We start from the raw sequence: 144,179 nt of genomic DNA, 5'->3' as shown, positions 1-144,179 counted from the left end.
GGGCCCAACTTCACCTAGACTGTATTACCTTAATAAACATGGTCATGCATACTTTCTGCTTCCAGTCTCTAGTTTAAAGTCTCATTTCTTATGTCATAATATTCTTTTTGGAAAATTATGGTAACTAGCCCTTACCCGTTGTGAGATATTTGCCCCCCTCTTGTGGCCGTTGGGGGGTACTGCGCCCGGTGCGTTTTTAATTCAGTAATAAATCTTGCATCCTTTGGTATTCTTCTCCTGATAAACTACACGGTTTGCACACATCTCACCATGCACAACGGCGACAGGTAGCCTGTCCACACATGGACCGCTACTTTGCATTCATATTCATGTCATATTGACAGTACAATACCCATTTTTGCATTTTTTAATCCACTAATAAATTCATTATAAATCATTAATGTGTCAAATTGGAAAAAGGGCTCCATTAAGACCTCCATATAATTATGGTCCATGCCTGTGTGAAAAGTGGGAGTGATTGGGCCAGCCAATGTTGAGATAAAGCGCTGTCAGGGACATTCAGACATTCAGACATTCAGACATTCGCTGAATTTTAGTATGATTTATTAAAAGAATGACCATAAAGTCGAGTATGTTCTGAGGGGCGTGGCTACCGTTACAGTCTATGATTGGGATCCCCCCCCCCCCCCCCCACTCGAGTCAAAATAAAAACCAACGAAGAAGAAGGGGGGGGGAAGTCCCGCTTCGTTTTCTGGGCCAGCCAATGGCCAGCTGGGCCCAAAATGTATCTAGAAAGATGGCGCTTTACTGACAGGCTTCATCTTATGTCCATATCAGACCCGGAGAACGCTTTGTCCATATTTCTTTACAGTCTATGGTATGCGCCTGTTTGCTCCCACCGCCTCCTCAGCACCACCAGTGGGCTCTGCTATTTCTTTGTTCCCCATGGGGGGGTTGTTATTGTATCTATCACCCTGAAATGTAGCAGAGCCGAATGCCAAGATAAATTATATGCACATTTGTGGGATATCTGACTGAAGTTTAAACTGTTAAAGTTAGTGGCTATTTTGAAATATTGCATTTCATATTTAGAACCATTTGTTTCCAAAGGGCATCAAATGGAATATTCAAGGCAGGCAGGGAGGCAGTCATTTGTAATAGGGCTTGTACGTGAGCTGAGATAATATTCACTGTGTCTTGCTTGCTGAACACATTATCATTTTTAACGAATGACACAAAGACGAAATTAAATTCGATAAGGACTTCCTATAAACTCACAGGCTGGCGAGGGAGGGACTGTTCGCTCCCCTGCTCCGAGGGTACATGGGGCCCAGGCTGCAACGCCACCTGCCAGTGTGCCAACGGGGCAAAATGTAACCCTGCAGATGGATCCTGCACCTGCACAGCAGGCTGGCAGGGGGTGCTGTGTGATGAACCCTGCCCGGTGAGTTATTTGGAAGTTGAATGGTGGTACATGGTAGCCATTTTCATTTCAAATCAAACCGTTATACAGTATTCTGCAACACTGTGTAGCCTATTGTGTAATGAGCTGTAGCTCTCACAAATATAAATTAAAAAGGTGATTAAAGGTTTCATCCATCAACAGCTATGGGTCTTATTACTGCATGTCCTTGAACAAGACACTAAACCAACTACTTTCAAACATCTCTGGATAAGAGCATGAGCTAAATGTGTAACGATTAAATGTGCAATATTGCTCTTTTCTGTGCCATTCTGAGTAAAAAACCAACACACAAGGGTTACCGCTATGATGGTTTTACTATAGCAATGCTAAAAGTTTTACTGCTTACCTCATCTTGTGTGTGGATGAGTATTTGTCTTTACTCTGCCAAACGGCCATGCTGTCACTATGCATTTGATGACACGCTGCCAGCCTAGTACTTTGTTAGATTCTCGCTGTGCTGGCCAAATGGCTGAGATATTCCCCTGACGGTACCTCGCCTGTTGTTGGCATGTGCTCCCATGTGCAGATGGGCACGTTTGGGCCAAGCTGCCTGAAGAGCTGCGATTGTGTCCATGCCGACAGATGCCAGGGTACCAACGGGGAGTGCCGGTGTTTGCCAGGGTGGTGGGGTAAGTAGGGAAGTCCTCCTGATGCCTGTGCCAAGTTGGCCAAGTCTGGTCCAGTATGAGCTACAGGTCTCTCTCTGCCTCACCTCCAGTCCCTCTCTCTCTTTCTGTCCATTTCTCTCTGTCTTAATTCGCTTCCCAGCAAATCATTTTGCAGTCTATGTGTCATGTTTCTTAAATGGTGGATAATGTCTCATTCTGGGATGGAAAACCATCCCAATGTGCTCTCTAGGTGCTCGCTGCAGTGAGCCGTGTCACGATGGCCTGTGGGGGCGCCACTGCAACCAGAGCTGTTTCAAACGTTGCCCCAACAGTGACACATGTCTAAGGGACACAGGCGCCTGTGTCTGTCGCCCTGGCTACTGGGGAGCCTCCTGCCAGAACAGTGAGTGTCATGAGGCCACCAACACATTTAGATCCCATCAGACTGTTGATATTAATATACACAGGTGTGTGTGTGTGTGTGTGTGTGTGTGTGTGTGTGTGTGTGTGTGTGTGTGTGTGTGTGTGTGTGTGTATGTGTGTGTGCTGTACTCCTGTATGCAATCTTTTGTATCATTTAATAGAAGAAGTAATAAAAGCTGAACAAAGTGTCCTAACTTCTCTCTCTCTCTCAGAATGCAGAGCTGGTATGTATGGTGACAAGTGCGGTATGTCATGCCCATCCTGTGGCCAGTCCTACCGGTGTCATCATGTGACTGGAGAGTGTGATTGTCTTCCTGGTTACACAGGACCCAGCTGTGATCAAGGTTAGCATGTGAGCCTCCTCGATGGTGGTATAAAATTGTTTGGATTGTTTTTTTTTGTTTTATCTTGATGTTTATAGTATAGGCATTTATAAGCTTTCAGCTTCAGCCTATTCCTTTTGATCACCTCCAGTTCCTTTTTTGTTATGTAACCGTGTGTTAACTAAGCTGTTTTTTTTGTAACTGTGAAGATGATCAATAAACGAAACGAAAAAAACACTAATGACACAATGACACTAACAGGAACACACAGCCCTGTGTAGATTAGAGCCCAGCTGGGATAAAAGAGCCCACGGCACCGCACAGGATTTATTGTCACATCACAGTGTTACACAGGTCTAAAGAAGTGAGTGAAAAAAAATGTTTTGCACAATCTTTGTACTAAACAGTTGTAGTTTTCAGGATTGGGAAGAAGAATAGCCTTAGAAAATGATAGAATAGAAAAACAAATGTTCCTGAAATGAGTAGAGTGGAAATATATACTGTAAATACCGGTATCTACATGAACTAGGGGGGACAGGACATGAGGTTAAAAATAATTCAAATGTTGCGATCTTTTGAGTTTTTACACAAAACAGATGCACTAGCACGAACACCAGTGCTATTACGATAATCATATTGCAAATCAAGTGAATTGAATAAGTAATAAGGTAAAGCATTTTAACTGTTGAATGTGATTCATTCTCAGCTTGTCCGGCGGGCTACTATGGTAGGCAGTGTTCCGAGGTGTGTATTAATTGCGCCAACAACTCCACGTGTAACCACAGAGATGGTCACTGCGAATGTCTGCCTGGCTGGACAGCACCGGACTGCTCAATACGTGAGTCGGACATGTTCACATAAAGCTGTAATACGTACTCGTACAGTTGGCCGAGTGGCCTAGGCTCCAATATATAGAAACTTAAAGTACAACTAAAGACAACAAACCAAACAGTGACTGCCCTAACGGCTATCCCTTAACTAAGGGCCCTGGCAGCTCTGTCTCCCGGCTGTTAACGCCCAAGTCCCACTGACTGTCTGTCCCTCGCAGCCTCCCTTTATAGGGAGTGGATCATACCACAAGTACAGATTCCAAATAACCATCAATTAGCTGTTAGACATTTCCCATACCACAGGAATAATCTAACTATTAAATAAATGTTGTACAACATAATTGAATCACATTTCTAGGCGCCCATATAATCACAAATACTTTAACAACCCGAACACTGTTAACACATCATACACACACCCCTTCTCTTCTACAATACTTGGCACGTTCCAGCCCTTCTTAACCCCCTGCTCTGAGGGGTGCCAGTACTGCAGAAGACAGACAGGTGACAAACAAACATTTCAGCTTGGTTCCAATAAACCGTGTTTAAATAAACAGAATGGTTGAACCCCTGAAGTCTGTCATTTTTATAATTGAATGTAACAGGTAAAAATCATTGACTACTACCAAACCTCACTTCCTTCTTAGTGTGTGTATGTGTATATATATATATATAGGGCGTGACAGGAATGTTTTCAATATGAGCAGGAACTTTTGGAAACTGTGTAATTCACAGAAAACAGTAATCTTTAGTATTGTGGATGCACAAATGACATATCTATTTGTAATATAATATAAAATACTATAATTAACTATAACAGTTCAATTCTGTACATTTCTGCCTGGGTCTCACTCCATGTTTTATCTTGTACTGTATTCCACAGCCTGTACTCCTGGCAGGTTTGGCCCTTACTGCGGCCAGACCTGTTCATGCCCGGCCAACTTTGATTGTAACCGCTACACTGGAGAGTGTGTATGTGGGAGTGAACACGAAGAGGACTGCAAGCAAGGTGTGGAGAGCGGCATGATTAACATACAGTACACTCAGAGAGATAAATCAACCGGAAGCTCCCAAATTCAATTCAGAATCAGTAATATTCTAGTATAGAGGTTATGCGTGTGACATCATCATCATACCTGGGAGTTATGCAGGAACGCCTACTGAGTGGCAAAAACTACTTTCTGGCCTTGACAGCCCATACATCCAAACAGAAAAGTCCTATCCGATTGCATTAAACAACGTTTCACTTTGCCACTCGATTTGCCACTCACTTTATGCATGCGCTTACCCTCTATTGCCAGGTGTGTTTGCACAAATGAGGAATTGTAATACACCAACGGCAACCTAACCTGTGTAGTAGTGTAGTTTAACAGCAGTAACTTATTTGCATGAAGCTTGCAACTATGTACACTGTATACAATATACCACACTATAGAGGCTGTTTTAGCAACATGGGAATATGAATTGTTACACATGCTGAAAGTGTACTAGCCATACATTCTGCATTGCAGTTGTATGAATTGCGTTTGAGTATCTGAGTACACATCAATTGTCCTGAATCCTGATCCCATACATTCCACATGGTGACGGCTATGGCTCAGTGGGTAGAGAGGCTGTCTGGTTATCAGAAGGTCAACATGGCCTGTGTCCCTGAGCAAGACACTTACCAACTAACAGCTACCGCCAAGCGCCTCTGAGCAACCATCAGCTAGGTGAAGTTGTATCCACTGAAAGCCTATTCATACTTCAGTTTTAGGTGATAAGGTGACCCCGGTGGTTAGTAAAAACAGAGAGTTCTGTTTGGGTGAGCGGTGAGTCACTTACCACCGTGGGCCGTGACGTCATGTTGTAGTTTTCGGTGGTCACTGTGATAATGCTGGCTGTTGGCCGGAGGTTCCAGGGAGTAGACAGGTCCACAAGTATATTTCAGGCATTTTATTTACCTCCAAAGTGCAGTGACAATACAAAAAGTAATAAATACTGGCCAAAATAACATTCCAAAAATAGGAAACAAAATACACCTGCTGGCTAAACTTTAAGAAAAACACAACAGATCTTGAGAGACTGTTCCAGGCTATTTAACCTTCGATGAGGTCCTGGCTTGCAGCTCTCCCTGATGTCTCTCCTAGCCTCAGGTAATGGCTAAACTGCCTCCACCTGCAGCAATCCTGCTTTTATACAGGTGGGGCAAACCATCCCCTAATCAGCAAGTGGCAATCAATTGACTCAACCACACGGCCAACTAAAGCCTACGAGTAATCTTCCACACTACTATACTTTAGAGGAATATACACTCAAACATATTTCAAAGGCCCAATTCATTCACAGGGCCTAACATAAAGACCAAACATAATACACACAGGAACAGTCACCCCCCCTCCTCTACAGCACTTGGCACCCTCCAATCTAGAGAGGAGTGCCAGCACTGCAGAGGAGAGGCAGGTGACAAACATACAGTACCAATCCAACTTCAGTATCAATAAATACAAATAAACATTTTAAACTCTTTCGACCATTGTGTCTATAGGGCACGGGCTGGCCTGGCCTGGCCCGTGACAGAACCTTATCACCTAAAACTGGAGTAGTATGAATAGGCCATATGCAGGCAGCTACCTCAGAGTGCCTCCGAGCAACCATCAGCTAGGTGAAGCTGAATTTAATAAACGTCTTCTTCTTCACATAGCATTGTTATGACCCGGGCTAGGGGGTCACCAGGTGTATTGAAAAATATGGACTCCCTCTCCTTCCCAGTCCCCCTAACAGTGATTTATTATAGAGTATAAAGTATAGTGCCTCTAAGCCAATGGGAGATAGAACCCATAGTGAGCTTGCTGCACCTGGCAGTTATGATGTGATTGATTCTTGTTTTTTGTCCCATTCAACAGACTCAACAGAGTTGTCAGGGAGTGTGATGGTGCCTCTTCCCCCCAGCGAGAGGGAGTCGTGGGGGGCCATCGCTGGCATTGTGGTGCTTGTCTTCCTGGTGGTCGTGCTGCTTGCGTTGCTGCTACTCTACCGCCGCAGACAGAAGGACAAGCAAAACAATGCGCCTACAGTCTCCTTCTCCACCACACGTACAGTCAACTCTGAATATGCTGTCCCAGGTAAGAGAATGGACTGTGTACACCACAAGGTCCCTAAAAAAATATGTTATACATCAAGGTAATTCAGGCAAAGATTTGTGATCCTAAATGACGAAACATTTTAGAATGGAACTATTCACCCCCCCTAATCTTTTTTATTTCAGTTATTCACACCATGAAGCTTGAATTAATGGAGATTTTTTTGTTTTTCCTTTACTACAGTGAATGAAGAATTTTAATAGAATCCATGATTAACAACAGAAAACTATATAATAAAATCTATTTATAAACTCCACACAGCTCAGTATAATCCAAGTGTCCGTCATATCCTCAGTACTTCCAAAACAAAGCATTTTCTCTCAACCTCTACTATTTAAAACACTTGGGATAAACATGCACGAACATGGAGCTTTTAACAATAGTTTAGCTGTTGTTAATCTTGTTCTCCTATTTTCTTTTTGATATATGCTTGGTTTTCAGATGTTCCTCACAGTTACCACCACTACTACTCCAATCCCAGCTACCACACTCTGTCTCAGAACAGACCTCCACTGCCACACCTCCCCAACAACCATGACCGTGCCATCAAGGCAAGTGACATGGCAAAACTAGCAGCAAAACTAAAATGCAAATCTAGTTAGGCCGTGGGTTGTTGTGACATGATTAGTACTTCCAAGGAATACAGAGAGAAAAAAAAGTGATTGTACAACGGAACCTATATGGTTCAGGAGTAAAAGGCCAAAGAGTAAAGCGGTTTGATATAGACCCTATATGGTTCAGGAGTAAAAGGCCAAAGAGTAAAGCTGTCTGATATACTGTAGCGCATTTGAAAAACCTGGGACAGAGTGTCTTCCTTGGCCTACGGGCTGCATGCATGTGAAGTGTGACACCAATTGGGACAGCAGTATATGCAAGATCAGCTGTGCAGCTGTCAGACGCACAAACAAACTGGGGTGGAAAAATAATCTCCGCTTCCCGGCCTGGCAGAGATAATTCGTTTATTGGCCGAATCTAACAAATTTAAACAAAATGTAACTGTAATTGCAGTCTGGGGTTGTAAAGTCATTACAGTTATATCATTGCATGGCTCCATCAACATGCTGCAATCAATTGAATTTATTATTCTGGATAATCATTGATTGAGTGTTTGTTGTGTCTGTCAAACAGAACACAAACAACCAGCTCTTCTGTAGTGTCAAGAACACGGAGAGAGAGCGGCGGGGTCTGTTTGGAGTTGAGAGCAACGCCACTCTGCCTGCAGACTGGAAACACCACGAGCCCCGAAAAGATCAAGGTCAGTCTCAGAAACTGTCCCACTGTTTAACTGGAAAACTGTAACATCTGTCACATTATGGTGGTACAGAACATCACATGCCAAACGGCAACATCTGTCACATTTCTGTGGAAAGGTAAATCACATTTCAGACAATCATGTACACAGAAAAGAGACGTGAAGAAAACAATGCGATCATTATTGAAAACACCTAAATGATTGTAGCGTTCACCCACCTCCATGCCTTCACCTGGTATTGATTTTCTTTCTCCAGGACAGACTTTCTGCTTTTTATTAGTTTGCCATAAAAGAAAATTAAGATGCCTGTTTTTTCTTTGGTCTTTACAGGAGCTTTTGGAATCGATCGTAGTTACAGCTACAGTGCCAGCCTTGGGAAGTATTACAACAAAGGTAGTTTATTACCTTGCTTCCACCTTTCTGTTTGTAATTACTACTAAACTTCTTTTAACCATTTCAGCAATGTAATTTCAACTTCAATACTTTCAATTTCACAATTTAAAACAAATAAAGCGACAGAAAACATGAAACATGAAAATAGTTTAACAATAATTTAACTCTTGAGTGCGTAAAATTTTACGCTCTCAAGAGTTAAAGTTCTGTAATGGTCCATTTGGTTATCGTTTAGCTGGACACCACCTGGAACCCCCTCACTTCCAGACTGGTGGTCCGAAGACCACTGGTTGAAAACCACTGCTCTAGATCTCATAAATGACCATTTGATGTGCAATTGTGTTGGCCTTCCATTAGCCACTGTGTCGTAACCTCTCCTCCATTGCATCCATTATGAGCAGAGCTGAACGGCACTGCCGCGGTCAGCAGCAGCTCTCTGAACAGTGAGAACCCATACGCGACCATCAAAGACCTGCCCGGCCTGCCCTTCTGTCCAGCAGAGTGCAGCTACATGGAGATGAAGTCAGCTATGCCCAGAGACAGAGCTTATACCGAGATCAGCCCTCCGCCATTCCACACTGCCACTTTGCGCAGGGGTGAGGGCAACTTTAATTGTATTTCAAGTCCATCCAGGGCTTTCAGGCAGGATATGTGTTCTGTATTCATTCACGACTACTTATTTGTCCTCATCTCCAAACTTAATCACCGCCATAACTACATGATTTACAGATTACAGCTTTAATCGTGTTAGAAATTGTTTGGGAAATGTAAATCAGCAACAGGAAAATGTATACAGATAATAATAATATAATTTGAGAGCCACATCATTGGATGCTGTAGTGTAGCAGAACAAACTTGGCAAAAATGTTCCATTTTGTATTACTGGCTTAAAATATACATAATCAGATTTTATTTTATTAAATGTTTGTCTTCTCGTGAATAGGTCATAAGTCACCAGGCTTTCTACCTCGGAGGAAAGCCTGGTGACTGATCTGTGTTACAAAATTGCTGTGTGAACCGGTCTGGAGAGGATGATATCGTTACGTCATTTTTGTAGTCATGTTTTGTAGTCATCAGGCAGGAACCATCATCTGGAACTTCCTTTCCCTCAAACCAGAAGAATAACAATAAAAGCTCTCGTAGCCTGTGGCTTTTATTGAGAAAAATCGGTTTGAGGGAAAAGGAAGTTCCAGATTGATGGTTCTTGCCTGATGACTACAAACAATGACTACAACATGACGTATCGATATCATCCGCTCCCGACCGGATCATAAACCCGAAAAGGAATGCTGCCCAGGCTAGGTTATAAGTACACTACTTATAGAAACATTGGTCTGAATCAGAATATTCTGCTGTGAAAATGACAAACCCTGTAGTGCCGTTTAACATTGTCTCTAAGAACCTAATACAAATAGCTTTTGGGCAAGGTTTGACAGACAAGAAGGATGGGTTTCCTCACAGCATGTCTGAATGAATGGGTATCTTTGTTTACATGGAAGTGAGGCTAGGTCGTTTTGAAGGGAAAGGGAAGAGCAGAGAACAGGAAACCAGAGAGACTTTGGAAGTCCCTTAGTATGGCAGGATTACATTAGATAATTGACACTGGGTGAAAAAATGGGTTACAAAATCGTGGGATAAAAAAATAAAAAAAGAATAAGATGCAGTATAATATAGCACAAGATCAAAAATGTAACCTATGTACAGTAGGATCTGTGTGTGAGTGAGTGAGTGAGAGAGAAACATTACAATAGTAATACATAGGAGGAGAAGGAAGTACAGTATAATGCTATGCTATGCGAAATGCATGATTCTAAACTACGTCCGTCTATAGATAAAGACCCGCCCATGGTAACGCCCCACCAGCCTGGACTTCATCGGGCTCAGAGACCCGATTGCACAACGTTCTTAATTTGTCACTGCTGTTTGATCTGCAGCACTGATTAATGTTATTTATTTGTATGTGTAACCTTGAAACATTATTGTACTGGAAAAAGGTTTACTATAATTAGATTAATACACGATAATCAACACAAACTTTATTTAGAACACACCCAAATCAAATCATATTACTGTGTACGTTTTCAATCAATTATTGAGCAAACGGCATAAACAATATTAAGTTTGTTTCTTCTACAAAAATAAAAGTTACAAGTTACAAGGCTGCATTCTGGAACGTGGACATCTGTCGTGCGTGCCAAGCTATCATTCTCTGTCCCTTGTATTATACCATACTTGTATAAGTTGTATTATTTCCCACCACGGAGTAACCTCACATCAGTGTCACCAGACTATCCACCATCCACCATAGCTATCCACCTCGGAGGTCTGGTAAGACGGGCAGTGTCGGTAGGCCAATCAAAGGCAGGTGGGGCATTACCATGTCTATTAACAGACACAGTTTAGAGGCATTACAAAGTTACAAAAAAGGGTCAAAACTTCTACATTGAACTTAATATACATTTTTCTATTTTACAGAGCGTCAGAGTTCTGTTGGTCATGCCCCAGATCAGGAGATGCAGAACCACTACGACCTCCCCGTCAACAGCCACATTCCAGGACACTACGACCTGCCACCTATCCGTCGACCACCCTCCCCATCCCGCAGGAGAATGGCGCAATGACAAGTACATTAATAGATCACAATTGGCATTATACTTTTTCAAAAGAGAGTTACAGATCAGAAGAACCCTGCCCACACCCAGGCTAGACCACCCACAATGGAGGAGGATCAGTCTCATGGAGGAATAATTTGTTCCCTTTTAACTCTGTTGTTGTGTGAACACTGCCCCCTGGTGGATCGAAATGGTACTTGCCTCACCATGACAGACTTGTGATCCAGTCCATGGAGCCAACAGAGCCTGTGTTGGAATGGGAATGGATGGACTGTGGCAGCGCCACTGGTTCTTTGTGGACAAAAGGAAGGACATGCGTTTCGTTTGTGTGGACCAAAAATGGCTTGCATATCACTGCTGTCTGATGAAAACCTCATATCTCCAGTCCAGAGTCAGAAATTATACAAACCTCAAACTAGAACAATTTAAAATATAGATATAAATGTATGAATTCTCTCCGAGTGCCATGTATTCATTATTGAATTCATCCGCCAGTGTTTTTACCACTGCCACTGCAGCCTGCAATGTGTCCAGGATGTAAACAAAGCTACATGTGGGAGCCAGAGGAACGTGTCTCCTTTCACACTAAAGAGTTGGGGGCCGTGGAAAAAAGCTTATTTTGACCAAAAACACCCCCACTTCCGGTTCCTGCCTGTTGCGTCTCCTAGCAACCAAGAATCATTCAGACGGTGGGGATAAGCGCCCTCTAGTGTTTAACACTGAAAACAAAATCTCAGCTTTCTGCTTTGGCACCCAGGACTTGGCAAAAAAAAACAGAATGTCTTGTCTTTGGCACCCAAAGAGTTTTAAGTTTTGCATTGGACCATTCAATTTGCCCACATGCAAATGGTATTTTTTGCAATTCCAAGTTTTCCACAGCAGGAACGTCATGAATGTAATTGTACTGTGCCAAACAACACTTGAAGATTCTCATGGCTTTTGCATTTGGCAGATAATGTAACTGGCACCTTACTGTAGTTTTTCCTCTTTTTTGTTTTGTGAATGACAGCTTTTAAGCCAAATATCCTGTTGTAATTAGTACAGTTCATGCTCATGTAAGAAAAGCAACTTTCAAGATGTTTTTAAATTGTCTTAAGGACTTTATGTGCAGTAGAACGTTTGCTTACTATGCCCACATATTTTTGAATGTAACCCTAACCTTCTTGTAGATAATGTAAATAAAAATGGCAGCACTTTTCAAGAATGTCTTTACTTATTTGAATCTTAAAGCACTGAACTGTATCTCCTGGAAAACAATGACCAAGAAATCATCACTGGGAAAAGGAATTTTAATAGCATTATCTTTGGAAAAGAGAAAGCACAAAACAACATTCATTGATTTCATAGATTTTCCATAATTGTATTTGGCCCACTTGAAACAAAGGTTAAACTACATATTAATTGTTTACAAGTTGAAATCCTTTTCAGTGACCATTTTAAGCCAATTCTTACATTCTATATCAAGCCTTGAAGGGTGGGTTTAGGATTTTAAGCACAATGGCAAATCCATGATTTTTACTAAACTTCATTAGTAAATCTCATGGAAGAGAAACAAATTTGTTTGCACACCCATTTAGTTTAAAATGTCTACAATTTACACTTCCTATAGCTTACTTACAGTACATGATCTTAATAGAAATTGGTTGACTCTTAATTAACTTGCCAACAAATGCTTGATGAGGCTTTGATGATAGATACTCAAAGCCTTTAGATGGGCTTTGGAAAATCCTGAACTCACCCTTAAATAATTGTTTCAAGTGATAATGTTCATCACTCGACATATCATCAGTGCACATAAGCCATTAGAAATTTAATGAGCACTGTGAATACAGACAACCATGAAGTTATGCAAATACAGGTTTGCAATATAATTATCAATCATTATCTCAGAGCAGAAATAACTAAACATAATTGGCATTTTCTGCCCCATCTCTAAAAAAAAAAATGAGTAAAAAAATAATCTATTTTGCCAGTAATATTTTGCAAGTACACTAACATACCGGTAAGTATATTGCAAGCACAAGTACAATACAAAAATATTGCAAAAAACCTTATCAAGTACTCAAAAAAAGATACTCAATACTCAATATACTCTGGAGTACAAACAATTCAAGCTGCCACACTAAAATACAAGTCTACCTGCTGTGCATAACTGGCGAGGCTGTCAATAAATGCTGCTCTTTAGGCCAAAGTGAAAAAGAAAACCTCCTTCCAAACTTCCTTTGAGACCCTCATGTCCCAAAATCATGCCTGAGAAGTTACAAAGCTTGTAAACCCTTAGAAAAAAAGGGGGAGAAAGCCCTTCTGACCAGCTTTCAGGAGAAGTCAAGCGGACAACTTACAGTCACAAGACTGCGAAACAAAGCATGTGAGCAAAAAACACATTAAGTGCCAATAACCTGTCCGTCGTTTAAAACAGGTTGTATTAAGGCACTATTTGTATAACTGATGCATGAATGAGTTACAATTACTGAGGAAACTACTATTGCACGCTGGAAGTAGATGCACATACAGTAGAGCTCTGCAGTATTGAATAAGTGTAGAAATCTAATATCGGAAATATTATCTATTACTATATACTATACTTTAGTGTAGTAATACTTACTATAACGGAAATACATTTGTTGTAAAGACTGATCAGTTGAACACAGCCTGGTACGGTCATTGAAACAAAACATCTTTGGAATTATGTCAGAAAACATAAAGTACATCCAGCTAAGACTAAAGCCTAATTTATGCCTTTCTGCCAAAAGTGTCATAAATTAGACTTAAGACTCATTATCCACAATCTGTGTCTTCAAATATATTCAAGCAAACATGACAAATCAATTTTCTCCCCATCAACTCAACTTTCCAAAACACGCCATAATCATCATAATCAAACAAGAGCGTCGTTTTAAGAAATAATAGATAATCCTTTTTCTTTCCTTTTCATTATTCTACAGTTGAAATAAAAATAAGGCGTGTATGTTTAAGGCAAAAGTGAAAGTAAGGACAGCTTCATAGAGGATACACCTGCTAAATGTCCAGGACTTATATTAACCTGAATTTATCCAATGTTGTATGACAAGCACTTTCTTGGTGTGACTTGTGTGATACTTTGATTTACCAGAATAAACTAAGATGTTTGCCTTTAGCAAAGATGGCACAGTACTTACTCACATAAGGCATAATGTATAATCAATCTGCTGTAAACGCATTAGACAGAATATTACTGATAATTAATGCAATGTTATTTCTGACAACGCTCATCAGCTGTCCTGCAGAGTTACATGATGTTAAAATGACTCTAAACCAATGTTTCCCAAACGGAAGGTCAGGACCCATGTTATGGGTCGTGAAAAAATATCACAATTAAAACTAAAATAATTACATAAATCAAATCAGAATTTCCATATTTTTTTGAAAAATAAAATAAAAAGTAGAACAAATAACAGAGCTACAAGCTCACAACGCACAATCACCATGTGTGAGCTTGTATGTGAGCTTGCTTGTAGATCGGCTATTTTCACTAGTTTGGGACCACGGAAACATCAATTTGTCTTTTGGGTCTCGAGCTAAAGAGTTTGGGAACCACTGCTCTACACCACTCTGTATAGCATTGTACAGTACATACGTCTTGCCACTTATGTATAGGGTCAGGCTGGGACTAAATCTCGCTTAACTACAGTAAGTTGCATTCAGAACATACCAGGGCCCTGACCCCCTGGTTTTTTAGATGAACCTATCTCCTAATCAGTCCTGACCGGGTTCAGAAGCTGTGCGTGTTGAGTATTGACAGCCTGGCTTTTGCATGATTATGAAACCCCAGATCAAAGCATAAGCACTGGTCAATAGAGATCAGAGTAGAACAGACTACAAGCAACAGATGAGCCAACATGCACCAATATAACTACAATATACAAGCTCAAAAGCTAAAGAAGAAAATATCACGCCCCCTTGCCAAAGCCCATATTGGCATCTAACCTGCAGATTATTTGGAATACAAAAACAAAAGAACACAAAAGATCGTAGAAAAAAATGACAATTTCCCACTGGTAGAAAATAAGTCTCCTTGGAGTGGTGTAGGAGGTTGTTGGGTCATTGAGGTGTTTTCGGGTTTTACATGATGGCACAGTTTTCTGGTTTGGGACCAGCCTGGAGGAGGAAGTGACACAGGGGAAGGTTAACTACTTTCAACCTGGGTGTATTGGCCATGTTATTATAGGAAAAAGGTGTTGGAGATTATTTCTACATTTAGTGTTTTACATTTGTGATGATATTGATTTTGGTATATTATGTTGATGAATTGAATACATAGGTCCTCAATGGAAACAAGTTTTTGTGTAATCCAAGACCCTTTTGTGTAATCCAAGTGTATGACTGTACTCGTGCCGTTTGTATTTCTGTCTAATAAAGTGTTCAATCATTCTACACTACAGTACAGTACAACATCACATTCAATCTACAGTACAACGCATCGCCACATTCACAACGGATCGCCATTGTAGATCGGCTATATTCACCCGATGCCCTAGTAAGGTATGGAACATGGAAAACATAGAACATTAACTACATTTTGTTATGCGAGGGAGATTTTATAATGTACAGTAGACGGATAATACATGCAGAATAAGTGTAATGGTTGTTCTTTTTCATTGAATTGATATTAACCCATTTAGACCGTACGACGTGTGGAAATGTCATAACTAATCCAAACGACGGATTGCTAGGACGTAGCACATGTTTCTTTCATGCGCAGTTGAGACCAGGAAGATGTACATGCACACATTTGGGCATGTACAACTTCCTGGTCTCAACTGCGCATGTTTCTTTCCTTCCATGGAGCAACCCGTATGGTCTTCGCGTCTTGTCCTCTTTAGACAGTCCTTGGTATACGGCTCAGAAAGAATGCCTCGTATCTGCTAATCTAAGGAGCTCTGTGGTTTTGACCAGGTGGATATACTAAGCTCTTAATTTCTGACTTCAACATGCCTCTCATTCAAAATATGAACGCGAGGGATTATTCAGCGACTTTATCGTAATGATAGCGATGTAAGTAAGCAAAAATATTTCTCCGGAACGGAAGGGAGGGGCTTACAGAGTAAAAGCGGCCATATCTGCGCGGCACCCTGAGCTGTTATTTTGAAAGAAATCCTAGTGCTGATTGTGTTAATGACTGCCTTGTTTTTATTAGTCTTTATCTTAACCTGCTGGCTTTTATTTAATTGTTATTATTTAGTGTATATAATATTTTTATTAAAGCAATAATAAACAGCTTTTCTAGGTTTTCTAAGTTTTTAAGTCTGAGCATAATAGATGGAAAACACATCAAATAACACGAAAACAAAAATTATATACACTAATAATGGGGTCATAGTCATACAAGCTTGTTGGAGGAGAGAATGAATTGTTGTTTACTTTTTTACCAATTTTAAAGACTGTGGAAAATAGGGACACAATCATTTTCTTTAATGATCATGTAAGAGGAGCTTTTAACTCAGAAGACTATGTATGATGATTAATTCTTGCCTTCGGGAACATACCTTTCTAGGCTGATTGGTTCCCATGATGAAGGATTGTCCCATGATGGCCTCAGCCACGCCTCCTCCTCCTCCGCTGCTGCTGCAGTAGCCACTGGACACGGCAGAGGAGGCTGAAGTAGGCCGATCTGACGTCTGGCCACAGGAGTCACAGATCACTGTGCGACTCCGCAAGTTGTACTCGCATTCACCGCTTGTGCTGTGAGCTCCCTGCAGGGGGCGCCAAAGGAAAACGCATGATATTCAACGGGAAGATGCTGTGTCGTTTCCTGATGCAATGGTTCTCAAAGCAGAGTCCAGGGACCCTCAGGGTTCCTTGAGGGGGCTCCAAATGGTCCCTTAAGTATGTAATTCCAAGAGTGTACAAATGGACCATTTCCAGTTAGTCATGGGTCTATTTGGTTCCATTTGTACTAATATCACTGCATTGGCAATTCCAGGCTACAATAAGTACTCCCTCAGAGTTAGGGTCTTTGAAATGAAAAAGGTTTTAACCACTGTACCTGATGTATTGTGTGATACTGTCGTGTCATTTCAGAAACAAAACAAAACAGTGATTTACCATATCGTCGTCATCATCTTCGTCGTGACACAGGAGGGTGCGTGTGACCTTCCTCATGGCCATCTCCTAGTGAGCACATGGAAAATAGCAAAATCGTAACGGTTCGGTGATAAAACTGCCAAAAAGACTGCATGAAATGTGGGTATAACATAATATGCCATGGTTGTTTGCATGGATGTATGTCAGACCTCTCCATCGGCACTGATGAGGATGGTCTGCAGGAGGTCTCCGGTGCCCCAGGAGCTCTGGGTCTTCCACACCAGGTCGGTGGGGGGGCTGTGGGTTCCACCACCTGCTGAGGCCCAGATCTAAAAGAGACAGTGGTGAGAAGGTTAGAGATGCATAATACTCTGCTAGGAATGCTTCCACAATATACTGGTTCATAATTAGCAACACCCTAGATGAGAAATGTTACTGAATAAATAAATGAGAACTAATGGAAGAATTTTGTAAAAGAGCGTCCACCGGGAGGACGTAGACTAGGGGCCTCCGTCCTAGTTCTCCCGCCCCAACACTCATGGTGCGTTCACACGGGCAGATGCAAATATACAGTCTACTATTTAATGCACACTGCAGCCAGCGACATGACGATGCAAAGATGCAATGATGCATATAGCTGATCCAAATGATACTCCCATTCGTCTTTGCGTCTGCCCATGTGAACGCAACAACACTGCTGTACGTACACTCGTACAGTAACAATTACCACGCTTCTCGACCAGCTTCCCTCCCCCGAACACGGAGCAATTGTTCATAGAGACAATCAACGAACCTACAGACTGTGTGGTGGTGAGCAGCTACAACATGTAATATTTATGGCAATTACAGAGACTCCACAAGTTAGCTGTGGAATAAGCAGTATAATGTACCATGAACATGTTGATATGAGAACATGAACAGACCCCAGGCAGGGAACGTGACTGTTGCTTAGCATTTGTAAAAGCTGATACCTTGTTTTACCAGGATCCCAAATAAACAAAACCTAAACAACACATGAATGAGTGGGATTAATTAATTGAACGAAAGTAAACACAAAGAAGGAGAGCATGAATGAAAGATTTAAATGAAAGGTTGAACACATGAAAGACACCAGGTGTAACTCACGGTGACAGACTCTCCAGCCTTCAGGGTGAATTTGGGAGGAAACTTGTAGACGATGGGACTGTCGGCACCGATCTGTCTCTTCACCTGCCAGTGACCCAGAAGCTGGTCCTGCATCAGGTAAATGGGACACAGAACAAATGTGACAAAGCTTTACAAACTGACTGGAAACACAAATACTGCAAGACAAAACCCTGCCCAGCAACTAACAACCCCTACAACACAACAGCAACCCTTACCTCGTCAGCTTTGTTGCTGAGTCGGACATACTTTCCCTCCAGATCCACTTCATCCACGGTGACGCGACCGCTGGCCGAGGCCTGCTGTGCGATGCGGGCCCTGGTGACGGTGGCGGCGGCGGCCACCAGGCTGGAGGTCTCGCTGCCGTTGTCGTTGAGGCGGCGCTTCTTGGCGCTGGCGCTGCCAGAGGAGTTGCGGCTGCTGGAGGCAGCGGTGGCGCTGGTGAGGATACGGCTGCTGAGGCTGCGGCCTGAGGCAGAGGTGCGGCTGACGGTGACTCTGGTGGTGGCGGGAGGGCTGGGGGACAGACGCAGTCTGCAGGGAGACATGGAAGGGATTGAGAAAACATGTACATATACATGGTTTGTACTGGACTGATGGTACAGCCTTGCGGACGCCGTCAACATGACATCACATCAAATGCTTAGGTGGCGTTTGGTTTGTGTGTGTGTGTGTGTGTGTGTGTGTGTGTGTGTGTGGGAGGGGGGGTCATTGATAGTAGAGGATTGTTTCTGTTCACTTTTCTCTTTGCTTGAGATTCATGTATTTTGTACATGGTCCCTGATGCAAATGAACTAATAAATGAAATGACAGATACAAATGAAAGCAGTAGCAGTGGTCTAAAGCCCTAACCACACCAAAGGGTCAAGACGGTTTTAGCGTTGTCCTGTGGTGTGATGTCTTGTTGCACGTTGAGCCACGTTGACCCCTAGTGACGCATGGAATTCAATGGCCCAAACCACACCAAAGGGTCGAGACGGTTTTAGCGTTAACTCCTTGTAACCGTTTGGACCCAAAGAGTTGCATGGTGACCCTTTGGTGTGGTTAGGGCTTAAGAGTCAATAACAGGAGCTAAATAAATTCTAGAAAACCACAAAAAGTTAAATGATTGTACCACCGTCTCCACACTTAAACATGCATACAAGCAGCCGGCCTATATAGTGCGGCTTCACCTCAGAACACTGCATTGTGATTTGTGTGGCTTCATTCACAAACAGCACACATAGTAACTTACTATTTACAGCTAAAGATTAGACAGGGAGGCTGCCGGTATTAGATCCTGCTTGTTTTTCTACGCGATTTGATTAGATTTCTCCATCTGTGTCTTTTCCACACCATTGAGGTAAGACTATAAATTTCAATGCAATGCGCAATGTCGCTCAGCAGCACTGTTAAATAAATCACAGTGAAACTTGTTTTCATGTGGTTGATTACAGAGACACTGCCATCAATGGTACAACTGCGTACCTGTGTATGGGATCTCACCTACACTGCTGTATGTATTTTCCCCTGACTGATTCACATACCTCTCCTCCTCTCCCTCCAGCAGTTTCCTGTAGGCACTGATCTCCATGTCCAGGGCCAGCTTGATGTCCAGCAGTTCCTGGTACTCATCCAGCTGCTGCTGCATCCTGGCGCGCATGTCGGCCATCTCCCTCTCCTTGTCTTCCAGCCGACGGCGTGTCATGTCGCGCTCCCTTGCCAGAGCCTCCTCCAGTTCCCTCACCTTGGCCTCCCGTGCTGACAGCTAGCGGGGAGAACAGAAAACACACACATGTACATACTCAAAAGGCATTCACTATCACTATCTGATGAGGGGTTTCGTGCAGGTCTTTGTTTGCGTGTGTGTGTGCAATGTGCATGCATGTACCTCTTTCTGGAGCAGAGTGAGCTGCGAGGACATGCCCTCCAGGCGGACACGGGTCTGCTGCAGCTCTTCGTGGGCCGCACCCACCAGGTGGCTGTTCCTGTCTGCAGAGTGACGGGCATTCTCCAGCTAACAGACAGAAGGACAGCGTTTTACTATGGAGACTCACGAGTGCAACCTAAAGATAGTGTCATTTCACTCTATCTATATGGTCCTTGGTGTGAGAACGTTGGAAATGTCCTTCTGTTCACCATGACTGAAGGGAAGAGATTTCATGGGACTTCAGGATCAAGGATGTGTCTTTAGTTTTGTTTTTAACGTTTGTTCATTTCAATATATGGTAGCTTAGATCAGTGGTTCCCAAAGTGGGGTCCAGGGACCCCTAGGGGTCCTTGAGGGAGTCCCCAGCTAAATAATAGTTATAGGAACCAAATGGACCCTTATGGGTCTGTAACTCAGAGCCGTGACAATCTTCTCTTATGGGGTCCTTGGCATATATTTTCAAATAGGGGGTCCGCAGGCTAATGAGTATCATTTTGGGGGTCCTCGACATGAAAGTTTGGGAACCGCTGGCTTAGATTTAGATAACCGTGTAGGCTTCTTTTACCTCTCCAAGCCTCAATGTGGACTCCAGGTGGACTCTGTGGTGCAGTGTTTACCTTGGAGTTGAATGTCCTCTCGATCTCTTCCTTGTAGATGCGAATTTGCTCCTCGTGCTGGGTTCTCAGGTCAATCAGGGCATCGGATAACTTGCTCTCGTAATCCATCTGTCGCCCGCTGTCGATCTCCACGACGCGAGACTCGTGCCTGCGCTTGGACTCGCGCAGTTCCTGCAGACACACGGAGACAGAAGCATTACATAATGGTCATACAGTATGTGTTCCTGCAGACACACGGGGACAGAAGCATTACATAATGGTCATACAGTATGTGCCCTGTTTATTTTTTTTCTCTCTGTAAACTGAAACTCTTGAAATGAAAAACGCATTTGTGAAGAAGACTTTCCAAAGTTTCCATACAGGAGAAATGGAAAATAAGCTGTCTGGAAACACGATCAATATGTTGTGGGAAAGGATGCAAAGAGAGAAGGGTGACTAGAAAGCTCAATAAACAGAGGAGATAGGCTGAAGACTGGGACCTCAATGGAGATGCTCTTCTGGAACTCCAGTTCCTCCTTTATGGTCTGCAGGCGGTTCTCAGCATCCACCCTCCTCAACATCTCATCCTGGAGCTGCTTCTTCACATCACCATGGCTGCCTTCCAACTGGGGAGAGGAGATGGGGGAGAGAGGGAGAGAAGATGGGAGAGAGAAAGAAGAGATATGAGGGAGAGAGAGGATGGGGGGGAGGGGGGGGGGGTTCATTTTAAGCATCCAAACAAATATTTATCACCCTTAACGCACTAAATTAACGACGCCTCTGGGTCTTGTTTGCTCTGACTGCAGCATTTAGATTAATTAAATTCAGAGGAAAACATCATTGGCATTCATTTGAAAAGGGGAAAAAGACAGAATAATGTGTAGTTCCACACTTTGAGCAGTAGGTGGGGCAAGGCTACAATCATAACCATCGCAGTCAGATGGCAGGATTCATTGAGAATAAACAGCAGAGGCTGCAACTAGTCTGCTACTAGTACTACAACATACTCTCATTCAAAATAAGGCCTAATTCATTGGAGTGTTAATGTACTGCTTAAGCACATCAGCATTCAGCACAGCAAATACTAGCAATTATTTTCAACTGTGCATGTGACATCTAACCTCCATCATACATTAACATACATGTTAACACATTAACACCATTACGAAGCATTGTACCATCATGCATGCAGATACAGACTTATCTGAGATACTTAATCTTTTCTGTGTTTTGTGTACTTTAACACGTGGTAGTCAGCTCAAGTTTTTATCACCTAAGGCTGCTGGCTAGGTCACTGCGGTCTGAGGGCCAGCTAAATCTCAGGGTCACAAAGAAGACCCGCTTAAAGTCCAGAGGCGACCGTGCCTTCTCTGTTGTAGCCCCCAAACTATGGAACGCACTCCATCGAGACTTTTAAATCTCGCCTAAAGACCCACCTCTATACCCTGGCTTTTAACCCCGCTTGAGTTCCTTCGGTCCTTGTATATGTTTTGTCTCACTGTGATGCTGTTGCTTTTCTGTTGCTTTTCTGTAATGTGTCTCAGTTGTTTTCACTGTTTGTACTTTTTTCTCGCTGTTGTTTTTCTGTGTGTTAGCTTTAGTGCATTTGTTTTTATTTTCTCCTGTACAGCACTTTGTAAACCCTGAGTTTTGAAATGTGCTATATAAATAAAGTGGATTGGAACACTGAAATTATGTAAATCTAGGCGTCGTACCTTCGCCAACTGAGCCTTGAGTTCCTTGAGCTCAGCCTCCAGAAGGCGTTTCTCCCCAAGGGCAGTGCTTAGAGAAGCATCTTTGGAATTGAGTAGGGCCTCCAGGTCCCTCAGCCTGGCCAGAGCTGCGTCCAGGTCAGACTCCTTCTTGGTGTTCCTGAAGACATAAAAAGGTAGAGCAGGTGATTATCCTTCTCCAGAGGCAATGTCATATGAATGACCAGGTAATTGGGGTCAGTGTCTTCTACTCACAGATGTGGTTGTTGATGAATACATATTACCCCGTCACTAAAATGTTCCAGGGTATAATCCCCCTACAACAGTCACAGCAGACCACTCTACTAACTATTAAACAATTAGTATCAGTGGTGTCTCCAGGAATGACATTTTAGGGAGACAAAATGTGTCGTATCGGGGGTCCGTGTGGGGGTCTGTGTGTGGGGGTTTGCGTGCTTATATGCAAGTAATCCAAGTATAATCAATGTATGCATTTTTGAGGGGTGATAGCCCCCCCCAATTTTGAGTAACACAGACATTGAAGACGAAGGTGAGGATGCATATTCTGATTGGCCGGAATGATATGAGATATGATGATGGTATGATGATGTACGATGACAAGATCGCACCTCACTTCACAGTTCACACAGGTGTGAATTTTATCAAATTAGTGACTCATTTCAACATTGCGATTACAACAGCAAAATCATGTTCAAACTGTGTAGTGATGTCTAAAACATGAGGACGGGGGTTGTACTTGAAATGATCTATAACTGAATAGTTCAGAACTGAAGTTATCTCTCTCAAATGCTCAAGACACGCAGACTATTTAGGCGAGAGGTTGTCAGTCTACTATCTGGTTTAACATGATGCGTAAATATTTTGTTACAATTGACTCTTGTTGTTTGCTTTAACAGGGAAGTGGTAATGACACTTGTCGGGCTGTACTAACTTCTTTTGAGTTCGTCCCACTAATAGTTCTCGGGTTGGTGGTGTTTTTTTTTCCTCCATCTTTCTTTTCCTCAGTCGGTGTTTTTCAAAGGGAGTTGGGAAGGCAGCTGCCTCCCTTGCCTCTATTGTAAATACGACTCTGATTAGTATGCTGCTCCTACAATATGAGCCACTGCCAAATAATGTCCTTCATCAGAGTGTAGTCAACTTACTGTAGCTAAGCTATATTTTTCATTTATTTCAAATGGGCTTCAGTAAGTTTGTCATTTCGCTTTGTTAGACGAAATCTCCTTTCAAAGTGGGGGCCGCCAGGCGGGGCAATTGTAAAAGAGAACGTAACAATGTATGATGTAACAAATCTCTACGTGCGTGTCTGTAGGTCACGTACAGTATCTCGAGAACCGTCAATCAGATCGACTTCAAACCTGGTGTGCGTGTTGCGAGAACGCGCGTGAGTTTGAAGATGGTCGTATAGGCGGTTGTCCAGATTCTAGAACCACCAACTTGACCGATATGCCCATATATAGGCATATATAGAGATCCAGAACAGCACGACTGGTATGTCCATATATGGGCATGCACATAATCATATATGGGCATATACTGATAACATCAGGGATTAACTGTCCGACCGACTGACTTCAACCTTGGTGTGCGTGTCTCAGAGGACCCAAGGGAGAGCAGTGACCAGCATGAAGTCTGTTCAGTTGGATAAGCGGTTGTTCAGAACAGCTGACCCCTACTGATTTTGGTGACCCAAAGACCTTTCCTGTACCCTCAGGCTCAAATGTGACCCTCAGGCTCAAATGTGACCTTTGCACACAGATCTCAATGTCAATCTATTAAGACAAATTCCAGAATGAACCATATTGAGTCATTTCCTCATGTGCCACCTTTTGGCCAGCAGCACAGCCCTAGCTGGGGCTGCTAGCAGGGCTTTAAGACATGGGGCCCAATTAAGTTGGTCAAATAATATTACATATAATATTACAGTTTTAAGAGGTGGAGGAGTGGCCAATGTCATATTGCAATTATAGGCACGGTAAGAAGTGTTTAAGGCGTACCCAATCAACAGGGTTTAGTAATATTATTTGACCTACTTAATTGGGCCCTTAGAGTCAAACAATTTAAATATATATATATTTTTTACAATAATACTTGCTTTTGATAATGTTCTGTTGCAGATTTTGTTTTTATATTATATTTTATATTATACTCATTCATAAAATGGAACAGCACACAAAAACAACCATTGTACAGACCAACAACTGTGCAGTACAGTTGTTGTCAAGTCAGCTGAACCAACTGTTCCTGGCTACAATACAGAATCTGTGCCCACAAAAAGCTCTCTCTCTTTCTGTTCCTCTCCTGGGAATCTGTGGTGAATTAAGCACATTCGTGTTTGTTGTGCATGTGCCTGAACTTGTGTGTTCAGACTCCTCTCCAACACAATCTCTCTACAGGAGGTAATTTGGAGTACAAAACAAAACTTGGATCTGGCTATGGAAAAACAATACCACCAGAGCCGAGAGAAAATGAGAAAGAGGGAAAATGAGGTGAGAGAGGGGGGAGGGAGAGGTGGAGGGGGGGGGGGGGGGCAGAGAGTGTGGTGGCAGTATAGGCGATTCACACATGAGCCAACCAGGAAATTGACTCCCGTTATTCCATTTGGCCCCTGTGGTCCGGTCTTCATTGTGTCTAATGATAGCCATCTGGTAGGAGAAAGAGACTGCTTGCCAACCACTGAAACACACGCACACACACACCTTAGAACCACTGACATTGTGACACAAACACACACGTTACCACCACTGACATACACATTAGGGCCCAACCAATGCCAATTCCAATTGGAGAGACCTAGGCCACAGATTATCGATATTTTTAACAAATTTGATCCATCCATTTGAAAACAAAAAAAAAACATTTTAACAACCCATCATTCCTATTTTGGGCATGTTTAGGCACATTTTCAAATAGGTTCTAAATTGTTCAAAACAAATAAAATGAATCACACCCATGTGAAGTGAGGGGCGCTCTTATCTTCGTACATCATCATGACGTAAGATATAGCTTTTTGCTCAGACACTGACATAAAATTCTCCATTCATTGTCAATGGAACTTTAATGTTTGTTTAAGACAAAGTTTGTGGATGGTAATCTGGATGTAGGAGGGGCTAGAATAGCAGATCTGCAAGCTGTTTAATACAAAAGTACAGTACATTACACCATGCTGTAATTTTGCTTCTACAGCAAATGTCTCATCTCTATTCCACCATTACAGAGCCATCTGTGTATGGATGGAACCATTTGTTTCTCTGATTACAAAGGCGGACCCAACCAGGCCAGTGTTTAACTAGACTGAGTGATTTATGAAGCTAGAGGTGAAATCCAACCTCATTAACCCATGCAGTCCTGACCACCCACACACAGCACAGCACATACATGCACGATCAACTATGACTGCACATGCATACACATAGCTCTCAGAAGCAAATTGAAAATACTCCTCTAAATCCAGTGAATTGACAGCACGCCATGTACTGTATGCATGGCACGATTACATACAGTCAATGCAAACGTGTGATGCGCAGAGTGTTGAAAACAACATTTGTGTGACATTGACTCACAGGTCTCTATCTGGGACTTACTGACAAGTATTACAATAGTGTCCACTCATAGTGACACTGGCACACAGTGTCCCCACTGTTTGCCAGAGAACAGAACTGTGTTTTTTCCCCCTTTAGCGTTTCTGCTGTAATACGTTGGGACAACGACGAAGTCGCTGTTTCAAAGACTAGGTTTGACATATCCAGTTATAGCAACTTAACAGACATATTATATACTGTTATGTACAGAACACAGCCACACGCATGCACACACACACACACACACACACACACACAAACAAACAAACACGCGCACACACGGAAATGGCCATCTGGAAGGATTCCGTGAATTCCAGGATTTGAACATTATGGGTTTGCGAGCCACAGCAAAGCAGACATACAATTTTTTGCCATCAATCGATAGTAAACATGCCTACACGAGACAGGCTGATTAGTAACCAGGGTAAAATGAAAGATGACAGTTACTGTAAGTGACGTTTTAACAACCAGCTGAACAACATAACGATGTTTAACGACCACAAGCTGGACGAGGTTATTTTGGACTAATAAAGCAGGGTATGCGAGTGACATCATCAAATCCGGAAGTTATGCGGGAACGTCTACTGAGTGGCAAAAAACTACTTTCTGGCCTTGACAGCCCATGCAATCCAAAGTTGTATTTGATTGCACAACGTTAAACGACGTTAAACTGACTTTGTCACAAATTTTGCCCCTCGATTTGCCATTCACTTTATGCATGTGCATACTCTATATAGGCTAAGTGGGCGTTCATAGCTGAATGGGTAGAGAGACCAGACCATCTGAGAATCAGAAGGTCCCTAGTTCGACAACCCGGCCAGTCTGTGTCAAAAAGGTAGCTTTAAGCGTCCCTGAGCAAGACACTGAAGCCCTTAACAGCTCCCCACAGAGTGATCATTAGGGATCAAACCATCTACTAGGTGAATGCAGAAAAGTATTTCCCCCTCGGGATACAGTAGTCCCTTTTTTTACCTGTCTATAATGATTTTTTTCCAGAGGTCGGGAGCCTGCTGTTATTTTGGAACATTTTATAGTCTCTATAAAATACTTGTCATTAAGTTAATATGGACTAGGGGGGAAAAAGCTGTAGAGTCCTGTTTGTGCATGTATAAGGATGTGTGTGCGTGTGCATGCGTGCGTGCAATCGTGCATGCGAACTGGAAACGCACGTGTGCGCGTGTGCATGCGTGCGTGTGTGCATGCGAACTGGAAACGCACAAATTTGCTTATCATCCTTAATAGTACAGTATTCAAATATTTTTGCTTATACTTTTATATATTTATATATTTTTTATTCAATCCATTAGTTTGATTAACTTCTGCGCCTCTAGTAATACTGCTGTGATTTAAAGCTCACATATATTATGATGGATGGGTTTGGAATGTGTTGATCCAAGTATCCAACTGTGATTTGGTGATTGTTTGCTTCAGGCATGTCCAGGATCCTGCTACAGGATGTTGCTTTAAAACACTGACATACACAATGGGAGGCCATGGGGAAACCTCATGTGAATGCATGTGTGCTTGCGCAATGCTCGTTCAAGGGGAGCTTTCTGCATGTTTAGGGACGTGTTGGCAGTTGTATGTTCAAGTGTGCGTGAGTCTACCTTGAGTGTGTGTGTGTGTGTGTGTGTGTGTGTGTGTGTGTGTGTGTGTGTGTGTGTGTGTGTGTGTGTGTGTGGAGCATCAGCACACACACACACACACACACACACACACACACACATACATACATGTGTGGTCTGCGTGTGCATCTGTTCTGTGCACCACACTGCCTTTTTATACAATTCAATAGGAACGGTGCAATTATATCATAGACAGAGTCTTGGCATAAATACCCCTTCAGTTCAAGTTTACACACCCATCAAAGCTTGTAACTCAAACACATGTCAACAACAGATGTGCATGGAATGTCTCTAATGTACACATTTCAATTACTTAAACGCATCACGCTATTAATATTTAAGTATATTATGTAATGAGCACTGGATAGAAGCCAATTGAAAGCTGAATGGCAAACTGATTTAGGACAGTGGGTCTCAAACAGGGCAGGGACCCCATAATGGAAGATTTGTGTTGTTAAACATTATTAATTTTGCAGGGGACTCCTTGGAACTCCCTCAACTGGACCCCTGGAGATACCTGGAGAACCACCGATTTAAGATCTAGGTTACTGTGCAACAAAGTGGACCAAGCAAACACCAAGCCGTCTCATCTAGATAAAGAATCCACATAAATACGAGAACACAGACAGTGGACAAAAGTGAAAGAAAGCACAACAAAAAAGCAGACTGTGGGAAACCATGTAGGCCTAATGCTCAGGACAAGGGCTATAGTTGCTACAGTCGTGCTAACAAGACACAAGCGACAAGCATTACAGACACAGCAACAGCTGCTGTCCGAGGAACAGCGCCAAGCTTGAAGCGTGTTGCGATTGAGGAGCTGCTGCTGCTACAGCTACACCAAACCCATTGTTGTGTTTTTCCAGACAGCTGCTTATCTTATCGTTAGCAAAAATCTAGCAACCAAGTCAATTCATTACATGGTTTCTCACCTACATCCATTTTGTGCTCACCGGAATAAGGGAAATCTGTTGAATATGAAAACAAGGCTGAGTTGATTTCACAGTGGAACTTACACAATAAGGTTTGTAATGTGCAAACTTTATTCTCTGCAGTGACACAATTAAAATCCAATCAATTCACATAGTTTTTGCTATGACACTATGGCTAAACTATCAAAAGCTTTTACAGAAGAAAGAGAAAGGCACATGAAAAAATTGTGGAAAGAAAGAAAGAAAAAAAGAAAAGAAAGAGGGGGAATGTGTCAGCTCAGCTCCAAGTCTGGACGATGAGTCACAGCTATCTTTGTCCCTCCTGGTGAAGAGAGATGAAGCCTGTCTCGCGAAGAGAAAGAGAAGCCCACAAACCTCCACGTTTTGCTGTACCGTTGTCATAACAACCAAGGCCTCCAAGTCGGCCGTGCCGTTTACATTGTGCACGCGATTGAAAAAGTAGACTTTCCTCAGTGGAAGTTTCCCCCCCCCCCCCCCCCCCAATGTCTTTCAGAGTCAAAACATGTGGAAAAGCTTCCCCTTTCATAAACTCCTGATGGAAAATCTAGCCTATAATTTCTACAATATGGCAGATGCATTACTCTGAAGGCTCCACAGTCTTAAAGGGGTATATAAACCCTTTGACAATACAAAGGCCCCAATATCTGGTAATTGTGCACGACTGGGACAGACACCAAAGTCTGAATTGAAATTGAAAATAATTGTTTCTTCACCTGTGACAGTTGTAACATATACGTTTAAACAACACTGCAATTTTCATGTGTATCTACTAGTACTACTGTATAGCTGGGTCAGGACCAGGAGTAATATATTTTACTGTGTATAGTGTATACACACACATGCTGTATATCTGGTAGACGTGTGTGGGTGGAATTCCATGATGACTCACTGTTCAGACTTCACAGAGAGAACAGGGGATCCCCTGGTTCCTTATGGATTGCCTTAAGGTTCCATTACTAATTACATGCCAGCCTCCAACTGAACACAGAGAGGAAAAAGTGACCATGGTGAAAGCTGTTGGGGCTCCTTAAACACAGTGGTCCAGGAATAGAATTGAGTCTTTATCCATCAACAGGCAATGTAATGTATATAATAAACGTGTAGTATATACTGTGCTGGTGGGCCACTTCAATGGAACAAAGGTCCAAACTAGGCTATGCAACTAGACTGTGACAAACGCATGTCGATCTCAGTCTATACCCCGATACAATCACACCCAAATGAATAGGGATCTATTCCCTGAATAGGGAAGCATAATTCTTAGGAACGTACTACACAATGTTAATGCAAAAGCAACTTAAGGACACCAACCAAGCTGGTTGTGCAACAACACGCATAAAAAAGGCATAAAACTTTGTAAATGTTCATTTCCTATGTCTCTTTTGGGACAGAAACAACAATAGCTGGGGCTGTTAATCGTCCTTAAGTCACACACATGCACGCACACACAATTAGTCAACAACCGCACAGAGCTGAAAGAGGGAGGAACAGAGAGAACAGACAGAGGAATAAATCCCTAGTAATCAACAACAGCAATGCATTCCCTTTCTAAGAGCCACTCATCCATTCTCATTCATGTGATGTCAGAATAGAGTTTTAGCTCTGAAGTGAACCATATGCCAAATATCATGACTGAGAGCTTCAGGTTCTCAATTCATATGAAACAAGAACAGACAGAGAAGTAGACAGGCGGAGAAAGGCTGTGCAACATCTCTTACTTGAAACTCGTTTCAGGCTGCTGCTATGAAACTAAATAAGCAATAAGAGAGAAGAATGAGTTACTTTATTTAAAAAAGGCAGGGCAACAGATAAAGGGTACCATCCTTGCAGTTATCATCTGTGTGCTTTGCAATGATTTCTCAAACGATTTGAATGCATTTGATTATGTCCACACTACAGAAACAGGAGATAAGCTCCTCATGGCTCAGCAAGGCTACCTTTTGTGGCGGTTCTGGACAACAGTGTATCCGACGGACTCGAGGCCGGGCACTGCGTAGAACGCGTGTGTCAAGTCGATGGGGTGAACGGTACTCGAGTTACGTGGATTACAGACGTACATACATACACACACACGTACAGAGACATGGTGCATTTATAGTAGGACTAGAACAGTGCCCTTTGGGGGGGTGATCAGGTGTATTAAATGGCTAATAAAGGGAGAGGTCACGGATCATTGTGATGTCAGAACCACATTGTGATGTCAGAGCAGGCCAGCTGCATAATTATATGGGGATCTAGGGGTGATCAGTGCCCATTGGGGGTGATCAGGTGTGATCAATTGGCTAATAAGGGGCAAGGTCGCGCATCATTGTGATGTCAGATCACCATTGTGATGTCAGAACAGGCCAGCTCCATATATGGAAATCTAGGGGTGATCTGGACTTGGGCCCTGTCCGGAGACTGGGCAGAGGCATTTGTGCTGGTTCTGGACAACCAGCAATCCGACAGGCACTGTGGTGGTGTGGAACGCGTGTGTCAAATTTGAAGTCGGTGGGGTGAACGGTTCTCGAGTTAGTCAAAGTCGTACGATTAGTCACACACGTTACCGCATTGACATTTTTTCTCCGCATTTGACCCATCTCTTGGAGCGGTGAGCGTGTGCCACGGTCGGGAATCATTCGTTGATTTGACCCCCAATCCAACCCATTGATGCTGAGTGCCAAGCAGGAAAGCATTGGGTGACAGGTCCCATTTTTACTTTGGTATGACCCATGACCTCCCATTTTCAGGACGGACACTCTAACCACAAGGCCACTGTCTACGTGGATTACAGACATACAGAGACGCTGCACATTTACTGATAGATGTTTGACAAACTATTCATTCAAGTCATTCTGGCTCTCCTTTTGGACAGAATCTGGAGGAGTAATATAAAATAAAATGTTTTTAAAAGTTGGCCTCCTGGTGGCACTATAACAGGCCGTTCAGGAAAATTTGGGGCAGAGGTTCATCGTTGGCATCCAGGGAGTGTGTGTGTGTGCAAAATTTGGCATCGACCGGGTTTTACACACACACACACACACACACACACACACACACACACCATGCCGAAGTATGTATTATATACAATTATTTACAATTAATGTATATAATATTGATGATGTAAAATGTCTCGCTGACTAGACCTGGATTGTGTTGAGTTTTCTTTTTACGCTACGCACCCCTCCTCCCTCATGAGCAGACCTGTCTGCCAGGCGACGTCTGCGTCACCTGCTCCCTGTCTGAAAGGACCTTAAGTCAACATGGAAATGGAAGGTGTTTCATGAACAGATAAGGCTTTATGTTCTTATGTATTTGTGTCTACCTTGAGTGTGTGTGTGTGTGTGTGTGCGCCCCCCCTGTGCGTTGGGGGGGGGGCTTAGGCCCAGCCCTTCTTCCTTGTCATTAAATGATGATTCATCAGTGTGTGAGTCAGAAGCCTGGTGCCTGGTATTTGTACTGTATACATGTGTATCTGCAAGCATAACGGCTAGCTTTCCCTGCTGCTTGATTACATTATCCAAAGGTGATTAGGTGCAGTCAGTGGGAAGAACACAAACAGTTTGACCTCTTCATGGTCTATTCAATGACACTGTAGTGCGGAAAGCTCATTAGCATGCTGTATGTGTATTGTGTGTGTGTGTGTGTGTGTGTACATGTATGTATATATATATATATATATATATATATATATATATATATTTTTTTTTAGGGCTGACGAAACTAAAACCGGTTTGTCAAATGTCCATGGCGAACACTGTCCCTCCCCCCCTCCCAGTGAGCTGTGGCGTTCCACAAGGAAGCATACTAGGGCCTTTACTGTTCCTAATATATGTAAACGACATGACATCAGCTTGTGACTGCAACTTGTTCCTGTTCGCAGATGACTCAGCACTGCTGGTCTCGGACAGGAACAAACTGCAGGTTGAAAAGACCCTCAGCTCTGAACTCGGTAGAATCTGCACCTGGCTCGCCGATCACAAACTATCCTTACACCTGGGAAAAACTGAATCCATTCTCTTCGGATCAAATAGTAACCTCAACAAGGCAGATGGCTTCTTGGTTAGAGTGGGTGACAATATTATCACACGAAAAGATGAAATTACCTACCTAGGTTCCATCCTGGAGGCCAATCTTTCCGGTGATAAAATGGCCACCAACGTAATCAAAAAAGTAAATCAAAGAACAAGATTCCTTTACAGGATCTCCTCACTGGTCAACAAAAGCACCTTGAAGACCTTAACAGGAGCCCTCGTACAAGTTCTTTGACTATGCATGCACCTCTTGGTACCACAGCACCTCAAAGGCCCTTAAAACAAGGCTCCAGACCTCCCAAAACAAACTGGTCAGGCTCCTACTTGGCCTCACCCCCGAACCCACTAAATTATCTTCGCTCCTATGCCACCAAAATGTGGAACGCCCTACCAACAGTCATTAAGACATGTGAATCCCTTGACTCCTTCAAAACCACTCTCAAAGGGCACCTACGGCACCCCCCCCCCCCCCCTTTTCCCCTCACTGTATATGTTTCTTTTCCCTTTTTGCTTCCTTTATGATGAATTCCTGTTCTGTTCTTTAACTATATAGAAGTGTCTATTTGTACGTCTCTAAATGTTTTGATGAATTGAACCCTGTTGTAAACAAGTGTAATGCTTAATTGGGTCGTCCACTCACAGTTAACAGTCTTTGTATTGAGTTTGTGTTTGAAATGTACTGTAATTCTGCAAACTGTTAATAAATATTTCAATCAATCGCTTTCTCCAGCCTCTCTCTGGATAAGTCCGTTCAAGTTAAATGACTAAAATGAATGTATAAATTGTAGCGTGTGTGGTCATTGCTAGATTAAAATGTAACATTTACTATTAAATGCTGGGAAACAGTTGTTTGCACAAATGTTTAAAATACATGCCGTTGCTTGCACAAATGTCCATCTACATTTAATGAACATTTCCAGCACCATTCATTACCGTAATTATGCATTCATTATGCAGCAGACCATTTCATTTAATTTCATATTTATTTATTTCATTTCATTTCAGTTGGTTTTACATGATTATATTCATTTTACATATTACATATCAGAAAAGAAAAGGTCTGGTATAGGAGCAGTGAGTCTCATTTCCTACGGCACAGTGCTCCATCCAGCTGCACTGACTTCAAAACCCCATGCGATTAAGGGGTTGTGGTGCTAACATTAGCATAAATCTAGGCAACCCCCATGCTGAGTTTATGAGGATGGGCTACGTTTGGGTTAGCATGTGAGCCCACTGATAAATAGTAATTTATTAGAAGTTAACTTGAAGCAGCACCAAGCTGTGGTTATGTCTTGCCTTTGGCTATGGTACTGTGTACTGCAGCTCTCACGCAAAGCTTTGAAAGACTGGCATCTGTGTGATACAGTTACCACAGAGGTTAGTTTGGTTGCTATGAAAGTAACACAAGAAAAACAAATTGGGCAGCCGCAAACCTACGTCAAATACTATTTCAAATGATTTCACATATTGTCATGTCAAATTGTCAGACAGAAAATATATCAAACTTTTGTCTAGTTGCAGTATGTGAAACTCTCTGTATTGTCCTTAGTGGAAAATACAGTGGGCTAGGGCAGGAGTCATCTAAACCTGTAAGAAGTATTTTGATATTCGAAACAATTTTACCCGAGGATAAATATAGGCACGTGCGTAGGACTATACAAAATGGGACATCTCAAGTAACAAAAACTTAGGGAAAAATTGTGAGAAATAAACACACATTCTTCTGCTGTGTCCAAATAGAAATGCACAGAAACACAGATGCATGCTAAACAACATCTTTTTTTTAGTAGTTCCAACAAGACACTGCTTTGAAAAACTTTTTTTCTAGACTCACTCCACCAACTCAAATAAATAGGAACAATTGGTAACACAAAACATCTGGGTAGGTCTCCGATTTATTGAACTGCTTTCATACACACAGTGTGCCCTGTTTGGATTAGATGGAAATGTTCCCGGCAGGCTATTCATCTCAAATGTTTTGGGTAGTAAATGAGCGCTCATGGTTATGGAAATCAAATGGAAGTTACATAAGTGACCAGATGAGAACACTTAAGGTTACGCCCACCTCACCAGCTTCCCAATTGCAAACTCCTCCACATTTATACTAAGGGAGAGAGCGAGAGGCGAATTTGTTTATAAAGTCTATTTTAGCATGCGTCTGTAAATCCAGAGTAGCATCGTCTTATAAACTGATTTCCCCCATCAGTGAGCAAGTGACTCATCCAGCTTGGCACGTAAAGAGAACCCGCTAACCTTCTATGGAAACTCTGAATTATAAACTCTGCTATCGCACACACACTCTAGCCTTGCCAAAACCGCCATTTGGTACCAAGTTCTGGTCTGTTGAAGTCCAAATCTTTCATAATTCAGGCAGCATTCAACCCAACAATGAACACTCTATAAGTTATCCAGGGTATTTAGAACCTTGACATATGCATTTTCCATTTCAGCATACATTATGTGCTAGGTAAAGGAACAAGTAGGCATAAAAGTGAGCCACCTATGGACCATTTCTTCCCAACATTTGGTCAAAGAGGTATTGGAATTTACAAGAAAGCCCATAAATTCTAACACTGCTGTGACTTGCTAGCATTTCATGTAGTGCACAGACGCATCAGTCTAACCAACAACAAAACCCTGGAGCTATATTTTCATAACCAGCCATAAAGCAATGTTTTGTATAGAACCCAACCTTTGGTTAGTAAAGTATTTACAGTTGTACAGTAGAGCTGTACAGTACCTGGGTATGATAATTACAAATATTGACGACCATCGGTTGCTTCTGAGCTCCGTAAGTAAGACACTGGAAACAGTGATTCCGATCTCTCTCTCTCTCATTGCATGGAGAATAAAAAAAAGGTAAAAAGGTAAAAAAAAATGAAAACAAATCCATATGCAATTGTAGATAAGTGAAATGCCTGCATTCATGTTATAGTACACATGGTGCAAGTTCTCTTGCACAAAGAAAATCAGACCCGTCTGAACTGAGTGGTACTGTACTGTGTGTGTGTGTGTGTGTGTGTGTGTGTGTTTTTTTAGTTCAAGATGTGTTTGAAAACAGCAGATCTAGCAGATCAGCTATTCCCCTGGCAACTGCTCAGTCCGGCTATCGAATAATAGCCGACGCTTGCAATGGGTTCAGAATCATGAATAACCCCTAGTAGTTTGACATTGAAAAGCATAATTCAAATTAGATTTTTTTGGCTATAAGTTTCCAATGGTACCACAACGTTCAAGTCAACCCCTGAATTTACCATGATCCACAATTTATATAATAATCAATTTTGTTATTGTTGTTGTTATTTGACCATAGAAATTACTATAAGGATAAATAAAAAACGTCACACACTTTCATATGAACTTCTCTGCTCAGGATCTTTTCAAAGGCTGTGGGTGTGATCATTTATCTGTCAGCTTTCAGTTTTATCGCTCCATATGGAATCTTTAAACGTTAACCGATTGATTTCATTGGCACAATTTAGAAATCTTCTCATAAATTAATGTGTTATTGGGTTTTTTATCTTCTGTTCTTTGCTTGTTTTTACAGTAAGTTTGTCTTTATCCTGTTCTTATTTAAATTGTATGATTCTCTTGTGCTATGACTTTTGTAATCTCTGAATCATTGAAAAGATGAATAGCTGAGTAGAATGAATGAGTCAGGTTGGTCAGTATACAAACCAATGTATTGTAATTTGTAACCAAGACCAAGTATTACAAATTCTGATTCTGAACATAAAGGAATATGTTCAAATTGCAGTATGACGTTTTTTTCTCGTTGTGTATTTCCCATAATAAGCTAAACTATTTTTATATCCTTGATAGCATGTCACTCTACATCCCAAAGGCTCCTGCCAATTCTCTGACAGACTGACACTATCAGGAAAAGTGGAAATCGGTTTTGGGTTGCATCCAAATTCACGGAGGCTTCTTTGAACCTAGACTACTGCCCTGGCACTGCTCAACTTGAGAGAATCTTGTCTCCTGTCATATAATACATGCTGAGGTCATAGTAGTAGAGAGCGGGTTTGCCCTGGAGGCTGCCAGAGAGCACAGATAACATGATCAAAACACATGGGAAAGGAAGCAGCACAATGAACTCTAACGGTGCACATTTCTAAACCTGACTTTAAATCCAGTAGTTGTGAAATCTAAATGACTACATGGTCTTCAGGTAGCATATTACCAGCTACTTAACTTTGCACAATGTTGGAGAATTTTAGGTAAAAGGCGAGTTGTGACTGATTTCACATACAGTAGCATGATTCACAGACAAGAAATATTAATCAAAACTAGCAACATTTCATCTGATGGTGAAATAACTAACTTTAGCCTACTACTGAAGTTATTACTTCACCACCAATGAATATCTGTATAATGAAGTTGTGTATTACTGGTGTGTTATGCCATCAACTTTTCCATACAATGAATGAAATGATTTGTATTTATTACTGGCCTGGACACTACTGAGTGTGGAGCTTACAGCAACTAATCAGTGAGGCCAAAAGAAAGCATTATTTTGTCCATTTTAGGTAGAGAATTTTAAGGGAAACATTTATAACAATGTGCAGCCGCTTGTACAGTCTGTCCTCTTACACAGAATCTGACAATGGTTTGGATGTTTGTTGCGTTACCTTGGGAACAGGGGGAAATGCCCCAGGCTAAAAGTAGAAGTTTACCCATAGAAATTCTGGTTATTTCAAGTACTTGTGGCTAATAATAATCAACTTTATCTTAGGGCTGGGCAATATGTACTAAATCAAATATCACAATATTATTGACCTAAACATTTGTGCCATATTACAATCTCAAATGTTATCTAGTCTCATTTCACTGTCTGTACCATATATCCAGCTCTGCTTTACTTCTTGTGACATAGCCCTCTTCAACCTTGCCTACAGCCTACTGTGTCTTGTATTATATAATGTGAGGACCTGTGTTGTCCTTTTGCCCTGTGTGACTGTGAATATGTACTATTTAATGTAGTAAGTTAATAATATGACTTTGCCAAACTCCAATACACTTCTGTACTTCGAAATCAAGACACTGACTTAAGATCCACAAATAGCATTTGAGGGTATAGGAAAATAGGAAATGGTCAGAATATATAATCCGTTTTGATTTTGATAGTTTATTGCAAGGAGATTTTGGTTATGGTCACGCCAAGCAGCACACCCGCAAAAACCAAACAGTGCTGAAATTATCACACAAACAAATGACGCCATCCCCAAATCTATGATGTTTGGACATCATAGATAATGTCATTTCAGAGTTGCCTGTATGGTAAATAAGGAAATGACAATAGCTATCATTCTAATTCAAGGAAATGAGATTTGTGCTATATGATAGCGTTCTTCCCATTGTGTTCACCAGTAGCCATGAACAGGATTTATGAGGGCATCCACATCACTTTGGGTCCATATACAGTATACTGTAAGTCAGCCACATGGCCTCATACAGTAGCCTTTATGTTCTGAAAATCTACCATGTAACACCAGTAACTTAATGTACAAAATGTGATTTTTAGATATTTTTTTTTATACCAATAGCAAGCTGCAATGTACAGTACAGTAGGCCTTTGTTGCACAAGAACAAGGTGCACCAAGTAGTGTCTATACTGTGCACATTTTGATCCATTTATGAAACAGTGAAACACTGTCCAAACAATGTTTGCTCAAATTCACACCCATTGTCTAACTGTTTGGTTACCTGTTGCCCCACCCTAAGCCAAATCTATGCCAAAGGGTGTGGCAAGCTTTGTTAAATCTCTGCTTTCATGCAGTCACATTAGATTGAGAAATCCAGAAAAGGAAATTGGTGGTTTAATTTTTGAGACTTAAGTTCAGTACTTTTTCTACTACGGGCGGAGACTTTGATCGTATACAATTAGGCTATTGAATAAAGAAGCGACTTGAAGATGAATTAAAGCTTTAATCCAAATCTTATTTTAATGAATAAAACATTAACCAATATGTATAGTAATTGCGACCGAAGGTAACTATGGAACTATGGAAACTATGGAATCGAGAATTTCCCGTCAGTTAGTGTGTCAGGCACCATGTGACATCATCAGGGATGGAGATGTGGAGACCCTGATGTCATAGTAAATGCTACCTGCTGTCGCAGTTAAACCCATATATCTGACCCTTAGATCTCCATATATGGATATATTTCAGAACCTGACATTCCATATGTTGATCCTTCCCCATCCATCATTCCTCTTCGATGTCTCCCTTTAGACTTATACCTGTCCATTCAAATTTCAAACTCTAGATGGGCCTGCCCCAAAGTTATTAATGCAGCCGTGCCCGGCAGCCGGCAAAAACTAGAGTTCTCAACAGGCACACCTATCCATTAAAACTCTAGATGGGCCTGCCCCAAAGTCATTAGTGCAGCCGCGCCCGGCAGCCGGCGAAAACTAGAGTTCTCAACAGGCCCGAGAATTAAGGCCCGGCCCTACCTGGGCCCTCATCAAACCCTGTACACTCGAGAGAATGTCCCCGTTACCACCCTTAGATCTCCATATATATGGACCTGTATATATATGGACCTGTTCTGACATTCCATATGTTGATCTGACCTCATCAAACCCTGTACACTCCATGCTCCATATATGGCCAGTACAGAATTCATTCCATGTTGATCTGACCCCCCATGCCAAAGCGCCAGCGCTCACCCAACAGTCTGCCGTCAACAAGGCGGATGTTGTATGTCGCGTTATGTAGGTCCACTACTGGGTGGTAAGTAGACCTTCCCAAAACCAAGAAGCCCAATATCAGAATCAACTTTATTGTCACAGGTGTAAAACAGACAGTGAATTTAGTTTTTGTTCCATCGTTTGTTATTTCCATAACAATATCCATAATAACTCCCCTGTCTTGACCACGGTAGATTCCCTGTTGGAGGAGTAGTGATAATATTTTCATGCAGTAGACTATTCTAGATGAGTGACATTAACAATTACCTATACCCGTTTGGTCAACGCTACTAGTGATCATTTTGTTAAGTGAACATTTTTCCAAAATTGTCTATGTCCTGCCAGTGACAACCAGAAGCAGGTCCTTACTACAAAGTATCAGGTTTCATGAACACAGCTGGAGGCTAGGCTAGGCACGAGACAACAGAGAGGCGCCTATATTCAGTACTGGAAGCTAAATGACTAAACAAGGCCTTGACAAATCTATGAACACGAGGCCAAAGTCCTGTGGCTCCTGCTACAACACACACTAACACAGTCACTACCTTTTTCTGTTCCTACTGTACCTTCGTCATAAACTTATTTTTCTAGCCCTGCTGCCCCTGGTTTAAGTTAACATCCCAATAACACTTCAAGTAGTTATAAAAACTTAACACCTGTTTCAAGCATTTCAAGTATTTTGTTTTTCTACAGTGTTTTCAGAGGACAGGTTAGCATTCCAGGTCCAGAGCTTGGAGTCTTGCCTCAGGGAAGGGACAGCATATGTTCCAATGGTAATGCATACAAACTGACAAATAGGGGCTGAACAGGTGTGCTTAGTCAACAGATTGATTATTGACAACCACCTGTTGCTGTCCATTTTTTTTTTTTACTTGGGAGGGATAATCAAAGGCACTGTGCAAAATATAAATCATACGACATATCTGAAGTTCTAGTAATGTAATGCTCTGCAGGCACACCTCAGGCAGATCAGAATAGTCCTGGAGCATGTATTAATAACAAATGACAGAGAACCCCCTATTCTAGATCTCTAGTGCTTGACTTCTTGTATAGGCTCCAGAAAGCCAACTCATTCCTGTCCTGCAGGGCTGTGAAAAAACAAAAAAGAACTTGAGTCACCACCCTGTCACACGCCCATGCCAAGACTCCCCCGAGTGAGCACCATGGCAACTAAACACTGACCAAACATGCTCGCTGGCTGCAGACAGAGGCGGCCCACACTGGATTGAGTGATGCCTTTGGACAGCACGTGTGTAAAAAGATCTGCTTCCCTCAGGAAACGATGGGACTCATTGAGCTTTGACGTACAGTATTTCTAGTGCTGTAGCTTGGGAATGATAAAACAACACAATGAGATGGGGGAGGTTTTTTAGGAGGTGGAGGAATTTAACAATACTCTTCTAGCAACAGTTACTGCTCAGTCACACGCATGGGTTTGCTTTTTCCACGCCAAAATCAACATCATCTTTAATTAACTACCCATAATCCCGACTATGACTGCCATCACTCAACACACCATAACTCTCAGTATGGAACACACAGACACTGCTGATTCTGTAATCATCGGTCAACGCCCAAACACGCAACTGCAAACAAAGAATCATCTTACCAGACTGTTCACACCCTCACCTACAGCAATGTTCATTGAACGTTGCATAGCTCACGTTCAGCAGCTCCCTCAGTTTAGTGAAAACCCAATAACAATGCAAGAACATAGTCCTCCAATGTGCTCTCTGTGAGCAGGCTTTGTTGGTTGGGTACTGAAAATCTAGTGTGTTGAAATTAACTTGGCAACAGGTTTTAATTGAAAACATTTGCCAAGAGACAACTTCTCTCAACATGCTGCCTATTCTTTCACTCCATAAGGACAGAACCATGCCGAAATAATAGGCCAAGGCATTCAAATCTCACGTATAAAAAGCAATAATGTTAATTGACTTGACCTTTCAGCCAGATTAATTTTCACATAGGTGAGTGCAATATAATAGAGCATGATACAGCGAGGTTGGACACAATGCATCACCATTTTCTCAGACTCACTGTAACCTGAGGTGTACTTTGCAACATCCAGGAGACATTCCAGGAGAGTCACCGCACGCTGAGGCCTGCTAGGAATGGAGAATGCCTTTCACGATTTCCCTCTAAAGCCAGCAAGTCTACCACTAACTTCACTTCACCAGGCTTTCCACCTCAGAGGAAAGCGTATACATATCTATTCTACGTCCGAGCATAGACATAGTAACGCCCCGTCTGCCTCTGATTGGCCTACCGACACTTCCCGTCTGTCCTTCGAGACGCGAGGTTACACCGTGGTGGGAAATAGAGAATGACAGCTTGGCATCGCGACAGAACTTGTATTTTTGTAGAAGAGGCAAACTAATATCGTTTATGCCGTTTGCTTTGATTAAATTATTTGATTTGGGTGTGTTCTAAATTAAAGTGTCAGTGTTGATTATCGTGCATTATTCTAATTACAGTAAACTAATACTATTATACTAAAAAGATAAAGCTCAAGGGAAAAGATACATTTTTAAGGTTAAGGTTTCAAGGTTACACTGTATACATAAACGGCTTAAACAATATATTAGTTTGCCTCTTCTACAAAACATTAGCCCTGAAACATGACTGCCATGATGATTATCATGACAGTCATGACGTACTTCACCCTATTTTTGGCACTCGCTGCATTTACAAGTTTTCCGTATATATAAACATTCAGATTTCAAATATAAAGTACTCACATTTTGTCCCACGGGTGTTAGCTAGTAGCAGCCCAAACGCTAGCACTGCTGCATCCCGCGTTCTTTAATAAAAAGCATTTTTGTCCGAGCGCCCCGGCTACTTTTTTCAAACGGGGTTCGTTTGGGAAATTCCACAGTTGCACACCGGGAGCGCACTCGCCTATTAGTCTGTATTGGCAGGGCGGTCAGAGTACCTATATCGAACACACCGAGTGCCACCCTCCTCCCGACCGATAGGGGCGCGTAGTTGAAAGCCAATGGGAAAATAACAGCTCGGTAGGCCAATCAGAGGCAGGCGGGGCGTTACCATGTCTATGCTCGGACGTAGAATAGATATATACGCTAGAGGAAAGCCTGGTCTGCGTTACTAAATTGCCATGCATGGCTCATTCTCTCGTACCCTGCGGCTTTTATTGGGAAAAATCGGTTTTAGGGAAAGGAAGTTCCAGATTGAGGGTTCCGGCCTGATGACTACAAAACAATGACTACAACATGACGTAACGATATCATCCACTTCCGACTGGATCATAAACCTGAAAAGGAATGCTGCCCAGGCCAGTCTACCACTAGTTTATTTAAGCTCAAATGTAATTTTGAGCCAGCTGATTGAGTTCCAAATGTTCCTTTGGTGATAGGTGTGTGCGTGTGTGTGTGTGTGTGTGTGTGTGTGTGTGTCCAATTAAAGGCAATTTCATTATTTGAATGAATGAATGAATGAATGAATTCATTAATTCATTCATTCATTCATTAACAACTTTTGTGTGCTTTAAAATGACTGAAGCCAGTAAGAGAATGTACCAATTCCAAGTCTGAGCAAGATTCCTTCATCATGCATGGAGTGTTCGGTCTGCTTGGAACCATAGTGGACCCTAGTAGACCCTCGAGTTAAAAATCTAATTTGGTCTTAACTGAAGAGTACAGACTGTTTGTTAAAGGTGGAGTCCTTACTAGCATGTGAGTCACCCCCAAAGCACCCATGGGCTTAAAGTTGTACTATAATTTGTTACTACTTTCCACACCTTTAAACACCAGGAGGAGGGCTGTGCTCTACTAAAGCGAGGCATGTCAAACTACTGTACAGTGTACACACCTCCTTCAGGGGAATTCCTGAGCCTGCTTTGCTTGAGTGTCAGAATAATGGCTAGGTATTCATAGAATAATGGCTAGGTATGCATTCTAGGTGGAGAGTGGGAGTGTTACACCACCTCTGTTCTGCTGTTGCAATTGTTGCTACACTATACTGCTCTTGCCAGTCAATGTTTAAATGCTTTATAATAAGATGAAACATTGCATTCAGAGTGACAAACCTGCACTGGATGATTTGCCTCAACAATTGTGGAGAGATAATGATACTATAAGATCTGTCATCAAATTAATGAGTTGTCTTTGATGCTTCACATCTTGGGTCCATAAATCTGTTTTCAGAAATTAAGCATGCTTAGGGTATAGTGTGATAAATGCCAAATTTCCATTGTTTAAATTTACAGTAATCTTTCAAGCTGTAACTGTAAAAAATGAAGGGAATGCCTAGGATGCACAGACAGGAAAGCTCAGCCTGTGTGTGTGTGTGTGTGTGTGTGTGTGTGTGTGTGTGTGTGTGTGTGTGTGGCTGCTCAACAAGTGAGGTATTGCAGCTGTCCGTGCTCAGACAGAGACAGACATACATACATATACACCCATAGCTGCGTAATGGAGTGGTTAGGCACCGCTCAAAAATCATACTTTGTGGCTCACAGTCACTACAGGACAACAGTCTCCACCCCCATTCATAGCTCCACCCGCATGCTGCTCCTACCTGGTTTTGAGCTCCATGTACTCCTCCCTGATCTTGCCCAACTCCAGCTGCAGGCGTGCACGTTCCTTAGCTACTTGGTCCAGTGTTTTGCGAGCATCAGCCAGCTCCGTCTCGTAAGCTGCCTTCATGCCCGTTACCTCACGGCTGACCTCTGTGTCAGACTCCGTGATGCGCAGCCGCAGGCCGGCATTCTCTATCTCCAGCGAGCGAACCTTGTCGATGTAGATGGCCAGCCGATCGTTCAGGTTACACAGGTCCTCCTTCTCCTGGAGCCGGGTGATGCGGGTCGGGGAGAGTGGGCTGCTGACCGTGGCATCGCGGCTAGTGCGCTTGTGGCTGGGGGTTTCCATGGTAACAATATCAGAGGTGGTTCGGGGAGAGGTGCGGGAAAGGAAGTGAGTCACTGGCTGCGGAGAGGGAAGGGAGAGGAAGGGTTAGATGGAAGCCTATGTATGAAGCCTTCCCAACACACGCATCAATTCAAATCATGGGGTGATTCATACATCGATGCAGTTTGCTTTGAAGACAGGATCTGGCCTTGAACTTGATCCCTGCCTGGGCAGGCCCAGTACTGGCTCTGTTTACAGTTATGCATGATAGTTGACTCTACTGTGGGCTATTCTTTCCATAGTGAGTTATTCTGAATGAATGAATGATTTAATTACCATCTCCAATGCCATATTTGTATAGTGCATGGTTAAATATCAATAGAGAGAACTTGTGTACAGACCAGGCATATAATGTTTTGTTTCTTCTTTTTTCTCTCACACTCTATGACTGTCCTTTATTGCTAATTGGAGAATTTACAATTTCTTGCTTTTGTTCAACTCTTAAGGGCTGTATTTTGCGTGTCTTAAGTACCAGGTCTTATTCCCTAACTTGAGTAAACTAAAGACCTGGAGGCGTGCGTGATCAATGCCATTTGGCTATTCTGAGTGGCCAAAGAGCATTGATCACGCCTCCAGGTCTTTAGTTTACTCAAGTTAGGGAATAAGACCTGGTACTTAAGACACGCAAAATACAGCCCTTAGTGTCCCTAGTGACCTCTCTGATTCAGATGAACAGGTTAGAGAGTAAACTGTGCCTCAAGCATCATGTTGCTGCTGGAGTGGTTAAACCCCCTCACACTCGCTCAGGTCAATATGATGCACATTTCTCACAGACATGCGTAACTTCACAGAACACACACACACACACAAATTGGAAGCAATTACAATGCCTCTAAAAACATACCGTCCCATCCCAGGATCAACAAGAACATCCAAACAATATTTCCATCTTTTTTATATTTTTTTATCCCACGATTTTGTAACCCATTTTTCACCCGTGTGTCAATCATCTAATGTGATCCTGGGCTATACACACCCTCCACCAACCTAGTCCCCATATATGGGGGACAAGGGGAGAGCAACGGACTTGAACTCTTGCTTCCTTCACGCCTGAGTGTCCAAGTTGCTCCTTTACACCTGACAGGGGGGAGTTTCCCTGGTTGGACGTAGCGCGTGGAAGGAACATGTTATTCCAACCAGTTCCTTTCCCCTCCATCAGGCGCCCCGGCTGGCCAGGGGGAGGCAGTTTAGTGACCAGGATTACTGCATGTTTTTTGTGAGGGTACCTACCCTAGGGGACACGGGGAATATTTCCCTCTTTCATCAGCTTTGTCTACAAAGAGCAACTAACAGACCGCTATCAGTCCACCAGTCATTAACTGTAATTGATGTGTCTCCACCCACATCCACTTGCTCAGAATCCTGCCTGATTCTTGATTCCACAGTGTTGACTCATTAGTCATTACATAAACTAATATGGCAGAATACCCTGATAAGGGCATAAATTCAAATCTCGTTGAGATGGGAAGCTGTAAAAAGCTAGTGAAATTGGAGGCTATAGTAATGCATTCATAATAGATGCATATAATATGAACATGTTATTTGATCTAATGATCTCAAGACTTTTACTTAGTTATGTGTCAATAGATCTTCCTGACTTAAGACAAATCTATGTAAAACATATGTTTAACTTGTATGAAAACCTTAAAGCAGTAGTTGTCAGAGACTGAAAAATGTCTGCAATTTCAAAACATCAACAGTAGGGCTACAATGAGTCAACAGAGGGTGCTAAACTACATTTAGGTATTTGTCACACTATAATCAAAACCTAGTATCATTCAAACAGTACTGTTAAAGACTATATATGGTTATATCAAGTTGCTGTTCCACTCCCGATAAGATATCCATCAGCAGATGGAGTATTTCACTAAGGTGATGGGTTAATAAATGAATTATTTGGCTCCATCCCTCCCAACCCACAGCAAGAAACGCATGTCCAAACATGGAAAACAAGTACATACACTACAGACACAATACTTTGCCGCTAACTAAACAAAACAAGTTTACATTCACCATTTTACAAAACATAGGATATGAAAAAATATGAACTGCTAATAGTTTGCTCAAGTCTGCTTGAGTTAACTGACCAAGTTTAAACTCTAGTTCTACAGCACTACCAGTAAACTAGAAAGTGAAAACTACAGTATAACTGCCATTTATAAACTACAAGAGCCAACCTGTGTTCATCTCTACACCTCCATTCATGAATCATCCATAGAAACAGATCATTCCAACCAATCATTTCAAACCTTATCTTGGGTGTGTGAGCTTCATTCTCAACTGCAGTCTTCAGTAAAGACTAAGTCAGCGTACCCTTTTTAGAAGTTTACCAGCTGTTGTTTTTAGTGTGTATTTTAGTGTCTGTTGCGCACTGTATGTGCGGGTGTGTGTTGCGTGTGTATGCATCATACCCTTCAGAAGTGTTGGGAAAGGGATCCGTTAAAAAATGCAGCCTTGCTGTCCGTGGGTGGGTGTGTATGTGTCTTTGGCTCGCGCCCTGAACTGGCTGCCTTGCAGTTTCACACTGCACATGTACCTAGCACTGAAGCGGGAGAGAAAGGGGGTGTGGACAGTGGAAAGAGAAGGGAGAGGAGGGGGAGGCATCGGGGAGGAGTCAGGCTAGAGCTAGACAGTCATCGCACACAAGACAAGACAGACGCATTACAGAGGCAGAGAACGAGTCTGTGCCTCTATCTTTCTTTACCTCCTGCCCCTCTCTTTTCCTCTTTCAAATCAGTGGTGTCAGGGACAGGCTTATATTATGAGTTTTTACATGTAGTCTGTAAATGAGTGTGTGTGTGTGTGTGTGTGTGTGTGTGTGTGTCATTAAAATATCCAAAACTGGGCATCTTCTGGTGAGTGCGTGTATGGATGTGTAACCAAACCTTCTTGCAACTACTAACTCATAGGCAGTATAAAACTATGTGGGAGAATGTTCAAAAGAAACACTCGCATCCCTGCATTTGACCAAAGCACACACTGCACAAACTGCACATTGATCCATTCTAGAAAAACCAAAGTACCTGCAAATCGGTCATGTCTGTCATATGGTAGCGATGGTCTCAACCATTGGAGTAAATGGACCTTTCTGCCAGGTATTCCAGTATATCAAAGCAGCGAGAAATCCACAGGTTTTTGCCCAAACATCTCCACTGAAAGACATTCCCACAGGTCATCTTCAAAGTCTCAATGTATCTGCTACTCAACACCAAGATTATTCTGGGCTCATATTTATTGCATCGGGGTGGAGTTAATGGAATCATGAATCCAATCAAGTTCTGGTGCTGGTGTGTGTGTGTGTGTGTGTGTGTGTGTGTGTGTGTGTGTGTGTGTGTGTGTGTGTGTGTGTGTGTGTGTGTGTGTGTGTGTGTGTTTAAACAGTGCTTGGTGACCTCTCTGTTTTTGGGCATAGGACGGGCATAGGATGGGCACTGTGGTGAGTGGGAGTACCCTTGCTCAGCCCTGTCTGTGGAAAGGAGGCATCACCACAGTATATGCGGCCTTGCCCTGAGTCACACAGCCCATAGACAAACAGTTTACTTGTTCAGCAGCCCACTTCCTCCTGCCTCCCTGTGTCAGGCTGTTGGCCCTCGTGTTTCTATGGAATTCTTGCTTACAAAGAACACGTAGTTCATCAGTTAAATATTTCTCTTCAGTGAGTGTATGTTGAATTACTGGCTACAAACCCTCATCTGTGAAATACTACTCTATACGGGAACAGATTCCAGTTTTCACTGTTCACATTCTGTTTGTGACCCAGTCAAAACACTCATCATCCTAGACCTAGTTCATGGGACCCTCAAATGTTAGCCAAATGAAGAACCACTTATATTCAAGCTAAGAATGTCAAGCAAACAATATATGTAGCATGGCTGAGATACTGCAGAATGAAATACCTGAGGCACTTGTCAAGAGAGAAAAGATAAGAGTAGGCATGACAGCTTGTGATGCAACGCACCAGACATGACAAGCAATGAAACGCAATAACGCATGCCAGCAGTGAGCGCTGCTGCTCTGGCCTGAATTACTCCCCTCCCCTTTCCATGAACCAACTGAACTCCAAGAGGACAGCACAAATAAACAAATAAGAATAGATTATAAAAAGACATGCTCATTGGCCACCTAGGAACAGTTGGTGGCTGGTGCATAAGCACTACAGTTCTAGTATTTGTTTCATAGCAGTAGTAATTTCCTCTTGGGGACAATAAGGTCTAAAATGTCTAAAGTCTAGCACAGTGGGCCAGATATTCTTGCTTCAAAACCTGAAACATCCCATGCCTGTTGGATAGAAAACAGCATAGAAAACAGCTTCCCTTTTTTAATCTATGTTCTTGCTTCGTTTTCAATCACTGATGTATTACACATGTAGCTTTGTATAATCCAGTTTAATTCCCATATTTGCTTATCATTGGGCAAGGTACACTTGAGATATGGTTGCCATGATTTGTCCTTGACAGGCAGGTGCTTTTCTACGCCACAACCACAACTGAGAAAAACACTAACAAAGGGCACTGTTTAAACTCTGCCATGAGTGAATAAGCACCAGAGATCTGCTGACATAGTACGTCTATTATCAACTTTCACCTGTCCCTAACCAATTCACAAGCAGTAGATTTGCGTTGGTACAACAAACAGGACAGGGTCATACACTACCTGACTACCACATTGGCAATAGGGAGAAATCATTGTTGGGACAAATAAGATGTTGCACCAGCATTGTCAGTTATTAAACTGTGATCATTTATTAATTAGTTATGATTTTTTATTTTTTAACTATGGTAGCTGCTGCAACTCCTGCAGGTGTTCTGATGTTATTTAAATGGATAGCATCTAGTTGTCCAGAATGTCCACACATTTTTGACTGAACATTGTAACTGCTATATGTTTAACAGAATTAAATGTATAAAGGATAGGCATACATAAGCATTGAGCTTCAGGCTAGCTTTTCGGGTGTTATAAAGTACCGATATGTAATGTTTTATGATACTGTTGAGGATTGCATTTAAAAACAAAATCTAAATCAGGCTGAAGGCTGCTATGCTACCAGAGATAAATGCTTTGGCAACTGAGTGAATAAGCACCCGTCTGTCTCTGAGTCCGGAGCTAATCTTACAAACTACTACACTGATCTTGTACACACTGCCAGTAGGCCAATTAAGTCACTCGCCACCCATTTTTCAAATCAGCCTCATGGTGGCACTATACCAGCCCACTGTGTGTTTTTTTTTTGCTTTCATGCCTTTATTGATAGTTACAGTGAAGACGGACAGGAAAGAGAGGGAGAGAGTGAGGGGGATTGACATGCAGCAAAGGTCGGGACTCGAACACGCAACGCGCTGTCAGGCCAGAGCCTATATGTGGCATGTACGTGGACCACTAGGCCAGCAGGCGCCCCAACCCACTATGTTTTGGCCTATAACTCTTGAACCATAAGCCAGATCCCAATATGATACGTGATATACGTATGATATGATATACGATACTCCAATTGACGATATTCAGACCGTGGCCATCTTCTTCTTTTTTTTAAAGATATAATTATTGACAATGCAAACATTATCATTAGATTACAGAATTACAGTATCACATAACAGCGACAGAAAATAAAATAAAAATAAAAATGGAACCCCCTTCACGTTTTGGATTCATTGTGGCGAAAAGGGTAAGAAGCGTGTATTGTGGAAACTTGAACCGCGGTGGGAGGGGCCCAGGGTGTGACCTCACCTCGGAGCTACAGAATGAGCGTAGGGAGAGGGCACATATGGGGCTAGGGGAGAGGGGAGTTGCACCACTCAGTTCACACGGGTGTGATTTTTTATATTCCATCCTGTTTGCCTATAATTTATTTCTAAATTATAGTCAAAAATCATGAACCGATGAACACCAAATTTTATTTTTTAACACAAACATTAAATGCCATTGATAATGAATGGTCAGTTTTGAGTGTTTGTGTTAACACAAACATTAAATGCCATTGATAATGAATGGCCAGTTTTGAGTATTTGTGTAAAAACAACATCATGGACATCATCACTGCAATGTCACGTTCTGCCTTGCACAGCCCTGGGTAGGCCACCTGGCCTGGTGGAGATTTGTGCACTCTGCTGTCACTGTGTATAGCATTTTCCCATGTGCCTTTACAATAAAAGTAATCTCCGTATTTAGAATTAAGAACAATATGACAGCTTTTCATTTTCTTCTGAAAATGTATTTGGCTTCCTTGACTGTATGAAATGAAAACCTAATCATATTTTCTTACTAAATCCACAGAATTCTAATGGGAAAGTAGTGGCAGTAGAAAGTACGTCACCCCTTTGTTCTAAATTGTAATCCTTGTTTGGCTGTCGATTATCTGTCTGATCATGTCATCCAGACAGACAGACAGACAGACAGACGACGCACATTTAATGGGCCCTTATGTTGAATATGAAGTTTAGGCTGACCTTAATTATATTGTGGGAGGATATAAACATATCACGTAATCTCTCATGCCATGTCCATGGACGTCAGATTGGCATCTGGTCAGGACAGGGGGAAAGCTTCCCACATTCGTTCGGTATAATAACAAATGTTAGCCATTAAAAAAAAAGCCTATTGTAGGTTAATATCCATATTCAATGCCAGTTTGTACATTTTCCAGTGATGCTGAAGCTTGAGAGCACCACGCCATTCACGAGCATAAGCGCCATCCACTGGTTTAACTAACAACTTTCAACATAGCTGTATCCTCAGTTTCCCAAATTTACCTAGCATACACCGTGACTTTTGTGATGTCATATCGTTAACAAAACAGAACATTCATTCAACAATTGTTTCAAGCAGCAATAAGCCTGGTGTGTTACATTTTCAACTTGTGTCTTTTGTGAAAGAATAGTAAGCGACTATTGTATTTCACACGTGTTTTCAAACTTACCAGTCTGAACATGTTCAATGTAGACAATATCCTACTTTCCACTGGGTTGGTTTGACAAAACTGAACAGTCCACACTTCAACGGCCTGCACCTCATTATGCTTAACTGGGTCAAACTAGTCAAACTACTAATGACACTGCGCCACCTGGTGGGCATAATTAACTGTTCTGGGGCGTCTGTTGAGCTTTTGTGATGACTCCAATCCATGAAAGCTGGGCAACATATTTCAAAATACATTTAACAGAGATAGGTGGGTTGCGAATGTTTTTTTGTTTGTTTTTTACATTTACATTTACGTAATCTGCTGCAGTTAACTTGTAGGGCGGCTACCACCACGAGGAGTTACGAGTAAACGTCTTATAGGTTCAAGTTCAAGTTCAAGTGAGAGCTGCCTTCAAAACATAGCGCCCACCAAGAAAACTCGTCGAGTCACTAAATAGTAGCCTATATATACTCATTAGCTATAGTTGTGAATCATTTGTTTGCATTCATGGCATGTTTATGTTAGTAGTTTATGCTTTGTTTAAATAACACTTTATGATAATAACATGCCTATAAGGTATAAGCCCATCGGTCAAGTTACAAGTATCCAAATAAATCGGACAATTTCATAATAAACCAAAAAATAATTATTATTATTTATTAATTAAATTGAATGACTGATGCTGAAGAAACTGAAGATCAATCGAGGCTTAATTGCTGCGTTTTGTGTGTGAGATCATGTGATGTGAGGGAAACAGAGGTGAGGTGAATGGTGATCCTTACTCATCACAAGCGTGTCACTGGATGTTTGGCATCAATGTGATAAGAGAGAGGGGGAGGGGGCCGGGTGACCTAATAGCCAAGAAAAGCAATGAAGTCATACACACCTGACTCATATCCCCAGCTCCCTCAATCCCCATATCACTGTGTGTGTGTGTGTGTGTGTGTGTGTGTGTGTGTGTGTGTGTGTGTGTGTGTGTGTGTGTGTGTGTGTGTGTACATGTAGGCTACTGTACGTGTTGTTTATCAGAGTGAGATGAGAATGTTATAATGTGTGGATCAACAACAGTCTTGTGTGTGTGTGAGTGAGGGAGGAGGATGCTGCATTCTTGAAGGTTTTTCAGAAGATGAGATGTGATTGTGTTTGTGTCAATGGTGTCTTGCTGACTTGTGGATGGGTTTTGCCTTTTGTACGAAGATGCTTGTTAAAAAAAAGAAAAAAGATCCAACGTTTTTGTCAAACCAATCCCCTGCAACAAATCCATCCACATACCGTAAATAGCTATAACTCTGGGAACGAGAGAGCCTCACAGTCCCACCCACAGCACTTTTAGTGTCTATATTTATGGGTCATGCTGCTCATTGAGAAAACCCTCTCATTGACACATTCTATGACCTGTGCAGGTGAACAAGCAGGATCGATTCCACGGTGTAATGACAATAACTACTGATCGTCTTTTAGACAGGGACTCCATGGCAAATCTTGCCTGAGCTTTAGAAGGTTTCAGATACCTGAAGTGAGGAAGGTTTTTAGATACCTGAAGTGAGGATACACATGAGTTTCCTTCTTTTTTTTGTGTCTGGTACCCCATATCTGTTTAATTCAAAACGGCCCCATGCACATACACAAATTCACCTCCGCACCAAGTTACTGAGTTTGTCAATGCTTTTAACTATATGAACCCAATTATCCATACCCTGGGGTGAACATTCAGCGAAAATAGCCAAAGTACAAGTTCACAACTTCACACATTGTGAGTTTGTAGCTATTTGTCTATCTATCTATCTATCTAATCTAAATATTTGTGCCTACTGTATGGACCCCTGGTCAACGAAGCATAGGGTTTAAGTGGTTAATCTCTTTGACGTAAGGGCACAACTTAAGATGTGATATCATTTACATGAGGTATTACATCATCCCTATGAGTGCTGGTTCATTATGATGTCAGATCATGGTGGCTGGCCAACATGTCCTTTTGTACTCATAGAGGTCTCATTCAAGTGACAGCAGGGGCACCAGAAATGCTGTCAAAAGGACATCTGGCCATGGAAGTCAAAGAGGTGCCCTTTTAAGGATTCTCTGACATGTTTTTACAGCCTATTAAGCCCTTTTTTGAAAGACAGATACTGTCCATAGACTCCATAGGTGGATGCAGTATTTCCACAGGCTGTTGGGCAAAGAAATTGGTATCTGTCTCTGTGGCACAGTAAACCAACGAAACTCCCCAGAGACCTAGCTACGCTTTCATAGGAAGAAATAAGAGAGATGACACTGGTCCAACAAGCAGATGGTCAAGATCATTGAAGTTTTTTTTATTTGCAAGTAACATGACCTCAGCATTCTGTGTTTAACAAGCACCCTGTAACACGCATAGGTACATTCACATTCATACTTTAGTTCTCTCTCTCTCTCTCTCACACACACACACACACACACACACACACACACACACACACACACACACACACACACAGTACCCGTGACTGTACCTTGACTAAATTGATGCTGTAGTGTAAAGTGTAAACCATGTAAACCAGACTTGTTGTCTACCATTCACATTTCTGAGCCAATGCTATAGAATAGACGGTTTTGAAGCGGGGTTTGGGTCAGGGTCAAATGGGTTATATGTGTGTATGACCGAGAGCAGCAGTGAGGAAGCTAAACAGAAAGAACCAAAATGGGCGTCCAACAACCACATGCAGTCAGACCTCCAGACAGAGAAGGGTGTGTGTGGGGAAACATTATCCCTGATCCATCCTGTTTATTGATTGAGGCCTTGGGCTCCCAGCAGACCCCATTTAATGGAGCCAGACAAACTCTTGGACACATCGGTTCACTTACCATTAAAAAAGAAGAAGAAAAGACCTGGCTCTTGTGCAGTCCTTGTCCCCAAAATCCTGACCATGCTCTCCCCAACTTCTAGCTATAGGGACACTAGCGTAAATGTAACCCTGGGACTATAAAGTCTGTTTGGGTACATTGTGGTGGGTCTTTGGGTCTTTAATTCTTCTAGTCCTTGAAGATGGGTGGAAACCCATCTTCCTCTCCTTTTGTTTTTTTCCACATGTTATTATGCTGCATAACCTTAATTGAACTCTGAGAGAATGTAAACTCTCATTAAATCAACACTCAGGATTTTGCAGTGTAGGGTAATTTTTCCCCCCAACCCTGGTCTACCACCAGGCACTTCACGTCTGGAGATGTTCTTAGAAAAAGAAACCCGTACTGATTGGCACGCAGGGAGGTCTAGACTGTGATTATGCATGCAAATACACCTGCTCTGTATTTCTGCCTGATGCCACATAATCATTACACTGACATTGTTTCTATTCTTAATCTCAGTGCAGGATATACTGTATGTATATGTGTATGTGGTGTGTGTGTCATGTATGTGTTATTAAAGAGCATATGGTATTTATGCTGAATATAAGTAACAGTCATGCAATCTGTCATATAAGCCCAAATAAGAGGATATTTGGCATTGTTTCACATGGTTATTAGAGGTGTAAACCAATTATATGGGGGAACAGCTGCCTATGATAAACTGAATTTAATCAGTGGGGTTGAAGACCACAGATTATCTGGGCAAGACTATTAAATCAATTCAACATAATGCAACACACAGAGGGATGGTTTCCAATCAAAAATATTTGTCATTTAGTAAAATACACTTCCCAGATAGAGAAACCATTATTAGCCCACAGAGTTATAATAACTGTAATGTAGTAGTATAGTGTTGGAAATGTTAATCGTTGGCATTTCTTGTGGCATAGAAAAAAGAAAGTGTAGATGATGACCAGTTAGAATACTATGCAGAGTTTGCCATGCTGGACAGATAAAAGCCACATGCTTCTACACTAGTGTGTAGGCAGTAGGCTAACTCTGCCACATAGAGATGCATTATTATAGTGACTTCTTCAGACAGACTTTTATAAATAAATACAAGCACATTCTAGATGATGATGATGATAACAATAAAAAATAAAAATATTGTTATTGTCTAATGACATTATGTATGGATGATGTATCGCATGAGTCTTTGTGTTATTGTTGTACAACCATGCGGCCAGGCGTGGCTTCTCTCGAGGACATTTTGCATCTTGGCGAGTCTGTTGCGCGAGTCTGTTCTTTGTTCACGCGGGCTGCTGCAAAATCCTCGTTTACGGGAAATATACGAGGGCTTGCCGCTTTTCTGAAGATCCCCGCTGCATAGGGTCTGCAACGCCTGTCTGACAACTCCCTTTTTCATCTCCTCGTATAGAGCCCCCCTCCTACATAACATCCCCATGCGCAGCGGTGCCCGAGACAACAACGCGGTGACCTGCCGCAAACCACGGCGAGAGAGGTGGGCGGACCCCCAAAATGTCACTTTTAACTCCTTCAGTCGCGTGTGACATCATATAGGGTAGCCTGCCTGCAATATACCCTGAAAGACAAAGGCTGTTCCTTTCCCCCAAATACATATGCTACTAGAACACGGCACTAGTTATTTAAATAGCAATAGTATTATCATGTTTTAAGGCTGGCCTGTTTTAATTAGAAAGAGCTAATAAACGGAAGTTGGCACCAATTTCTGTACATCCACTAAAAGATGCCCGCGTGTACACTACACTTGCATGAACAGTCGTGAAAAATCTGCACCTATGATGCGCAACTGTTTTCGCCCCGCTATAATTACATAATAAGTCGCTAAGACGCAGTCTGTGCCCTGCATTTCAAGATATATTATGATTGAGTGTAGCTGAGTCGGGTAGTAGTAGTTGGGGTGGACAAAGGAAACGGTGAGATAATTTTTTTCACCCCCCTTCTTTCTTTCTATAGGTGAAGGAAGGCGCGGGGTAGCTTTGTGAAATGCCACAGGCTGGGGAACCTGAGACGGAATGGTACAACGGGAGGGCGGCTCGGGAGAGGAGGAGGGGGACTGTGTAACCAGACGGGGTGGAGCAATACATAGCCTGGCCCATCTCGTGCAGACGGCCTTGTGTCCCGTTCGCCCAGAGCTGCCTGGGAGAAGAAGACTGTATTGAAAGTGTAGCGGACAGAGAGAGAGGGGGCCGGTCTATGGGAGGGACTAGCGCAAAGGGGGAATTGGAAGGAGGAGGGGGAGAGGAGGAGGCGGCGGCACGGGTGCTGTTTCTCCAGTCTCTTTCCCTTGTCTTTGTCTCACACTCTTTTGTTAGCCATGCCTAGCCTGCTGGTTCTAGCAGGGATCATGGAGAAAAATGGGGGCTACGGCGGGGATCTGGCCGGCTCCGGCTTCGGAAGCGAAGGTCTCCTCGTGCCGCCCGATGATGAAGAAGACGACTCCCGTGCCCTCAGGGTCGCGTTGGGCCAGTTGTCTCTGTTGGGGCTCGGAGAAGGCGAGGACGGCGGCGGAGCCCCAACAACAGGAGTACAGGACCGGAGTAACAATAACAACAACAACCATCACAACCACACCAACAATGTCGGAGGTGTCGGGGACACGGGGATCCTGCAAGGGAAAAGCAAGTTATGTGCCCTGTACGAGAGCTCCTCAAGTGAGACGAAAGGACGAGGCTGCAACATAACAGAATGCGTTCCCGTGCCCAGCTCCGAACATGTGGCCGAAATAGTGGGGAGACAAGGTAAACGCTCAGATCAAAAATCTTTCTCTCCAAAGTTATGTTGTTATTATGGAGCTATTTTACATCTCCCCGTGGTCAGCATTGTGATTTAGTTTGCGTTCTGTAAGTATTACCTGGTGTTATTGACAAAGAAAAGGGAGTGGTGTGTGTGTTTTTTTGTTGTATTCCACGGAGACGTCGGGCTCCCACTCTTGTTACACTGTTTCAAGTTCATATCCAGTCGTTGGAGAGTGATACGTTGTAACTACTCGTTCGCTCCTTTGTGCTCAATGCATGAACTGCATGCGAGGGGAACACAAAAGCATGTGTGCAACCGCTGCCTCATGGGCGCATTATTCTCCATCCACGCCATCAATGTCAGCTCACACAGACACACACACACACACACACACACACACACACACACACACACACACACACACACACTGAAGCAGGGAGAGCACTTGCTTCCTTTGTCGTCTGAAACGCGCCAGACTGTTCAAAAACGCAACGTGCTACATGGCCAAAGAGGAATGCTGCTTCATCTCGACTTGTTTACTTGAAAATTAACACGTTTTATTTTTTAAATCATCACAGCATAGCAGCTTTGATGTTAACAGCTGTCTTTAGTGAAATATATTTGCCCCTCTAAAATGTATTCAGTTCATTGTTTATGGTGAGCACTGCCCCATGTGACAACTGGACAATGGAGAGAGCATGTTTTCCCCCCTTTTGGAGTTGGAAAGTCAAATTCCAGATTCAGAACATGTTTTTCTGCAGTCTGGCGTTATTTTCTTCTTTTTCTTTTACCTGGACATGAACTTGAATGACAGCAGCTGTCAAACAAAGGTGTTAAAGTGCGGGGATGAGGGGAGGGGCACTTCATTACACTGTGTTACCATCACTTGGCATTCTGGATGGTCTTGAACCATGACTCAGCGATAAGTTGGATCAAAGAACCTATGCTCTTTTGTTTTTCCACATAGTCTTTTTTATTTATTTATTTGAAAGAATATCCAATAAATTAAGTAGGTAGGTTGTCTTTTCTTTCTTTTTTATGTCTATACCTGCCAAAAGTTGAGAACTAGTTTCAATTCAGTATATTTTCGGTCAGCACCAGGTACAAGAAGTTAATTTCCCTCCTCTTCTATTTATATATGGTGGTGTGGCTGCACCCATTGTTTACTCTGCTGTGATGAGAGAGACGGGTAGGAAAAACCTGGATGGATGGAGGAGTAGAGGCATCTAAAAAGCTGAATGGGAGTCATGCATAGGAACCCAACACAAGAGCTCCTCCTGAGCTCCACTTCACTGCACATTTTCAATACCACATGGCTGCCTAAGTCAAAGGGAGGCAGAGAAAGGGGGAGAGACAGTGGGTTGGGTAGGACACATCACTTCATCCTAATTTATGTTTGTTACACAAAATAAGAAGATCATTATCACAAGTCAAGTGGCATCCACATGAATTAAGATGACTTGTTTTGGCTGTATTACTTCCCCCCCCCCCTGCCTGTGCTGATGTCGATATAGTTTGTAAGTGCCCCCTCATCTCCCATTGCGTCTCCTGTTCGTTACTCTGAAGTGTAAGCTTTGAATTTTAATGGGGTAACCGAAGAAAAGCCATCTGGGTGGACCCAGTGAGCACAAGTGCAGCAAGAAGGCTGTTTTTGCCTTGACTGAGAAGAAGTGCTGATTTGGGGGATTGGAGATGAGCTGCTTTTGATTTAGGGCCTTCGTTAGTTGATGCTCCACGCCCCTCCTTCCTCAGGACCATGCATCATTGCCTGCCTGGTGAATCTGGCAAGTGGTATCGTCCCGTCACGGAGAAAGGGGGACGAATATGATCGTTTTCTCCTCTGTCAAAGTCACAGGCATTGATTCCAGAGGAGGCTCTTGCGCCTTCTTCTGTAATATGTTGACTACCTCACTAGATTAAAGCTTATTTGTAAAATCCTCAGTTTTACATTTGTAACGCTGAGAGTGTAAAATCTACAAATTTAACCAAAGGGACTCACATGCCCATTTGGTTACATTTATAACCATTAGCATAAAAATGACCTCACTGATGATTTTACTGTGTAGGCCCCACTTAAAATAACAACAAAGTGCATGCTTTCCATCTGACATGCATGCCATGATGGTGTAGTGAGGAGTGAGGACTATGAAGATCATTGTACTACACCTGAAGCGTGTGTTACAACTGCACTCAGGGATAACTTCCAGAAATGTGACTTTTCATATATTCTTGTCAGATAGTTTAACTAATTTAATTTATGGATGGTCCATTGTTACAATAATATTTTGTGGCAATTATACCATTTAACACAGTTAAAAACAAGGGCTCTGTGAACTCCAAAACAGCAGTCATGGACATTTTTATCGTAATATTAGGCATTGGCTATATTTGTATTATTATTATTATTGAGTATAAGCTAGCAAAAAAGCCCCAAAGTATCAATTTCACCTTGCTGGTGCATTGTGAAGTCAGTGTTACGTAGTAAATGTGGCTGTTTACAGTAGCATTAGGAAAATACATAATCTTTAGCCAGAGGTATCAAGACTTCCATGCTATTAAAAGTGTTTTTGAATGAAATGATTAGGGTCCACAATGTCAAAAGATTAAGATCAGGGAAAGTATGAAAGTTGATATGTAACAAGCCTATTAATATGTACTAAGATCTGTAGCAGTTGATTGTTACTTTGCCTAAGAGATATACTGGCTTCTTTAAGACCAAACTGAGGCTGGCCAAGTGGTCAATGAAGACTGTAGTCTTGGTGAGAGAAATTACTGAAAATGGACTTGCTTTAAGGTTTGATGCCATCGAGATCGAGATCTGATTCGAATGTACTTACTTCGAATGTGCCTTTTTCCAATGCTGGTGCAGCCTCAGGTAATTTGACATGAAATGACATTAGCCAGAACTCTCTCACATCGAGTTTCTCCCCTAAATGCACTTACTATCAAGTTATTACACATAAAAACGGGGCAAATGAGAACAATCTGTGGCACAAACCTGATGCACATGTCTATTAGCATCAAGTTCAAGCAAAGGACAGGTATAGAATCTAGATACTTAGTTATTTTACATGAGAGACTAGTACTGCACTTTTATCCTTCTCCCTTACAATCAATGCTAGTTCTCTAAGGCTTTGCATCATCTGTGTTTGTGTGTCTAACTAAATTAGAAGGCACTAATGGAATTGTTGTAAAACATTGAATTTAAGGTAGATAACGCTGCAAGTCTCTTCCCAAAATAATATCTTTACACAAATTCTGTGCAGTCTCTATTTCATTTTCCTCCCACCTTACCAAATCTTGCCAAAAAGTGTGTGCATGGTTTTATAATTACATATTTTGTTGGTCGTGTTGCACAATTGAATCAATAATGCCTCTTTTGCTTTATTCAAACTTTTGCTGGTATGTCTGCAGGTTGCAAGATCAAAGCCCTGCGGGCCAAGACCAACACTTACATCAAAACCCCTGTCAGAGGAGAGGAGCCCGTGTTCTTGATCACAGGCCGTAAGGAGGATGTTGCACTGGCTCGCCGTGAGATCATCTCTGCTGCGGAGCACTTCTCCATGCTCCGGGCATCCCGGAACAAGCTGGGTGTATCCTTCAGTGGCTCTCCACCCACACCACTACCAGGCCAAACCACCATCCAGGTGAGAGTGCCGTACCGTGTGGTGGGGCTCGTGGTGGGTCCCAAGGGCTCCACTATCAAACGCATACAACAGCAGACCTGCACCTACATTGTCACTCCTAGTCGGGACCGTGACCCCGTCTTTGAGATAACCGGTTCACCAAGCAACGCTGAGCGTGCTCGCGAGGAGATTGAGGCACACATTGCATTCCGAACAGGAGGCCTGCATGACCACAACAACGAGAATGACTGCCTGGGGCCTGATGGCGGAAGCAGCCCGGCAGGCAGCAGCGGCGGTCTGGAGAGCCGGCTACAGCAGGTGTGGGGGCTGCAGGGGGGCCAGCGCAAGCCCCTCACCAGCAGCTACCGCCAAAACTTCTCAGATGCCATGATTGGAGGAGGAGGAAGTGAGGGAGGGGGGATCTATACCAAGGGCAATTTCTCAAGCTCTGGAGAGAAGCCCTGCTCTTACTTTGGATCAGAGGGTACCCAGAGCTGGGGTGACCCTGACTATCCCAAACAGGTGGCCTTCTATGCCCAGCAGCGGTCCAAGAGCTTCGGAGGCCTTCCCCTTCCCTTGACCAGACTCTCCCCAGGTCTGCCTGAGCCCTGTGGCGGAGGAAACACGACCAACTCTTCAGTCACCAGCATTGTGGCCGTGGCCGGTTCACCCCATGCCCAGGCCCGCCGTGCCCACAGTGAGCCCACTTCAGCCGGTGGGGGTTTTCATGGCCGTCTGCCTGTGCCAGACTCGCCACCGACTCTGCGGGACTGCATGACCTGCTTTGAAAGCAAAGTGACGGCCGCCCTTGTGCCCTGTGGCCATAACCTCTTCTGCATGGAGTGTGCCATCCGAATCTGTGAGCTTAACCACCCGGAGTGCCCCGTGTGCCACACCTTGGTGACGCAGGCCATCCGGATATTCTCTTAAGAAAAAAAAAAGTAGAAATGTCAGTTTTTATCTTTTTTTTCCATCAGTGTTTGTTCAATAATTATTTACTGTTATTATGATTATTATAATACGTAAGTAACTTTTTTTTGTTTTGTTTTTTTGTTTTTGTTGTCTTTTTTTCAGAAAATTTAAAAACAACCAAGCAGGTATTTTAGAAGGTGCTGCTTGCTTTACTAAAAAGTATAAGAAATATTTTTAAGTTTTTCTTTTATATATATATGCATATATATATTTTTAAAAGTTTTGTTTATAAGAGAAGTATAGTACCTTGCATTTTCAGTTTTTTGACTGCTGCTGTTTTTCATTCATGAATCACAGTATAGGCAGAAGTAGATAGTAATGTGAACATTTTATGATTCAAAATTTTATTTTGCCATGAAGTGGTTTTATATAGAAGGAAGAGGATGATTGTTGAGGTACCCAATCTGCACCTAAATGACCTAGAAAGTCAATATGTTCTTAACAAGAAGGAGAAAAAAAGATTGAATTTTCATCGCACCTTACAATCGTCTTGGTCTCTAATATGATTGTCAATCATACCTTGAAATTTTGCCCTTTTCATTCCATAGTGACTGATCCAAAATAGGTGGTATTATTAATTTTAACAAATTGATTAATGGAGATCGTTGGTTCCAGTCAAAGTCTCCTAAAAAGAAGGGGGGGAAATTAGTTCAAATTCACCAGGTAGACCAGATTTTCAATTAATTCAATACATAGGGAATACTATTTATAATATTTGGTTATATTTTTTACATTTTATTTACAGAGATTGATGGAAACTATACAAAACTAATTGCTAACATATTACTTGGTCAAACGTTAGTCAATGCATCCGAATCTGAGCTGAACTGCAGTTTAGTGAAAAGGTTCAGAACGCTCATTGTGGCACTTGAAAAACATGTGGTCTCTTGCTGGCGTTTAAGCACTGATTTAATTTGTAAGGCCAAAAGCCTTGGAATTCGTCCATTTGGCAAGTTCTTGAGATACTTCTCCCCGATGGAGTTGTTTCAAAGCCACCTTATCTACGCTTTATTGTCTTATGTGGTCATTTGGCCACAATCGCTGAACGATATTAGACAAAACAAGACCTCCAGCCGACAAGCATTTCTCTTGAGGTGTACAGAGTGTAAATAAAAGGGAGCATTAATGTGTGGACAGAAGCTGAGTAAAGCATTTAACGGTTTCCTAAATCAGCAGTAGAGTCTGATTAAACTGGTCAAAAACATAAAATACAGAAGCCTAAATCAGTGGTCTTCATTCTGCTCGTTCTATGATAACAGTTTTGTATGGGAGCTCTCAGGGGCTTGATGTCTCCCCTGTAATTAGCAGAGCTGTACAAGAGCAGGTGTTTCATGGTACACTGAATGTGACCTCAAGTTGGAGGTCTCTTTTATAGTCCCCTGCTCTTATTCTCAATTCTTAGGGAGTGGCCTTCACGCAGTACCCCAACTCACCCCACCCCTCACTCCTTACAGTTCGATTGTTGGTTTTTGAAGGCAGTAATGACCACAGCTGTCCCACAATGCTTTGCTTCTCTTAGTGGGGTTGCATTGTCTGGGTCCGGTGGTGGCTTGGGCCCCAGAGTGCTTGGACACGGCCTGGAGCAACGCTTTGATAATTAGGCAAATGGGATGGGCCAGGTGCGAGCTGTGTGGGGACTGTGGTGCCGTATGTGAAACGGGGCCCTGCAGTGAACTGCCGATTGCCCCACCCCACTGTTAAAAACATGGAGGGGGCAGGTCTCACAGAGTGTGGGTGCAGCTGGGCGAATAGGATCCCCTCCGTATTCCTTCCTCTCATTCCCTCCTTTTCTTCCTCTGTTCCCTCTCTGCTGTTCTGAGCTATCCCTACCAGGGAGAGGAGCCTCCTTTGTTCCAACACTAGGAAGAACACATTTGATAAAAAGCTGGTTGAATTTGGCAGCAATTGTAGACTAAGCATTCTTGGGAGAAAAATATATTATCTACAGTGCATCAGCCACAGATATTTCAACCTGAATGACACACAATATGATTCTGCGGCTGCCTTTCATAATAATGAAAAACAAATCTATGTGTTCACATGCCAGGGTGATGGCAAGTCATATTTTAATATGTGGAGAGCAGCATTATACCTCTACTCCACTTGCCTTCCCACCTTCCTGAAATTTGGATAAAGGTCTGTTTGTGTGACAGCTCAGGCAGTCCCCACCCCCCTGGCCCTTCATTCCTGGCTCACCCTTGCCACCTAGCTACTGTGTGGGACATCCTGCAGCTGCCTCCTCATTGTGGACACGCGTTGGGATTCTAAAATAAAATCTGACAATTGTAATTGACAGGAAAAGTGGCGGAAACGCCCCCATTTAGCCACCACTCGTGCTGGATCAAATTACACACACTCTGCGTCTGCTTCAGCCCCAGTGTGGGGAATTACAGAGGGGTGGACAAAAATGGTCTGGGGGTGGGGATTACAGCTGTTGAACGATAAGAAAAGGTGGGGAGGGAGGGGTGTTTTAAGGAGGGAAGGTCGCTCCAAAGAAAAGAGCCCTCGCTGATCCTGTAATTTTAAGGAATCCTTGATGTATCAAGGTGTTGCCACATTTAGGTTGACAGCGATGACGGGTGAATACATGCACATTAGCATGGATTATGTCATATTTCTGGTATTATTATTGAACAATTGTACTCAGCTTCTGTCTGAAATAGGATGAATAATTATATTAGGCTGTTGCATCCGAGGCTAGGAAAAACAGCCCCCCACCCACACTTCATTTTCTTTTTACAATGAGCAGACCACTCCTTTTGTCTGTGGACTGTGACGAAAGCACTAAACTTGCAAAAAAGAGTACCGTAAATCCTATATAATAAGAGAAATAAATGATAGTGACCATTTTATGAATGACAACATTGCACAGTGGTTTGGCCTAAGCTTTCAATATCAATTTCAAGGCAGTATGACACTTCTTTTAAATTAGTATTGATGTCTCATTGTTTTGATTTTGTTTTCCGCCTTAATTTTTTAAAATATGAATATTGCCTTCACTTTGGCAAGCAAGGTAGCAACGTAGGCCTTTTGATCGTATCCCCCCCCCCCCCCCCCCCCAAACGTACCTGTCTCTGGAGAAAAGAATGTGAATCAGTCAGTGTGGGAGGGGATCAGAGGGATTCAGTAAATTAGGCCCTTAAATCACTTTACGTAAAATGTAGAGTAAAGCACCTTATTGCAAAATAAATGAGCAAAAAACAATAAAAAAAAAATAAGAAAAAAATAAGCATTTGATTAATACCAAACCGACCACTGATGGTGAATATTTCCTCATAGACTTGGAAAGACATGCACATAAGGATTCCCTATCATTTGTTCTATTATGGTGGTTCTTACTTTTTGTAATAGTAGTACTAGTGATAATTTTGGGAGAGCTCTCATCCAATTCAGTACGTGTTGATGACTTGGTTGAGCTTTGCACTGGTATAAGAAAGAGGGATTACTGAAGAGTCTCCCTGGTTAGACGCTGTATAAGATAATGAGTATTGTACTTTATGGGGAAAAGGTTCTGAGCATCTCTGTATATATGTATCAGTTATGAAGATCCAGACAGATGCCCACTTAAAGTGAGGGTTTTATTATTTTTAGTACAAAAAGAAAATGACCTTTTCAATGTTTGGTGTATGGAATCAAAAGACGTTTTTGACTTTTAGGGAGAAGGAATTTTCATATGCGTCCCCTCATCCTTTTGATCATAAAAGTATATTAGGTAGATCCATACATGTATGAAATTTATGTAAACTGGTTAACTTAGTATTTCATCCAAATATATAGGTAGGAAATTAACCAGACACTATATACTGTAATGAATAGCCTTTATGAATCTACACATGTATAAATCCAAACTTTCAAATAGAAAAGTTATCAGTAAAAAATCTAAAAATCATCCCCAGAAACCTTTGGATGAATCCGTTTCAATGTATAATAAGTTGAAAAGCAATAATATGAATATAATGTGACAATAAACAGACCACTTAATAAATTCATTACATTCATACATCCAAATTTGATCTTCATTCATTATGACAATCCTATTGCATTTGTCTTAAATCTCCTTTCAATGCATTATGGATTTATAACAATGTGGGAAGAGACATAATTGCTTAGTAGCAGTTTCATGTATGGTAATTGTTCTTGTATTCAGTCATTTACGATTGCTTAAATCCCGGTCTTTATTTTGAATATGAATGAATACGATTTTAAGACGGGGTGTTCAAATACCAACTTTAAGACTAAGACTTCTTGTGGCTGAAAGAGCTCATGAATTTGTTTTATTTAAAAGACAAAATGCTTTTAAAGAACTTAAGATGAACGCCTGATGCCTTTTCTGTTTGTCATTGCTGGATCCCATTGGTGGTTATGACAGATTGCACCAACTACTCTGACAGATAATTAAGACCTTAAAGCTGGGACTATATAATAAGATATACCTCTCACTCCCTTATTGCAAATCATTATGTTGTCCGTGTGAACTGCATTGAGCCAAAAGTTTTTCTTTCAAGAAAGAAGTTATTTTACATTCATTACTTTGTATTTACTTGCATGTAGGAATAAACTTTTAAGTTAAAATAGCATATCTTGAGGATATTGGTGTTTACATAGTGAAAATAGTTTTTTGTTTCCTTTGTTTTATTATTGATGGCACTGTTTGATACTTTTAGCTGTTGTAACAACTTTTCATTGTATTTTTGAAAGACATGGTCAAATGTAGCCAAAGAACAAAACTTTCAAGGTTGAAATACAGGACTTACTGATTTTTTTTGGTGGTTCGGGTCAATGAAATAATCAGCTTTCAAAGCTAAAATTCCTCTGACTGTTGAACCTCTTGGAGAGTACAGTCAATTATCTGTAGAATTATGGCATATCAAGTTTCAGTGTTGCGAGATAGATTTAACACTATAGCTGACTCACAACTCCCCAAAGACACCAATCCATGGCACATCAGCCCCAACTGAGATTTAAAAGTATTTTAAGAGTACTTCTCTATTACCATGTTAGATAAAAACTACTTTGATCCATAGGTTAAGTTCAAGTAAATGAGCCCCAGATATAAAAATACTCAGAATATGGTATTATGTTTACAGTGTAGACAAAATTCAAGCAGAATTACTGTTTTTTTTAAAGACACCCTGAGTAAGCAGTTTGAGATATAAATGAGTTGTCAGTGTAATAACACCACATTGTTTGGATAAAATAACACTGTGGATTCAGTTAATATCATATATAGAGAGCCATTAACTATATTCTCCTTAAGTTGAATTGCATGTTAGTAAAATATAGTACATGAAGTAAGATTTATTGAAAAAAGTAAGATCCCATTAAGATTTCATCATCTCGAGACGAGTGTATACAAAGCTTTAAGATCTTAAAATGGACGTCCATTTAAATCCTTATATTTACCTTGTAGTTTTAACTAATTGAGATAGAATTTTTAATTATGACTCGAGTGATTATGCTACGGTGTTAAGGTTCATTTATCCAACTCACCCAGTATGAAATACAGTCAATGGAGATACAAAGGGGTTGGGTCGCTCGTTCACACAATGACGTTTCATTCATTAAGTTCTTGTTAGTATTATTTACAATATTGTATTAAGCTTACTATAATAGAAATGATAGAAATTGTTGGTGTTTTTCTTCTCTTTCTATGAAAAGGTCTTTATGCATTTTTGTAGAATCCCTTAAGGAGTGATAGGAAATCCTTATTTCAATCAATGCACTTAAGCAATTCTACCATCCTGTCAAAATCATAAGACGAGCAAGTAATGCATTTGAATGTAAAAAGATGACCACTCAACTTAATGCACTCCTTACGCTTATTATTTCCTCAATTTACAATGTGAGCTTTAAGTTTTAGTTTATTCTTTGGAAAGAATTTGTGAGAGGTTTCCACCGTAGACTATATTTGAGTTCTTCCACGTTACATTTATAGAAAGTGACTTAAAAAAAAAAAAAAAAGAGGAAATATTACAGTTTCTCAAATCTATTTTGCTAACATGGGTTATTATTTCATAGAAAGCAGAGGAAAAAAGTCAGTATCTGGATGTTATTTATGAAAAGTTAAAAAAAAATGGAAGCAACATATTTATGAGTAACCTCAAGACGTTTTGTTTTTTAATTAAAAGTACAAGAAGTTAATATATTTCTAAACAGGGAAGTCAGTTTCTACTAATAATTAAAATATTAAAAATTTAGAAGTTTTATTTATGAAAGTTATGGAAAGCCACATACTTCATGTACTTCACTGTAAATGAAGGAATGTGAAAGATCTGTAGCTTAAATTTTAACTTTGAACATGCACTATTTCAAACACCAGTGCATTCACGAAGGAATAACAACAGAAAATATAATATTTTTTAGGATTTGGAGATATTTTAGTCACAGAGCATCAATTGTGTGCCTCGATCATATATTTTTCCTGCATCAGCATTCTTTGTGTGATGCTGCTTGCTATGAACCCCTTTCCCCTTCAACTAACCCCATGTTACTGACTCAACCCATGAATCATTTCCTCTGTAATCTAAACTCACTTTTACTTATCAAACCTATAAAACATGTTATGACTGCAATGCTTGGAATGAATGAGGAAGCTGTGGCCCTTTCCAATGGGTCACACATAACTTGTACACACTTTTCATGCATACATTTTGTATATCTACTACTTGGGACAGTTTAAGATTGATAGCAAGAGTGTAAGGTAGCTTAAAGAAGAAAGAATCAAAGCCTTAATGATCAAGTTTCCTCTAATGTGTTAAGACAGGGTGGGCAAATTAAGCGGAGACATCTAATAGCGGAAAAAGTGCACCATGTAGTAGATCTATGTAACTAGCTGCATACACATATACACAACAGATTCATATCCGTACTAGTTTGCATGTATGTTGTATGGTCACTTAGATGGGAGAAACAGTGCAGGATCTGTGTTAATATGTTAACATAAGTACTCTTGGGTTGTTTCTCCTTGGTAGATTTTCATAGTTGAGCCTCATTGGAAACAAGCAAGTTGAAAGGAGTTTGGCATCAGGTATTTCAGTCCTCAGCTGCACTTTTTTTTGTGTTCTCTTAATACAAAGCTGTTGCCATCTCATAAGGGCTGACTTTAAGCTCAACAGTAACACTAGAGTTTACGCAGGAGAAAAAAAGGTGGGCAATGGGGGGCGATGGGGAAACATTAGGTTGGCACATTTGCTACCAAGGCTGTGAAGCATGGGGACTGAACTGGTGCTGCCCATCAAATTCCTAAACTCTTCCAAAGTGGCCAATACAGTCAGTTTGTCTTTGGTAGCGTTTCAGATTCTTCCAGCACAGTAGAGCTGTTACAGTACATACCGGTCTAATAGTGGTCTTAGTGCATTAGTTTTTTGGGCCAGCATCACCTGGCACTAGTTTCTGGTTTCTATGTGAACAGTTAGAGGGTTTGCCATTGGCCCTCTGTGGCTGACCGTCACTTTGATGGATGAAAAAAAAAGAACGTCTTTGAACTCTGTTACAGTGTGGCATGCCCCTACAAGGCATGTGATATTGCAGGTTTATTTCGTATAGCACATGTTTTTTGTGATTTACATTTTTTGGAACACTTTTATTATTGTATCTGCGCCATATTAGTTTCCGTTCTTTGTTATTTTTCCAAGATTCAAGATGTATTGTAAATGTTTCTAATAAAACAAAAAATGAAATAATCAATAATAGAAAGTCAGTGTGCTATGTTCTAATGTTCATGTCTGTCTTGATTTATGGAAAGAATGCAATTCCAAATTAAATGAAATAATGGGTGTCAGTGAATTAACAAATGAGATTTATTTATACAGTCCAAACTCCAAATATACAGATTAAACATCTAAAAACCTTTAACATACACCACCCAATTGAGGACCTGTGAAGTTGACAGAACAGTATTGATGGAGATACATGTCAGCAGGATAGATATGCATGTGTTGACTCCAAAGAACACTTAAAAAGGGCATGAAACAAAACAGATTTTTCTGACAACCAATCACACTACAAAAACCAAAGCAATTTAATATTTTATCCAGTCTTAAAGGGAAGTTCACCCGAAATTAAAAAAATCACACCTGTGTGAACCAAGTGGTGCAATTCCCCCCCCCCCCCCCCCTCCTCCTCTCTCTCTCTTTCTGGCGCCCCCTTCTGGTATAAATAAGTAGCATACTCAGGCTCAAAGACACACACAGGTACACAGGTACACAGGTACACAGGTGGACAAAGCTGGATGTAGAAGTGGTTGCACCACTTAAAAAGACCATGTTTTTCATCTTATCTGGAGTGCCATCTAAATCCATGCAGATACAGTAGTTTCAGTGTTAATGTAATCTCATTTAGGCTCAAACAATGGAACTGAATGGCATTTGGCACACTGAAGCTATCCGAATGCAATGAATAGATAAGATATGTGTTTTTTACTGGGCCTTTAAAGTTTTATAAATATCAATTTCTGATTCAAACAAGTGACTTAATACCTCCAAAAGTGAGAAAGAAACTTGTTTCACTGCAGTTTGATTGTAACTTGACAGAGTTTAAATGAAAAATACAAACCTGCAACATTAACTGCATTGTTAAGACCACGTTATTGCAGTGCATTTATATTGTCTACTTAAACAAATCCCCCCCCCCCCCCCCCCCCAGTAAGCTACATTGCCTTCTAGGAAAGCAACAACAAGTTAAAGGCGTTAAAGTTTATTCTTGAGGGAGATTCCAGAAGGCATGTTCCTGTTGCAGTTCAATACAGAGGAGAGTGAGCTCAGAGGGGGTCAGGTGGGAGGATTTAATTTACAGTAAAACAGGCCATCTTGGGTGCATCAGAGACTGTAGGGGAGCAGGGAGGGCTGAGTGCCCTCACTACCCCATCCCCTGAAACATGATCTATTCCTCCATCCCAGCTACCAGGTCCATTTGAACTGGTCTCCGCCATCAGCCCACTCTACCCCCACCCATGGGCTGAAGTACTGAAATGGTCATAGACAGTAGAGCGACAGTTATCCTGTCTAATACAGATGCAATTATCCTGCCATGTATCTTGTTCAAACAACACCCTGAAGAAGCTTGCGAAAGAGTGACTCGTCAGTAGAATAGCAGTGTCCAAAAAAGGATTGGAAATGTGCTCAGATCAAAAGAGAAATTTCATACTGTATATAGAAGAGAGGAACAGAATGATATTGCTCTGAGACTTCCTGTTACGCACAGATTGAATTGGTTCATGACTTGTTCTCATGATGAGATGAGATCACTTTTAACTCCCTGTTCCTCCATTAGCGAGGATAGTTGCCCCTAACAGCACGCTCATAAAAATTGATTTAATTATCAGTGATAGGACACCCTTCACTGCAAAGTAAGCAGCGTCAAAAGTCTTAACCTAGAGTTGTAGTACAAACACTTCAGCAAAAGGAGACCATCTAGTAAGTTATCATGTGGGATATAAATGCAATGAATTTTGGAATGATGGGACTGACGATAGAAATGGGGTATTCTATGATGATTCTTAATGCCAATTCACCTGTTGCTCAGGGGAACTGAGGGACAGCTTATTAAATAGAGATGTCAATGGTTGAATGATTGAGAGGGAGAGAAATGTGATGAGATACAAGGGGACAGAATATACTCAGTTTCGTACTACCTCGAATCTGCTCAAGTTCTTTTCATATTTAAGAAGCAGATACTGATAGAAAAGCTTAATGCATTGTATATGGATGGGACAGATCATTCGGAAGACATGAATGACACAGGAAAGCAAAGCTGATGTCGCTTTCCAGCTTCTTCCTCCTTTTCATTCCCACAGTCTGTTTTCTAAATTTCCTCATACTCGGGTTTCCTTCTTCACATGAACATCTCTTAATTGACTAAATCCAACCCCTATACCTGTGCCTCTGCATGTAATTGTCCTCTCTACCATCCAACCTCTATACCTGTGCCTCTGCATGTAATGGTCCTCTCTACCGTGTGTCTGACTCCCCCACCTTCTCCCTGGCCCTAGAGTTGGAGGTAACGGGGTGTGGTCTCAGTTGTTCTGGCAGCAGGGTCCCTGCTTGGCTGAGGTCTGTGTGGGCTGCACCGTGATGGGCACCACGTTGGAGTTGGGTGAAAAGTCAGAGTCACTGCGTCCTGACATTTGCCTCTGTGACACTATGTTGTAGATGGCTGCAGGAGAGAAAAAGGATTGAGGGGAGGGGTGCGTACCGTTAGTCGGACGTCCCAATAATCAAACGACTACCCAATATTTGGACCATAGAGCCCCATAAATGGTAAATGGTGCTTTTATCCAAAGCGCTTTACATAGATTGTGCATTACATTCACCCAGTCGCACACACATTCACACACAGACGGCGGAGGAAACCATGCAAGGCACCAACCTGCACATCAGGTTAGGCGTTCAGAGTCTTGCTCAAGGACAACTCTGAGGGAGCCCAGGATCAAACTAACCATACTAACCCTATGCCCAAACCCTAACCACACCTGGAAGCCATGGGTGAGTATTAACCGGCCACATAATCGGACTAACAGGATGTCGTACTAATGCGTGCCCCCAGAGGGGAGACAGGTAGGTTAGTAGCAGATATGACTAAAACAAGGTCGCAAACGGGCAGCGTTTTATATGGTAAAATAGGCTCCTGACTGTAGGATTTACAACTGCATCTTAATCTGGCACGATCACTGACTCAAGTGACTCTTGTCATCTGGAGTTCCAGGCTTCCCGCACCTATTTTTAGGCACTGCTTAACTTTTAATAAAAACTACAGCCCAGTGAGTTCAGCTCTGAAAAGTAAATAAGTTGGAGTAAAAAAAAACACAGCAGCCAGGAGAATGAGACTAGCAGGACACTGCCAAAGACACCAAGAGCTGCCAGCCAGCAAACTAGTGCCGTGGGAACCAACACACGGGTACCGGTCACGAGGATGTCCCACACTAACATACGTGGATGTACTCAAGAACGACACAGGAGCGCAAAGCACTAACGAGCTGGCCGGATGTATGGAGAACCGAGATGACTGGAAGCAATGATGGAGGGCTCGTCTGAGGACGACCTAGAGAGCTCTGTGGCTACAGCTGTGACACAATACAGGTTTGATGGTAAAACTACCACTAACTTTTAATGCTCTATGAGTTACCAGATGGATAGCACACTTAGGCCTCTTTTAGACGGCGACCATCTCCATATAACACGTCAAAGTCCCGTTGCGTTCTCATTTTTTTGGACCATTTACATGAGAACGCACACTTGAATGAAAACGCTACAAAGTGCATGCATATACATGCCAGGTCGCTAGGTGGCGCGTGTCCTTGTGGGGTCCGTGTGACGCAGCGCATATATAAACCATAGACATAAGATAAGTCACGCATGCGTAGAACTACTTCCGTTCTTCTTCTACACAGAAAGTAAACAAACGTCGCGTCCTCATCACTAGCATGGTTGTTGTTGTTCGTTTCCCCTAGCAACTGACACATGCCTATGACACCATGTAAAAACGTAGGACACGGGTGAGCCGACCAGAGCTGACGTAAGCCATGATGTCACAATTTTTGCGTATCCACCGTTTTGCCTGTTTATATGGAGACCATAGGAAACGGCGTTCTAAAAGATTTCCACTCTGGGAGGTGGTTTCACTTCGTTGCGTTTTCACCTCCTGTGAACACGGTTCTCGTCTAAATGACAGCAGCAAACGATACTTTATTTTGCCGTTTTTTATGAACACCATCCTCGTGTAAAAAGCACCTTAGAGAAGTGACCTACAGCATAACCCTGGCAGACCGCTTATCTGCCTGCCCTCAATGTCTGTCTGTACCTTACACATGTACCATGATCTGATGGGTCTCCAGTTCAGGTCCTACTGGCCAACTAGCATGCCTTCAACTCCTACTTTAATGAGCTAATTAGTATTGTCATTAGCTCAATGGGGCTTGTTTTTTGGCGTTTTTATGAATTCGAAATTATACTAGACCGGTACCGGTCTACTTGGCACTGGGAACAATGAAAGTTAGAAATACATTCCCCACCTGGTTATGCAATACCCGCTGTCAGAGTACCTGCACGGTCAATCATGGCATCATACTGTACCCTGACACCAGGGTACTCATATGTGGATTTGTGTGTTCATCAATTGTTGGAGATCCGCTGATTTGACCAACTTCAGATTTTTCAGAAGGGGGACCCATGATACATGAACAAGATACAAAAAAACATACAGTACTTCCCAGGAAGTCGATCTGTCCTATATATGGGCTTATTGGTCGGATCGGTGGTTCTGGACACTCAGATCTCCATTATGCCTACAGTATATGGGCATATCGGATGATTTGGCAGTTCTGGAAACCACCTATCCGACTGACTCACAGGCAAGGCACTCCCTCACATGAGCATGACCAATCTGTGACCAAACAATTTCTATGGGTCTCTGTCTGTCTCTCTCACTCCCTTAAAAAAAAAAAGGTTATACAGGTTATTGTAATAGGAACTAAATGTGAAACAAAACTAAACTGTATAATTCCCTCAGTAGACAGGAGGGTTACATTTTTTATTTCAGAGTGACCAGACCCTGACTTGCTGGGAAATAGCTGCCTTGACAGGGGCTCTCACATGGCGAGAGGGCTTGAGTTTGCCAATTACTGTACCCATGCTTTAGACATACTGTATAAAAAAGACCTCAGGTAGTGTTCAAGCCATTGACTGGACACCAGTGATATGCCATTTGATTAACTGGATTCTGCTGCCACCTAGTGTACAAAACAAGCATCGACATGTATCCACAATGCAACTTTCAATTGAGAGATCAAATAATGTCACCAATTGTAGTGCAACACAAGTGCCAAAAGAGAAGAGAGCAAAATTTGGTGATAAGATTTACCTGGACTTTTTGACAAATGCAATAGCTCTTCAATAGCTTCCTTTCTCAGATTTTTTATACAAATGTAATGACTATTTTGAGTGCAATGAAACTGACCTGTGAGGATGGTCTGGAAAGCAAGCTCCACATTGGATGAATCTAATGCAGAGGTCTCCAGGAAGGACAAGCCATTCTTCTCTGTAAAAACACAAGCGCACAATGTCATCATATATATATATATTGCAAAATGTACTTTTAATAACATTTGATTAATTTACTACGAAAACTATGAAGCCTACTTTTTCATTTCACTCCAATGTGGACCAACAGCACTATTTGTCCGCTTTGGAGGCAGCCTTATCAAACGTCAAAGCATTATGCACAATACTAAACCAAACATAAGCCAAGGTCAAGATAAATACATAGGCCCAGCACAGCCAATCTACTAATTGGAAATGGCTAAACATTGTCAAAGTTACACTTGACCTGGCAGCCAGGCCACCTGTAAAAAATTAACCTCTTGTTCGATCTTGTGAGAAGTTAACTAAATTCTACTCTTGTCTTTTTACGGTTTGTATTAAGCAAAAAGAAACGGTAAAATGTTATAAATCATAGGGGCCAAAATGACAGAACAGTATATTCAAATTAACATAATTTTGATTAATTATGGCCCGGGTAACACATCAAACATAATATGATTTTTGCACTTTACCCATCTCAATGTGTGTTGTGTTGGTGTGTGTGTGTGTGTGTGTGTGTGTGTGTGTGTGTGTGTGTGTGCTCACACATACACAATTCAGGTTCCTGATTGTTACATTTGACTGAGACACTCAAACTTTATTTGAATGGGAATTTAAAGTTAACAGGTGCCACCAGAGTCATTGTGGTTCCACAATTTATTGCATCTGCATGTAACTAACATTTTAAGCTGGTGTTACTCTCTGGTCTCGTGTTACTCTCTGGTCTGGTACTGTCCAAAATGAAAAGAATTATTCAAATTCAGTCTAGAAATAAAACTACGTACGTTAAACGTGTAATTTGAGGGTACCTGAAAATGCCTTGGCCTCATCTGTGGGCACTGCCCGTAGATGGCGCAGGTCACTTTTGTTGCCCACCAGCATTATGACGATGTTGGTGTCTGCATGGTCCTGAAGCTCTTTCAGCCAGCGCTCAGCATTTTCATAGGTCAGGTGCTTTGCAATGTCGTAAACCAAGAGAGCTCCAACTGCCCCACGGTAGTAGCTAAACAATAGAGAGACAGAAAAATATATAAATTCGATTAGACCACTTTATTTGTGGTGCTCAAAGGAAAATTGGCACAGCAGATATTGAGATATTCAGACTACTATTCCACAATCTCCGAATGCTAGTATATAGTCTGGATTCTGGAACTACACCTCCCGAAAGCTGAGAAAGGAAGCTGTGATCCGTTAGTAATTTCCGTTCACAATTTTAGTTTTAGTTTTTTAGCTAAGCAGCAAGCTATACATTTTCGACTAATGTGATTTACATTAGGACAAATGTACATGATGTGGTCCAGTGTGTATGACGGAAGCATTGGACAATTGTGAGCGCCTACAGTCTGGCCTGCGAGACTAAGGTTGCATTCACACCTTTACATCAGTAGACTTGATGCAAATGGGCGGAGAAGTTGCATCATTCTTGCATACTTAAATTTGTTGCGTTTGCCTTCATACTGGCGGTGTCAAACCGCAGCAGGGAACGCTATCAATGTATTCAATTATTAAACTATACAGTGAAATATATGGTGTTAAAAATATATATATTTCGAGTACTAATAGAACAGACATAGGACATAATTTAGGGTTACGTGGATGCAGTGTGTTGTCGGGGACTGGACTGTGTTTCTGTGTGCGTGCGCAAAAACGGATTGCTACAACTTCGCCAACTTGTTCTGTAAAGTAGCGGCTAGCCTACTGAAAGGCGTATATATAGTGTGCGGCCGAGCATAGGCATGGTAACGCCCCACCTGCCTCTGATTGGCCTACCGACACTGCCCGTCTTGACTGTCCACTGAGGTGAATATAGCTATGCTGGATAGTCTAAGCTCTGCTGCGAGGTGGTGGAAATATAATACAAGTATACGGTATCGGTATGATACAAGAGAACTGCCTATACGTTTTATTTTTGTAGAAGAGGCAAACTAATTGTTCATGCAGTTTGCTTTGATGGAATAATTGATTGAACATGTATGCCGTAATATGATTTGATTTGGCTGTGTTCTAAAGTGTAAACGCAAAACATTGTAGGCTACAATAAAAAAAAAGGCTTTTCCCTTTATCTTTTTTAGTATAATAGTATTAGTTTACTATAATACCAGAGAAATCTCTTGTATTACTTCCCACCAGGGAGCAACCTGGCATCTCGGAGGACAGTCGAGACGGGCAGTTTCGGTAGTCCAATCAGAGGCAGGCGGGGCGTTACCATGCCTATGCTCGGCCACACACTAGATATACGCTACTAAAAGCCTAGTTCAGATGTTTATAGCTCCACACCGGAGCGCACTCGCCTATTAGTTTGCAGTGCAAAGTGGGCTCAGTGCACTATTTCCGAACGCGCCCTTATTGAACTGGTGGGCGTGTCCACATAAAAGCATGATTTTAACAAATACTGTACACTTTTTGGAAAAAGTTCTTCCTCCTTATATTATAATAATACCCGATGATCATGTGGTGGAAAATAATTGTGGCACTCCATCTTTAATGCTGTGTTCACACACCAGTTTCAAAAGATTGACAGACACTACAAAAAAGAAAAAAAATAGTTCAGATGGCTTCAGTATTTTTCAGCACTCCAATGACGCAGTGAAGCATCAATCATGTTTTTGTTTCACAACTTCCACTACTCTTTTCTCTCCCCACAATTCCTGCTCCATTCCGTAAACAGAAGAAAAACGAATTATTTCTCTTAACCAGTTCCCTGTGGTCTTTAATTCTACCCTTTTCATTTACCCAGTGTAGCTTGAGCAACAGTTCAACGGCAATCAAAGTAGCTGTCAAAGAAGCTTGGTTGCTTTGTAGCCATTAGTGTGAACACAGCATAATGCAGCGTTCAGCATAATGCTTCGAAGAGGCGACAAAACAACAGGATACAAGTCATTCTCAATGGAAGCCAGCGACATGAAGCTACAAACAGACATTGCCTAGCGGGTGTGAAGCTAGCAGTACCAAAAAAAGTTGGGTTGGCTTAAAAAATAAAATAGTACTCCAATGACGCACTGAAGCATCAATCAAAATAATGTTTTTGTTTCATCATTTCCATTCCAACAATTACTGCTCTGTTCCATAAATGGATGAACAACTCACTGCTGTTAACCAACCAGTTCCCTGTGCTATTTAACTAAGCTTTTCATTTACACCGTGTGTGATTTGAGCAACACTTGAGTGACACTCAGCAGTAGCCCCTTTCGGGACCCTCGGTTACCTTTTCTGAATTCTGGACTGGCGGTACCGTAGGGTCCCTCCAAAGTTATTCCACTCTCCATAGGAGGCAGCTTTAGCTACCGTCTGTTCACGGAGACCCACACGGTCGCTTGAGTGATGGTGAGATGTTTCAAATATGCATGCAGCAGTAGAAGACAGCAGAAACGTGTGCGATACGGCATTAATCGGCGTTGCCGTTAAGTATTTTTAATCTTTTTTGGATGTTTTGGCTTCTCTGAAATTCTCTCTTCCTCACTTCCCATGTTCCGCCTCACGCATCGCGACTGGCTAACTGCACGTCCTAGTAACTGCCTCCGATTGGTCGACCGCATACATGAAGGATGTTTTTAATGCTGTTGTGTCTTGGGAGGTGAAGTGAGGAAGAGAAAGTTTCAGAGAAGATTAAAAATACTTAACGGCAATGCCGATTAACGCCGCTTCCGCTGTCTCCTACTGCTGCTGTATGCATATTTGAAACATCTCACCAACACTCAAGCAACTGCCTCGGTCTCCGTGTACAGACAGTAGGTAAAGCTGCGTCCTATGGAGAGTGGAATAACTTGGAGGGAACCTAGGGTACCGCCGTCCAAAATTCAGAAAAGGTAACCGAGGGTCATGAAAGGGGATATTAAACTCAGCAGCAGCAATGTAGCTGGCTGTGCACAGCCTTTTTGTAGCTTTTGACAAAGACATGACACTATCAACACAACATTAACAGTTACATAAAGGTTGTCATGGTCCATTATATAACTTACGCAGAGGTGATGGCCCGGTACCGCTCCTGTCCAGCTGTGTCCCAAATCTGAGCCTTGACTGTCTTCCCTTCTACCTGGATGCTGCGTGTTGCAAACTCCACCCCAATGGTACTCTTGCTCTCCAGGTTGAACTCATTACGAGTGAAGCGAGACAGCAGGTTACTTTTGCCTACACCCGAGTCTCCAATCAGCACCACTAGAAGATTAGAACATTAGGTTGGAAAACAATCAATTGTCAAAGATCAATGGAATTGATAAATACAGAGTATAATATGCTTGGAAGAATGCCAGAGCACATGATGTACTATAATTAGTAAGACAAAAAAAATCCAGAATGTTAATATTAAGTTTTAAGCTTGCCATTTGACTTCTTCATACGCATGTTAACATCTACGGGATGGGAAATGAACACCATACTGTTAACTGTTAAAGGACAACTTTTGTTTTTTTTCAACTAAGGTTCATGTTTTAGGTTGTTATTAGAGAAAGTAAAGGATGAGTGTTAACTTTCTTTCATTTGCTGCTTTCTTCCGTTTTAGAGATTTTAGCCGTTTTTGACAGGGGGGCGAAATTACGAAATTACATCTGGCCACAAAAGATCACAGGATCTACTGAATGTGAATGTAGCCTAGGCTCAATATGCCAGTTTGACACATTCAGTAGATCCCGTGATCGTGTGTGGCCAGATGTAATTTATTGGGGGGGAAATATAATAAATAATTAAAAAATAATTGCTATAAAATGTAGTCAAAAAATACATATTTAGCCCCATGCTCGAATGCCCCCGCCCCTCTGTAAAAAAAACAGCTAAAATCCCTAAAAAGAAAGCAGCAAATGAAAGAAAATGTACACTCATGATCATCTTTTACTTTCTCTAATAACCTAAAACATGAACCTTGGTTGAAAGAAAATCGTAACCCGGCTTAAGATTTTTACTGACGGACCAACCCCTCCTAGGTCCCTGGTGCTGCACCAAATCAAAATTAAGGCCCAATGATGTGAGGGCGCGTAAGTGCCCAGTGAATGAACATCGCCCGTATGTATATCGCCACTGCTCCCATAGTTATAATGCTGCTCTGGATCTGGTATTTTCGAGTCTCCTCCCACCGAGTGGTTAAGAAACTGTTGGACAACCAAAAACACTAGCAGGGTTGTGTTGCGTTACATTGAAATCGGTAACCTATGAATACGGTTTCGACGACGGAAGCAACAGTGGTACCCATTTGAAATAGTCTCGCTAAGGGGCTGTGGGGCTTAAGCACCACTAAATTCCATTGTTAATCCGGGCCTGACAACAACCATTTTGGCAGGTAACCAACCAAGTATTGTGCCTAAATGACAAGTAAGATGGCGAACAGAGCTTTACAATTAAATCGACCACATAAGGAGGATTTTTTTTTAAACATATTTCTATAAATGATTGGCAATCAAGAATCAATTGGTTGGAGAAGCTACTGTGCCATCTCACCGCCCTGCTATTGGTAAATAGGAACTGTGGGATGTTGAAGTCTGATTGACAAATCATGACATCCATCATCTGAAGCAATACTGAAGCAATACTGCACCTACAGCAGGGAAACTGTAGCCTAGCTGCCTAGTTGTTAAGCTCATTACATTATCACACTACTATGTTGTAACTGACACTAGTAGAGACATGTCAGCACTGATGTGGCTGGCTCATACGTAAAGCCAGACAATGGTCCACTTGTCTCACAACTTGTTAACTTTCATCAACTCGACTGAATTTGTATTTGAGACTTTCTTAGAAGTGGAGGTCTCCTTTGACTACATTTCCCCACTAGGTAACTTGCCGACATGCCAAAGAGTTAACACTGACATCCTGGGTTTCACGTGACACAAAGGAACCAGGGTGGACCAAAAAAAAAAAACATTATGCAACCACCTTCAGGACTTTTGCCATGAGAAATGTAATATCATGGCCAAGTTACACACCCAACCACTAAGCATTGTGTAGATTTGCATTCCTCAACTCAAAAGACATGACATCTTTCTATTCTAAGATACAACCCTGAAGAACTTACGTGGCCTATCCCACCCAGTGCAATCATATTGAGACTAAAAGGGACAGGTAACAACAGAATCACACTTTGTTAGATCCGGCAAAAGTGTTAGTGAATCGAATGCTAGTATTGCGAGTGCTTTTGGGGATTCACCCAAAAGAAACATAAACAAGGTTAACCTTGAACAACTCAATCCATTCAGAGCTGCCCTGTGCTATTTATGTGAAATTGCCACATAATGCTGGCTATAAGTGGATATCTGAACTAGGTATCAAGGCCAAAAGCCAAGTGGTCTACAAGCCAAGGTTTGTCTGAATGTCTGCACAAAGTAGACCAATAAATCACAGCTCACGTCACGCCAATATGTGCATGACATCGCAAAAAAAAAAACTTTTCAGTGCCTGCACTGCCCAGAGTAACTGTAGCAGACAGATAGACACCATGAAATGTTACTGAATATAATTATTTGGTGCATGCTGGCTTAATTAGGAACACAACTCGCTGCAGCAGAGAGAGACACACTACAAATGCTAACAATTTGTCACACATCTGTCGCTTAAGACTGGAACGGGAGACCATGCCATTATTAGACCGTCTTGTTTAATGAAAATCAGTTGTGAAAAGCAAATTACATTAGGCATCAAATTATGTATCGTTACTTTATAATGAAATGTGCTTCAAATATGCAATGAAAGAATGAGTTTATGTTCTGGAGATCTACTATTTAGTGACAAATTTCACTTTGATAATCACAATCGGATGTACTAGGGATTCAGAATGCATTCACAGGAAGGCAAGGAAGACTGCACGTGTAAGCGGGGATGACTTCACTAACAGGATAGCAGCAGGACAACTTTTGCTCATCTGGGAGCAGTCTGTGATTCAATCATGATTCACCTGACTGACGCATGCTCTCAAACTGTGTGTGCAATAAAAATAAGGCCATTAAAAAAGGAAGTGATAGGAGTGAACCAGTCATTCTAGTTCTTCCTGGTAAGGTGGATGATAAACTGGCAGTCATTCCCATATCAGCAGTTTAGTGTCTTATGTTGCAGTGTGTATTTTCACAATGTACTCCAATAAATTCAGATTTAACAAGATATTTGGCCACCAGAAGCTAGAAAGCCAATTTATTTTTGCGGAGGTGTAAATAGCATTGTCCCTACTTGCTGTCAGGAAGCTGTTCAGTGGACACAATAGCGTGTGCACGCACGCACACACACACACACACACACACACACACACACACACACAGTCTAACTTCATGCAAGTATTTCCAGTTTGGTGACTCTTGTTTAGTGTTCCATATTTGAACAAAAGACCCTGAGCATGGCATTTCTCTTCGTCTAGGTCAGGGCAATGTATAAGGGGAACTAGTAGAGAACAATAAGGGAAGGGGATATATATATATATATATATATATATATATATATATATATATATATATATATATATATATATATATATATATATATATATATACACACACAGTATACACACACACACGTACATTATTACTTTTTTAAACATAGGACGGTTGAAAATCATTTTTATGCTAATGTTTATACCCCTCCCCCAGTACATAACTTTTTATAAAAGACTAAACACACTGAATGTGGGCACAGATGGAGGCCTGGCTCAAATACAGGTTTCCCTAGTAGTCAATGCAATGTTTTCCCCTTAAAAGAAGAAACCCAATCTGTTATCTCTGCGGTGTTGATGATATCCTGCTATACAGTTTATTACAACCCCCTGTTGACCACTACTTCCTCCACGCGATTGCATCACAGGCCTGCAAGATGATGACGACTCCTCCATGGCAGATTCTACTTAATGCGATACGTGTGTGCTTATTAGCAACACATGCTTTGGCTTTAACAATCAAGAAGCTGATCGTCACCAGCCCTAACGTAGCCATATGTTCGTCCAACTAGCCAACATATTAACAAAGTTACAGTGACATCTGTGCATTCTTTTGTGGGCATTTTCCATGCTGGCAATTGACGCATGTATGCGGTGTGATAGTACTGCTTCGAGTACAAAGGGTTTAACGTAATACAAAAATGGAAATGTACAAATCAAACGTACTTTGGAACGGCCAAGAAGAACTGAACAGAGTAGTAGCCATGTAGAAACGGTTAGCATATCTGTGCCAATGTAGAAAATGTAAAAGTCTTATATCAAACCAGTCTGTGACGTTACAAACCTTTGAAAAGATAGTCGTATTCGTCTTCTCTGTTCGTCATATCGTCTTCTCTTCGGTAACTATTCTACCGAGTATCGGTCCTATAATGCTGGTCGAACAAACTTCTGCTGGTGTTTATCTACCGACCGACCGCGGTGTTAACTGTTTTCAGCTTCTAGCTCAGCAGCTCTCACTCTGACAACAGACTGAACAGTGACACTAACTTATTTTAAAAGAAGTACTATTGTGGTGCTATAACGTTATTTATGGACATCAAATCCGTAATGAACTACAAACAACTATCCTTGGAAAGTTTCGTCTCCTCTTCTTTCTTTACGCCTGCTGTCATTTGCCATTTCCTAACGACATTACGTCATCTGCTTAGCCCCGCCTCTCCCTCATTGTACAATGGTCAATCAAGGACAGACACCTGTCAACAGGAGAGCATGTGATTGGTCAAATGCTGCTGTCGCTCTGCTTGTCATTGTTTGGGACGATGGTGATCTCCAGTACCAAGGTACAGTAGACCGTCTGTTTTACAGCCAATAAACAAACAAACAAACAAACAAGAGTGTGTGTGTGTGTGTGTGTGTGTGTGTGTGTGTGTGTGTGTGTGTGTGTGTGTGTGTGTGTGTACACACACTATATACAGTATACACACACACACACACACACACACACACACAGTATAGTGTATATATACTGTGCATATTCTTTATATACATAGAGTATATTTTCAGAGTAGGCTACTATAATTTGAAGCACGGAAGTCAGCAAGTGGCTAATTATTTAATTAGTAGCCTATGTCATGTCTTCTGGTGTCTGGAAATCAGGAAATGCCAAACTTCAATTATGTAGGTCTAGTCCCCTGAAAAGGGGTTTGCTACAAATAATAATAATAATAAAACTTTATTTGTATGGCACCTTTCATTTCATGACATGAAATGCAGCTCAAAGTGCTTTACAGAGCAATGGAGAAAAAAGAAAAGAAAAGCAAGGCATAAAACATTAAAATAATAGCAGTAATGCAATACAGTGAGCTGTGCTTTAAAATGTCTACAGAGGCTGCCTGTCGAAGGTATAGTGGGACGGTTCCACACCGTCGGCCGTAGAAGCAGAAAGCTGCTTCACCATGTTTTTTAGTTGCCATTTTTTAGGCACAGCGAGCAGGCCAGCAGTGGAAGACATGAGGGGGCGGTTTGGGACATATTTAGGCAGGCAGTCATGAAGGTAGGGAGGTGCGAGACCATTGAGAACTTTATAATCAAGTAAAATAATTTTAAAATCAATCCTAAAAACAACCGGAAGCCAATGCAGTGAAGTTAAAACTGGAGTAATATGTTCTCTCATCTTAGTTTTAGTTAAAACTATGGCTGCAGCATTTTGGACAAGTTCTGTCAGTTGTTTTCTTTGGCAGTCCAGAAAAAAGTGCATTGCAGTAATCAAGGCGTGGATCAGCGTTTTTGCATCGTCCAATTCTGGAGAAATAGGCTCTGATTCATGCAATATTTCTAAGGTGAAAAAAGGCAATCTTGGTAACATGATTAATGTGTGAATTAAAAAGTTCTTTACTGTACTGTTACTTTCTACAGTCAGGTTGCCAAGTCTGCTTATTATTGATTCATTCTGCTCACTAGAACCCCTTATGAGAACTTCTGTCTTATCCTCATTTAGCTTGAGAAAGTTTTCACTCATCCAACATTTGATGCTAGACAGACAGGTCAAGTGACAAGTGTCTTTAATGTTCTGGATTAGAAAGAGACTACCAGACCAATCATATTTAAAACGCTGACTCACCATGTAGCTACCCTGAAGAGTACATACTGGTAGAGTAGATACTATACGCTTTTTAAGATATTTTTGGGGGCTTTTCTGCCTTTATTGATAGAACACAATGAAGAGAGACAGGAAACAGAGAGAGAGAGATAATGACATGTCATGCAGCAAAGGTTGTTGGGACCGGGACTCGAACCCACAACACTGAGTCTACCCATATTGAAGGGAACAAGCTGCCATCCTGAACATTTTTCTGTCTTTCTTTAAGGGCCCAGGAAGTCACGAAGTGACTTTGGTCACTTATTGTTTTTGTGTGTTTTTTTTTTCTTCTTCTTCTTCTTCTCCTTCCGCCAAAAATAGCAGTTCTGACTGAACTGTGCAGTGGGAATCTGGTAGAGGTCCATGCCAAACGGTGACTATGCGAAGCCAATGACCATTGTCCAAAGGGTGGCGCTATAGCACTCAATTGAAAATGCAAACTTTGAACGTGCATTTCTCATGAACCATTTGACCGTTGGCAATGACAATTTGATACACATGTGTCTCCTCATGCCGAACAACTTTTGTGTTCTGACTTTTGACTTTTGACCTCTGACCTTTAGAACACCTGCCATTTTGAATTATATGAAAAACTGTTAAAATGTTCTCCTCCCAGGATCTTTGATCAAAATGCACAAAAACGTCTACACGTGAACTTTAGACCTATACGGACAATAAATCGTAGTAATTTATTTTTTATGAGCCAATGAAAATTGCTGGTTTGTGAAAGTTCTTCTTCTGCCTCTAATACATACATGCAGCGTCATATGCTTATGTCACTTTACAGTATAATAGACTCTACTATACTGTAAAGTATAGAGGGTCATGCCAAATAGCACTGGAAGCACTTACTCCAATTGGCCAAGGGGGGTGCTATAGCATTTATTTTTAAATGAAACCTTTGAACAGTCATAACTCATGCTTTGTTTGGCCAAAATTCATGGCACTTGTTTCCACATGTTCCTTGACTCCGGGGGAACACATCTGTTACTTTGACAAGTAAGCTCCGACCTCAGATTTTCCGCCATTTTGAGCAGTTTGAAAAATGCTTATACCTGATTTTCTGCCCTGATTTTTGAGCAACTTGCGTGAAACGTTCTACACACAATCTATGGACCATTAACTGAAATTCCAGTTAAAAAGAAGTTTGTACGTGAACACATGAACAGCACACACACACACTGTAGAAATGTATAATGACATGCCCAAAACGAGGACATACTTGTTACCAAAAACACTGAATGATGTTACTGTTTACAATGAGAAAACTGACTGTGTCTGGATAGCTTAGTCAGTAGAGCTCTTGCCTTTGGAGCACAATGTCATGGGTTCAAATCCGGGAACTGCCAACTCAGCCTGTGATTCTTATTTGTGCATATTGTTCTTATTGCGTATTATCTTCTTTCTTGGTCCCGCCTTATCGCTGCTTGCAGCTATATATTTCTTTCTTTCCTTTTTTCCCCTTTACTTTGTTTGGTATCAGGTGACAATGGCTTCTGCAAAGTTTAGGATCCATGTTGCTAATACAAAATAAAATAATTTTATTTTTAAAGTATTTATTTTTTGCAAACGTATATAATGGCCTGAATATATAGCCTAAATTAGGCTATAGAAGAAACGATTTACAGTTATTTTACGAGTCAGTCACAAATACCCTACTTGATTTGACCTGTATTGTTCCGATCTGGGATTCCTAAATAATTCATGAAAGACATGTCTTGGTACTTTTTGTCTTTAAAACCTTGGAAAATGAGTTTTTACTGTGATACTGATGAATAGGAACCTTAAATATAGTTAGTTCCATTGATCCAAGCCTAAACACATGCTGAAAATACATACAGCCCACCACCGAGCTCAGGTGGTGGGGTGGGTCGTGACCACTTGAGAGGTTTTCAAGTGGGCCCTGATACAAAAAAGGTTGGGAACCACTGCTCTAGGAGTTGCAGTCGATGTAAAACTTCCATTCGTAACGGTTTCAGTGGACAGTTTTCATGTCATATGATCTAAAAGCTATTTCCATGGCTGTTCCATTCTAACAAGTAAGCTTTTCAGTGGGAAAGGCTGCTATTAATCATTTATTTCACAGCAGTAATATACAGTCAGTGATATTTGATCACAGATCATTTATGAGAGCACATGTACAGCAGTGACAACAAGCTATATTAAATAAATTTAATATGAGCCTACGCACCCAATGTTCAGTTGATGAAAATGAGAAACAATCACTTTTAACATTTAAAAAATCACTGCCTCTAAAGGCAAACTTAAAACATAACATTGACTTGTATTCTCTGCCTCCTCCATGTTGCATTTAATCATTCACATAGGCTACTGTAACTTTCCAAACTCTGTTTAGACATAAGTCTATTTTTCTTTCCATTGACCTGCTCTCAGACCATTATCAGGTCATTGATATTTCATCTCATCAAATGCCACACAGTAACATCCTCAGTGTTCATTTATCCATTTGTAACTGTGAGAATGTACTCAGAGTGTACAAATATTACACATTTGTACACTCTCAGAGTTACATTAACGCTTCAGAGTTTACTGTGCATATCTTATATAACTTTTCCAAATCAGTCATTGTCAAATGGGCTTGCAGCCGTGTTTTTGGCACAGAGGCCTGTCCTCCAAAAGCTGTTGTGGTCTTCAGCGTTGTTCGCTACATACGGCTCCGCTCTGATTTCCCCCTGAATGACCCCTTAAGTTAAAGGTTAAGCCTAATTTATACTCTGTCGCATACCACTGAATAAATTAGGCTTTAGTCCGATCAGACGTTCCTGCAGCAAGGCTTTCCCTCCTCTGTGTTGTCTGCTCTGGGGGTGGGTGATAAGGACACAGCATTGATGGAGCCCCGAATCACCTCTTTACTGCTTACTTTCTTGTGAATCTCTGAATGAATGGGAAATACATTATGAATTAATTGTAAAAATAAATAAATGATATCTGCCTGAAATAGGTTTTTGTTTTACTACAGGTTATTTCCTATATAGACAACATATTTGGATTGTTGAAGGCCCACCTGTGAAATACATCCTTTAAAACCTTACCTGCAAGGACATCGTTGAATGCTACCTCAACATTAGTTGACTCCAAGGCTGAAGTCTCCATATACAACAGGCCTCTCCTTGCTGCAGAAAGTAAACAAAGTAAAATATCATTATCCTTATTTTCTCACCAACATCAACCAACAACACACACACACACACACACACACACACACACACACACACACACACACACACACACACACACACACACACACACACACACACACACACACACACACACACACACACAATGTATAGGTGTCACATGCTATGTATATGTGAGAATTATTAGTTAAATGTAATTGGCTTTGTATGTACCGCAGAAGTCTTTAGCCTCCTCTGTGGGCACTGCTCTTTCTGAGGCCAGGTCAGTTTTGTTTCCTACCAACATCACTACTATATGGGGGTCCGCATGGTCATACAGCTCCTTCAACCAGCGTTCCACACTCTCATATGTCAGGTGTTTGGTGATGTCATAGACCAACAGGGCTCCAACTGCTCCTCTGTAATACCTTGTTAAGGGAGATAAGAACACGTTGATATATACTATTTAAATAAAATTATATCAAATACATATACACTATTTTTATGATATAATATTAGATATGATATGACCCCCTCCCCATCATTAACAGGAAAACTAGCATTTACTGTTATCCCTGTGAACTTCCATGCACAAATGGGAATTTCCATGGGAGTTTAATTAGTACCATAATTGTTCAAAAAGCCGGCCTGACTGCAAAGAGCTACTCCTGACTTGTGGTGTGTAACAGATTTTCTCTCATAAAAAAATAAACAGACATGGTTATATTGTTTTAAAAAACACATGTCAAAGGTGTTAATCCATCTACCTTCAAGAAAACAAATTGCATCGTTGGACCAGAACGTGCTGGTTGAAAATGAACGGGAACAGAGAAGGTGAAGAAAGGTTTTTCAGGTTATGTGGGAGGAAATTAAACATAATTGCCTGTTTATGTGTAATGCCTGTCATACAGTTGCACCTCCCAAGACAACCACCTAAAGGTTACCTAACAGAAGTGATCTAATTAAGGCAAGTCAAATTAATTCACTCAATTTTAATAACACAAAGAGTTCCAAAAACTGAGGTCACGAAAAAGCACCAGTAAAAGTTAACATAAAGAGAGAATGGATGGCAAAATAGAGTAACACTTGTGCGCACAAGTGTAAGTGTTCATGCTATTCAAGTCTTACTACCAGTAAGACGGCTGAGGGCGAGAAGCGACTTTGCCCTAAAGTGTGAGGTCCCGTGCACGCATCCTCCACCTCGTTGACAGCAGACTGCTGGGCGTGCGCTGGCGCTTTGGCATGGGGGGTCAGATCAACATGGAATGAATTCTGTACTTGCCATATAAGGAGCCCCGTACATGAGTGTACAGGGCTTGATGAGGCCATATCAACATATGGAATGTCAGAACAGGTCAGCTCCATACAGTATATGGAGATCTAAGGGTGCAGCGGGGACATTCTCTTGAGTGTACAGGGTTTGATGAGGGCCCAGTTAGGGCCGGGCCTTCATTTTCGGGCCTGTTGAGAACTCTTTTTTTGCCGGCTTATGACATCTAATAACTAATAACAAGTCAAAATAAAAGGGAGACATCAAAGATGAAGGATGGATGGGAAAGGATCAACATATGGTTGGTTCTGACATATATCCATATGGAGATCTGAGGTCTGAGGTCAGATGTAGAGTTGCTGGCCAATATTGATGGCCTCAGGGATCTCCATACAGTATATGGGCTTAACTGCGACAGCAGGGCGCATTTACTATGACATCCATCCCTGATGATGTCACGATGACCTAGGCACTATGGTGGCTGATGTCACGTGACGTCACAATGACTTGGGGGCTTGCCTGGTGTGATACACTGACGGGAAATGCAAGATTCCATAGTAAATGAGAGTGTAGTCACAACTACTACATTACTACTAACTACTACTTTGTGTGTAATGGTCTTTTGTACTCACGCTGAGGTGATAGCTCGGTATCGCTCTAACCCAGCTGTATCCCAAATCTGGGCCTTTATGGTGAAGCCACGCAGCTGTACTGTGCGAGTGCTGAACTCGACACCGATAGTGGTGCGGCTGTCATGGTTGAACTCATTCTTTGTGAAACGGGACAGTAGGTTGCTCTTGCCCACACCAGATTCTCCTATCAGAACAACTGCAGAGGAGAGACAAGACAGATTTAGAGGGACATTACATATACTGTACCTTTATTTGGCAAGCAAATACAGGAAATGTTTGTTGGTACTTCACACACCTCAAAAGGACATTTGACTTGTTGATGAGCACACTGACTATTGCAAGGTAAAACCTATGGCTGTAGTTAGTTTCGTTATAGGAAGGTCTTTCAATCATATTTTTGACACTAATTTGTGAGGGTTGTGTCACTCTACTTGATATTCACCAACTCACACCCATCTTACCTGACCGTACCTCCTAAATTCTAACATCCATTGTTTTTCAACAGTACAAGGGATGGCTATATCAGGTCCAGGAGAGAGTGAAAGGGGTTTTGTAAGTTGATATGTGTTCATAGCAGGTGTAGCAGGAATATCGAGTGTGAGAGGTACTTTTCAAGGCAAACGGTCCAACCCTTCTTGTTTTAAACACAAAACAAGATTTTTGGGGTGAAGGAGTATCGGGTATAGGGAGGGACCCCCTGAGGGCATCATTTCAGGGCCTTTCAGGGACTTGGCATGTTGGAATATAGATGAAACACTCAAATATTCTTTTATATTCACAGGGCCTGGTTTGAGCCACTCCCAAGGATGCCCTTGAGTAAGGCCCTTAGTCAAGGTGTGCTCTCTTGATTTCTTAATATAAGCCCCTCGTTTTAGCTGTCTGGTGTGTCACAATCTTGTCCTACATTAAAAAATATAATAACCACACCTGCATGGAAACTGAATTAATTACCACAGGTGAGAAATACTGTTAACAGAACATAGGGAAATATTTTGTAAGACATACATCTTGTACACCTGAATAAAATCTAAATAAATGTGGTAGACACGCATTATGACTATTTTCATAGGTAAACTAAGCTGAATTTACTGTAATAATGTTAAATGTGCGGGTGTGTTTCATTTAGGTATACATTCAACTGTATTGACCTGTAATGACTGCTATGAAAAGGTTCTATAAAGGTCAAGGTTTGACCAAAATGTTGCCTATTAATGTAACATATATTGAGCAAGTGAAGACATGCAGTGTGCATGCAGGTGTTTGTGAGACATTCTGCAGCATTGAAATATGTTTATGTAAATCTCATAAAATATGAGAGGCTTGACAGCCATGTATGAATATGAACATTAATTGAATAATTGTATTTTTTCCAATTAGTATTAACACATCAATGAATTATGACGAGGTTATTATAAGGAGTTACATGGAAAGAAAGGTTAATATATACCGTAAAAAGAACAAGTCAGTTATTTAGACACTGGAAACACTGTAACTTGTGTCTGTGTTTGAGTGCTGCTAATAGCTGACTTTAAAAAAAACAGATGATCTCACCAAAACTATGAAGACATTAGAGGGTATGCGCATGCATAAAGTGAATGTCAAATCGAGTGGCAAAGTGAGTTTAATGTCGTTTAATGCAATCAGATAGGACTTTTCTGTTTGGATGTATGGGCTGTGAATGCCAGAAAGTATTTTTTTGCAACTCAATATGGTGTTCCCGCATAACTTCCAAGTATGATGATGATGTCAAGTGCATACCCTTTATTTACAGTTTTACATTTTTATTTCATTGTAAAATGTAAACTTTAACTATTAAGTCGGTTGAATTTAACAGAAAAAATCCCTAGATCAACAGATTCAGCCAATACTAAGGAATACAAACTCAAAAATATGTGCTTTGGACAACACATTTGACAAAACATATAGAACCTAATCTAAGTTTTGCTGAGTTGCTCAGATTTTAATTGTGACATAAAGAACCAGGGAACAGTTATATTACAGTTACACGTTAGTTCTTGAAGCAGTCTATTTAAATCTATTGGGCCATGAAAAGTTGGGAGTGCATTTCTCAAGGGAATGCACCATATGGATACTGTAATCAAAACAGTGAATACCATGACAACACCAAGTATTTCAGTGTACAAAAGATAAAGAGTACATCCTGACTCTTAATCAATGACACACTGATAAGCAGTTCCACTGGGAATTATTTCATGTAAAAAAGGTGACTGTGACCGTTCCCATGATTGAGAGAGAGAGAGAGAGAGAAAATATCTAGGTTGCAGTATTATACAATATTAAGTCTAAGAATGTTTGTGATTTATTTGTCAATCCAATAGGAAGAGTTTTCAGACCATTTGTACAACTGAACTTGAGTTGAACTTCACAGCTAACTCATTGAACATACTTTCTTTGGTGAGGCGAGAGCATGGCTGTTTTTGCCTTCCCCTCCTTCAGCACTGAGTAACTTCTTAAACAAACAATGCCCTGGTTGCCATGACAAATACGGAAAGAGGCTTCTTTAAAGGGTTAAGCTATATGCTGAGGAAGCTGAGAACGAGTCTTCCTTTCAAGATTAAATTGTCCTCTTATTTGTTTCCATGACTTTAGTATGAGCAACTGAAATAATTGTAATAATTCACTCAACCTACAAACTCAATCTGTCCGTCTCTCTCTCTTTAATGGGATTCTACTACATGTCCAACATAATTTGGTTTGATTAGGTGTAAGATTGGTTCCAGATATCCATTTGTTACTTTCTTGTGAACCTGATTGTCAACTCTTGTGAACCATATCACCTATTGTCTGTTAAGGGACATATGTCAACCAGTGCTTTTCTGTTGTGGGGGAAGAATGTAAAATGGTCAGATTAAGAGGTTTGTAGTCAAATGTAGTCAATTCCTCTTTGTTTGGATCATCTAATCTGTCAAAAAACGAAGTTCTGGCATAAGATTTAAGTACAATTTACTGGTTTAAGTAGGTAGCGTAATTCAAGTACTTGACTGAAAAAGGATGAGACTCATGATTATTTTTTAAATTGCGATACTGAAAGTTCAATTAAAGGTCATGTTTTCTATTCCAAAATGGTTGCTGCATTTTGGAATACAATTTAATAATGTGGAATGTTGTTCATGGTACCGATGAGCTGGGTTTCATACATAGGCATGACACACACACACACACACACACACACACACACACACACACTGCACGTGCATGCATCCACAGACAAACACACACATCATGGTTGTTACATGTAAGCAACTGGTAATGCTCTCATCTGAGGGCGGACATAATTGAGACATATACCAGGCTGAAAAGCAATACTGTATATCCTATCAAGATCAGTTATTTTTGTAAAATGCATAAGAAATTGCACACTGCAAGTTTATGCACATCCACATTCAAATACTGCACATGCACTGTGTGCACACTGTATGTACAGTATGTGTGACTAAGGATTTACTCAATCTGCTGATAGATTGCACACACACATTAGCACTTTACTACTCCCTAGTCACTATACTTTATAGATTCAAATACACTATAAATTACCATGACTAACTCGAAAATGCTATTTGGGCATTGAATTGTGTATATGTATGAGTCCTCACCTTTAAAGACAAAGTTGTAGGCCTCATCTGAACCCATCTTGTGCCCTTTTCACTGGTGGTGCCTCCCCACACACTGCTGCCTTGTCTTCAGCCCTTGCATTCACAGATTGTGGAAGATGCAAGATGACACTGATTTACACTACTGAAACCACTCTTCTACAAACCTTCAGGTTCAGACCAACTAATGACTGTAAAAATGTTTTGACACACAAATTCCACCCTCAAGCCTGTCCTTCCCCATTTGTTAATAGAAAATGTCTTGTTTGAACAAGGCTTGCTGTGTGTAGCCAGGTAGTTCCACTGACTCAGTTGATGGGGGTTGGGAAGGGGAGGGGTGAGGCAAGGGACAAGGGCGGGTCTTGGCGAGATGAAAGTGTAGGCCAGTGTAGGCAGGTTAGACAGGTACTGCAGCTGCCAGGTGCAGCCGAGTGCCACCATGTGGACCAGTTAAATCACTGCAATCAATAGTTTAGCCTAGGTCCAAGAAGCAGGGAATGGCTGCATCATTCATTTCAACTTTGTCACACCACAGGTTCACAGATGTAAAAATGGGGTCATCCCTATGTTCCCTGGGTTCTATATGTTCCACAATTACCTTAGGGTTAGTGTTATAAGCAGTGAACACGGAACCTTTTTTCCAGGGGTAAGTGGGAACATATCAATCCCATCTTCCTGGTACCTAGACAATGACACTACACAGAATAGAATATTTGAGTACATACATACATAGTCAAGGCCAGGACTGAGGGTACTATGATACATGGTGGACATAATTTATATGAAAGCAAACTTGATTTTCTGAGACTTAACACTTTATCAATGCCACTGCCCAACATGAATTTAGTCTCAATCCAAACAACTAAAAAGTAAAATGAATTCCACATTTTATTTTACAGTCAAAACATTTTCAGTTTCTTATCAATGGTGGAAACTCTAAATTCGTCCATAGCTCTTTGTCATAATCTCTAATAATGTGATGCAAAATATTCCCAGGTCTGCTGGTCAGCATCATGTGAAATAATGCATCAACCCTTGAAAACTGAATCCATTTCTGTAATCACAAACAGTAACAAACATTTTCTGAGAACATATTTTAGAACAGAACAATATTTGAATGAAGGCTCAACAGTGCAATTAATTAAAAAGCAAAGCAGAAAGTTAAAGTCAAGAAAATAAATACATTGACCAAAGACTAAACACTCACATTCATCCATGCACTCATTCATGCATGCGTTAACAGTGTTAGCAGTGTTTCTCAAATGGGGTATGTGTACCCATATAGTGTCACAGTCCCGCCCCCTTTCATGACGACACCAGGCCCAGGAAATTAATCCCAATGCATTTTTCCCATAGACATTTCAAAACGTATTATTTAAAGACCTTTTAAGCGTTGTACGAAGTACGAACTACGAAGCCAACTCTTGTCGTGACAAATCATGACAACACGCACAATATTTTGGACCAAACAAATAATTACAAAGAAGAAAAACAACAAAAACAAGTGTTGTAACCTGCCGTTTCTAATTCTTTGTTTGGCCCGAATTTTTTTGTTTGTTGTCATGATTTGTCACGACAAGAGTTGGCTTTGTCCACGGCGTAAATGTCTTTAAATAAATACTTTCTGAAAAGTCTATGAGGAAAATGAACGGGGATTTATTTTCCGGGTCTCTCGAGGGGGGGCGGGACTGCGACGCTCTATAGGGGTACTACAGGGTGTACTTGAGGGAAAACGGAAACATTTTTTTAACTGTCGTTTAATGATAAAACATTGACAAATGTATTGTGAACGTGCTGCTCTGTAAAGCTTTAACCCATTTAGGCATGACGTCGAAATAAATTGTGCCGCATTTTCACGATTTTTCTAAAATAGCAGACCTACAAGCTCGAAGCGTGCCACTCGGTGGCGCGCTATGAGCTTGTAGATCTGCTATTTTTCAATAGCTAAAGCATAACATAATGCTAACACCAAAATGGGTTCCCGCCCAAATTAAGTAAGAATTTTGACTAGCACTGCACAATTGTTACTGAATAGAAAATAAACAATAGGCTACTTACTTTTATTTCCAACATATTGCCATAAAAACAGAACTTTTATGTAGTTATTTTCTAATGAAAATGTTGTCGATTAAAGGCGTACTTGGTAATATGGAAAAGGGGGCACTGAAGCACAACAAGTTTGAGAACCACCGTGTTACAGTATGATTGGAAATCGTCGAGTTGACCTCCTGCAATCACCTGCCGAAACCAGAAGGCATGGTTTTCCAATCATGCTGTTACACATGCATTATAACAATGTGATTATTCATAAAGACCACCACAGGAGTCCATCTATGCACTCGATCCACATAGTTTCATCCGAAAAACACCCTCTATGATGCTGCTACTTGCGTCAGAGGTTCCTCTAGGTACTGCACCAGGGCCTCTGCCTGCAAATACATCAAAATAATATTTATATCAGTGTTTCTGTTTTGGAAATTCCAACGAACAGCTGGTATACTTATGCCGCATACCGAATAATCAAGTTTTATTTGCAAAGTTATGGTTTGCAAGTTGACTGCAACAATCGCAAACATTTTCAACCACCTCAAAAGAAAACATTCAAACAGTGAGGGGTTTCCCACATGAGTGCATCGGCTGCAACTAGCAACCAGGGGGTGGATATATATATATATATATATATATATATACATACATACATACATACATACACACAAACATATTCTTTTTTACTTTGAATGGTGTCCTCAAGTCTAATATTGAAAAATATTTCGAATTTTTGCACATTGATTAATCTACGGTAATTATCAAAGAAAAGCTTCTCAAAATATTCGATTCATCAAAACGTATAATCGACAGAATTATCACAACAAACATAATCGATAGTTGCAGCCCTAAACATGACGACACTCATGTCGCACTTCAGAACTGAGAGGAGCTATATTTCTCACCTTGGCTTTAAGCATTCCAAAGCCCACAGACTCTTTGGCATACATGCACAGCAGTAGGTTGGCTACCCGCGTAATCGCCACCCTGCCCTCCTGAAACAAGGGGTGAAAAAATGTACTTGGTTGATGGTGTGTAATGCAAATTATTTGCAACCAAGAATAAATATAAAATGTTAAAAACTCTTCAAAACACACACACACACACACACACACACACACACACACACACACACACACACAGAATTAGCACAAAAAAAAAGATGAACAATTATTTTTGTTAAAGCATACAGTACCATACAATCCATCAAGATGAATTTGAGTTTGTCTTCATTAAAAGCTTGATGGCCATTCTTGTCATAAGCTGCCCAGATGTTGCTTGCAATAGCAGCTGTCACTCGAGCGTCAGTGTCGCCATAACCAGAGTAAGCCAGAAGGGATCCTTCATTATTTAGTAAGCTGGGAAAGAAATGTGATTGAATTATTGCGTTATGTTTGTATTAACAGTTTGTACAGTTCAACGAAAGTACAGGTCAATAGGCTATAGCTCTGGTCCATAGCAGCAAAGGGCATTAGGGCTATGGACCAGAGCTAAGGTCAAAATCTGCTAAGAAAAAGCACTCAAGACTTGTTTACTCCAATGGAGGAAGGAAACATGATGGAGGAGGTCCTCCATCATGTTTCGTGCCAACTAAGCCCCCCTAGCTAGCCCATATCTCTAATGCCGTTGCAGGGCAGAATTATCTTTAGGGCTATGGACCACAGCTAAGCATAGCCATTAGCCACCACTAATGACAGTGACAGCTCTGCATTGAAAAGTTTTTACAATTTCTTCGTGAGTGTTTAAAAAAAAAAGGAAAAACACATGATATCAAGATTAGTTGGGTTTCCGAGGCTAGTCAGCTCGTTGATAGCTAGCTAGCATTACTTACAGCGTACTCTGCACTCCACCTGTGTTGGCTTGGCTGAGAACCTGCGTCAGCGCCTTTGGTCGTAACATAGCAAACTAGTCAATACCGTAGAATATTAATTCACAAATCAATGATGAGGGGAAACGACTTAAAATTGTCCTCAAATTCTCAGACAGCAGAATTCATGTCAACATCAATCACATGATCTGACCATCCACTTCCGGATAAATGCATTGTGGGAAGCTAGACGTCGTTCTTCGCCCATGTGATTGGTTGGCAGAAAATCACATGATTAAAAGTGTGATTTGTTGTCAGTATAAAGAAAGAGGGGGGTTTGTTGTGTGCAAGTTTAGAAAATAGAAGATAATACAAATACATGGTACAACTAAATTGACGAGAGACCGACATGGCACACAGGTTACCATGCAAGCAGGGTTTTAGGTTCGGCGAGGCTTTTGTTTTGTTTATGGTTAGTTTTACTATTATGCTCAAACTTCACTGCAAAATAGAAATGACTTGCATCCACATGTCATGTATTCTATTAGCTCTGGTCCATAGCTCTAATGGAGAGAGTACTGTACTAAGTAAAAAAAAAAATAGTATCTGTACGGGCCCGGGATCAGGCTTTGGTATTCTCTGTAGCCTATTTGTATTTTTGGATACTTTTGACTTTCACTCCTCTACATAATACATTTCAAAATGTTGTACTTTCACCTCCATATTTCTAGGAAGGGAAAAGTACAGTATGAAATAGCTCTGGTCCATAGCTCTAATGCGTTGCATTTAGATGCAACGCATTAGAGCTACTGTGTACTTTTAAATACCAACGTATTTGTAAAAGGCACAAGTACAAAGTTAACTCTAGTGCAAATTTGACAGCTACTTTCACTTACCAGTTTGTAAACTCACTTTGTCCACCACTGGCAGTATCTGGCCAGCAAAGCAAGTTACCGGTAGATATCAATGTGAAGTCACTACTTCAGTCATTACTTGACTGTTACATTATTGTGCAGAGCCTCAACCTGTCCTGAAGACCAAAAGCCTAATATCTCCGCTGGCCACGAGGGAATTCCCTCTGAGTCTAGTGGTTAAGGTGTTTGGCTAGAGTCCCTGACACACTTGCATGACATAATGGTCTTCTCTGTAACTCTAAACACCGTAGGGCGTAGGCAGTGTATCTTGCAAGGATAAAAGTAAACACATTTAGTGATGCAAATATCCTGCATCCTTAGGCCCAAACCACACCAATGCAACATGCCATTGGGAATAATGGTTGCAAGTAGTTGCATGTTGCAAGGAGTTGCATGGCGAACCTCTGTTGTAGTTAGGGCTTAAGACTCACTAAATTGAGAAAGGACGCAATCATTTCACTCTCCGGGGGTCCTTGGATGCAATACTGTACTCAGTATGTGTACTCTAATGTTGTTGAAGTAGGACTCAAAATGTCCCATCTAAAGGACCACCTGGGGTCCTGGCCTGGGAACCATTAGATTGAAAACCTAATTACAACTTCCTTGCTACAGCACTTATACAACTATAGTGAAATTAATTACCAACACACTATTAAGGTTTTTGAAAGATATTATTATAATAGTGAATGGAGTCCAAGAAAAAGGCAGAGATGAATAGGATTTCTTAAACCAGCAGATACGGCAAATAATACATGGTATTAACAAAAGTCAGATGCCATTAGTACGACATTGCTATAGATTTCACATATTTAATTGTAATATATTGCTGAACCCGAAACATGTTATTTTTAGGCACTACACTGTGAAAATAAACAAAATTTGTTATTGTAAAAGGTTAATTCCTTTCAACGTTGAAAACATCCCTGGACATATAATTATTTTTCTAATCAATTGGTTGAACTCAACAGAACATTGTTCTAAGGACTTCACTCCAAAATATATATCGATCATACAATACAATTTGACAACCCAATATCTAAAATATAAATTGATCCTACCTCCGGAAAATGTTTTGTGTAACGTTATGCCAAAGTCTTAAAATATATACCACACCAAATGCTTTTAACCCTCAATTTGTGAGTATCTTGTTTATGATTATATATATATATATATATATATATATATATATATATATATATATATATATATATATATATATATATCTTTTTTCCCCAGAACAAATCACTTAACTTCCCTCACGACACCCTGCCAAACAAGCTAAACATGTAAGCAGACATCTTAGGACTTAGGCAGCTGTGAAAAGTATTCACACAAATGATTCCAACAGCATTTTCATCAGGCTGTGGAAGAAGGGGGGGGGGGGGGGGGGACACAAAACGTGAAGAACTTGTCAAAGCGTGAGTTAGACAAAGAAATAGACAGATGGTAACTACTACAGCAATAAATACTAGTCAATCAGGCCGGATTAAAGATAGAGAAGAGGGATTTTTTTCAAAACAAGCAAGTTCTCCAAACATAAAGAAGAGCCAGAGGGGCTTCAAACCAGCAACTGCCAAACCTTGTCAAATGACAAAACTTTCAACTCTTAAGTTGCCACCCAAGCACAATCCATTCAAGTGATTTAATACCTGGGTAACCTCATGCATAAGTCTGCTGAATGAGTTTCTCATTCCGGAAATAATCTCCAGTTGCATTGAAGGCAGTAATGAGACGGTGTGTTAGTTGTGGCATCATTTCACAGCATTGTTCTACAGCACTAGCATGGAACCGTTTCCATTAGCAACTGAAATCGGCAATGCCCCCCCCACCCCCCCCATCTCCTTTTACAATTTCCCTGTTCAGGTTTCCTAGGATTCACAGATCACACTAAAGAGATGAGTAATTGGAAGTCCACTGAGTCGGAGGAGCATGAGCATATTTGCATGTGATGAAGGACATTTCGTTGTTTTAAGAATCTCCCGTTCTGATCCTGTACTCTTCCAGTCTTCAAACCTTCAATCATCAGAATCCCTCTTCTCTCAAGGTATCACTGTTTCCTTCATTCCTGCCATTGCTCACAGCAAACTGAGTGGGCCTGAGAGTTAGGAGGGCTGGGAGCCCAGCAGTCTCTCAATGGCAGCGTTGATATCCCCTCCTGTAGCGATAAGTGCCTGTAAGTTAGCCTCACGGTTGATGAACCCCATGGCGGTGAGCTGGTCAAGCTGCTGCTGAAAGCGTACTTCTGGGGTCTGAGTCTGCAAGGGACATGATTAAGCCCAAAGTCACATATTGGCCACAAATACAAATTTACATGAATTTGAAACTGGCTGAATTCCCAAATAGAAATAAAGTGCATGACATGCTAGGGAATCCCAAACAACATAAAAACAATTAATTGTAAAACGGCTTATTGCCAATGCTATCCTTCCCCATTCATACTGCTAAGTACAGCTCCATCTCAAAGAATTAGAATATTCTGCAAAAGTTTAAAAAAAATTAAAAAGTGAAACTTTCATATATTCTCAATTAATTGCGCATACAGTGAAATATTTAAAACCTTTTTTTGTTTTAATCTTGATGATTATGGCATACAGCTCATGAAATCAAAAAATCCTATCTCTATCCCATCTAATGTATACAGTCAATACTTGGTCTGGGCTACTTTTGAACAAATTATTTCATCAATGGGGCGTGGCATGGAGGTGTTGCACTGTTGAGGTGTTATGAAAGCCCAGGTTTGCATCAATAACAGCCGTAAGTTAATTTGTATTGTTGAGTCTTGTGTCTCAGACCTTCCTCTGAGGCACCCCAAATCATCAATACAACCTAGATTCTCCATGGGTTTCAGGTTAGGCCAGTTGGTTGGTCAGTTAAGCACAGTAATACCATTACAGTACACCAGTTACTAGTAGTTTTGGCTCTGTTAGCAGGTGCCAAATCGAGCTGGAAAGGAAAATCAGCATCTCCGTAAACCTTGTCAACATACAGAAGCACAAAGTGTTTTAAATATCCTGATAGATGGCTGTGTTGACTCCAGTGTGATGTTTTCATTGTCAGTGATGATTTGGGGTGCCGTGTCATCCGTGACAAAGCCAGTACTGAAGTTCTGGGTGGGCCTGCATGCACGCACGCACGTGACGCCACACCACATTATTCATGTATTTATTTATTATAAACAAACAAAAACTATTCTTGGTTTCTATCTGGCTGCATGTCATCTGCTGGTATTGGTCTACTGTGTTGTATCAAGTCCAGAGTCAACACAACCATTTATCAGGATATGTTGGAGCACTTTGTGCTTCTGTATGTTTACAGGCTTTATGGAGATGCTGATTTTCCTTTCCAGCTGAATTTGGCACCTGCCCGCAGTGCCAAAACGACTACGGTAGTAACTGGTATATGCTTAACTGACCAGCCAACTGACCTGAACCCCACAGACAAACTAGGTTGTATTGTCAAGAGGAAGGTATGAGACATAAGGCGCGATTCATACTCCTATTTTAGAGCCGAATAAAAGTCGGTTTGGGGGGGCGGGTAGTGGGTACCATCCTAAAGTCGTCTCTTCGGCGCTACTGAACATTTCTGACGAGCCGAAATCATTTCAGCACTACAGCGGTAAAATAGGAGTATGAATCGGCCCCTAAGACTGAACAATACAAATGAATTTACGGCTGCTATCAAAGCAAACCTGGGCTTCCATAACACCTCAACAGTGACAAAGGCTGATCACATCCATGCCACCCCCATTGATGAAATCATTTGTTCAAAAGTATCCCAGACCAAGTACTGACTGCATACACATTAATGTACTTTTCAGATGGTCTCGTAAAATATTCTAATATTTTGAGTTAGGATTTTTTTATTTTCATGAGATGTATGCCATAATCATCAAGTTTAAAACAAAAAAAGGTTTTAAATATTTCACTTCATACGCAATGAATTGAGAATATATGAAAGTTTCACTTTTTAAGCTCATCCTAAAATTAATAGTACTATTCACAAATAAATTCAGTGTTAGAACAGCTTCATACCAATGATCCTCCTCCAGCAAACATTTGTATCATCTGCTGCATGAGCTGCTGCTGAGAAGAACTAGTGGCCGAAGTAGAATTGGAACCTGGTGTTGAGGCAGAAGAGTTTTCTGGGGCCACACTGACCCCTGTGGTGGGAGGAATAAGTGGGGAGACTCCGGGTGTCATGCTATGAAGAGAGACGGTAAATATTCAATTCGCTGGCAATATCTCAAACGCCTGGAGCCCCTGCCCAAAACTATGATACAAACACTGGCTAATGCCACATTTGAAAAAGATGTGAATCTGGTGCATGTACCCAGGCATGAGGCCAGGTGCCTCCGTCTGTAGCGTCTGGAGGCCTTGTTGGATCTGGGTTAAGGCCTGCATTACTCTGGGGTTGGTCATTGTGGACACAGCTTCAGGATTCTGCATCTGACCAGCCATGAACAAGACATGTCAATTTGACAGGCCCATTTTTGTTTCACACTCTAAATATAACTTATAATGTATAACTATATTTATAGTGCTTACAAGACATGGGACAGAGATTTTAAAGTATTATTTAAGGCTCATATGTCTTTTTGATTTCTTCATAAGATTAATTCAGGAGTCTGGCATATGTATTGCTTACATTATTTGTCTTTATTTATTAATTATTTAATTGTAAACCACATGGTAATTGTTTCAGAATGTACGCAAATTGCCACCATGTACCAGTGAACACAAAGACAGAGGAACCTAACCTGTTGGAGAAACATTGGAAGCTGATTTCTCATCTGCTCTTGCAATTGTGGGTTCCCAGCAAAGAGGGGGTTGTTCATCAATGCCTGAGGGGTAAAGAGTTAACGTTAACAAAATGGTCATAACCACATAAATGAGGCAAATTATGAAATGGCAATTCACCCTCAAAAAAGTGAAAAAACACTTTATTAACCCCAAATAATTTAAACAGTGCAGACCTGTGAGGCCAGGTCTGGATTCTGTGCCATAGACTGCATCATGTTGCGCATGTATGGTGCCGACAGCATGTTCTGTAACAGCTGTGGGTTCTCTGTGAGCTGCTGCATCATACTCTGCATACCAGGACTACTGAACACACCTGAGCACAAGACAGTAAGTAGGTTGTGAGAGCTACATACAATATTTATATACAACAATGACAGAAACTCATACACTTATTTCCTTGACTATTTATTTACCTAGCATGCCTCATCCACTTATGCTATGGTCAATATTGGAAATACAACAGACATACTTTTTAATACTCTTTGACCTTGACCCTTGATTTCTTTACGGTTAGTTACTAGTAATGTTATTAATCTAGGAGTTTATGTTTTTTTTAGGGTTAGTTACTAGTACTAGTATGTTATTAATCTATATTATTCTTCTCTCTGGATGAGTGGCCAAAAGCTAACCTACATAACTTGACAATAAACTAATTTATGAAAGATGAGCATCATGTGTATGTGTAAGCTGTAATGTTTTATATGGAGTAAATGGTTACACCGTGCCAACATCTTATCCACGCTCAAATCCACAGACTCACTGAGTGTCAAACAACAAAACCTACTAGATAAAAAAAAACCCATATCATGCTGTTACGTGTTGAGAAGAGCTTGTACCGTTGCCAAGGCCCATGGTGTTGATACCCAGGGGGCTGGAGATGCTAGGCCCACTGCCCCCCGTGGAGGCGGAGGGTGCAGAGGTGCCTGTCCTCTGACTTTCTGATGCCGCCGTTGGTGGAGGTCCCCAGGGGTTCGGTAAAGGCTCTCTATTTTCCGTTCTGGATGGTTGTGCACCAGAACCATCTGCATTACCTCCCAAGGCAGAGAAGGGATTGCTTCCAAACTACAACAAATACAAAAAATAGTTGTTTTCTTGCTGGAAGTGAGGAGCCAGCAAGTGTGTCAGTGGCAGGACAGACAATTATAACTCACCTGCTCCCTAGCAGCGCTGAACATAGGCTCCTGGATGTCTGTGTACATCCTTCGGAGAGCATTGTAGCCTCCAGGTATGCTCTCCAGGTTGCTAAGTGCGCGGTCCTGGTTACGCATCATCTCTTGCATCATTGCTGGGTTCCTTGCCAACTCCATAGTCTGTTGAGAGGCAGAGACAGAGATGATGGTTCAAACTGTTGATCAGAAACCAGGGATTATTTAGTTTCCTAAATACATTGTTTCTTTTTTCACTGCAGCAATAGTAATTATTGCATCAATTGCAACAAATCATGAGTAAGTATATACAGAATATATATCTCTCTACTGCAAAGCTCTGCTCTGACCTGTCTCATGAGCTCCGGGTTGTTGAGCATGTGGGAAATTTCAGGGTTACGTTCCATCAGTTGCTGCATCTGTGGGTTCCCCACAAACATCTGCCTCATCAGGTCTGGGTTGGACATCATGTTCTGCACCAGTGGGTTCTCCATTATTTGTGAGAGCATCTCCGGATTGGACATCAGCTGCTGCTGCATCTGCTGCTGCATCTCCAGGAAGTTTGAAGAGCCCATGCCTGGAACGGCAGACCCCATGCCTGGAACGCCAGACCCCATGCCTGGAACGGCAGACAAGTCACCAAGCCCACCTGTTGAGAAACAAGAAGACAAAGAGAAAGTGAGGGAAAGAAATTAAGAGTTGTGCTATGATATAAGGAACTGGCTTGTTGGGCTGGGAGGTTTTTTATGGACATATGGCTGATTATTAGAATTGTCTTCTAGAGCAGAGGTTCCCAATTACATCTGGCCACAGAAGAAAACAGGATCTACTGAATGTGAAGGAGGCCTACTGGGGGGAAGCCACACTGTGTGTCATAGGCTCAATATGCAGATTGACACATTCAGTAGATCTCGTGATCTTTTGTGGCCAGATGTAATTTATTGGGGTCTAGTAGGACTATAGTAAATACGGTAATAAAAAAAGAAATTGCCATAATATTTTGTAAAAATAAAAAACATACATATTTAGCTCCATGCTCGAATGCCCCCGCCCCCTGTCAAAAACTGCTAAAATCCCTAAAACGAAAGAAAGCAGCAAATGAAAAAAAATTAACACTCGTCTTTTACTTTCTCCAATAATAACCTAAAACCAAAGTAATTTCTGAAAAAGACATAAGCCTAATCTTAAAAAAAATAAAACATACTCAGTTGATATAACGTCATTTAAGTCAATGATATATGCAGATGTCTGTCTGTCCATCCAACACTTTGTATGCAAACAACCTATCTTGAAAACAAATTGCTGGATTGTCATGGAGTTTGTTCATCAGATGATGAACCCAACTCATTTGGTGATCCCATATACTAGCACCAACTGTCCACAATATTTCTGATTGAGTGAAAGGAGCAGCATGGCCTCTAGGGGCTGCTAGTGGACTATTATGTTTTATGTCTTGTTGCAAGAGTAACACCAACTCTGGAAATGCATATTCTAGTCTCACATATAAAAATATGCTTCACTTGAGATTGATGAACTTGCCTGGATAGAGCTAATTTGATTTATTGCTATCAATCAGGTTTCAGACGGATTCTAAATGTTTTCGTGGCATTATGAATGAGGGACTGTAGTCTAAATTCAGTGGATGTATCGACAGGCCTCTGTGTGAGCCAAAACAGATTTGATTATGTTAAAACAATCAGGAACAAAGATGGGCACTCTACCCTTTAGAGAAATGTTGTCATAGGGATATGATGTTCAAGGTATCAACTACCAGCATCAGATATAAACAAATTGTTGTTTTTTCGTACTGGCATTGTTGGCTGTCATCAATCTCCCCTTCTAATTCTGTAAGGATGCTGATTGTGCCAGGTAATTATATAATGGTAATTATATAATATGATAATAGAAGGGCATACCCTGTCTGTACTTTGAGGCAAGCAAATCTATAGTATACTTACTCAATATGTTGGCAGGCTGTGCTGGTCCTGTGTTTGATGTGATGCTGGCAGTGGAGTTAGTAGTACTGTTGCTGGCCTGAGATGTCGCAGAACTGGAACCTGACGTCTGGGGTGCGTCACCCCCTGTGGATCTGTGACAAATCAATCATAAACCATCTTATAACAATCACAAACATGCTCATCCATAACAATGTAATGGTTTTGACATCTTACTTTGGTGAAGTCTTGATAACAAGATGAACAGTAAGTCCGTCTTTGATGCCAAGTTTGTTTAGAGAATCCCCATCCTTCAGGATCTTCCCAGCAAATATTAACACCAGCTGATCTTTTTTGGCCTTGAACCTCTTTGATATCTCATCTTTGAACTGTTGGAAGAAATTACACAACTCAGGTCAGTGTAGTTAAAAGGAAAAGCTCAGCAAGAAACTACAGATGTCCAAATCCATGTCAAGTTCTGACTACGGTCATTAAAAACAGAATTAGTATAGGTGCTTAATTACTTGATGGCCAACATGATTCAATAAAGCGGGTCATAATTAATGAATTATGTTTAATTTAATTTGGCATGTTTCATACACTTAGTTATTGCCTAGCCCAATAAATCTTTATTTATTTACAATAACTGTTAACGCGATAAGACTACGTTACAACGTCAGATGTATGTGACGATGCTTGAACTGTAGTGTTAACTTCATTTTAGCTGACAGACTTGTGATGTCGCAATTAACAGTCCACAGGACTGACTGGTATTAGTTAACGTTGATAGTAATCAGTTTACAATCGCTACTAAATACGGCAATACGCACACCAAAGAATACGATCGGTCAGAGTAAGTGAAACTTTACTGTGTTATTCTGACAGATAACCAGATGACGTGAACTAGCTAAAGTTAGCCATTAGCTTGATTAGCCTAGCTCTAACGCTGGCCCGTGATAACCAGGTCCAGCGGCAAAACGTTATGTAATAAAGTACCAGTGAGACAGAAGCACTCTCCGAGATGACGATCTGTTCTTTGTCTTTCGGAGTTTTAACAGTGACCCCGATCATAGTCCCGCCTTGCGTGACATTTTCATCAACGCTAGAATCCACGGTGGGTTCTATGCCGCTGTTCTCCGCCATCTTTACTAACTGACCATGACGACACTGTCAAGAGCGACAAAACCTGGATCAAGGCGGCAATTTTTACCGGAGAAACACACTATTGGCCTCTAGTGGCCTGGGAGTGTAATGGGAGCAGGTCTGGGCAGTCAGTGGAAAGCCTGCATGGTGGTGGGTGACGCGACTCGCGAGGTTAGGGTCAGTGGGTCAGTGGGTCACATCTTCAAACAAAGGCCCCGGCATTTGTTTGAAGATGTGTAATTGAGACAAATGTATTGGTTTTTTATTTTGTCCTTGTAAAAGAGCAGTCAAGAGCATTATTTTATAATAATATGACTAAGTGCACTGGGCCAATCCAGTTTCCTGGTAACCCTTGATTATAATACAAGGTTAATCTAGGGCCTAGGCTATATCGAATGCTGCAATCGTAACTTTTGAGTCTACAATGATAATATTATTTGTCACTGCATGTTATCCTACAGGCTGGGTTAGCACCTGTCAGCATGGAATGTTGAGTCACTGTGGCTTTACTCTTTTTATATATCAACTTTGAGTGCCCGTATTGTCTCTCTTTTTCTATGACTTGAGTAAATGTTTGGTAGGCTATAATGTAAATATGTTTTTTTACAGCAGCAAAAAGAGAAACATAAATAACCAAATATTGCAGATGCAACCTACACCTACTGTATGCTAAATCAGTAATATATGTGTTCTATTTCTATGTTCTCAAACATGAGCAAGCTTTATTGCTATGAGCAGAACAAATCACAAAGTAAAATCATTTACATTTTAGAACATGAGCATGCATGACAAACTGATCTTGCAACTGTTAAGAGTCAAGAATTAGACAAACATTTCCTCCCAAATTAAACAAAAAACAATGGATCTAATCTACTGTGGCCAAGTGATCCACCTTTAACACAAACTATAGGGATAGGCAAGGCAATCTGAAATGCAAATATCCTCTGGTAACCTGAATTAAATTCATATCAACATCTTGAGATTAATATTTTCAGTCAACGCCTTATATTGTTCAGATAGGCTAACTGAAATATATAAGAGAGGGATGTGATGGAGCTTACTTCTGTGTGCTACTGGAACTACCTGGCCTCCTCCTGATGCTTTGACTGTGTCCTGTGAAGTTCTAAAGGTTATTGGTAAGTTACCATGCAGTTACCACATCTATCTAACCACAATTATATTTGTAAAATTCAATGGTGTAAAAGAAACACTACTTTGTTTTTCTTCCAGTTTGATACTTTTCTGCAAGAATGAAGACCAGCCGAACGTTAATTTTTTTCCAATTGCTGTTTTTCACGTAAGTATGGTATGAACATTTATATAAGCAGTGCACTTATGTAAGTTTGCGTCATGTAGTTGCACCAATGTTTTGACAGTGCAAATAGGTCACCCAATGTGTTTCTCAATTTTTATTTGATTATTTCTATATTATTACTGCATTATTATAACTTTCAGGATTTTGTGCCATGGAAATGACCAGTTCTTCAATGATAAGGAAACACTTCATCTGCCAGAATACTATAACATTCCCTGGATGGCGGGCATTCAGGATTTTCGACCTCTCACTCTCATCACCATCCCTGGAACGCATGAGAGCATGGCGTTTCACGGAGGCCCGATGGCTGAGTGCCAGGCCTTGTCCTTGAAGGACCAGCTGAGGGCTGGCATACGTTACTTGGACATCAAAGTCTTTCCTTTGGGTGACACTCTCTATGTAATGCATGGGATAATGTACCAGCACAGCACTCTCAGAGAGGTCCTGGACACTGTCCGTGCCTTTTTGTCACAGTACAGAAGTGAAGCAGTCCTTTTGCAGGTCACACCTCAGTTTTTCGGTAAAAACACTGTCAATCAAATGGTCCAGAATCTCATTAACAATGACGAGTATGTATGGGTGAGCAGTGGAATGCCTACTATGGGTGAGGTCAGGGGGAAAATTATCTTTGTTCAGAAAAACACCTTCACACTAGGAATTCCACTCATGGATACTGGTACAAAAATTGACAATAAGGTTACTGATGTTAAAACTAAGGACAACGTCATTATCAAACTCTTGAGCAAAGCCACTGAGGCTTGCGGTGGGCATAATGTGGTTCTGACACATTCTAGCGGCACTGGCCTGGGCACATTCTGGGGCATGTTTCTGACTCCCAAAAGAGTGGCAGAGAAGGTTAACCCTTGGCTAAATCAGTACCTGAGGCAGTTCTTTCCAAATCACCCCAGACCATGCTTTGGTGTCATCGCCACAGACTTCTCTGGGGTTGACCTCATTCAGACAATTCTCACACTAAATACCTGGTAACTCAGAAGGCTATTAACAAATCATTAAGTTGTGACCCCTCGTGCCTACTGTATATCACGCCCCCCAAATCTGAGTTGTATTGTTTAATAAAGTCTGCTTCATTAGTGCCTTAAAATAATCTGAAATAATTTGCCGCTCTGGTTAGTAATGAAAAATGCAAAGTCCTTGCTGAGTATGCTGTAATATACCTGACTAAATTAAAGTCTAATGCAAAGTCTGAATCGTATCGGTTGGTTTATTTGGTGCACTCTGATGATTTGTGATAATGTGATGATAACTTATATACCCTGTCATGTGTTACAATTCATCAAGTTTGACTTTGTAATATCGTTTTTGTGAATTTTCTGTGTTAAGAGGAGAGGGTTAAGGTTGATTTTTGAATAACCTGTGTCATACACGCACACACACAGGCACACAGGCACACACACACACGTGCACACTCACGCACACACGTGCACACGCACGCACACACACACACACACACACGCACGCACACACACACACGCACACACACACACACACACACACACACACACACACACACACACACACACACACACACACACACACACACACACACACACACACACACACACACACACACACACACACACACACACACACACACACACACACAGATTAGATAGATAGAATACTTTATTGGCAGTTAAACAAATTTTTTACAACAGTGACATCAATTAGAAGAACGCCAATGTGGACTAAAAAGCCGTAACCTTTTTCGGTTGTGGTCCACCTTATGACACGGAAAGATACACAGACATACTGAATTTGTGGGAATTTTGTTCTTTCGGTCATGACACACATTTCATGACCATAGGACCACAATCAGACGGATTCAAATATTAGTTTTGCTACTGTAATTAATTATAAGCATAATATAATTATGTGCTTCTTGATAAACTTTATGTGGTTACTTTCTACTGCTATATCCTTTACAGCTAACAACGAATAGAGACAATAATATCTTCTTCTTCCAAGTATTATGTGATTTTTTTATTTGTAATCTGTTTCATGGTGAGCTCAAGAAGTATGTGGGAGGTGCTTTCACATCAAAATAAAAACTGAATGCATGTGACCTCACCTCATTCTTGCTGAAACGGAAACTGTGGCTCCACCACCATCTGTCACTGGTACCAGAGGACAGCCTATAGGACAGGTGGACATCCATTTCACCAATAGAGGTGAGGTTTTGCACATCCCAGGTATTCTAGTGATATAAACAATATCTATTGTCAGGGACTTCTGTAACAGATTCACTTTATGAAGCAACTTCATCGGGAAGTCCTCAGTTGGGTTGAATGTTTTGACTGATATTACTAATAAAGTGTATCAAAACAACTGCTATGGGTATTATAGTGAGTTAAAGGAGATTTGATTATTTATTAGGGTGATTATGTGTGTTTATGCATGATGCTGGTGAGCATTTACATTCATCCTTATGTGTATAGCAATTAGCAAACAGTGAAAGAGAAAAAACAGAAAGAAAAATGAAAGCGAGGCGGGGAGTAAGTACTAAGGTTCAAGTTCGTGCTTATTTCTCTTTCTCTTTTTGTTCTTTTTGTGTTAGCTTTTGGATAACAGACATAAAGATAAAGTAAACACAGATACACTTTCCAAAGAGGGAAGTGTGCAAGGAGAAAATTCCACATTCTTCTGAAATTCTTTTAACACCTCAGCCTCAAGCCCTCAACGAAAGATCTGAATCTCCTGTTGGGGAAATAATTTAAAAAAAAATCAGACACATACATAATTAATAAGCCTGATTAAAAATATATACTGTTTGATACTGCAGGTAACATAGGTATCATATACCTTCACAAGGTATGTGATGACAGTCCCACTGTGATGTCAATTTAAACTCAACTATGTTGCATTTGTGTCACAGTTGCGAGGAGGAATCAGGATGTCAGTAATGGTGACAAAGGGATACAGCGTGACAGCCAAACCTACAATCGATTGCTGTCAAATCTGTCAATTGTTGTGGAAGATTTGTTGCAAACCAGCATGCTGCTCTGTGTCCCAGGCACTGATGAATCTGCTGGCCAGTGCTCCAGCAGTTATTGGGGTGAGCATTTAAATGCAGCCTCAAAATCATTAGGCTATACTGTATCTAAAATTCTACACATCTGAATACATTTTTTTAAATCCTCAAATATATAATTGTTTATGCCTGAACATTTATAGATTTTCTTCTTTTCTATCTTAAGGCTATACAGATCATTATTGGCCTGGTCAACATTGGTCTTGGACCAGGACGAACAAGCACCCAGACAGGAGATTTGACTGAATTGGGAGCTCCGTATTGGCTTGGTGGTGTGGTATGTACACTAGTACAGTATATATTTCCTCATCTTTGGCAAAAAATAGCAGATGTACAAGCATTTTTCTTTCACTTACACCCCCTTTCATGACATTTTCAGGCATATGAAATATCTAATTTTCAAATGATTTAATTAACGACTGTATTCATTCCTAGCAAATTATGATTTGCAAGGTGCAATTGCATTTTATAATAAGGTGATAATGTCAGATATAGCTATATTAGATAATGACAGTAGTTGTTAAACATGTTTTACAGTGGTGTTACAGTATACCGTAATAACATGAAATAGCCTGTGTTGGGGAAGCTACAATGAAAATGTATAGTAACAGTAATAACTCCACCCTGAAAATAGTTAAGGCTAAGGGCCGATTCATACTCCTATCTTACCGCTGTTTCGGCGCTGTAGTGCCGAAATGATTTCGGCTCGTCAGACATTTTCAGTAGCACCGAAGAGCCGACTTTAGGACGGTACCCGCCCCCCCGAACCTCAAATGACGTCAAATTGTAGGCTCTACAGCGACGAACCGACTTTTATTCGGCTCTAAAATAGGAGTATGAATCGGCCCTTAGACTAGAGATAGAGAATCTTATACACGTATCATGGATTTACATCATCACACCAGCCGTCGGCTGTGGCCCTATCTTACTTATTTCCTGGGCAAAGGGTTGTGGGGACATTTATGCACAACTAGACCTGTACGTGCCCGTCGGCCACCGGCCTACTTGAGAACGATGCAACTTGGGAACCTAATAATACCCGTTGTCAACTTGTCATAGCACTCGTTTTAACAGTCTGTCTGTGTCCCACATGGATATCTCTGTATCTGCCTGTCTGCCTGTGTCTGAAGAGTTCAAACTGACTGACTGTGAAAAGTGGACTGGTTAAGTAATCAATTGTCAGGTGTGGGGTTGCCATGGCAATCAATTGGCTGAGGCTAGAGGCTAGAAATTGCACAGGTTTCTGCCAGTAGGCTGATTAGGCCCACTGGCAGAGCCTGACCAGAGCCTTTTGTGGTGATTCTGGAGAACCGTGGGTCCGGCCGACTTGATACCGGGCACTGCACTCCCTGCGGGGGTGTGGAACGCGTGTGTCGAATGTGAAGTCGGTGGGGCAAACGGTTCTCTAGGAACACTTTAACCATTATTGACAAATAGAAAATGGTACAAAATGAGAACTGTATTTTGACCTTCTTCTAGTACATTGTTGCTGGAATCATGTGCATTCTGGCTGGAGCTTTCCCTTCTCCCTGTCTGGTGAGTAAAATGTAGCTTCAGTCATCTTTCCCCATGGCACTCATTTCTTTACCGTACATGATCATACCATACGACACAGTAAGACCCTGTTCATTTAACTCATGCAAATGTAACCAAAATACCTGTAAGGGTCATTAAACTCCATTTGGTTATAGTTTTAGTAGTCATAGTAAATAAGTAAGTAGTCATAATACTAGAGTATAATAATACATCAGATTGTCTGTTATGGTTCTTACTTTTGTACGGATTGCCTGCAACCACATCAGCAAACACAGCGTCCGTATTCTCGGGCAAACATTTGGCAAAAAAATGTAATGTTATGGACTTTTAGATTGGCTATATTTGTCTATTAATCAGTTGAATTATAAGACAGTAAGTTATGTCGTACGTGACATACACTATTCAATTATATTTTAGTAGGAATGAATTTAATTAATTTAATTTCAGGTGGGTGTCGCTGTGGCCATAAATCTGATTGGAAGCATTTTTGCCATCGTAGGCATTGTGTTGTATGCCACTGACATGACAGGCCCCTCTACCAGTGGCTTCTGTGTCGGGCCTGAGATACAGGACAACTGCAAGATGGTGGCACTCATCGCTGATGTAAGTGTGTTTAAAAACTGGTCAAATAGTTTGCATCACCTTTGTTGTTACCAAGTTTGGTTCTGAATTTGGCAAAAACTTCAGCAAACAAGCAAAATGTTATTACATTTTTAAAGGATAGAAAATAACTGTGTCCTCCAAAATATTGAAGCATTTTTTGTGTCTCTCTACCATCAGAGGTTGTTGATGACCCTGGACATCTTGTTGATTGTCTTAGCAGTCATTCAGCTGTGTGTCAACATTAGCATTTCTGTCTTGGGGATCAAGGTTTTGATTGGACAGGAGACAGACTGGGAAGAGGTACAGACTCATGATATGACATGTCAGGTCACATGCCCTCTAGAACTAATATGATTGTCTATTGATTATTATGAAAGATTACAAATTCTGCCTGGATGTCACATAAGTGTTTTATAGTACTGTCGTCTTCTATACTGACAGTATATTCCAAGCATGTTTTGCAACTGTATTCTAATCTACACCAACAGGTTTCTCAAGAAGTGGAGTATTTCAAGCCATTATCGAAGGAGGTAACAGGCGCTATTTCGGCTGCATAAAGAATATTGTCTCTCATTGTCTCTGTCTATCTGCAAAACTGAGATAATTGCCATGAAAGAATGGCTAAAAGTCAGTATCTACCATAATTCCCTGTCTTTGAAGAATGAGAAAACACCTGAAGGCTTGGTGTGATTTAAATAAGCATTTTACATAAATTATCTTTCATTTAAATACAATGCTCAATATACAACACTGATGAAGACAAGTATATCGATAGTTTTTATTGCTTGATAGTGTGGAAAAACGTTAAAACGTAACTGCAATTCTTCTTAATTTGTCTTTGCCTTTTTGCATCATGTAAAGTGTTAGACTATAGACTGCCTGGTTTTTCCTTTGTTGCTTTGTTCAGAATGTGACTGCATGAATATTATCCATGTTATTTTTGTAGTAATGTTTTCTACTTGATGTTTTCAAGCTAATTATATTTCAATAAAGTGAGATATTCACAATGTGGGCATGGATTCTGGATCACTAATTGATTTAGGCCTACTGTTGCTCTAAGCCATGAGTGCTTCTCAAACCTTTTCATGTCAAGGACCCTCAAATTTATGTATGAGTCAACCCACAGAGCCTAGTCCTTCCACGCGCCAGAATGGTACCTAGCTCCCAGTCCCGGCAGAGTAGTTCAGGAGGAACGGATTGTGTGGCCCTGGTTTTTCCCTAATGGGACTGATCGAGGGTAGCTACTGGGACGTAAGTCGGGACTTGATCACCCCGGCTGGGTCACCTGAGTGAGGGGTATGATGTTGGGAGACCCGAAACCCTGATGACCTTGGGATACATCACTGAGGATACGTCCCAGGTGCATCCATGTAGTTTGTTTTTTTAGCTTAGTTTGTATTTCATTTTTGTCAGTAGTTGACGAATATTTTTAGTCGACGAAATCAACACGGCATTGTACAGTCAAATCCTCAGTGTTTGTTACTCCACAAATGGAGTGGACTCCATTTGTACAGGCCAAGAGTTAACGGTTCCATTGTGTAGAGTAGATGTTTGTCGTGGAGGCCAGGATACCACACGCCCACACATCATAAAAACATGTTCTGCCAGGAACTGACAGGAACTGACACATGAACTGACACATGTGTGTCACAAGGAAGTATCTCAGTTTACATGAAGCATGCCTCATATGCATCCTTAACGGCAACATTTGGGCTTCAACAACTTGAGCTGAAACCAGGTAGGCAAATGTATTGCTTTTTCAGAATTTGTAGAGTTGCAATCTAAATGGGGCGCAATTAAATAACTTATTTCGATTATTAAATATAAGCCACATTGTGGACTGATGCAGTCAGACCGTCTTCATGCTACAGTTTATGAGGCGTCATAATATTTATGATCAAGCATTTATCAAGGTGTCATAAAAACAGATGAATTGTTGTTGGTAAGCTAAACTCCAAGTTCAGTCCCAGAGGTTTTATATAGGTGATGTTTAAGGGCAGATTTTTTTTACCAAGGGTTAAATTACAATTTGTATAAGGAAGGAGGGTTCGCTTATACACATATGTCTCTCTATATTAATATTAAACTCCATTAACCTTATATAGCATTATGCGCAGGACTGCGTGAGTCTTGAATGTTATAATAATCATCAATAATCAATGTATTTGATGTAATGGAACATGTGTTAGGGAAAAAATCACGCTGCTGCTTATGTCACCCCCCCCCCTCTTTCTCTCTCTCTCTCTCTCTCTCTTGTATAATTTACTATTATGCGGTACCAGTATGTCAATAACCATAACCAAGGATCAAGGGGTTGTCATAGTGAATGTGACCTCTGACACAACAAGCAATTATTGGCAAATAATATTGAACGTGTTGAAAAACACATTGAAATGCTCTGTACAGGATCTGAGCCATCAGAGACTTTTAGGAGTAAGTGAAACATTTCATTCAAACACTGTTGCAGAAATTTGACTTTGGCTGCATTTGTCATGTTGTGTCAATCATGTTATTCTCATAATTTTACCCTTATTTAAATTAAATTATTTAAATGTTAATTACTAGTTTTGTTTCTCTCTGTAGGGTATGCAGATGTTGCATGGCGTACTGGGCATGTTTTTAGTGTTACTGCAACAGAACAGTTCAACGTCCAACATAAGTGGGATTGGCTTTGTGGTGAGACATATCCTACTATTACAGGAAGATAGACCTGCTTAGAGCTATACAGTATATAATTCTGGTAGTAGGGGTTTATAAAAATATTAGCTAAGAGGCAAGAAGTGATATTTGTATTTGTAACAGTACAAGGGTGCTATCACTTCTTTCAATATTATTAAGTTGTGGCATTTTAATTGTTACCATTAATTGTATCTCTACATCATGTCAGTGCAGTCAGAAACTAGAGTTTAACAAACCTGTGGTTATACACAAGGATAATAATAGGCTACCAATAGTAGCCTACTCCTATTAGTAATATCTACAATGGACTCATTGGTATACTGTAGGCCCTTTCAGTATTTAATAACAATAAGTAGGCCTACTGATTACAACGGGTTGACTGATTACAACTTGGCTCACAAGGAAGGACCAGAGGTTAATAAAAGAAACAACAATACATCAGAAAATTGCCTACCAATTACATGATCTGGAAAGCTAGCATGATGAAATATATTATAAGCTATTGTTCTTGCAAGAATAAAAATGAACCTTGTATAATGACTAAGCCTGCTTGCACAATTATGTCACTCTTAAGCTGGTTTCTGAACTGTTGACACGAGCATTAGTGAGATTGTCTGTGCAAATTCGGCATCTCAATGGATATTGTGTGAAAACTAAAACAAAACAGAATACTTGCAGCAAGACCATGTTATCGGACTTCCCCAGTATTTCAGAAATGTACCTGAAACACTTCAGGAACAAATACAACTGAATATTCAAAAGGGAAAACTAAACAAATAAATACAACTTTCAATATGACAGACAATGTAAGTTAATCTTTTACAGAGAGCATGCATGCCTGCATGGTACATAGATTTAGCAATATCCAACACCTGTTATTTTTGTTCAAATTCAGTTCATTACATCTGGCATGTTGAGTATTCTTGCAGAGGAATGCCCTCATCGATGTTTGGTGAGTATAAATGCAGCTCTCCAAGTTCCACTTATGCTGGATTTTCAAGCTGTATTGTTATGCTTTTAATAATGAGGCTTTAAAAAGCAAGGCTTTTGCACACATACAGGCGACAGGTGCGTAGGAGAGGGTAAAGGGCCCGACAATGAAAAAGAACAAAGCTAAAGATAGCCTGATGAAGGCCGCATGAGCCGAAATGTTGCTATGTTTCCCTATTAAAGTTTTCACTGCATTTGAAGACTGTGTGCTGTGTTCTTTTTCAATAATGAGGTGGCTATACAGTGGTAGGCTACTGGCTATACAGTAGGCTCACGTTAAATTAAACAGTAACAAATGATACAAACTAAGTTCCATTATTCTGACCTCTCAAGAGAACAGGTCACAGTGTACATTAGACAGGTGATCAAATCCTCTGTTGTAATTAGCATTGGCATTATGGTCCGTTTTACACATAGTAATGGAAAATAGTGGATACTGAGTGTAGATAACATGTGGTTTACTGTAACCACATATTACAATGTAAAGTACTGTATAACCATTATGTAAACTTTACATAATGGTTATACAGTACTTTAAGTATATTGTGATGCCAATATTTGTGTACTTTTACTCAAGTAAATGTTAAATACCAGACTATTTCACAAAGTATTCCTACAATGTGGCATTGATATGTAATATACATAAATGATTTATGAGTGGACTGTGTTTGTCTTCAGACTACCTTTAGTGCAGTGGTGAACCTAGTGGCTGCCGCTGTAGCCCTCACTGGCATAGGGCTGTACATCACCAACCTGGGAGGCGTCCTGGCTATTGTCATGATTATCCTCGCTGTACTCCAGATTTTAGTCAGCATCTCTGCTGCTACCTTTGCCATGGAGGCTATGACTATGAGCCACAAGAACAATGAGGAAGAAGAGGTGTGAATATAGACAGTTATAATATTAATGTACTATAATATCATATAATGTCTTGATGCTATTAGGAGTTAATTTCATTAATAATTAGTGCTGTGCTACTCTTTTCTATCCATACAGGAGGAAAATACATTATTGAAGGAATTCCTTGGAGGCTCTGTTGAGAAAGAACTATGTCAGATTCCACTTCCAACAAGCCTACAGTGATATCTTGGGTTCCTCGCACACACATACAGTAAAACATAAGTAATGGAATTGTGTTTCCACTAAAGCAGCTTCCAGCTAAATAATGCATCAGGTCTTTTTAGTTTATACCTGAATTGTCTTATCTTGTGTGTGAAGTTGCCCGAACGGCCAAGGCTCCAAGAATCGACACAGTCCAAGAATGTACATCTTTTGTTGTATTTATTTACCTCCAAAACTGATGAACAGCCCATATGACGGATTGTCACAGCCCGGGTCTGAGGCAAAACAAAATACTGCACGAATGATACTGGCCACGATACACTTTCAAAAACCAAAAGTAATAAATAAACACTTGATAACTAACAAAGACAAAAACAACAAACCAAGAACTAAAGACACTGAAAACAGGCTATGCCTTCCCTGAAGACCCTGGCAGCTCTCCCTTGGTGTTGTCTCTTTGCTGTCTCAAACCAACTGAGCAATCCCCCTCAACATTTCCAGCCTCCATTATATACCAGGTGAGACCCACCCACAATGATTAGTAATTGGACCAATCTACTCAAACCAGGTAAACCATGACCCATGAGTTAGACCAACTATACAATTACCCATTTAGAGTCTGAATGTTTTCCAAGGCATCACATCACACAAAACAATTACAATAGAATTAGGCAACACAGATAAGGGTATATGATGCTACACATGGCCACCTCTCCAAGGAGCTTGATGACAGTCAATTAATGGAAGCATCTGTGCAGTGTGTGTTTGTCATGACCAGTTTTATATTGTGGAGTCTTCTAGTGTCTATAGGGCACGGGTAGCCCCTCTCGGAACCCCCTGGGTCAGCCCAATCCGAACCGAACCGGGCTGACCCGTAGGGTCCCTGGTCATGCTAAGATTTTCCAATGCGATTGTTGGAACGCGGATATAAAAAACTCAACCTTTCTTCGATCGGCTCGCTATTACCGCGCTTTGTATTGTGTTTGATTACGGATGTGCGAACTATAAGTACCTTACATACCTCTGATAAAATCTCCTGTGTCGCGGAAGCCGTTAAGTATTTTTAATCCATGTTTGATTAAAAATGTCGCTTTGATTTCTTCTTGTTTATTTACCGTTTATTGTACCGCCTCCCGATGTGCGGTTGGCTTTGCGGGCTACGTCCCTGCCTTTGATCTGCTCCGTCATAGCTGTAGCACCACTAGCTAGCCAGATAGGCGGTACAATGAGGTGTCAATAAACAAGGTAGGAAGAAGCGACATTTTTAATCAATCATGGATTAAAAATACTTAACGGCTTCCGCGACACAGGAGATGTGTCGGTATGGTATGTAAGGTACTTATAGTTCGCACATTCGTAAGTCAATACATGAATAAACATGGTAAAAGCGCGCAGAAGTCCGTCTCATGGCGTGTTTACATTGTATTTGTTTGTGCGTAACTGGCGACAGCCCAGCGTGAAGCAGGACCCAATGCAGTAAAGTCATAAAAGTGTCAGAAACTTTACTACATTCGGGTTCTGCTTGCGGGGCTAGGGCACGGGTTGCCCCGTGACATTTCCCCCCCCTTCAGATGACGCCCCCTGTGGCGTCCTTGAAAGAAGACCACCAAAGTTCTCACCCCACAAGTGCACCAGTAGTAGACACTGCTTCCCCAGCAGGTGCATTGGCTGTGCCCCCTGTGCCTCCATGTCCACTGGCGCTGGGCCATCCGGAGGTTGAGGCCACTGAGCTGCTGCCTCTCCTTCACCTTCTCTGTACCCTTGTCCCTCTGGAACTGATGAAATGGCTCCACCAGCTTGATGTAATTGGCAAAGCTTGCCTCTTGGAAAGTGGCTGTGTCCACCTTGGGCTGGATACCGTCCTCGACAGCTCCCCCTGTGGCACCCTCTTCCTCCAAGAGTATGGCTTGCTGCTGCTGGTGATGTCGATTTGTAGGCATTCTGGACTGTCTTTTCTTCTTTTTCCGCTGCCACCACATGTGAAGTTGCCCGAACGGCCAAGGCTCCAAGAATCGACACAGTCCAAGAATGTACATCTTTTGTTGTATTTATTTACCTCCAAAACTGATGAACAGCCCATATGACGGATTGTCACAGCCCGGGTCTGAGGCAAAACAAAATACTGCACGAATGATACTGGCCACGATACACTTTCAAAAACCAAAAGTAATAAATAAACACTTGATAACTAACAAAGACAAAAACAACAAACCAAGAACTAAAGACACTGAAAACAGGCTATGCCTTCCCTGAAGACCCTGGCAGCTCTCCCTTGGTGTTGTCTCTTTGCTGTCTCAAGCCAACTGAGCAATCCCCCTCAACATTTCCAGCCTCCCTTATATACCAGGTGAGAGTGAGACCCACCCACAATGATTAGTAATTGGACCAATCTACTCAAACCAGGTAAACCATGACCCATGAGTTAGACCAACTATACAATTACCCATTTAGAGTCTGAATGTTTTCAAGGCATCACATCACACAAAACAATTACAATAGAATTAGGCAACACAGATAAGGGTATATGATGCTACACATGGCCACCTCTCCAAGGAGCTTGATGACAGTCAATTAATGGAAGCATCTGTGCAGTGTGTGTTTGTCATGACCAGTTTTATATTGTGGAGTCTTCTAGTGTCTATAGGGCACGGGTTGCCCCGTGACATTGTGGTTATCCTTTTTAATTGTTCCTCCATGCTGAGCTATTTCTGTTATTTAGTATCCAAATAACCACCATGTTAGATTTATTAATTCATCTCACCTGCCTAGTTTGTTTTAATCTATGTATTTTAGTAGGCTATTGATGTAAAGAAAATAGTAGGCTATTTATGTAAAAAACATTAGTTACCCCCACTTTTGCAGTCTCAAAAAAGTAATTCTTTCCTCTCCCTTTCATGTCTAAAATGAATTAAAATGCTAAAAAGAGCATATACCACATTAACCCTGTGGCAAAATATTTAAAAAATAATCAATATTTTTAAATTATTTTTAATAGCTAAAATAATCTACAAGTTCACGCATCACATCACAACATGTTGTGAGCTTGTAGATCAGCTATCTTTGTTGTACAGCGATGTATATGGCTTACCGTGGTTAACATGTATTCACAGTCAGAATCCCACATTCATTAGATGATCATGAATCATGATCATCATCAAGTTTCCTCTCGTGTGGGCACATAAACTAATATTATCTGCATGTATATCCTACACAGTGAGCCATCCACAATTATTTAAAAGTATTAAAAACAAAAACTATTCTCATACACACCTTCTTTCTAAAGCTTGCCACTAGGTGTCATTCATGCATTCAAACATGTACAATAAATAGCAATCACGTCCTTGTGTTTTACCTACACTGTAGGACCTGTTAAGTCTGAATTATTGATTTACTTGTACCAGCTTTTGTAAGAATACACCAAATGCCCTTAATATTTTTTGGTGAATAGATCACTATTACTTTTGCTAGGATTATTAGACTGACTGCAAGCATACTCATTCTCTGAATGTGACCTTGAACTTAACTGTGTTTTTATGTGTGTTAATGTAATTTTTTTATTTGGACAGGAAAGTGGAGAGAGACAAAAAGTAACAGTAATTAAATGAAATGCAGAAATCCTCCCAGTACTGGCTGAGCTTTCCAGGCATGCCTTGATCTTAAAAGTTAGCACTAGCCTACAGTAACCAATGAAGACGTTCTTTAGATAGTTTTAGAAAATTATTCTTCACATTATATATTTTCTCAGCATACAAATAAGAGCAGAGTTACATACCTACTCTAAAGTGTATATAACTATATATAATGACAAACGAACACGACAGCATGGCTTCCATGGATCTCAGATGACTATGTGGACAACTATATGGATATTCTATGACATCATCAGTAATCTATGTCTGATTTCAGTACTATGATGTCAGTCATCTCCACATTTTGGGCAGATTTCCAATCCCACATTTATTGACTTTGTGTATAAAATTTAAGTTCTAAAAAGTCAATGATATCCACAGTATATGGAAAGAAATTAGCCTACTTCCTGCACAATAAATTTGGCACAGAGCAGTCCATTTGTGAAATGAAGCCCAGACAGACTCATTGACTCACAGACACAGATCATCTTCCACTACTAGGAGCCATGCAGTGAAAACAAACAAAACATGCTCAGCGCAGTGCGGCCCCAATTTTGCGCGGCGCCCTATCCTTTGTGCCTAATTATATTAGCCATTTTTGAGGGGCACTAGCCCCTCCTATGCACAGCTTTGTCTGTTTGTGTGTTTGTAGCACGGAATGTGATGACTTGATTGGCTGATGTATGATAATAAGAGTGCCCCTCATGTCTCACAAGTGTGATTTTTTATTATTTTGGAAAACCGTTTACGATGGTGAAAATAGGCGATCTACCTCAACGTGTCGAGAGCTTGTAGATCAGCTATTTTCACTATTTTAAAATAATATAAAATGTCTAATAAGATTATAGGCATAAGGGAAAGGCGCTGGGCAAGATAGGGCCCAAGGACTCACTAAAGGGTGTGTTGTTCAAACCCAACCAGACCAGGTTAATTTCGTTGCACATACAATAAAATCCATTCATCCATCCAGGCCAGGGTGACCAAATCATCTGAAGTGCATAAGGTGCACACTGCTCAAGAGTCAGGACATTCCATGGCAATCCAACCAGTAGCTTTTGACATATCTTGCTTGAACGGACGGACAGAAAAACAATGCATTTTGGGGGATCCTGTATGTAAATAAATTCTGTTATGCATCAACCTTTCAAAATATGAAATATTTGTTTTGGTAACAGTAGCCTACATACAGGAATACAGTATTATGAAATACCACATAACAAGCTGGAAAAAAAGGACAGAGCAAAAACATGACACATGGGTCTTTTATGTCAAGTTATCTGTCCCAACAGACCCAACGTACCAATGCCTTGGTGCCTATTATTAATATCAATTTATAAAATAGAAACATAGCCTGTATTGTACTGTATGTGGGTGCTTTTGTTTACCTGAGATATTTGCCTTGGAAACTCCAGTGTGATTGTTCAGTAAATATGCAACAAAGAGGCATGCACCTGCCAAACGTGCATATTAAAAACATAGTTCTACTATTGTAATATTAATCCAGTGTCTGCAACAGGTGCTTGTTCATGCAGTCTGAATTTCTGTAGCACAATGCAGGTAGAGTGGCTCAAAGGCAAGGCTTAACCACAGGTATGTCTGTGTTTTTCATGTATCAGTCCTGAATGGGAAACCTGTATCTCTTTCAACATTTATTTGTGTAGAGAGGGTTGCCCAAGATTGCATGCTCTTTCTTTTATTTTTTATTTTTTAACACAGCTTTGAATTCCTACAAAAAAAATCAAGACTGTTTTCCAGTATAACCACAGTTGTTACACATTTCTCATGATTTTCTTTGCCCTTTCCTGCAGATCCACAGCAGCAAACTTCCGGTACCTGCTTCTCTGACCTTTAAGTTACAATTGTCCCACTGCATGTTACCTACAGTACTCACATATAATACCAGAATGTTTAAAATTCAGTTGTGTCTCTGTGTTATATTAGTGATCTCTTCAGAGAGAACTATTTGTCTTAAGGGTGGAGATATAGTGACTTGAAAATGCAAGTACAGTGCACTAATACCACTGCTAGTTACACATAGGTCATTTAAAAAACAATAGCTTGTTAATCATAACTGAGTGGAGACTGGAAGTGACCTGAATACAGTAGTTTTGCATGTCCTGGTAACAGTTTTTGTTACTACAGTAGAGAAAGAATTAGACACCACTTACTCAGAATTTGAAAGGTAGAAAGTCTGAAATGTATGAGTGACACCAGCTCATTGTGACAGAAACTAAAACATTCCATTGTATATAATTCCATTGCGTGTAGTCTGATTGTAGTGCCAAATATTCTTGTCGGATCTTGCACAAAAACTGGTATGCTAAGAGCGACCAATATAAGACTGCAGCAATATGAGTGGTGCAGATGAGATGAGATGTTATCTGAGGGCAGATTAAAAGTCCAAAGAGCTTACCATTTTTTCAAGGTCTCACAAATTCCATTTCTCTGTTTACAAAAACACAAAAAGGCCAAAGTCATAACATTTTCATTCTCTGAAGGTTTTGTTCTTCTCAGAATTAAGTGCCTGTGGTTTTGAAAGGTTTTGGGAAAGGGAAGACATGATCTGTTGTATAATCCATGCGGACAAAACAGTGTTATATTCTTGAAACAGATTGACTGCGGTTAACTTTTGCCTGTAGGTCCCACGGCTAGCCCAAAACATCACACTGGTGTGAAGTGAAGGGCGCCCACTGTGGCTGATCGTCCCAAATCACTTCCACTGTCATATGGTCTAAAAAGTCCATTTCCTTCTCGTGTTTTAGTGGTTTTGCTGACCACATCTTCCTCCCCAAGACATGAATGCATTGTGTTAATTCTAAATTACAAGTTTTATTTCTAGTGACACTAATTTGTGGTGTCTCACGTTGTCATTTAGTGCACTAAACAAACATTAAAGCCAAAGGTTTTTTGTTAAAAGTGCTAAAAGTCCACCGTTTTTTTAACGTGCTCTAAACAAACATTTAAAGTCCATAGACTGCCACAAGACATAATTTCAGTAAGCCAAAAAGTAAAGAACAAAAATAAACAATTTGTTTTGTACTTAAGTACAAGCAAAGACATAAACTGCAAAAAGGTTATTGAATGTCCAATCCCCAATCTATCCTCATCATCATCATCACCAGCCTACCAGCGTCCAGCAGCACTGACAGAACTTCCAAACATCAAATGGCATGGGAATAGTCTACTGTGAGCTAAATGACTTAATGGTTGTCCCTGAACATGTTTTGATGTTTGGAGGGCAGAGGAGGAGCTTGGTAACAAATTAACTTTATTGAGTTTTCTTTGAAGCATCTCCAGTAATGCTTTACCTCAATTCCTTCAAACATCAATGGACGCCGTCAGGTTCCTCCTGTTCAGAACCGAATATATTCTATTTCTACCATCTAATTTGTAATAATTCCAGTGTCCAGAGCACATGATACATCTCAGAAAACCTTCCTATGCTCAGCTCCTCCCTGCGGTGAGCGTCAGGCCCTTGTGATGCAGCCAGCAAATTGTTGGAGTCCACCATCTGATAAAGACTTGTGCCCACTTTTTTCTGGGACAAAATGAATGTTATTTCCATTGAGACTTAATTAAGGGTTACGGAGAGGTGGCGAGTTGGAGCACAATGTATCCCTGCATGGCGGCTGAAACTTTTCGTTGCCTCGTGATGTTTTTCTGCGTTCCTAAGGTCACCTGATGGGCCGGGCTCAATGCAGGACTGTGTGGCCAAATCATATTCATGGAAGAGTAATTCTGGTCTGATTAAAAGCATCTCTTTGCCTATTCACTAGTTTTATATGGTCAGCCCACATGGCTCCACCTGCAAGAGGCAGAGGGTGGCCTCAGAGGACCCATGAGGATGGAGGACACAGAAAGATAACCTGAAAATCACAGTGGGAAAACTTCCTGCCTGCACGTTTAATTAGCTGAAAATGACTAAGACTTCAGGGTTATATGATCTTATTTAGGATAAGGACACCTTGGGAGGTCATGGCAGAAAGATGGATAAATATTAACCTCTTAAATCCCTTTTCGTTGCCCGTGGTGTTTTTCTGCGTTCCTAAGGTCACCTGATGGGCCGGGCTCAATGCAGGACACCTTGCAGGTCGTGGCAGAAAGATGGATATAGATTAACCTCTTAAACCCTCTATTTTTAACTGTAGTTGGGCTGCTTTTTCAGCACCAAATCTCTCTGGCAAATGCATGTGGTTATAAACGTAATGAATCAGAGGCTGTGATGACTCTCTGGACCACAATTGGTCTCCAGTAGGCCTGTATACATCCATTTAACATTTACCAAGGAGTCATTCAAATGTTCCTTCATGCCATCAGCCATTTGTTTGTGCTATGCTTCCTAACACACTCTTCAGATCACTTAGTTACAACTCCCCAGTTCCTATATACCCTGGTGTAGTCAAGTGCAATACAGATCCACTGAATCTATATCCCTGTGGAGAGAAAAGCTATCATACATAATCAACAGAAACTACAGTATAGTCAGCCAAACCTGCAGTCTGATGATGTAAGACAATGAAACTTTAAATGCTTTGGCAAAATTCATTATCTAAGGTCTCATGAGACTTAAAGATAATGATTTTGGACCACTAATCTATATGGTTAATAAGAAAATAGTGCTTGTTCATGTGACACACACACACGCGCTCACACGCGCGCGCGCACACACACACACACACACACAGATAGATAAGATTTCAACATCAATTCAGTTTCAAGGGTTTCACCAAAGGAATATGAATTATGAATCTCTCAAGTTGACAGAAGGTTACTAGATAAAAAATTGAATTTTAATATGAGTTTGCAGTATGTCTGTTCTAAATGTTACGCTTGGTAATGTTGAACCCATCAGCAAGAGATATACTTACAAGAAATGTGTGCTTAATGATGAAATGAATGAATGAATGTTTTAACTTTCTCTTTAACTGCCCAAAATTACTATACAAAAAAAATATGTGACACACAGCTGTTGGTGCACTTGTGCAATGTTAGGATATTGAACCACGTGTGTTTACAGGCAAAGGAATCTACTAGAAATAGACAAGACCACAACCACAAAATTACAGTGCATGGAGGGTGTTTCCAAACTAGAAACTTGCATAGCATTCCTTTTCTCAGTTTCAGCTGTAAGACAGCTTTAAAATCTCCCCCCCTTTCAAATGTAAGGTTCAAGCATTCTGCCCAATGAACACTGGTGGAGGGGAACAGCTAAAGAACATTACTCATTCCATCAAGGATTCCTGAAAATCAAATGAGTAGGGTAGGCTAGTATATGTCCACTACCACAATACACACACACACACACACACACACACACACACACACACACACACACACACACACACACACACACACACACACACACACACACACACACCGCCTCCTGGCCGCTGCAGACCCAGAAGCTCTGTACAGAGTGAGACCCCGATATTTATTTATCAGGTTAACGCAGCACGTTAACGCCGATGTGCCCCGAGATCTTTAAGCTATGAAAAGTTACTTTCGGACAAATCAGGCGGAACTTCTGGACATTAAAGTGTCGCGGAACACAGGTTGGGAAACACTGGGTTAGGGGAGGTGATGATATTGTGATGTCACTATATCACTGTTTTCTTTTCATTGGCACGTTTGACTGTCAAGGTTTCAGCCTCCATGAAGAAACCCTAAATACAAAGGCAAGACATCATTGCACATAACAACCACACCAAGGCGTCTAATGAAGTACTGTCACCTCATAGACACATGAAAAACTGGGGAAAAAAACAGCAATCTATCTTTAAGATTTCACTACTAGATTTTGCTTCGAAAATGATGATCAATCAGGTAAGCGGTATAAGCAGGGAACCTACAATAACCAGTGGGCCACTCTAACCTTGGCCAATGATAGTTTGGCATCATCATGTCAAGCCTGAAGCCCAATTCATACTTGTGTTGCAGGACGGTGATCGCGTAGGTCTGCTATTTCGACATGCTACTGAAAGTGTTTTTCCCTTAAAATTTGACTAATTTAACCCCCTCGGAATGTGGGCTCTCATCCAAAGTGTGTGGGCGGCTGATAGATTGACTATGAAAATAACAGCAGCAAGAAACAACCAGCAAACTCTCCTATCATATCATCTAATCAGCAATGTCTGGACTCCAGGTCCATCTCTTCCATTGTGATGCCTGATTTAACTGCAGTGCAGATAAACTGGATTTATGCTGTCACAGCCTGTCACACAAATAAACTAATAGGCCTATGTAGGCTAACCTTGATCCCCACATTATCTCATCTCATGAGGAAAAGCCTGCATGTAGAATGGTTTCATCTAGCATTAGAAAATAAAAGTGTTGACGGATAATTGTGGTCTTGGCTATTACTGCAATAATAAATAAATAAATATTTTGCTGTTTAGAGATTGTTGACATTTCACCAGACATAAAGTTCAGTGATTTCTTTATGTCCTCAATCTCCTCGTCCAAAACCACATTGCTCGACTTTGTTCTTGCCTTGGTGATATTTTGTTTGTTCCACTAATTAATTACCTGGTAGCTAGCTGCTATAGCCCGATGGAGCCTGATGTTGGCATGGGCCCAATCTGGGTACCCATCGTCAAAACAAAGGAAAAACAGAGCCCTCTGTTCAGTCTGTCTCGAGAGACTGGCCTGGGCCTAACCCTGTGTCTGCTGCTGGCCTGGTAGTTTACTTTGAGAGAAACTGTCACAATTCACTGGTATAACTTTGAATGATGAAATACTGAGGATTGTTCAGATTTTTGATAGATTTCATGCCAAACAGTGTGGTGCTGCTAATAGGGAGGGAGAGGTTCAGGTTACAGAGCCCCAGGGCTTACATTTTGATCTGATTGAATACTTTATTAACAGTTTGCTGTTTGTGTTTTGTGTTTAATCGTACAGTGTACGATTAACACAAAAAACCCAAAGGGCTTGATTCCATTGTGGTCCTGTTGTGGTCCTACAGCACAGAACTCCTAAAAACTGGCAACACAACACACTTGTCATTGTTTAACTGTTTTTTGTTTTTTCATGTTTATCACACTTATGTCTTTTTTATTATGTATTGTATGTGGAACATTTACATTGCCTGTTTTCATTTTATTTAACTGAATTACTTATTATCATTGTCGATAATATTCTGAAATTGTCATACAAAAATGCCTAATAAAAACAGTATTAAAAAAAAAAAGGCAACACAAAATGTCTCCCCCACCTACTCCAAGGAACCGATGGATGGGGGGCCACCACTGCCACCAGCAATGAATGGTCCTGAGCAACCCTCCTCTCCTATTATATGGAGAGATAAGGGATATAACAGGCCCCTAGTGCACCCAATGGTGCAGGAAAGCCATTTATCAAGGACAAGAATTCACATCCCCAATTTAGCAGAAAACAATGAGACCAGTCACATTGGCCTGTGCAAATCTGCACATAGGAGGGATGATTTAACGACCAAGGTCAGATCCGTCTAGAAGCAACTAGCAGAGATATCCTGGCACAGGGCCCCCAGGAACCGACGAGAGGATACCACCGGATGAACATACGATACAACTAGATAAAGATAATAATGAGAGCAGAGACTTTATGGGCTTCATTGGCTTTCAGGAAGCCTTTCTACAAATGCCTTCTGAATCATCACTTTCAAGTTTTTTTAATGTTCAAAAGTAGCAGATGCAAGCTCAAGCTTGTATATCTGCTATTTTTGAATAGCCAATGCAAAAGTCTAAAATAAATGGCACACACACACACGGACGGACGCAGTCCAAAACATACTCTGGGGAGAGAGCATGTATGACATGTATTTGTGTCTGTATTATTGTGGGAGCAGGTGTCTGGGGCTTGTCGAATGTATATCTCTGCCTAGAGTTGGACTTATAAGTATAGTAACTATACCACTGTCTGAACACTACAACTAACTAGTGATCATGGTGGTGCTGCGTTTCAACTGCGAGGGTCTGCATCTCTTCCTCCGCTGAACAAATTAACTCCTCACTGTACCATACACAGATTGTTCCTGTTTTTATTATTGGTAGTTTGGTACTTACTGTACACTACTAACACATTTGCATTTTGCATTGCATTAGATTGATGCCATCAAGTAAATTCCGTTTACACTACAAAATAAAATCATCCATCCATCCAAGTTAAAGTACAAAAGTAATTGCAACTAAATATACTCATTATACTGAATGCCCATTACAGAAGCATGTATATCATTTAAAATTGGCTTTATTATAGATCATTAGCTTGTATAGATCGGCTATTTTCAATATACAGAAAAAAGTACATTTGCCTCTGAGATGAATGGTGGAGTAGAAGTATAAAGTATCAAGAAATGTCAACACACAGGTCAAATTACCTTGAAATTGTACTCAAGCACAGTACTTGGGTAATTGTACTTTATTACTATGCCTCTGTTGTTAATTACGTACACTTCTAAAATGGATAATGTATTTAGAACCATGTCACCATTTCAGCTCATAATTTCTCAAAAGGTGAACTGTTCACAAAAACCCCAAACAATGAAATGTTATAAAATATTTATTTGTAAAGAAGACTGGGACATTCATTGGCATTCACTTGTACCTACTGTACCTATACAAGGCATAACAGGCCACAGCAGATACATTCTGATGTATTATCTGTAATGGGTCATGTAATATATATCTTAAAATAGTTCCCATTATATGAAAAGTAAAAACACAACATACCGGTAAGCATTCTATAAAGTGTCATTAGATTGTTCCTAATACTCAATAAGGCAGGACCTTCAAATCAAATTTCCAACATAGACTCAACATTAGCTGGATTATCCAATGTTTTTGTATCCATTACTGTGCACCTCCTTATAGCATGGTAGTACAAATGCACTTCAAAGTTCAAAAGTTTTTCTTTTTTCTTACATTTTTTATCCCACGATTTTGCAACGCATTTTTTCACCCACTGTCAATTATCTAATGTAATCCTGGGAAGTAGACTCTCTCTGCCAATCTGGGGAAAGCAACGGACTGACATCATGCTTCCTTCTATGAATAACGGGTCTAAGCCGCTTCTTTTCACCTGACATGGGGAAGTTTCCCGGGTTGAACGTAGCGCGTGGAAGGAACACATTATTCCAACCAGTTCCTTTCCCCTCCATCAGTCATCCGGCTGACCAGGGGGAGGATAATTTTTTTGGGAGGGTACCTACCCTAATAAACAAGATTGTAAATATCTACAATTAAAGACAGAAAGAATAGGATATGTGTGCCATTAAACTGCTATAATATTTTATCGAGGCATAACTGTGGACTCGGATATTCATAAAAACACTTAAATTCCACAATCTATTGTACAAAGTCACAGGTAAAGATGTGACACCTGTTCTGGACATTACTAAAGTAAGTAAATGAAAAGAAAGACTGAATTCATTGAAAGTAAACAACTATAAATCAAATGCATTTACTATGTGTTGTTAAACAAAGTGTAAAAAAACCAATATATATATATATATATATATATATATAGATTCAAAAAATCTGTAAAAGAATAGGTGGGCACCAAGGAAGAGCATCTGTGTTAAATTGGCATTTTCTTCCCAAAAAGTAAAAACATAAAATATTTGGAAAACGTTTTTAAGTAACGTAAAGTATACATGATTAGAACATGCTTAAACATTTGACAATTAAGATTCAATATTTGTACAATTGCTACAAAACCTGTATATCCACTCATTTTGGGGAATAAACAAGATGTTGAAGCATAAAATTAAGTCTGATAATGATGTACCGTGCATGTCCACATCATGTATACTTTACATTACGTTATATATCGTTTTACATTTTATAATTGTACAAAATAGCCAATTTTACATTGAGGTCCCCAGATGTCCTTAGTGCCAACCTATCCTGTAGGGTAGGATATCCAAATAATCTTACATTTTAATTTTCACGGCCAAATGAATTTCTTTTTTTGGTTCAAGAACTACTGGTTTAGAAGGCATTTGTAGAATCTGCCTCAGGTCTGGGTTATGGTTTATGGGGTGAGACATTGAAGCAAAAGGTAAATTATTCTGCTATATGAGAGCAAAGTCAGTGCAAACAAAGGTGCCCTGGAAGCCTGTTTGGTTGTATAGCTTGCTCCTTTTCGAGCTCTTCAGCACTTCAAGCAGAGTGAGCACAGATGTAGAAGTTCTTCTCAGTGAATTCCTCCCAGTAGTGCAGCTCATCTGTGAAGCTCCAAGAGCAGGCGAGGTCTTTGCACTGGGTCTTGACTGTGTGTACCACACAGGGACCAGGCAGCTCTGCAAACAGGAGCTCTGCTACACTGATCAGAGTAGTTTTCTTCTGGCCCTGGATCAGACGCTGGATGTTGTTCCTGTCAACAGGCTCTGGCGAGGCACTGTAGGATATCACAACATTTAATTTCTCATCGTTTGAAACGACCTGGAAACGACTTTTTCCTGTTAGACAGTGGAATTCCCCCCTGGAAAAAAACCCTGAAGGTGACCTGTATACGCGAACAGACCAAAACACCCAGTCATACTTCTTCTTCAGCTTCTCTATGATAGCATCAGCCAGCTGTTGGTTGGTTAAGTCAGAATGGTCTCTAACCAAACGACGGGAATCCAGCTCGGCCTGTTTGGGAAAACTAACAATGCAGTCCTCGATGACAACATTCATCTTGGATTGCACATCCTTCATCTTCTCGCTCCAGGTATTAAGGAGCCCTTCCACCTCATCATCATACCCCTTTAGAGCAGTGTGGCCCATCAGGGCAATGATACCAATACAGAAGAGCTTCATTAATCTGAAGCAGTAGTCCTCCACTACTCGCCGACTTTTCTCCTCATAGTTAAGAATGATCTCCAGGACAGATTCAGGACCTGAAAACGTACCTCCTCCTGTCACTGCTTGGTAGAGGACATGAAGGTTTTGGGCACCACCAGCCCTCTCAAAGTGATCCATGAATTGCTTTTTCTTGACTTCACGAAACTTGGGCTTGGCATTGAGAATGTCCATGTACTTCCGGAATTGGTTAGTGATATTCTCCTCCACTGAGAAGTACTTGGCATCCACAGCACTTTTCTTGATCTCATCAGAGACCTTCTGCATCCCCTCGGAAACAACATCCAGACGATCACGCACTTTCTGGAACTGCTCCTTCATGAACACAGCCTCTTTGCTCTCCACATTGTCCATGAACAACATTATAATTGGTGCAGCAACGGAAAAGACAGGGAAGAGGTCACCAATAATAGTGGCTGCTACTTCAGATCCTTTTTCAAAAACATCCATCACAGACTCAATCACGCTCTTCTTTTCTGCAACAAATTTCTGTAGCTGGTCAGACATCTTTGTTGACACGGTGAGAAAATAGTTCAGGAGAATCTAATAACAGAAAAAAATTATGACATTAGAACTATGTGTGATTTTTAAGATATAACAGAACAAATCAGAAGTACAATACTACCAAATAGTTGACATTTAGAATAAGGATGCAACAGTTAATCAAACTAATCAATATAATCAATTATACAAAATAATCGATAATCAAAGCCAACTCGGATCGTGACAAATCATGACAATGAACACAATGTTTTGGGCCGATCAAATAATTTATAAGAAACAAATAGTGTTGTCTCCTGCCTTTATTTTCTTCTTTCTAATGATTTGATCGGCCCAAAATATTGTGTTCATTGTCATGATTTGTCACTCCATCTTTAACATTCGATATTCCACTGTTACTTTCTTAGCTTACGCATGTTTCATGATAAATGCTTTTTATGTGATGTATTCCCATGCCTTGTTTTTGTTCTTGCTCTGGATTAAGAGCGTCTGCTAAATGCCTAAATTGTAACATTCTCTAATTGTATAGACTTCTTGTAAATTAAGTAATTTTTTTAACAATAATTTAACTTTTGAGCATAAAACGAAACTCTCCAGTATTTAGCTAGGGACCACCTGGAGCCCCCTCAAGGACCACCGGTGGTCCCCGGACCAATGATGGTCCCCGGACCACTGGTTGAAAACCACTGTTGTAGTCAGACTAATTTGTTGATATAAAGAATTAAACAAAGGAACAAAGCAATGCTTCTTGATTATTCGATTAATCAAAAAGGTTATCGATACAGTAATCACAAAGGAAATAATCGATAGTTCCAGACATAATTTAGAATAAATAAACGGCCTTGTTTTACTTACAGAGCTATTGAGGTCAAGTTGGACTCTGGCCTGCTGTCTTGCTGTTCAGTCCTCAGTGAATGCTGATAAGGAAAGATAGAGACAAACAGCAAAATGAGTTTCAGTGTGTGCTTATAGAACATGTAAAGCTGGCTGGGACTGGACACACCCAGTGAGTAATGCTTGAACAACACAGAGGGAATCTACCAGTGAGAGAAGACCAGTAAGGTACAATTAGGCGGGTAAATATATGAAAAAAAAGCACCTTACCCTAAAAAAATTGTAACAAAAGGTTTCTCAACTGATTTATGTAGTATTAGGTGTCCTTAATAACATACTAAAAGTTTACCAAAGTTTGACCACCCGAAAGGTGTTATCTTCAAGATGGCGTCCAAGATGGCCTAAAAACCATTAAAATAGCCTAACTCCTTCATTATTCATCCTAGACAAGTACTTTTTGGGGTCTAGGAGTCCGTCTAGTACCGCCCAGTAATAATGAATGTATTCCTTATTGTTATGGTATCAAAATAAATCTCCTGAAAGCTTCAACAGAATGTGAAGTACGGCATTATAGAAAAGGGAAATGTCCTATTACACTGTTATAACCTTATAACCAATTGCTTTAATATATCATTGTACTTGTAATTGCTTGACTCAAATGTATATATGCTAATTGGATTCCTAGATAACCAAAACATAGGGTTAGACACCAAAATTACTTTTCTAGGATGAATAATGGAGGAGTAATGGTTTTTTAAGAACTGACGGCGGCCATCTTGGGAAAAAAAACACCTTTCGGGTGGTCAAACTTTGGTAAACTTTGAGTATGTTATTTAGGACACCTAATACTACAAACATCAGTTGAGAAACCTTTTGTTACAATTTCTTTAGGGTCAAACCATATTTTTACCCACCTAAATAAGTACATGCAGGAGTTGCAAAATGTGTGATGTAAAAGCATTTGCTGGTTTTACATCATCAATTTCTGCTGAGGTTGATGTCAGGATACACAGCATTCTTGTGACTGTAACCATGTTGAAAATAACAAAACAACAAGTAATATAATGACTGTGTGTAACCCCCTTTAATATGCAACAGCATTTATAATTTTATTTTATTATTCATATAAGATGATGTCTGGAAACATGTTATGTCTACTTGTTTGTCTGTCTTTGTGTGTTTTATTGTTCGTTCATGAAAAAACACTCCTGAGTGAACTGAGTGGTGCAACTACCGGTATACATACTAGCCCTCCTCCATGGCCTCTGTGTGTGTGTGTGTGTGTGTGTGACGCTGCTCAACAGTGCCATCCAGCAGTATTGGCGAGGTGTTGTAGCTGTCCATGCTCAGACATACAGACACAGAGACAGACGTGTATACATACATACTGTATAGCTGCGTAATGGAGCGGTTAGCTCAAAAATGAATACATTTTAAGTTGAAAATAACAAAACAAAGGTAGCTACTATGCAGCATTCATGTCTTCCCTTTTGTAAAGTTATGGCAAATAGATGGAGAATTTTAGAATACCGGTATACATGTCCTTGCTGCTGTGCGGATCTTCATTGAATTTATGCATTTGACTTTCTCTTACCCTTCACTATTGCTAGGTGGAGACGCATAGCCTAAGACGAATCATTATTTTGGCCTTCAGCATGTCAGAAAAACATTTGACAATTTGGAAAGTCATTATACAAAGGGAGGGAGTTACATTACATCATTAAAAAGTGTCATCTATTTAAGCAATCATGGCCGGGGTTGCTCCTTCCTCTCTGTCTTCATGCGTTTCTCTTTTTAAGTTTTCTTATCATATTTGTTACATAATTAATAATGATGCCTGAAGGTGGTCAGTAGACCGAAAGCTTGCAAAATAGATATTTTGATTGTGCGCAGATCTGAGTGTGCAGAGCTTCCCTTTGATTTTTTCGTTATCCCTTTGTGACTCCAACACCTCACTTGAGTTTTTTCAGCAGATGAGCGGTGGTTCTATTTACATTTTTACATAATTCATATAAAATGTGTGGGCATTATTAATTTGTCTTTAAATAAAAGCAATGCTCCCGTTTCCTTTGGAATAGGTAATCTGTTGAATGAATTTGTAGTATGAAATGTATTTCCTGTCCAATCTGATGCAACTGCAATGAGAGGTAATACCCTGAGTCCCTGCCCTTTAACGGATCTAGCCTACGTTTACCAATCTCCTCTGCCCTTTAAAGTTTAAACGATAGTGCGGTGCGGTCCAGTCCAATCAAAGACAGGCAGCAGGCGTGGGAAGTGATTAACTGTAAGAGGTTAAACTTGCTGGGCAAGGGTGAGTTTTCCATTGCAACTCAGCAAGTAACCATGGCAACCAGACAATGGAAACTATTTTGTCAGCTCTCTAGTATATCTGCTGAGGCTTGTCCCAAGGGAGGGGGGGGGGGGTTAACAGTGCACAGATTGTAGTGACAGAGCATCCATTTCTCCACGTCATATATCACACTGACACAACTTGCAGTTGTTGAGAGATCAAGGCTGTGGGCAGTGTTTACAAATCCACTAACATTTCTATCTCTAATTGTGAATAGCTTACATATCAACAACACGGCTTTACATTAACCTACATGTTGGTGGAGCATATAGTGATTTGATTAGGCCATGTTAAAAATGAGATATTTCTGGTTGTGCTCTCTCTCTCTCTCTGTGTCTCAATGTCCCAGGGGTAGTTTAACTGCATTCTGAGTGCTGGTGAAGCACCATCACACAGACATTACACTGATTACAGACAGTATATGATTCCACTAAGTGCTGGAAGAATTCACATTTTCAGAGTCGATGGACTATTTTTTTGCAGTATACAGAATCATGGATGCCAGTGAGTCCACAAACAGGAACCATACAGTATACACTAGTGTGGATTTGTCTTTTGTTATTATTAACAGCATGAATTTGTACACTGACAGTAGGCTATATAATGTCCACAACATAGTACCAATTTTATATACCGTAGGCCTACATTAAGCAATTTGTTGCAATCTAAGGGCATTTTTATTATTGGACGTATGATATGGTCTGTCATTTGGTCTAGAATTCCTCTACTGTCCATGAGATAACAGTGAAATAGTAATTCTGAATTCATTAGACTAGACCGTATTAAGTTACTGTACTGTAACTGGTGGAACCTAGACAAGACACCCTGCAGTTCCATATGGACCCCACGTTGAGAATAAGCATCCATAAAATATAGGCCTGCCGCCTGGGTAGGTTTTTCTTAATGTTGGCCCTACAACAATCTTCCATTTAACTTCAGCCAGCGTAAAACGAAGGAAAACATTATTATTCATGTCATGTCATGTCTCATGACAGGCTGTCGCCCCGGGAAGGAGGAGACAAGTGGCCGTCCGTCTGGCCAGTGAAAGATTGTCCTGAGCTCAGATGTAAAGTCAAGATCAACGGTCTGTTAATGCGCCTCGCTAATGGAAAACATATCGATCAACTCGTGTACTGGGGCTCTAATTGTATCATTTGACCCGTGTTAAAACAGCGAGCTATAAACAGACAGCGCATTAAGATGGCGTATTGTTACACACACACTCACTAACACATGCACCCGTGCACGGTGCACGCACCACCTACGTCTTTAATAATAAGTTGGGACACTTCCTGGGTTGAAAATGGAATGCTTTTCCTCGCTATTTAGGCTACAAAACCTTTACAAAACAAATGTGAAAACCAGTCCCATATACGTTAATTTATGTCGTATAATAATAACAACAACTTAAAGATGTCAATAACGACGTCGACGCAGCACTCTACTCTGTACAGTGATTCAAGAAGAATAATAATCTGTAAAGGTTTTAGGCTCGTTTATGTATCGAACGAGGTCGACAGAACGGGGTCACTAAATCTTTATCTTTGAAATGTAGGAGTACATTATTTGAGTACTACAGTATAATAGTAGGCTACTACAATTGCAAACAAATAGGCTACTCTGACTGAGCTGAAATGGACTCACCTTAGAAAGTTTGCGGAACAGCTAAAGTGTTTCCGCACTACGTGTCTCGGGTTACAGATCGAGGCACACCCAGAGTGACGGAGAAGAAGAAAAACTGAAAAAACTTGGGCGGTGGAAAAAAGAGTTGATGCCCAGGCCAGATGAGTCTTATAAAACAGACAACATTTTGACATGCAACCAAATGTAAAACGCCTAATCACAGGAATAGAAATGCAGCACCGCAGCGGGACACTCACCTTAACTCCAGGGGTTCTTGGACCAAATGGTGTAATTCTATGATGGGATCATGGGGTTTTATACCTGAAGAATGGTGTCTAATCATGATTTAATCATTTTTCACAATAAGAAGTCATCTGACAAGAACAGTATTGGCTGAACCCTGATGTCAATACAAAGTTGAGAATCTCAACTGAAAATACAAGTTCTGTTTCAAGATCCTGACCACAGACCAGTAATGTAAATAAGCCAACCAGAATCTCAATTTGATATTCTATAGTTGGTATACAGTCAGTGGCAGGCTGCATTCAGGTGTTACCGTGTTAATGGCAATACCAACATAAGACGGAAGTCCATGAGCCAGAGCTCCAAATGTGGGCTATGATTCCCTAATCTGAGTTCCCAGAAGTTTTCCCCAACAATGATTACCAAATGAATAGGCAAAGCCATACCTATACTACACAGTATATTAAGCTGTTTCAAGTAAAGTACCGACCCTTCCACAGGAGTATCCTTTTCATATTTATTTATTACACATTTTGTTATTTTCACCTATAGGTGAATAGGATGACACATTTTAAGAAATAGTTATCGGGACAGTGCGGGACCCTTTTCTTCTCAAGAAATAGTTATCACCATAAAACTTCCCCTAGTTTTCTGAAATTAGGCATAGGAAAATATGAAAATATGCCAGAATTTGCATAACTTTCCAGAATCAAAATCAGAAAATTGGATATAGCCAGATACAACCTTCTTATTTAATTTGGTTTACATGTTAGAATCAAAGGTTTTAAGTAATAAATCGCTAACCCCGTCCCATCCCCCCTGTCCCACACGTGATACTAATCAACTCAAATCAACACTTTGGATCTAGTCACCCTATACATTAACCTGACTCCACCAGATGGGGGTTACCTAGGCTGCCTACTATCTGAAGGCATCATTCAGTATAATGAAGACCAGTGGTATCAAAATCATTAATACATTTGGTTTATTACAAATTAAGGCAGAAAAAAAAGAGTTCTGTAGATTATATGAGAAGATTGTCTGAAGTAGGCCTACATGGGTAGACTGCTACTGCCCTAATTCTTTTGCATAAAGCAGCTTGCATGTTTGGAATGTAACTCAGTTTATTGCAGGGTATTTATCAATATAAATATTACGTGGGTTTTAACCCTAACCCTGAACACTGTAGGCTCTGAGTCGGAACAACTGAAACACAGACGCAAAAAGATGAATTTGATGTGGAAAATAGCCTGCCTTTTTATCACTAGAGAAAATAAATGTACATTTATAATCATAATGTAAAAAAGAAAGACAGCAATTTACATTCCAGCCTCAACAACACAGAACAGATTACAAGCATACTGCATGTGTAACATTACAATTCAGGTATAAACATTTATGAATTGTATTTGGTATTTCCCCATTAAAACAATCTGCATTACTCTGAATTGTGCGTAACTATTCAGGATGAATGCAGAGGTAGGCTCTTTTATGTTTTCCATAGTAATAACAATCCTCATGGAAGTTGTTGGTCTCCACCACCTCCTTATAGTGGCTAACAGCGTGTACCAAACAGTTGGGGAAGCTTGTGCTCAAAGATAGGGCCACGTGCATCATGTTCCCCTTCAGCTTTTGCCCCTCAATCTGCTCCTGAATCTGGCTCTGGTTGATAGGCTTTGGGTTAACACTGAAAGAGATCACCACTTTGATGTTGTTCTTGGTCAACACGTCAAAGTAGTTAGCTCCTCCCCCACTGCCATGGTATTTTTTCCCCGCCAACCAGTTGAAGAAGAAAATGCGCTCCTTATCATTGAAGACTCTGATGGACCAATTCACCCAGTCATATTTCTTAACAAGGGAATCCAAAAGGGATTTGGTGAAGTCAAGGTCAACACTGCCAGGTGTCTGCTGCAGCTTGTGCTCCATGTCCAGCTTGGCTTGATCCGCAAAGTTCTCAGTGCAGTCGTCCACTGCAGCTTTCATACGCTTCTCCACATCCTCCATGCGCTCCTGCCACTTCTTCACCATTTCATCCCCAACTACCCCCTGCTTTAGGGCAGCATGGCCCATGACTGCAATGATGCCCACCACGAAAAGCTTCTTGAGACTCGCACAAAAATCCTCAACTGCCCTCCTGCTTCTCTGCTCTGTTGCAACTACTGTCTCCAGCATGGGATCTCCTGACATGTTTTCTCCTGTGACAGAATTGTACAGGGCATCTAAATTCAAGTCACGACCTGTGTTATCATATTGAATGAGGAACTTCTCCATCTTCTTCTCTTTAAATTTAGGCTTAGCTTTGATAAAGTCCTGGAACTTTTCATACTGACTGAGCATCTGGGCCTCTTGGTCAAAGTTCTGCCTGTTCATGGAGGTCTTCTGAAGCTCCAGTGCAATTTTATCAATCTCATCTTGGATACCCTCAAGCTTCTGATTGACCTGGTCAAACTGTTCAGTCAGGTAGCGCGCCTCATTCCCATCCGGGTTGCTAAGGATTTCAGCGGAGGCCACAAAGACAGCCTCCAAGATAGGATGAAGCTGGCCCACAGTGGCTGCCAGAACCTCAGAAGCTTGCCCCATGATCTCCACACCTTTCTCAATCTTGCCCCTGTTCTGCACGAGCCAATCTGCCACACTGGTCATCTTTAGATAATACGTATGAGACTTACTAATCCAAATTTGGTCTGTCAACAGCCAGACTATGCAGTTTTCTGAAAGGAGAAGAAATATAAAACCACTGTAAGTGTCATTGTAGTGTGATTATATGTCTTACAGCAACATTGCCACCCAGTGCCTTTTCTTTTTAACGAAGCCAAGGGACAATAGGTTCAGTATCTAGAGAACATTGACTCTAAAGTAATATTTTCACAAGTCTTTCCTGACAAACAAACCCCACCATAAAAACACGGCCGGTCATGTCAGTACTTGCAGGCCTCCAGTTTCATGCCGCACCCTGCAAGTCTCATTTAATGACAGGGACCTGATTAGACCTTTGCTGGTATTGTCACACATTACAAATTATGAGTACACAGCATACGGTAGGTACACAGAAAACCTATATGGCAATTCAGAGCAAATATCAAGCATGGTATGTGTACACAAGATAAATGACATCAAAATTGCGCAACACTGCAGTACTGGCCTTTTGGGAAGTAATTTACTGCTCCATTGCTCCAACAATAGCCAAGACCCAAAGCAAACACAGATGTTCACAACATGGGAAATAAAGGGGCTTTACTTGTGGGTGACTATATCATAGTTTTCAATGTAAAATACACAAGAGAAATGAGCTCACACATATATCATTCCCTGGAGCCCGTATCCAGTTCAGAAAAAGGCACACCCTAGTCTGAGAAAAGAAAACCCCCACAACTGCACTTGTTCTATGGTAAGAAGTCCACAGTCCTCTTTTTTGCAATAGTGGATGTTATGATTGAAGCCCAAATCATAAAATCTAAATATGAAACACAAAATTGTATTGTTATTACAAACAAAATGGTGTGATAACAAATGATTTAGAAAATTACAGGTTTGAAAGTAACATGTCACAGGCTTACCAGTAATTGCTGCAGTGTTGAGATCAATGGTGTCAATTTACAAGCTGTCCTCCTAATGACTATCACTGCACTAATTACGTTTTGCCTTGTAGATAATATTATTGCTTACACAATTTCTCACATTATTATTTGAACTAGCTGATCAAAAATGGGGACAAAGACATAGCTCTAGTCACGGAATGTAGAATTATAATTAAAGAATAAAAAATGTCCAATTTCCCAAACCTCTTCAAAAGGCATTTAAAAACACTATGAAGTATAAATACTTACTGATAGATAATTTTTTGTTTCGACTTGGAAATATTAATATCCAAGCTGTTTTAAGGTGATAAGGTGAGTGTCAATAAGATAACTTCTGGCCTCTCCTTCAGTGCAATATGTTTCCTGGCTTTTCACACAACACGTAAGTGCTGCTTAAAACACCATTATGATGATCCGTTACTTTCCACTTAGCTGGTGGCAGTACCAACCTATTGAGCTCTTATGAGACCACATCCTCATGTCATGAAAATCACCCAGACCACATCCGTTGACAATATGATCTCCACGTCTGCTCAAATTGAATTTAAGCTGTTTGTCTTAAATGAGAATTGTATTGTGCAAACAAGTCAAAATTAGATATAGATGTCTCTAGAAGTCATGTCATCAAAGGTCTTCAAGCTCCCATAGTTCTTAGTCAAGGTCTGTTTTCCATAGTGATCTAACCAAACAAAATATACATTTCTAAATAAAAAATTTAATGTATTTTTGTTTTAATGCAAAAAAGACTAATTCATAATATTAATAATATTAATAATAATTAAGCACAACATCTCAAACTTACCTCACAAGTTCAAGAATGCTGTGTATACTGTCCAGTTATCCAACGGTCTAGCTGTATCATTTGAGTACTAGCCTGCATGAGATGTATATATAGACTCCCCCTCTCTCTCTCTCTCTCTCTCTCTCTCTCTCTCTCTCTCTCCCTCTCTCTCTCTCTCTCTCTCGTCACTCCCCTTTGGAACTCCTCCATCCCCTCCAAGCATTCCACGGGAACCCACTCGAAGAGATGGTGGGGGCCAGGCACAGACAGATAACATCCTGTAAACCCTCCCCATGCAGGGACACCACAACACTCTGGGAAAATACTGGTTCTCTCTCTCTCTCTCTCTCCCTCTCTCCCCTCCCAGCACTATGTCTCTCTCTCTGTGGGTGAGGAAGAGAGAGAGAGAGAAGGGGAGAGGGAGTACAAAAAGAGAGCACAGTCACACAGGGCCAGCTAAACGGCTCTGTGCCACATGCACAAAACCCTCCTTGTTGTGTCTCCACCAAAGTATCCATGGTTACCGGGCTGATTCTTCTTTTTGAGCAAGTGTGCTCAACAAAGTCATCTCCTGCGTTTTTCACCTGATGTGATTTCATAGTGCTCAAATCCACAAATAAATTAAAAATTAAAATTAAAAGGAGACATTTGAGATGGGTACTTTAACCTCACAACTGAAACGTTTGGTCGCTGGATTCAGTTCCAGTAAAGAGTGTTAACATTTTGTCCAGCAGCAGTAAAATCACTCTGTCACAGTGCTGAGCAGCCCAGTGAAAGGACCTCTGTCTCCTGAGAACACACCAGTCTTCCCTTACCGCCTTTGTGCTTCAGAAAGTAGACCATGACCCCCCCCCCCACACACACACACACACACACACACACACACACACACAGCCTAATGATGCAGATCTGATCAGCAGTTTAAAGGAACACGAACGTCAAAGATTCAGCAAGAGGAAGGGACATTTGTTGAACGTTAATGGTCAGCTGGTCAAAAGAGGCGTTGGCGTGCCCACGTAGTACCTCCCTGTTTCTGGGTCTCTCTGTGTCGTCTCGCTGTCAGATCTCGCACCATGCTAACCCGTTGCCATCAGAAAGCGGAGAATAGGCATCGCAGGGACTCAACAGTATGTGGCGTGATGGCTGGTACAGACTGACACTGGTAAACACTCACAGCAGAGGCCGAAGCATGATAGTAGCCAGCTGGAAGAACTCACTTCCTGTCTTCTGTGTCATGTGTTGCTCTCTCACTACACTTATCATCTCCTTCCTTTCCAAGCAACATGGTTCTTATGTGAAAAACATACTTAACATACTGCACACACACACACACACACACACACACACACACACACACACACACACACACACACACCTTTTGCAGTTTGGAGCAGAATCAAAAGCATCGTTTTTTTAATAAGATGCATTGCTTTTCGTTTCATGTGGTCAAACTCTCCAGGTGAAACTCTGGGAAAACATTTAAGATAATCACAAGCGGCTGTCGTGTGCGGACCAGAATTCACTGTGGTACTGTTTTCTTGCTGACACACTAAGTAAACTTTCCTGTTGTCAGCATTTACGATAGATGTGTGCAGAAGTTGAATTTATTCAAGTTTTCATGATGTGATATCGTGTTCCTGTTGTCAGCATTTACGATAGATGTGTGCAGAAGTTGAATTTATTCAAGTTTTCATGATGTGATATCGTGTTCATGGTGAATAGTTATTTAGTGTTATTTGTCATGTATTTCATTGGGTACCACACACTGTTTCGATGA

General features: G+C 41.0%; 10 protein-coding genes across 13 annotated transcripts in view; 3 read left to right on the top strand and 7 right to left on the bottom strand.

The window, feature by feature from the left end:
* Positions 1-12,193, top strand: part of pear1 (platelet endothelial aggregation receptor 1) — a 51,366-nt gene extending 39,173 nt beyond the window's left edge. The window contains exons 12-23 of the mRNA XM_080768726.1: positions 1,242-1,405; positions 1,953-2,055; positions 2,285-2,437; positions 2,670-2,801; positions 3,487-3,618; positions 4,494-4,619; positions 6,496-6,714; positions 7,174-7,283; positions 7,861-7,987; positions 8,315-8,377; positions 8,779-8,973; positions 10,853-12,193. Of these exons, the coding sequence (XP_080624852.1) occupies positions 1,242-1,405; positions 1,953-2,055; positions 2,285-2,437; positions 2,670-2,801; positions 3,487-3,618; positions 4,494-4,619; positions 6,496-6,714; positions 7,174-7,283; positions 7,861-7,987; positions 8,315-8,377; positions 8,779-8,973; positions 10,853-10,998 (1,670 nt within the window). The 3' untranslated portion in view covers positions 10,999-12,193. The remainder of the gene's footprint in view (positions 1-1,241; positions 1,406-1,952; positions 2,056-2,284; positions 2,438-2,669; positions 2,802-3,486; positions 3,619-4,493; positions 4,620-6,495; positions 6,715-7,173; positions 7,284-7,860; positions 7,988-8,314; positions 8,378-8,778; positions 8,974-10,852) is intronic.
* Positions 12,194-12,264: 71 nt separating this feature from the next.
* lmna (lamin A) lies at positions 12,265-46,761 on the bottom strand. Its single transcript, XM_080768727.1, has 13 exons — positions 46,630-46,761; positions 43,830-44,236; positions 22,416-22,572; positions 21,201-21,326; positions 20,722-20,892; positions 20,066-20,191; positions 19,722-19,942; positions 18,414-18,729; positions 18,178-18,285; positions 17,262-17,381; positions 17,074-17,139; positions 16,515-16,721; positions 12,265-15,126 (listed from the first exon to the last, which is right to left on the bottom strand). The coding sequence occupies exons 2-13, from the start codon at positions 44,177-44,179 to the stop codon at positions 15,091-15,093; spliced, it is 2,004 nt and encodes a 667-aa protein (XP_080624853.1). The 5' UTR covers positions 44,180-44,236; positions 46,630-46,761; the 3' UTR covers positions 12,265-15,090.
* Positions 46,762-55,993: 9,232 nt separating this feature from the next.
* Positions 55,994-69,937, top strand: mex3a (mex-3 RNA binding family member A; the record flags this gene model as incomplete). Its single annotated transcript, XM_080767691.1, is given in 7 exon segments — positions 55,994-56,041; positions 56,043-56,081; positions 56,086-56,145; positions 56,149-56,200; positions 56,203-56,272; positions 56,274-56,719; positions 60,132-69,937. Coding segments are annotated over 7 exon segments (1,857 nt in total). The 3' UTR covers positions 61,274-69,937.
* rab11al (RAB11a, member RAS oncogene family, like) lies at positions 69,097-82,907 on the bottom strand. 2 transcript variants are annotated; one of them, XR_013964336.1, is made up of 6 exons: positions 82,575-82,907; positions 78,348-78,543; positions 75,198-75,391; positions 74,267-74,347; positions 71,236-71,467; positions 69,097-71,188 (listed from the first exon to the last, which is right to left on the bottom strand). XR_013964336.1 is itself a non-coding variant. In XM_080767692.1 (5 exons), the coding sequence occupies exons 1-5, from the start codon at positions 82,612-82,614 to the stop codon at positions 71,328-71,330; spliced, it is 651 nt and encodes a 216-aa protein (XP_080623818.1). In that variant the 5' UTR covers positions 82,615-82,907; the 3' UTR covers positions 69,097-71,327. The 2 variants fall into 2 exon arrangements, 1 of the variants encoding a protein (XP_080623818.1); XM_080767692.1 differs by having other exon boundaries at positions 69,097-71,467.
* A 3,570-nt stretch (positions 82,908-86,477) lies between these two features.
* On the bottom strand, positions 86,478-93,547 carry rab25b (RAB25, member RAS oncogene family b). 2 transcript variants are annotated; one of them, XM_080767288.1, is made up of 5 exons: positions 93,022-93,547; positions 89,408-89,603; positions 87,740-87,933; positions 87,422-87,502; positions 86,478-87,263 (listed from the first exon to the last, which is right to left on the bottom strand). In XM_080767288.1, exons 1-5 carry the CDS (start codon positions 93,056-93,058, stop codon positions 87,142-87,144), a joined length of 630 nt encoding a protein of 209 aa, XP_080623414.1. In that variant the 5' UTR covers positions 93,059-93,547; the 3' UTR covers positions 86,478-87,141. The 2 variants fall into 2 exon arrangements, with proteins under 2 accessions (XP_080623414.1, XP_080623415.1); XM_080767289.1 differs by having other exon boundaries at positions 86,478-87,187.
* Positions 93,548-93,890: 343 nt separating this feature from the next.
* On the bottom strand, positions 93,891-97,083 carry lamtor2 (late endosomal/lysosomal adaptor, MAPK and MTOR activator 2). The gene is made up of 4 exons (XM_080767862.1): positions 96,896-97,083; positions 96,260-96,422; positions 95,970-96,059; positions 93,891-95,447 (listed from the first exon to the last, which is right to left on the bottom strand). Exons 1-4 carry the CDS (start codon positions 96,961-96,963, stop codon positions 95,391-95,393), a joined length of 378 nt encoding a protein of 125 aa, XP_080623988.1. The 5' UTR covers positions 96,964-97,083; the 3' UTR covers positions 93,891-95,390.
* Positions 97,084-98,437: 1,354 nt separating this feature from the next.
* ubqln4 (ubiquilin 4) lies at positions 98,438-106,814 on the bottom strand. 2 transcript variants are annotated; one of them, XM_080767552.1, is made up of 12 exons: positions 106,660-106,814; positions 105,901-106,052; positions 105,688-105,818; positions 104,349-104,378; positions 104,080-104,306; positions 103,736-103,894; positions 103,421-103,646; positions 102,758-102,897; positions 102,542-102,625; positions 102,115-102,230; positions 101,817-101,985; positions 98,438-100,040 (listed from the first exon to the last, which is right to left on the bottom strand). In XM_080767552.1, exons 1-12 carry the CDS (start codon positions 106,804-106,806, stop codon positions 99,888-99,890), a joined length of 1,734 nt encoding a protein of 577 aa, XP_080623678.1. In that variant the 5' UTR covers positions 106,807-106,814; the 3' UTR covers positions 98,438-99,887. The 2 variants fall into 2 exon arrangements, with proteins under 2 accessions (XP_080623678.1, XP_080623677.1); XM_080767551.1 differs by having other exon boundaries at positions 104,080-104,378.
* Positions 106,815-108,043: 1,229 nt separating this feature from the next.
* Positions 108,044-117,863, top strand: LOC308318623 (uncharacterized protein; the record flags this gene model as incomplete). Its single annotated transcript, XM_080768239.1, has 10 exons — positions 108,044-108,103; positions 108,262-109,104; positions 111,015-111,034; positions 111,133-111,194; positions 111,337-111,447; positions 113,154-113,309; positions 113,487-113,609; positions 115,893-115,985; positions 116,884-116,940; positions 117,657-117,863. The coding sequence occupies exons 1-10, from the start codon at positions 108,057-108,059 to the stop codon at positions 117,861-117,863; spliced, it is 1,719 nt and encodes a 572-aa protein (XP_080624365.1). The 5' UTR covers positions 108,044-108,056.
* A 12,331-nt stretch (positions 117,864-130,194) lies between these two features.
* LOC308318471 (uncharacterized protein) lies at positions 130,195-137,867 on the bottom strand. The gene is made up of 3 exons (XM_080768040.1): positions 137,822-137,867; positions 133,849-133,910; positions 130,195-133,035 (listed from the first exon to the last, which is right to left on the bottom strand). Exon 3 carries the CDS (start codon positions 132,997-132,999, stop codon positions 131,809-131,811), a length of 1,191 nt encoding a protein of 396 aa, XP_080624166.1. The 5' UTR covers positions 133,000-133,035; positions 133,849-133,910; positions 137,822-137,867; the 3' UTR covers positions 130,195-131,808.
* Positions 137,868-139,011: 1,144 nt separating this feature from the next.
* Positions 139,012-142,581, bottom strand: rpz5 (rapunzel 5). The gene is made up of 2 exons (XM_080767817.1): positions 142,424-142,581; positions 139,012-140,754 (listed from the first exon to the last, which is right to left on the bottom strand). Exon 2 carries the CDS (start codon positions 140,684-140,686, stop codon positions 139,502-139,504), a length of 1,185 nt encoding a protein of 394 aa, XP_080623943.1. The 5' UTR covers positions 140,687-140,754; positions 142,424-142,581; the 3' UTR covers positions 139,012-139,501.
* Positions 142,582-144,179: the final 1,598 nt, after the last annotated feature.

Source organism: Protomyctophum bolini (genome assembly GCF_963924005.1).
Source record: "Protomyctophum bolini genome assembly, chromosome: 7".
Lineage (NCBI taxonomy): Eukaryota > Metazoa > Chordata > Actinopteri > Myctophiformes > Myctophidae > Protomyctophum > Protomyctophum bolini.
This window is presented reverse-complemented; position numbering and strand designations above follow the sequence as displayed.

Coding starts and splice junctions, on each gene's coding strand:
- ubqln4 (XM_080767551.1), bottom strand. CDS start 106,806: ATGGCGGAGAACAGCGGCATAGAACCCACCGTGGATTCTAGCGTTGAT. Junction 102,231..102,541: donor TTCCAATGTTTCTCCAACAG/GTTAGGTTCCTC, acceptor ATGGCTGGTCAG/ATGCAGAATCCTGAAGCTGT. Junction 101,986..102,114: donor GCACCTGGCCTCATGCCTGG/GTACATGCACCA, acceptor CTCTCTTCATAG/CATGACACCCGGAGTCTCCC.
- rab11al (XM_080767692.1), bottom strand. CDS start 82,614: ATGACGAACAGAGAAGACGAATACGACTATCTTTTCAAAG. Junction 78,544..82,574: donor ATACGACTATCTTTTCAAAG/GTTTGTAACGTC, acceptor CTAATCTTCTAG/TGGTGCTGATTGGAGACTCG. Junction 71,468..74,266: donor TTTCCAGACCATCCTCACAG/GTCAGTTTCATT, acceptor TCTCTCCTGCAG/CCATCTACAACATAGTGTCA.
- LOC308318471 (XM_080768040.1), bottom strand. CDS start 132,999: ATGTCTGACCAGCTACAGAAATTTGTTGCAGAAAAGAAGAGCGTGATT.
- lamtor2 (XM_080767862.1), bottom strand. CDS start 96,963: ATGTTACGACCAAAGGCGCTGACGCAGGTTCTCAGCCAAGCCAACACA. Junction 96,060..96,259: donor TCATCTTGATGGATTGTATG/GTACTGTATGCT, acceptor CCCTTGTTTCAG/GAGGGCAGGGTGGCGATTAC. Junction 95,448..95,969: donor TTGGAATGCTTAAAGCCAAG/GTGAGAAATATA, acceptor ATGTATTTGCAG/GCAGAGGCCCTGGTGCAGTA.
- lmna (XM_080768727.1), bottom strand. CDS start 44,179: ATGGAAACCCCCAGCCACAAGCGCACTAGCCGCGATGCCACGGTCAGC. Junction 19,943..20,065: donor TCACTCTGCTCCAGAAAGAG/GTACATGCATGC, acceptor TCTCCCCGCTAG/CTGTCAGCACGGGAGGCCAA. Junction 17,382..18,177: donor AGGCTGGAGAGTCTGTCACC/GTGAGTTACACC, acceptor TGTCTCTTTTAG/ATCTGGGCCTCAGCAGGTGG.
- rab25b (XM_080767288.1), bottom strand. CDS start 93,058: ATGGGTTCAGATGAGGCCTACAACTTTGTCTTTAAAG. Junction 89,604..93,021: donor CTACAACTTTGTCTTTAAAG/GTGAGGACTCAT, acceptor TCTCCTCTGCAG/TTGTTCTGATAGGAGAATCT. Junction 87,503..87,739: donor GGAGGCTAAAGACTTCTGCG/GTACATACAAAG, acceptor TACTTTCTGCAG/CAAGGAGAGGCCTGTTGTAT.
- rpz5 (XM_080767817.1), bottom strand. CDS start 140,686: ATGACCAGTGTGGCAGATTGGCTCGTGCAGAACAGGGGCAAGATTGAG.